Here is a 144179-nt window from a genome sequence, read left to right on the forward strand (position 1 = left end):
TAATCTCATTTCTTTCTCATGCTGTTTCCGTCTCAGTTTCAATAGCCGAATGAGGACTGTGACGCCAACATGTGCCTACAGTTCACGTGAGGCATAAAAAAACTGCAATATAATCGCTGCTTCCACATTAGTTGTCATTCCAGCTCTTGAGGAAAGCTGGCTTCAGCACTGCAGTAAATTATAACGATGAAGCAGCGATTATATGGGCGTTTTTCGTTGCCTCACGTGGCACAAAAGCACTCTTTGACGTCGCCGCCATTGTTCGGCTGTTGAAACCGAGGTAGCATGGCAGAACCAAATTACAAATCATTTAGCGGCCGTGGGCAAATATTACATGATGATTCATGTGTAGAAGTATTTTCCACATCATTATAGAGAAGAAAACATGCGACCACAATTACGTTCCTATACTCCTTTACCATGAAGAAAACCAAATGTAAAATGCTCTTGGCCATTCCCTCCATGCAAATGCTGTGTGGTGTATAATATTGTGACGTGGTGGCCGGCCAAAGAGTGAGGCGCGATGAGCGATGTCAGAGATATGATTTGCATGGAGGGAATGGCCGAGTGCTCTGTACCGCGCCACTGCCAGCATTGACGTCTTTGTCACAATATTCCTTTTTTTTTCATGAACATTGTCACATGTAGGAAACTCGGTGGTGTATCATCGTTTGCGTAAGAACTTAAGGACACTGACAAGTTCCCTAGGCAGCCGCTGACCACACACCATACTTGGCAAAATTACTTTTGAAAAGTAATTAAATTTCATTACTCATTACTTTCCTAGAAATCTCACAGCAGTAATTAAATCACATTACAAATTACTGCTGTCAAAAAGTAATGACCTGACATTGCAATTACCTGCCTTAAGTAACGAAAATTACTTCTTATTTTTGATGCTAAAATGTTGCGCATTGGTCAAAGTGCAAAATTTCTAGTTTTTTGTTTGCACCGCCGCTGAGCTTGAAAATGGGCGTCGGAAATTTTGCCCCTCATTAATCAATTTGAACAGCCGCTTTGCTGATGTAGATGACATCTTTCTCATATCGCTCTTCAATCAGAATTACATCGTTCAGTGTGTAATATGGTCCCACCATCCTGATTTTGAAGAATTTGTCATCCGCGTAAACAGCGGGAGTGCATTGACTGCTTATCCGTGCATCATCTCAGAAGTGCACAGGGGCGGGAGAGGCTGCCAATTCTGCTGTTCAATCGATTTTTTTCTGGAGGCAAGTTAGTGGAAATACATTGCATGTCGATGGGACGCTGTTGCCTGTGTTGCCCTTGAGTTAGAAATAGGGCCTCAAATGAAGCCACAAAAACACGAAAACTCACGGCCAACTTCTGAGATGTGTCAGTTGAGACTTCTTGTCAGTGCGCCGATGTCAAAGTACTTGCTCAAGCACTCGCAGTACGTCTGCGCGAAGGTGTCATATGACATGCCTTGGTGATGGAGCTCTCCTGGTCGCCATGCAGTGCGTTTGTATGTGAGACCGTATGCAGTGCAGGAAGATGCGTAGCAGTCCTGTGACTGATATGCAGACTCTTCACCAAAGCAGTGCTGACGCCTGCACGCACATCACCTCTCGTCCGCGTGCGCCGCTTCCCAGGGGTGCTGGCTATTACTGGTTGCGCGCTTTTAAGGCACAAGCCTTAAGTGGCACATTAACATCGATACCCGGCGTCGTCGTCGATGTCCAGGAAAAGTGGTACACAACCCCCAATTAATGACATCATCAGCAAAGAGAAAAATTTCTTCCGAGGGTGCAGAGAATTGAACCAGGAGCCTTCAGATTGCGAGGCGATCGCGCAACCCATGGGCCACAACACCGCGTTGCTTCTTGGCAAATAATGGTTCATTTAATGTATGTGTTGCCCTATGACTCTATGCTAATAAGTAGGTGTGTCATTAGAAAGGAAGGAAACAATATATAATTAAAAGTGAATGTTTTTCGCCTTCAAAGCATGGAAGTAGTCTCAAGTGCCCTCCGTAATTTATTCTTGCTTTGGGAGTCGCCGTGGTGGCACATTAGTTATATGGTGCTCGGCTGCTGACCCGAAAGACTGTGGTTTGATCGCGAGTGCAGCAGTCTCATTACGGTGGAGATGAAATGCTATAGGCTCCTGTACTGTGCGATGTCGGTGCACGTTAAAGTACCCCAGGTGGTCAAAATTCCCGGAGCCCTTCACTATGGCGTCCCTCATAGCCCGAGTCGCTTGCTTTGGGACGTTAAACCCCGATAAACTGCATCTTTGCTTTGTATATGCTCATCTACACAAACGTGAGGCCAAAGCATGGCATATACGAGAAGCATGGATTTGGTATGCAGCGAAATTAATATTGCTAGTAATTAATTGCTTTTCCGTGAAATTACTGTTTGAAAGTAGTTAATTACACTACTAAATTACCACGCCCCAACAGTAATGAATTACATTAGAAATTACCGAGAAAAGTAATTTAATTACTCTAATTTTATTACAGTAATTTATTGTTGACTAGTTTGCCACTGATTTCAAGGTGATTGCACCCTGCTTTTCAATGAAAGCGAAATCCTGACATCATAGCGTCTGCAAATGGTACGAGACAAGGCCTTTTGCATTTTTAAGGCAAAGGTTTGTGCCACCTTACCTTTATTTTTTTTCTCTCGCCCGCCTTTTTCCCCTTTCTATATTTTGGATGTTATGAATGCAATGTTTTAGCAACAAGCTTGAATTAGCATCTGCGAAAAATTTTTTGCTGTTCTGCTCGTGATTGCCTCTATGTCCAGGTTTTGCGCCATTTCCTGGTCCCTGGCATTTATTGGCACTTTCACTTCATTCAAACTTTTGTGAATGTGCTGGCACAAATTTTGAAAAGTTCCTTTTCTAGCACTTGCAAGTTGTTTTCATATTTTTTTTTCCATGGGTCTGAAGTTTCATGGCACGTCCAGCCCGTCAACTATTTCTTACCGTTTTCAGATACTTTGTCCCGTTACACTTGTGCATTGTGGAACAGCCGCAGCTGCTCGTAAGATGCTTTGTGTCCTTGCCTTTGTGCAGGGCAGCAGCGGCGTCTTGTTTGTAGCGCTCAGTTGCATGTGGGCAAAGCATCCAAAAATGATGACTCGCTTGGCTGGCATTTTCTCTAGGTCTCTGAATGCATCATATGGTCAGAATTTGGCAACATTATAGACATGTATACTAGGAAATCGTTTCAAAAAGTTATCCAGGATTTTTAGTTTTGTGATACTGCAGATTACACGAACCAAGAACAGAACAGCAAGGTTCTACTGTATTTCTTTGAAGGGCTGTGACGGTTTTAAAGGGTGTCTGGCAACCTAGAATTGTCAAGAGGAGGAATTTCGTTTACCTGGAAAAATCGGGGAGTTGTGAGGGATACCATCAAGAAAGTGGTCAAGTCTCGGAAAAGGACGGACTGAAATTTACGCAGAGGTCTGCTGCGAGTTTTAACGATACTGTGAGTGTCCAGCACACGGTCCGTTCTTATTGGCATGACATATTTTTGCTTCTAATGAATATTAGGCATGGCAGCCTGTCTGTTCTAGCTGTCTTTTTCTTGTCTTCAATTAAGTGAGCATTGTATATACTGGTTGGTTCTTTACAGGTTGCCACACTCCTCATTAAATTTGGTCTGGTGCATATGAATAGACACAGCTACGTTCAAAAGTATTTTCTCTGGAATAAGCCTTAGTCATAGTAATGTGCAGAATTCATGCACTTTCAGTATACTGATGCAAGGTGCCACGCCACCCCAGTGTGGCATCAAAATCGATCTGTAAATCTTGCTCTCAGGCCTCGTCAATCTTGCAGGCTATTGCAGAAACAAATAGAGGCTAGTTTCTCAGCGGTTCGAGCTGTGATGACGAGGTCGTAAAAAACTGTTACTTTTTGTGGAAATCGCTTGGCGCTTGTCCTGTAGCATTGCTGCTATCGAAAGGGATGCCGGAGTGTGCCTTCATTGGAAAGGCAGTAAAAGGCAGTGCTTCTCAGTGATGAGCAAACCAACCTTTGTCAGCGCTCTTGTTCAAGGGTTCCTTCTTGAAAGCCTCAAATATTATTTTGCAGTACAATGAGCAGTGTATGAAGCCCCTGAAAGCATGCAAAGTGTTCCGTTAAGAAAATTTTCATAATTTTTTCAAAGTAGAGTTTGTTCCTTTTGTGAAAGCACATGTAATGTCAGCACATATGGCCACCACTCTTATGAACCATTAAAATAAAAGCAAAAACTTGTGAGCATAAATTTAACAAACTTTCAAATCTAAGACTCCGGATCACCCAGGCAATTTTCATCTAGTGAGAAGGGAAACAGCTGCTGAAATTCCTGCACAGATTCCTAGTTGAAATGTGCCAGCATCTGTGGGTCCGTTACGGGCAGGGATTCCAGTGTGGTGAAACCCATACAGAAGAGTTAAGCGGGCCATGTCCCGTCAAGAATGCTGCATATGGGGCATTCCACAGCTGGAGGTGTCACAAGAGAGTGTGGAAGAGGTCGTCTTGTTAAAGCTCTCACTCTTCTTGTAGCTTGAGCTGCTGTTCATCGATTTTTGTGTCATTAATGTTTCTCAACAATGCCACATCACTTCATACGCCTTTTCAGTGTCTGAACTGTGACAAGAGTATCTCCACCGCAGCCGTGGCCTCATGCTTGAGTGCTCGCCTCGGCTACGGGAGGTCATGGGTACGATTCTCGCGGCCTCCGGTCCACCAGCCAAATAATGCAATGAGAACAGGCGGTCCCCCGGCCTAGTGTTCGGCTCTCCAGGGGTGCACTGCGTGGGAAGGATAGCCTGCACCTAAAAATTCCCGTAAAATGTGGGCACAAAAACGTCTCCACGTGGTTAAATCCCGCAGTTCAAAACTCTCGCCTTGTGCCAGTTACAAAACTTACAACGTTCACTTCTCTAGCCTCAAGAGAGATGTGCCATAGCTCTCTCCGCTCCCAAACCCCCTTCGAGCAAAGTGCAGCGGTATTTGCTTGCTACCGTTGTGGCTGGCTCACAAGCGCCGGCAGGTGTGCATGACGGGTTAAAAAAAGATGGGCTTCTACCGCACGAGTTGTATTTAGGGTTGCTTGACGGCGGAACTTATCTCTAATCCGTCAAGGCAACGGTTTGGTCGAAGACCCTTCTCCCAAGCATCTCACCCTAGATGAGCCCAGCACCATGGCTGGGAAATCTTAAAACCGGTGGGTACCCGGCAGCACTGGAAATCAAACACAGAACCTCCCGAACGTGAGGCGGATGCTCTACCACAAGGCCGCGCTTTGGTGCTATGATCTTCGCCAAAAGGCCGAGAAATGAAAAGCCGAAAGATTGTCGTTCGGCAGCTTACAAAGTCAAGCTGTCATGTTTTTTCCTGAACACAGTTATGGCTCAGACTAATTGTACCATTCTACATGATTATCCCTAATTCATTGAGATGCTCAATAAGCTTTAGGATGCGATAAATTATGAAGAGGAAGGAAATGTTTCTTTTCATCACTGCATTTTGTGCAAACATGTTTGTATTGTAATTTCAAATATCTGTTTTGTAATTGGAACTACTCCAAAATAAAGCATATCGCAGTACTAGCCGGCATTTCGAAAGGCCCTGATATGCACAGCATGTGTACGAGAGCAGGCGATGCAGCGGTCCCTGTGTCACTACTCTTGGAGCCCACATGACCAAGGTTGCTGCTCTTCCTCGGGAGTGACGTCATAATGCACCCCTGCACTCAGAAACCGAAATGGCTCAGTATAAATAATGCGATAATATTTAATGTGCATATTTGAATTGCGGAGCACGTATCACGCGCTGGGTGGGAGTATGCAATGTTTGAAACTAAGAACACTCCAACCTAAAATTTGATGTCTCCGCCCCTTTAAGGTTTTGGGTTTAGCGTATGGAACTTGTGACCTCCTGTGTGCCAGCGCCAGAAGCCTTTCATAGACCCTTTCGTTGTTTGTCTTGACTATTTTTGTTCATTCTTGGTCTCTGCCTTGTACACACTTATTTTCTGTGTGGTTTCTCTGGCACATCTTGAACAGTGTTCCTTTTATCCTTTTTTAAGGATCTTTCTAATGTCCATACGCAAAGCCACTACAGGAGTGCGTGGGCTGCTGCTGTAGCCTCCATTTTTTGTTTATTTGTTTGTGGGGTTCTCTTAGTGGTTTATTAGTTGCATTTCATTGTTCTGAGCTTGCATATCATGCGCCATTTCCTTTCCCCAAAAACCAATTTTCATTTGTTTCCATTGCGTTTCGCCTCCATCGAAACGCGGCCGCCGCGGCCGGGGGCTATGCGTTGTCACTGCATGTAAAAGATCTCCAGGTTGTCGAAATTTTTCCGGAGCCCATCGAAAGGCATCAAAACTGCCCTGGACCTCCCCCCGTACACATCCACCCGGAAAATTCTTAACATGGGGAATTCAAACACACTAGACGAGCTCATTAGACTACCAGAGTAGCACAAAAACAAGGACTCCTGCGTAGCCATTCGGGGCTAAAAATACTAGAAAAGTTAGGCTTCGAACCTCGAGCGCAGCTCGGACACAGAAGTAAGGAACAAACAGACGTTTCCCAACAGACATAAGGAACAAAAATTTGACTGTGATTTAGCTCTGGTTAACTCTAGCTGAATTGCGAAAGTTTCGTTTCCTCTGCACGTCGTCTACACAGCGTCTCATTCCGATGCTAGAACTCAAACCGGTCTCCCGCAATTGAAGAGTCACTCCGGGACGTGGCACGTTTCTTCTAGCCGCATCTTCGTTACGACGCTTCTCGAGTCGCGCGGCGCGTTCTTCTGGCATCTCTTGAGCGCGTTCTCTCTTCCTCGCTTCATTCTGTCGTTGGTGCTTCTCTTTCGCGCTCTCCATAACGGCTACAATACACTGAAAGCGCGCATATATATATATATATATATATATATATATATATATATATATATATATATATATATATATATAACCGCCGCGAGGCGACACCTCCTCTCCCTCTACCCCAGCGGAGCACACCTGGTGGAGCGAGCGGCGACGGCAGCATCGTCGACGGCGGCGCCATCTGTTAGAGCGCGGCTGCGGCGTTGCTAGGCGACGTGGCTCAAGGTCGTTCGTCCGCCATCGCACTGGGCGCGACGAGCCGAAATGGCTCGCTGACTGGAGTAGTAAAGCTTTCGCTTTAAAATCAAAATCCCACCAGAACCAAAGAACATGCATCCGGTACACCATGAGGGTAGAGGAAAGGACAGAGCGAAAGCTCTATAGAAAAAATTTCTGATGGCCTAGCTCTGTTAGGATATACGTAGCGAAAGCGCGGAGACTTCTGCATCGAAAGAGTGCATTCCCTAGATGCCCCTTTATTCATGCTGAAAACTTGAGCCCTGGTGGCGGACTGGTAGCGTCCGTACCTCAAACGCCAAAGTCCCGGTTCGATTCTGAGCCTCGGCACAGGTTTTATCTTTTTACTCAGTGAGTGTGCGGGGGAGGGTTCAGTGGCTCCCATAGATGCCGCAACCGTACACGTTGGTTAGCGGTTAAGAGCAGGCTCTGTGAAGGCGCGTTTATACTACGACGTACTACGTGCGCTCCACGGCGACGTCACGTCAGCCAAAGCGAGACCCTCTATACTCCAACTGCGTTTGACCGCCGAAGCGTTCGGCGGCTGGAGACTCAGTGCACGCCTCTATTTCGCGCCGAGTGCGCCGCTGCCAGCCGCCGCCCGCCCGGCCAGACCGGTTCGGTCCCGTGGCGAGGTGCGTGTTGTGACGTCATGTGCCTCCTCGGAGCACCGCCACGGCGAAATCGCAAGTTCGCGGCCAGTAAAGCTTTAGCTGTAAAGACTAGCCAACAGACTGGACGTGGTTTACACGGACGCGGCGGAATACTAAGGCAGAACAGGTTTCGTAGCACTAGCAACCAGGGAGGGTGGAGGCCGAGTCTCATGCTGCAGCACCCGACAGTGGAACGCAACAGCTGCTGAGGAGGTAGCCATTACGCTGGCCTTAACTCAACAGAATGGCCGAGTGATTATAACTGATTTCAAATCGGCTATCCGCGGAACAACAGCGCAGGTAGGGTATCTGCCGAAACAGTCAAAATTCTGACTGCCGGCCCGACACCGGCAGAGCTAATTAACCTAATCTGGACTCCAGCCCACGAGGTACTCCAAGGAAAGGAGACAGGGCACGCATTGGAAGTTGTAGAGGCATCCTTAAGTCCTGAATTTGCATACGCTTGCAGAAATTCCGCTCCTCAAACCTGTCTGCTATGTGCTCCGTCGTGTAAAAGTGATCTCTCGTTGGAATCGCATACAGTGAATGTCGAACGCAGCTAGGGCTAGATGATGATGATAATGATGATGATACCAACTTTATTTTCCACCAGATAAGGAGGCCCCCTACTCCCCCTCCCCGGCACGCAGGCCTGGGTGACCGGGCCGGGACCCCCGCGATTAGAAGCAGGCAAAGAGGTGTTGACTCCTCGCGGCTTCTTCCGCCAGGCGGATGGCTTGTTGCTGTGGAGCATAATAATAATAATAATAGGTTTTGGGGGAAAGAAAATGGCGCAGTATCTGTCTCATATATCCTTGGACACCTGAACCGCGCCGTAAGGGAAACGATAAAAGAGGGAGTGAAAGAAGAAAGCAAGAGAGAGGTGCCGTAGTGGAGGGCTCCGGAATAATTTCGACCACGTGGGGATCTTTAACGTGCACTGATATCGCACAGCACACGGGCGCCTTAGCGTTTTGCCTCCATAAAAACGCAGCCGCCGCGGTCGGGTTCGAACCCGGGAACTGCGGATCAGTAGCCGAGCGCACTAACCACTGAGCCACCGCGGCGGGTCACAGCGGGCCACAGCGGCGGGCTGATGAGCAGAGACCTCGCTCCGCAGCAGGCCTGGCTTCCCAGGTTTCTCTTAATTTATATTTGCTTTAGCGCCTTGAGAGCTGGCGTATTCCCAGATTACGTGGTTGAGGGTCCCTCTCGTCCCACAGTGCTTGCACTATCGTTTTCTCTCTCATCTTTTTGAACATGATATGCCCTGACCGTGTTTACGAAGCTCCCAGCTTGCAGCCCAGGAAGCTGTCTGAATTTATCTGAAGCCCTCTACAACGGCGCATCTTTCATTCTCTTCTTTCACTGCCTCCTCCATTCCTTCCTATACAGACCGGTTCAGGTGCCAACCGAGAAGTGAGACAGTTACATCTCCTTTACTTTCCTCACAGCTAATTCGGCCAGGTTTCCAAACGCGTAGCGCATCAAAAACGTGCAATACAGTGGCGGTGCGTGGCGAAGGCTGGCTACGAGACATGCTGTTGACTCCTGATGCGCGTGTAAATGTAGCACGTGTGAAAGCCGTGGTCTCGCGCTATAGATGGCGTAGATTCGGGAGTGCAGCTGGATATGTGAGACAGTTACTGCGTCGTTTCCTTTCCTCAAAAACCAACTTTCATTTTCATTTTTCGTGAAAATCGGGCGAGGACAAAACACAAAACGGCGCAGTTGCAGCAGGTGGTTATTCAAAAAGCCACATCCCGTATTTATACTGATTGCTTTTGAAGCTGCTCTACCTAACAGCTAAGTTAGCAGACTAAGGTGTTGTTGAGTTGTGATTCAGCTGTGTCAGTGCGCCACATGCCTGTAAGGCCGCGCTTCATCAACGCGTACATTTTTTCATTCCCCTAGCTTGCAGTCACTGCGGGCCTCCGGTCTACCTGGAGAGCTCTCAGTGAAGCACCGAATTCCCTCTATCCGCGTGCCTTTCCCCCTCCCCCGCAAGCAGTGGCAAAGGCGCAGGAGGCACTGGCTGCTTGACAGCACAGCTGTGACGGCCGAAGACACCTGGCTTTGTTAAGCGCAACAGGAAAGCATGCGAGGCGCACACAACGAGCACGTGGTGCCGCTTGGTCTTAGGCAGCATTCCCACGGCGGCGGAATGCGAACCACCTCGCATTCCGCGATGGGCCCCTTTTTTTGGCATGCTCGATGGCACCGAAGCGTCGCGGGTCTCCGCAGTCTCACATTCCTGCGGCGAGCCAGTGGATTAGTGGTCCCGCCAATTAGCTGGAAAAAAAACGCTTCATCCTTCGAGAGGCGACGCGCGGGTGCGGCAGGGAAGGGGAAAGCATCAAGCACTAAGGGCGAGAACTCTCCCCGGGGAGAGTTTTCAGAATGTTTTCTGTATGTGTTTCTTTTTTTTCTAGCCAAGCCCCGGGCTCGAAGTTGGGCCCAACCTTCAGGGGCTGTGGCTACCTCCATTGGTTATCGAAGCATAGGGCGGGACTCGAAATATGACTGCCCTAAATTCTTTGTTTGCATAAGCTTTAATATTGCATGCAAAAACATTGGAGGGCAGTCTTGTCTAGTTGAGCTAGAGGCTCCGTGCAGTGGCAGGTAATTCTGCAACCCTAGACTCTAACCTCGCGTCGATGAGTAAGGGCTTGTAGAGAGTGTTTCTCTGTGTGAGAATATTCTTTGTCAGTTACAGCTTGACCGTCTGTGTGACTCAACTTGTAACGCAGTTTGCCCTTGTACATCCTGTAAATATATTTTCTCTTTGTCTCCATCATCTGGCATCAATCATCGTCTGCTCCTTCAACACTCCGTCGAATTCAAGTTTGGAGAGGTCCGGTGCCCCTCCGAAGAAACGCAAAAAACCATCTTGAATTTACTATGCACAACTTGAATGTATTACCTAGTTAAAGAGAAGTTACGCTCACAACAAGCGCACATTTCCATGTTCTCTAGCACGGCATGAAGGAACGGCTGCGGTATCAAGCTCGAATTCGATATCACTACAGTGTCTTCTCATAGACTACCTAGCGTTGCAGGTTTCGTATTCAGTGTAACAAGTTCTATTTGGATGAGATTGCATATCCTGCACAAAGAAAAGCAATAAGTCCGAACAGGCGTTGAAGTTTCATCTTCAGTGCCAGAAACGGTCACTTAATCCACTGTACTCGAGTGCTCCTTTTGTTCACTGCCTGCAATTGCCTAGTGTGAATGCTCTTGTATCGTGTCGCAGTTTCAAATATAGATAAGTATACAAATTTAGGCATCCAATAATGCGAGTCACAGTAATTTCAATGTTTTTGTAGCGAAAGCAACAGTATGCGAGTCAGCAGCGCATTTCGGGTTAGCGTCGCTAGTCAGCGCATGCGCCACTAGAGCGTTCCACCGCTGCGGCGCGGCTTTCCTCAAAATTCAACTTTCTATTTCCTCTTCCTTCATTTCTTCTTTCCCTCCCTCCTTTATCCCTTCCCTTACTGCACGGTTCGGGTGTCCACCGACATATGTGAGACGGTTGCTGCGCCATTTCCTTTACTCAAAAACCAAAGAAAACAAGTGAGCCGCCGTCCCTCTCGAGATTCTTTGGCGTTGACAACGTTGCAGAGGCCATTCATTTTCCCAAAAGGCGCACAACTGGCTCCCTGGGTGAGTGGATAGCTAAACCTCGCTTTCATGTACGTGGAATTGTTAATAATAATAATTGGTTTTTTGGGGAAAGGAAATGGCGCAGTATCTGTCTCATATATCTTTGGACACCTGAACCGCGCCGTAAGGGAAGGGATAAAGGAGGGAGCGAAATAAGAAAGGAAGAATAGGTGCCGTAGAGGAGGGCTCCGGAATAATTTCGACCACCTGGGGATCTTTAACGTGCACTGACATCGCACAGCACACGGGCGCCTTAGCGTTTTTCCTCCATAAAAACGCAGCCGCCGCGGTCGGGTAAGAACCCGTGAACTCCGGATCAGTAGTCGAGCGCCCTAACCACTGAGCCACCGCGGCGGGGCTGGAATTGTTGTCCAACTCCAAAAGCCTGCTCTGATAGCGTTCCGCACACTGGATATACGCAGCGCGCCCACCCTGGCAGGTGGCAGGTAATGACATCGCAAGAGGTTGGTCACCCAATGAACGCTGCGGCGTATATAATGCTTCATATTCCGGAACCCTCCACTACGGCACCTCTTTCTTCCTTTCTTCTTTCACTCCCTCTTTTATCCCTTCCCTTACGGCGCAGTTCAGGTGTCTGCCGATATGTGAGACAGATACTGCCCCATTTCCTTTCCCTAAAAATGTTGTCAGCGCTAATGCATGCAGCCTACATCTCTCTATCACCACGGCAACGTATTTCAAAGAGCGATTAACGGCGTACACTGGCCCAGGGAGCCAGCTATGCGCCCTTTTTTCCTCAAAATCTAGAACGTTGTCAACGGCAACGCCAATGAACACAATGAAAGCTGAGAGATTTCGCTTTGCATATCCTTGATTAGCTGAGCTAATCCACATCCATTTTTTGACGGACGGGCATCAATTTTAGATGCATTCTTGACACCAATAGTGTTGTGCAAGGGCTTGACAGGGGCTAGCAAGCTGGAAATCTCTTGAACTTTGATGCACAGCTCACAGTTTTGTTGGACATGGCATTATGAGTCGTCGCCAGAAGGCTGGACCACGCATATACTGTGGCTCGGGCGCTTTCTGCCTGCGTACCTACTTACAGCGTACCTACAGACATGGCCACCGGCCAGCAATGCTCCCGCTTTCTTCCCCTAATTTTGAAACAAGTCGACCGTGGCATCTTGATCTCCACTCAAAGACTTCTCGATTTCCACTCGCAACATAAACACTTGCGTGCAGTGGGGTCCTGGGGGGCCTATGGTGTGCTCTGAATTAAATGCAGTTTTTCTTTCTTGATTTCCTCATGCTGTACAAATCGCTTTCGCACGCGAGCCTATCACGTGCTCTGCGCGCTTCCCTGGTTGGCCGCAGCACGGTACGTGGTAGGCGCTGAAAGAATTATATCGCTTGTGTTGCTCAGTGGAGGGCCGCGTGTTGCGCCGTGGCCTGTCAGATGACCTGGCAGACACAGCTGCGAAACTTCGAGTTGTCCAGTGGACAAACTTCCAAACTTCGCTCATGCCCGCTTGGTATGACGAAGTGCAGAGTCAGTACCAACGCCTCATTGTGCACGCCTTCATCCCTCTCCGCAGCGGCAGGGCGTTGTCGGCGTCGCCCGTATGCCCAGCCCGAGATGCTACGCTTTGCAAGATGCCGCTACGTTCGAAGCTCGTGGTAGCTCGGCTAATAGCATGCTGTGTCGTCACAGGTTTCGAGATTCGGCGGGATTACTTGCCCATTTCGAGGATATATGGCGCAATGAGACGCCCGTAGATGCCGGGGCTATCGCAGCACATCCAATGATGATGGTGTTGCGGCAACTGGCCTCTGAGGTGCGTGATGCGCTAAGTGCACTTCCCACTACAGATGAGATGAAACCTCTCCTAGATTCTATGAAACTTATATCGACTCCTCGTCGGGACGGGCTACGGGTTAAATTGTATTCGGCGTGCTGAGACAGACTAGGTTCGCCTTTAAAATCCGTTCTGCGCCGATGCTTCCAGTGTTTTGATATCCCTTCCAGTTTACGAGCTTGACGAGTTGTCCTTATCCCCGAACGACACACGGAGTCCCCTCTGCCGCAAAAGCGAAGGCGAATGACACTTGTTAACGCTGATTAGAAGGCTTCTGCAACCATTGTGGTTCGGAGCTTGATGGGTGAGACGGCAACGCTCATCCGTAACCATTAGGCCTGCTCTCCGTGCGGGGAAGAGAAATTCACTGACTGTCGTTTCTTACACGTGACAACTTCGACTACACTGAGGGGCAGTTGGCAAGCGATCTCCCGGTTTTCTTGGAACAGGAAAAGGTGTTTGCGCTCCTCGCACGCGGGTGCATATTTAGCGCCCTTCAGGTCTCCAGGTTTCCTGTAGGTCTCCATCAGCTCGTTTGCACGGCGTACGAGGGTAACACAGCACTGCGCCTAGAGAGGGTTCGGTGAGCTCCCCTCCCCCGTCACTCGTGAGGTAGGGCTGTTCCGTCTGATCTCTGCTGTCCGCATGGACCTTAGATCCTACCACTGTGCCATCGTTAAAAACCCTGGCGTGCACGGCCTTCAGCTCCCAGGCAGCATGACAATAAAGGTAACGGCTTTTGGGGAAGAACATATATCACTTTATTCGAGAGATGTCGCTTGTGGGGCCTTCGCATGTCGAAACGCCTCCTGTCTGGGCTGCTGCAAAGCGATTCCGATCCCGCTTCCAATACGCTAGCGTAGGATGCAAACATGGGATGCGCTAGCGTGGGATGCCCAGCGTGCAATGTGGCGACCCCCAGGAGGCCGTCAATCGAATTGTCTACAGCAGGGTGTCTGGCGCGGCCCTCAACTTTAGCAAAAGCCAGTATTTGATAATTGGCCGGGCCGAAGTCTGTCTACGGCCCGTTTCACATGTTGCGACTAGAATGAAAATATTCGGCGCAGTCGGTCATGCCGCGGATCAAGTGCCACTCCTCCCTGCGTCAGCGTCGGCCGCTGCGCAGACGCGTGGCACGGCGCACCGTCGCGATGTGGCCCGCACTGTCACCCCCGCCATCTACAACTGTAGGCTACATCGAGGGTTCATCGAGTCACTGGATACGTTTTCACTCAGTGACTGTATGCGTCGAAAAAAGCCATTGCTGTGCCTTAATTTCGACCATCTGGGTTCTTGACCGCAAGCACTGACACCGGGCAGCACACGGGGGTTTTAAGCGCTTCGCCTGTCATGAAACGCGGTCGCCGCTGCGGCCATTCTACCCTGCGTGCTCGTGCTCAACACCCTAAAGCCGTAAAAACTGAGCCACCGCGACTAGACACTAGACACTTTTAGTTGGGCGTACGCAGTGAGCTAGCGTACGCAGCGACTCTGCGGGCAACGACTTCGCATGCGCAGAACGCTACGTATCTCGCAGCGTCTAACGGGCGTACGCACGCTACAAACCACAGCGTGCGCACGCAACGGGCACAAGCGTTTGCGGGCAGGTAGGCTGGAAACGCTTATTGGTCAAAAAAACATGACTTCACATGTGTGACGTGTGACGTCATTGGTCAAGTGATTTTGAATGACGTCATGTCCGATTAGGACCAAAAATGCTTTCCTTGGATTTTTTTTAGTTCCCAACATTTTCAGAGCGCGCGCGTCCTGCTCTCGCTGCCATGCTTCTGTCCGGAATGGCGACAGTGTCCCAACGAGGGTCAACATCAACCTGATCGCGGTGACCGTGACACATCATGACAATCCTGATCGTTATAGACGTTTCAGCGTCGGCTACAAGGTCTTCACTAAGCGGAAGAACATGCTGCAGCATATTAGAATTGCCCAGAAGTTGGAGGCGATAGGAGCATTCCGTAAGTGCGATCAGTTCAGCAGCGGGCTGCAACGCTGGAAAATTTGGTTCGTCACTGCTGCGTAGTACACCGATTCCCTGCCGAAAGTCTGCGACTTGCCTTTGGGAACGACGAAGGTAATTATTTCTATATCGTGTATGAATTTGCAAGCAGTCAGCTGGCTGTGACGTCCCTCAGTCTTTTTTTTCTTGGGGCAGGGAGGGAGGGGTCTTTTTTGTTCTTGAGCAAGTTTGTGCGGATGTTTGCAAGCAAACTTTTGAGTGCAAGCAAACTTTGCTCTCTGCACACTATGACGTAATCTTGCTGGTGTTGGCATGGCAGTGAAAGAATAACAGGCTCAAGATAGCGAACAATTCTGAGAGGAACGCTTGAGGTTTTCTATCTTGAACATAGAGACTCACGTGGTATTATCGCGAGAACTTCCGCTTCTCATAAATTGCCGGCTACATTTAGGAAGAAGTCTAGGCCACCACGCTTAGAAAGAAAAGTGTGGCTCCTTCCTGTGGCGTCACATTTGCTTGTAGACACTCCTTGCTGAAATGACGAAATTTCGACCAGCCCGGCACCCAAACCGTGCCTATATAAATCCGCCCCTCAAAAAGCTTGTACGCTTGTAGTGCACTGAAAGCCGAGGCAAATAGTGTCAATATGCGATCCATTTCAACGAATTTATGTAGGACCATATAATTATTTTGGTCCTACATAAATGCAACCGCAAATAAATTTTGTGTATGGACACCTATCAAAATAGGATAATCAATTAAATAAGCTTTTTTAATAATGGAAGAGTGTAATATGTAAGAATGTATGCTTTGCTTCATTTTCTGGTTATGAAAACGATTGGCAAGCGCTTCGGACGAATTTATACAGTGTAAACACCCACAAAGCCACACTGCCATGAAAACAGCTGCAGTGCCTCTGCGGTATGATTTGCCGGAGAAAAGGGAAGGAGCAACGTTTTTCTCATATAAAAAGTATTTGAGAGACACCAAAAATGGAGACCCGCGCACTTTTTCCGTACTGTACGTAATGAAAACAAGTATAAAGGAACGCCACAGCTAGGCTTCGGAGAGAACGAGTAAAATCATATGGAGCGGCAAAAGAGGGAAAAATGACGGCCATAAAGCATAGCCGGCACTCTTCGAGAACGGGCGCGGGCAAACGCCAGGACGCTCTTAATGACCAGCGAGTAAGCGACTTGACAGGGAGCCGATGGGACCGACAACAAGCAGATGCTGCTTTCGATGCGGCCGCCACATTACAGCCTCAAACCAAGCGCCCGGCCAATAACACAAACCAAAGTAAAACTGAATACACGGGGCAGTATGTTCGTACACCGTAACTAAATACAAGATCCCTCTTTCCTGAAAAGGCATCCGAGTTCCCCCCCCCCTCACATCACCGCCGTCATCCTCGCCCTGAGTGCTACTGCGACGCGCCTCCTCACTCGGACCGTGAGTGATGGCTGCGTTAATGGCGAAAACGTCCCTGAAAGCGCCGCACGCCAGGGGCTGTGGTGCGCTCAGCCAAAAGAGTAAAAGCAGCCCCGCTTCCATGCTTTGGGTCACACCTGCGAAGTTCCGCTTCCGGGCACGCGTCGTTCGGCCGTTTTCAAACGACGCCATCGTTAGGTCTGCTGAAGGGCGACCTGTTGCATGTATACAGGGTCACCGGCGAGCATGTGTATCGAGCCGTCTTGAGATGGGTGTCTGTTTCTTTGATCTCTAGAGAGATAGCGACACGGAGGCAGACAGTGCACAGGGCATCTTGTTTTCGCCTTCGTCGCTCGCTATAATCAGGATACGTTCGTACGCCGGCCACCGAACCGGCAACCATAGGGAATGTGCATTCGGCTGAGTGCCCCTCTGGCTTGAGAGGCCTCGCCACAACGGCGGCAGCCAGTAAATGATTCCGACCACCTTCCCACCGGCCACATGTTTCCCAGCACGTGCATCTTTTTACAATGAAAAACCATTTGGGTGGATCCTTGTCAGGCTCGTCTCCGGCAGAGTGGCGTTGCTCTATCTTCTGCGGGGTAAGCGTCATACACTAATAAAAATGAATCTAGCCCAAACAAGCATCGGCCTTACAAATACATTAAGAGCATTGAGTTAATGTTCGACGAAACAAAAATTAACATTGCTATAATGTTTTGGTGCTACCTGGAAAATTCACAAATGCAGAGAGAAGTGGTCGAGGAAAGGCAGGGAGGTTAACCAGCAAAATGTTCCGGTTGGCTACCCTGCACTGGGGGAGAGGGATGAGGGGAGCGTAAAAGAATAAGTAGAGAAATGCGGTCCGTAGCAAGCACGACAGGCAATGACATAAGCACTGTAAGTAACAGGCCGCCGCAGATGTAGCCAGCACACACTAACGGCTGCCGACTGCTGCGACTTGAGTGGAATTAACAGATCGAGGGCCCTCCATCACAAGGCAGTGCTGACGTTTCAGTCTCAAGAAAGGCTGCTGGCCGTTGAAGCTGATAATGTTGATGACAACGTAAGCATCGGAATTATTCTCTGAAGGATGAGGCTGGAGGATGCGTTGTGCCAGCTATTGGACAACTGCAAGCACTGGATTCAACAAATACAGCATCTGCAGTGCATTATGTGCAGCTGGCATGTGCATGCTGGAAAGCAGCACACGCATGGCATTCACGATTGGCTTTAGCATTGCAATCACTTGCTCGTCTGCGACCTGGTCCGGTTGCTGATCTACTACCCGACCAGCAGCAGTAGGCTCAACACACTGGGTGCGCGGTGCCGGGGTGGGTGCTTCGGTAGCGGTGGCCAAGTCACTTGCCGGTCCCGGTCTTGGACCGGAGTTGTGATTTGTGCTTGATTAGCAATGGTCTTGGGACTCTGAGTTCGCAATACCTGCTTGGTCACTGCGGGTGTGTGTAGCTCAGGCAGGGATAGCCAAGGCCCGTCTGCGACAGCCGTCTGTGTCTTGCCAGTCATATTGCTCCCAATCCTTAAAGTATTATGCGGAGGGGCAGGACAAGTTGCGGAAATTCTTGGAAGATCCTTTCCAATGCTCGTTACACTTTTAGAAGGTCTGTGACGAGGGCGACGACGTCGTCGCACCTTAGCGGCAGCTTCTCTGTGTCTGGAATTGTCTCGTCATTTGTTAGAGTGTCGCACTTTCCCTTGTCAGGCGAGGACAATCTTTTGAGGCAGCGTCATGACGGCCGCGGCAATTGGCACACGTAAGAACTGTTGCCCGGCAAGAATCGCCGCTGTGTGGCTGAGTACACCGCGGGCACACGATGGGCAAATTGCCCACACTACTCACGTGTCCTATCTTTATGCATTTCCGGCACTGGAGAGGCTCGCGTCAACGGAATCATGCTCGAACGCTGTAACTAGACAACGAGCTCACATCCTCTACTGCGCAACAAAATCTCATCTTTCATCGTCTTCTTGCACACTGTAGGAAGGTACAGCGCTCGGCTCGAACCAATTACGAACGTTCTGCAAGGTGTATCCATGGGCTTCCATTCTGTGCATGACCACATCACTGAGCTGCAACGTTTTTTTCGCGGCCACCGGACAAACGCTGTAGAGTTATCTTCAATCATGAATGCAGCAAGGGAGGCAGCCAATCACCTAAATGTGGTGATACCTGTACCAATACAAGTTTCTCGTCAGGCCCACCGAGAGAACTACGGTTTTCAGTCGCCGGGGGAATACTAGCGTGTGGCAATATATGTGCCATACTTGGACTCACTCACTGCTTCTTTAGGTCGGCGCTTTTCTGAAAGCAATGAGAGAAGCTTCAAACTTCTCTAGCTGCATCCATTAAAAATGAAGCACTTGAACCGTGTTGAGTTCGCTGCCCTCGCCGAAGAACTTCAATGCTTTTACGGCATCGACAACTTCAAGGAAGAGGCCATCTCTTGGTACGAGATGTGATGCAACAAAACTGGGGAGCCATCAGAAATAACTTACTGCGAGCTTCTACATCAGGTAAAGAAATTATTACCCGCTGTTGCAAAAGCCACTGAGGTGGCCCTGTCTTTGCCAGTACTAAATGTACGGTCGAGCGCTCCTTCAGGACAATGAGGAGAGTGAAAACCTGGCTACGCTCAACGATGACAAACAACAGGCTGGACGGCCTTTGTCGGATGAGCGTGCACCGAGAGCGTGTAATGAAGCACAGAAATGACTTTATCACCCGTAGCCGCCGCGGTGGCTGAGTGGCTACGGCGCTGTACTGCTGACCCGAAAGACGCGGGTTCGATCCCGGCCGCGGCGGTTGAATTTCGATGGAGGCGAAATTCTAGAGGCCCGTGTACTGTGCGATGTCAGTGCACGTTAAAGAACCCCAGGTGGTCGAAATCTCCGGAGCCCTTCACTACGGCGTCCCTCATAGCCCGAGTCGCTTTGGGACGTTAAACCCCCTAAACTAAACCATACCGACTTTATCACCCGTGTCATCACGCAATTCACCCAGAAAAATCCGAGGCGTCTGCAGTTGCTGTTAAAGGAAGACTGAATGAGTGGCTGTAGTTGCGTGTTTGTGAACATGTTGTGCTGTGTGCTGGTCATCAATTCAGCAAGACTGAGCACTCTTCTCCACGAAGTGATAGTATCTTTTTGCATTTTTTATTCAGACGCACTGGATTTCTTGTAGCCATAAAGGAAAGAATGGTCAACTCAAGGAGCGTGTTGAAAACGGTCAGAGAGGCAGCCAGTGTTTAGCTTCTAGTCCCTCGAGATCAGTGAAAGTTAGGACCACGAGAATTTTCATATACTAAGCGTGGCGCTAGGAAGAGCCTTTTATTTGCCGTCAAGTTCTTCTGAAGGAGCTTTAATGTTAGGGAAGGTCAGTTTCACCTTCGCGGCACTTCATGAAGCTTCATGAAACGAACATGGAGGCAAGATTACTAATCACTTTTCAGTCGAAACGCCGCGCTTTCAAAATACCCAGTCTCAAATGCCCTGTACTGATTAAACGGATTCTCACAGATTTCTTTAAAGAAAACGGCATAGCTTGCTCGTACTGCCGAGGTTTATTGCTGTTAGGCTGTAAAATAAAGATGACGTCTCGATATTTCTAATATTTTTGTTCAAGTACTCTACGCGTATAATAAAAGCTCACCTAAAACATACAGATGAGCGGTATGTTTTAGGTAGCCTAAAAAACCAAACATCAACCTTTCGCGCCCCATTACCAAACGCAGCTGAAATGCATGCAGTGACGCACTGCTGAACGACTTGTCCCAAAACAACGCTGTCTGATTCAATTGCGGTATTGAGTGACTAATGCAGAGTAAAACAAATGTAAAGCATAAATGTTGTTCACCCTCATTTGAGCTGCCAGGAATACAACTGACTATTCACGCATAATTATAACCGGTATATACGCTTTAGTTTGGGAGGGGGGATGTTATTGAAGGAAGGAAAAATAGAAAGTTGGGGCCACGCGACGCGTGCAGTAATTTCTCTCTGGAACGAGGCAATGGTCGCTGCGCCGCGCTGGGGGAGGGGGACGGTAAAGGAAAGAGAGTAGAAATAGAGGGGTACGTGCTCGCCGAGGCGAAGTCGCAATTCCCGCAGTCGAGCAGGGAAGGGAGGCCGAGCCGAGAGCAGAGCGCCGATGCGCACTCGGCTGGGTGATGGAGCCGACTGAGCTCGCGGGGGGCGTGGCTTGAGGCGCGCGGACCGCAGGGAGGCGCAGGCTTCTGTGCCAATGGGGAGGCACCTGAATGGTGGTGTACCGCATAAGCAGATGGCGGGCAAGGAATTTGCGCGCAAAGGAAGAAGTAGGATGCCGCGAAGGGGATGGGGGCATGGAATGCCCGTAAAGAGATACAAAGTCGACCCAAGGCGGGAAGGGGTGGCGAGCGAACCAGCCCGACGGCAAGAGAGCGGGAGGCCACGGGAAACGAGGCGCCCGAAGGGGCGAAGCGGTGGCGGCAGAAGCGGATGAGTCCGGGGGTCCCTGCCCATGAACAGGACAACGCAGACTACCGCCTATCGACAGTGTAGGCGTGTCAATGCACCCCACCCCGTGTGTGCTGACAAGTTCGGCCAACCCCGTGGAGCCCACGCCACCACGAGAAAACCCACAATACGAGCAGATGGGCGGTTCGCTCGAGTAGGGAATGCCTTAGAGGGCGGACGTAAGTTTTACAAGGAAATGCAACAAGAGAGGCGCAAAAGAGAAATTAGAGGGCACTAAGTGCGCTCGAAGGGTGGGGGTCTGATGGACACAAAGAAAAAGCAGGCCGTTGAGGCGCGCCGAAAAGGGCGAGGTGTGAACACCCGCAGGGAATGCCTTGACGGCAGGAAAATTTGGGAGTACCACGTGGGCGGATGGCAGGCAGTGTAGTTGCGCGCACTGAAGAAAGGGAGCGAGGAAATCTAGAAGAGAGTATAGCCCCGTGCGAAAAGAGCGCGCGAACAGAATCGCAGCGTGGCGAACGGACCGGGAGGGCAAGTGCAGCGAGGCGCCCGACGGAGCGAAGCGGTGGCGGCAGAAGCGGATGAGTCCGGGGGCTTCCCATCGCGAACGCGACAACGCAGACTACCGCCCTTAGATAGCGAAGTACGCGTGCACGCACCCCGTGTGTGCCGTCAACTGCGGCCAACCCCTGGGCGCACACGCAAGAACGAGAACGCCCGGAAAATGCGCCGAAAAGCGGACTGCCCGCACGCTATAGCCACAGAGGGGCAGAATTGAGATTAGAAAAGGAGGGCGACTGAATAAGAAGCCGTGAAAGTGGAATGCGGGAAAAAACCGCATTAAGGGGGCATAAGTAGCGCCCGAGTGAGGAAAGCGGGCCGGAGAGGCGCGCGGGTAGGGGGAGTAGAAATTACTCGCAAAGGAGTGCTGTGAAGGCAGGAGAATGAGAGCGGGCCAGAATGGCGCGAGGGAAAGAGGGTATTAGGAAGCCCCGAAGGACAAAGTTGCCATTGAGGCAGGAGGGGAAAGCAGGCACACGAGGTGCGCGCGAAAAAGTCCCCGTTCGTCCAGAATCCACAGGGAGATGTCCGAGCAGCAGACACACGCGGACACAGCACCGTGGTAAACCGTTCGAAGGAGGAGGGAAAGTCTGCTGGGTAAACCGCTGCAGTGCAGGGGCGTAGGAGTTTAGCTGATGTAGGACCACAGAATATGAGGCGCCGCAAGGTTTCTTGGGTTTCTTGAGTAATCCAAGGTAGCGGGCCGAAGTAGGGCGCGCGTAGTGGAAGCGAGGGCCTCGGAGGACGCCGACGGGCGAGAACAAAGGGCCTGGTGAGAGACCCCGGCCGCCGGCGAGTGCACTCGCCGGCGGCCGGAAGGAAACTCACGCTTTAGATTGGGCTCGTTCTGTATAATATCACAGAGAATTCAGTAAAACATGACGTTAAAACTCTGCTTATTCGGTATAATAAGGTTGTCGCTAAAATAAAAAGAAAAACTAAGTGTCTTTCATTTATTTTTTAAGTAAAGAAGCACAAACGAAAAAGTAGACAAAAATCGTGACGTATCTGCCATATTGACAGTTGGGAAATTACCGGGAAATCAAGTGGCCAGAAACACGAACATCGTCTGAACAGGTTAAAACGCTTGTATCGGCATGCGCAACAAAGTTGGTCTGGTAGATCACGGGAATGTGGGGCAAGCGGGTTTTGATCAAGACCTGCACCACTGCAAGCTGACAACTGCAGCGGCCATGCTGCGCACACGAGCTGCCCGCGTCGAAACAGCTGCTACCATCTTAGATGTGCACCCGCATCGGGTTCCTTTAGCAAAATGTGTTAAATACCGCTAAGGAAAGCTACTGCAAGCAAATCAAAAGCGCTTCAAAGCACTAATGAATCGGGCTGCTGCTCAGGTGGCGCGGAGAAGGACTGTAGGTAAGATGGCGGCTTGGTCGCTTCCGGTAAGCGCATGCAGGCGCAGTGCGCTTTGTGAAATCGGTCTAATACTTTTTGCCGGGCGCCGGGCGTAAAATGGACAGCAGAACTTGTGGACCAGTTGGACTATGTGGGGCCGCCTTTACTGCTGTACAGGCTCGGAAGTAAGCGGCGGGTCCTGGTACCGCGCGGTCTCGGCATCAGCGCACCAACGGCGCTCACTCCTCTTGCCTTCTACGCCGCTTCGGGAAGAGATGTTTCCGGGTGGGGCTTGACGCGCCATGAGTGCATCCAGACTTCGTGCGGCCCTCTGTTTCTCTGAGTCACCGCTGGGCATTCGGCAGACGGGCGCGCCTGACCCGAAATCGGCGGACGCCCTTTGTAGCAACCTACCGCACGCGGAGAGGGACTTCCGGTGGCGCGCCGAGTGGGGCATGCTCCCCACCAAAGACAGGCTCCACTCCTGGCGCTTGGTTCCAGACTCGCGCTGCATGAACTGTGCTCAGGCTGAGGCACAAACAAATATCCTTGAAGAGTGTGTTGTGGCTAGCACATTGAGCCGTTTAGATTCACGCGCTTTTTCCATCCCTGTGTCGCGCGAAGGAAAAATAAATAGCTGTTGTTTAGCTCTGGTTAAACCTGGAGTTACGCGATAGCTACAGCTGGCCGAGTGCAACTCGCTCAGTCGAATTGCAAAGTCAGTCTTTCGCCGCTGTGTTTAGCTTGGAGTTCCTTTTCCATCTTCGTCCCTAGACATGGATTCACCTTCTCCCCCTCTCCACTCCTCCCCCACTCGCTTTCGCCGGCGCGCCACGCCGCTGGCAGCTGCCACGGCAGCCATAGCGCCGCTTGCTTGCTTGCTGTTGTTGTCAGGAAAAATGTAGAGGAAAGTGCACAGGCCTGCCCACTATCTCTAGTTGAGCCACAATCGCTGCCACGTGCTGAAAGTAGGAGAGTTAAAGATAGGAGAGCAAAAAGTGATAGAAAAGACGCGCGCTTTTATGCCCCAGGCCGATACCGGAGGCAATGCAATACCAGGCCAACCTGTGGCAGAGGTGAAGCAAGCTTCAAGCACTCCGCCACATTTCCAAAAATGAGTTTAATATCTTGGGCCCAAATGGGACCCGTAGCAGATATTAAATCAGATATTAAATGCCAGCATAATGCTAGCTAGCAATGCTAGCATAATGTACGCGCGCGGCGCGCACACCAGCTGCGTGCTCTGTCCTCACTCCGCGCATGCGCACAACTGACGAGGCCGCCGGTGTCTGCTCTGCCGTCGGCACAGCGGCGAGCACACCAGCTGCGGGCTATGACGTCACTGCGCATGCGCACAGCTGGCAGACCAGTGGTGCCACGCTGACCTCGCGAAGTGGCTGGCGTATTGTAGCTATCGCTAAAAAACCGCGCGGGAAGTTCGAGCCTCTTGACGCGGCTCATCGGTCTGATCCTTTGGAAAAACAGGAATGCTGCCGTATAATTGCGCCAACCACGTCGGCTCATGTTCCTGATGGTAGCACGTCCATCTCTCGGTGATTTTATGGGGCTACCTAGATAGCCAACTCCTTACCCTTGGAGAGCAAAGCTTCCTCCGCACGTGGTTGATGCCACACATCAAACTCAGGAAGGGTGCCGTGTCACTAGGGGCAAGATATTAATCTATGCATTTGCTACACTTTAGGCGAACCCTTTCTCTCAATTGCCCTGTAGGTTTTTACAGCTAATCTTGTTTGGCTTGTGAAGTCACAGGCCTGCGTCTCTCCTTGTTTATGTGAGAGCTCAAAGGACCATTGACTGCGCAGAATTCAATATGCTCTGTGGCCGGGGCTCCCGCGGGAGTTTATTTCATTTTCTTTCCTTCATAATGTATGAATGAAGTCCATAAGATCTGCTTGCACAAAGTTGTGATTTTTGATTTCGAGACTTTTTCCTCCTGTACCGCACTACCTCTGCATGCCCCGTGTCCTCTGTTTGCTCGACTCTTATTTGAATCCTTGTAAGCTACGTATTCGTGTTTTTCAATAAATTTTCTTTATCTCTTATTTTATTCCATTACGTAACCACGTCAGTTACCGCGGCAATCACTAGGTTACGATTTGCCATTATAACGCATTACCCAGGGTTACAAAACGCGAGAAGTAGTCTCACGCTCTAAAATCACGGGCATTGGTCCGGCAGATGGTGCCCAGAAAGCAACCATGGAGGCTGGTGGGCCTGGGAGGTCTCGTGACCTTACAATGTCCTCACAGCCTGCCAACCAGATTGTTAGCAAACTGCCTACCGTGGCAGGTGGTAGTTAAATTAACTATTGGTTGCTCGGAAAGAGCAACCTATAGCGCACAAGGCTCAAGAACATGGAAGCGCCTGCCATCGTAGGGCAGTGGTGGATCGCTTAACCGCCGCACCACTGCGCCAGGAGGAGTATGAGGACTACCAGGAGTCTGTGAATGTAAAGTAGAGAATGACCGCTTGCATATATGGGAAGTAATCCATTACGCTTTCGCGTTACCTGTCTCTTCAATTTTTTGTTTTGCCGAAACAGATGGGCGCCTGGTTGCAGTTAAAAATTTGTAGCTGGCCATCAGTAACCGTCATAGATTCAGTACATGCTATGATTAACGCGACTAACTGATTGAAGCCCATGTTTATTCCACATTAGAATGCGCCGAAGGCGCTACGGTGGAAGGGAATGTTGTTAAGGAGAAGGGGTAAGGCTGCCTCCTTTTTATTAAAACTTCCTGGAGGCAGCTAAGTGGAGGCTGTGTGCCTCTCGAGAGCGTTGCGGAGCCGTTCGTCAACCAGCTACGCCTCAGAGTCATGGATGAACACGAGGAGTGCCCGCCAGAGCTCGATGGCACAATCTGGAGACGAGGTATCGGGGCAGGCCCAGGTCCAAATAGAAGAAGTCCACGGCTCCTGCTTAAACGTGGCCAGCACTCGAAGGCGAGGTGGTGTGTACAGAGGACATTCCCAGAACAGGTAGTTCATATTCGCACCGCAGTTGCACCTCGACCAGGAACCAGATACAGGTGGCATCCTGCCGTCCCAATGAAAACGGTCCACCAAGATAGGATTAAGAATGGTGCCTGTTTGAATCCGCCGCAGCAGGACCGATTCTCTTCGCGTGAATACCACCAGAGCAAGCGCAGGTATAGAGAGGGGGTTGCCCACAGCAGTGAGGAAGGCGGCGCAAAGTGGTTTCGTCACAGGCCTCTCCGCGATCAGATCTGCTACCTCAGGTGTGGTAGCGACGGAACGAGGAGTATCAGATGCGAGAGAGATCAGCGCGTGCTATACTCTATGAGCCTTCTCGTTTCCATGGATACCGAAGTGCGCGGAAAGTGCGAAGTGCGCATGTTACCGAATGGATGATTACATGCTGACCGCGTTCGCGAAGCAGGCATGCGTTATGCCTTATGTTCTGCATTATAGGGTCCATATAAAGAACGCTGGCGCATGCCCGGTAGGCAGCTTGAGAGTACGTGCACAGACGACGGTGAATGGGTTCAGTTTCAGAAGAAAGTGCGAAAGCCGACTGCAAATAGTCTGAAATGGCCATTAGTTTGGCTCAGCTACTAGACTGCGCTCCTGCCGATGTATGGAGGGGGGGGGGGGATCGGCCCTTATTCTCTGTTGTCTGGTCGTACCACGCAGTCGCATAGCAAGTGTGGCTGCTGCCGTCTGCAGGAAGTGCAGCGTCCGTGTACAGAACACGTTCAGTTGAGGGGAGTGAGCGCCGCGCCGCATTCGCAGATGCGCATCGATATGTAGTGGAAGTGGCTTCCCTTCAGTGAGTGGCGTGGTTTCCTGCTGTGGCGTCTTGCTCGGCAAAGTGGGAAATGTGTGTACATGGTGCCTGAGGATCCGCCTGCGTTTGTGCCGCGAAGTCGCGTTTGGTGCGTGTGCGTGCGCATGTCGAGGAGCTCTGAACGGTCATTGAGCTTGCTGAAGCTCTTGAGCGCATCAAGGCGTGTGTACCCCGAAAGTCCTGTGACAATGTAACTGGCCTCATTAAGTAAGCAGTCAAGCGCGACACTCCGTACAGTTAACAGGATGATATGGCAGCCCGTACGTGATGCGGCGACGAGAAAAAGTATTGTTGTGTTTAATGGCACGTTGTCAGCTATGGCCATCATGCGCCAAGCACAAGGTATAGAAAATTTTTCTGCAGAACTTTATAAAATTTGCAAAAAGTGATTGGTGGTGTAGACGGCCTAAAATGTTTGTTTTTCTACCTAGTGATGCCAAAGAAAAGACAAAGCTTTAACGAAAGTCGAGTAACCTCTGCAACTATCATTGCATGTGCAAGGACGTTGAGGCTCCCAACCAATCGAATAAAGACCACAGCCTTCTTCTCAGAAATGAGAAAACAGCTGAGGTGTGGTTAAAAATGTCTCTTCTTATAAATTACTCAATATTATCAGATCTACAATTTGTTGAAAACTGCTGTCTTTAAAAACATAAAAATATGTGAAATGTGAGCAAGTGCATCTTCACCTAAGAGTGGAATTTCACCTAAGGGTGAAATTGCCTGTGTTCAGTGTAAAAAACTTCAAAATACATTTTCCTCAGTGTTCCAAGTTTTCTACATGAAAATAAAACATGGTTTATTGTTAGCTCATCTTCGCATAATTCACATTTGGGCTTCTCTTATTTCGTCAGTAGGAAATTATGTGTTAGATGTGTGGGTGTTATACGGACACGGCAGATAATCACTTCCTTGAAACGCTCTCAGCGGGTGCAGGACTTCCATTCTCATAAAACTGGTTTTACAAAGTGTATATTGTAATTCGTTTCATTGTCCCAAGCGGACTGCCATTTTTTGCTTTTTTTACAATTTACCGAGTTCATGCAATCCTTAAAGAGAATATTTTCTTTTTTATTTGCTTGCCACGAGCCTTTGAAGCGCAGAGTTCTGCTCTCTCGTTGTGTCAATTCCGAGATGACTCGGCACCCAGCAAAGTTTTATATTTTTTCCTTGAGCTATGACTTTTGTTATGTTGTGTATGATGTCACCGTGCATCGGAGTGATTGCATTTGTTAGAGTGGAGAGCGGCAAGTAAACTGAGAGAGTGTGTGTAAATAATACGGTTTCTGAGGTTCTCATTCAGTATTTTTCTTGAACTATGACTTTTGTTATGTTGTGTATGATGCCACCGATCATCCTTCTCTTCATAAGCACATCATTTAATACTATACTTGCCAAATGTCTCATTGTTTGTACACCATGAAGTTACATTGAATGGCACTGAGACAAAAGTAAAAAGAAAGGAAATCAGAGCTAATGCGACAGTGCAAAGCAGACGTTCAGAAGAAAAGCCGTGCGCGTTGTTGCGCTAATTAAGGATTGGCCGGCAGCGTTCTGAAGGTCACACGTTCCCCTATGAAATGGAAACGGCCAAAAACCATATTTATATTTGGCTATGAGGCCTTAGCATGCCTGAAATGTCATCATAACACGTAGGAATGTAAATTAACTATGCTTTATATAAACTGCTGCAATATACTGGAAATCGAAGCCATGACCCATGGGTTGCAAGCCAGATACGCTACCCCTAGGCCAAAGAGGCACTTTCGTTCTACTTGGTTAAGGAAAGAGTTCGAGTGTCTTCATGTGTTTCACGTGTTCTAGTGTGCCTGCTTAAGCATGCTAATGAGTATGTGTGATTAGAAAGAGGCGTTAATTACGAAAGATTGCAGCAAATACCCATTAACGCTGTGGCGTCATACCCTTAAGGGATAGCTTTAGCGTCACCCTATTTTTAGCACGTTGCCTACAAGGTCCATTCGGCGGTGCCAGTTTCCTAATTACTAATAATTTTGCGACGACTGAGTGTCACTGGGTCGGACGCGCCAAGGCAGAATGATAGCTTCGCCTTACGGCACTTGGACAAGACTTGTCGCAGTAGCGGAAATACTGATGTCCGAAACCACAAAATCCGCACCAGCGCTGGTAGCGCCAGTTTTAGACGTGTTCGCTATGCGTGCTTCTCATTCGAAACTTCCAGCATAGAGTTCGATTAACAACACACACATATACCTGATCAGATGTTTAGGGGAATCCACCAAGGTGGAGTATATTTGTAATAAGGGTGCATTACTCACTGGCATCCACCCATGCACAGCCATACGACTACAAAGAAAAGCTATACAGCGTTCTCAGGAACTTCGCGGTTGAAGAAAAATTCGTCCTGGTCCAGGGTACGAACCCGGGACCACAAATTAAGCGGAGAGTCACTCTATTACTGCCGTTTCGAGCATGTCGAATCCCCCCGTCCCCCTCTTTCGCTACCTCTTGCTCGCGCCTCCGCTTCGGTCCTTCCCCAGTGCTTCCTACTGCACCACTACTCCTGGCTGGCAGAAGTGATGACGGAGAAACGTTTCCTCCTGCTTACAACCTTAGCAGACAGGATGCCGAGCCACCGAGTTACAGCCAGCGTCTGCAGCTCAAGTCGCCGGATCTTATCGCACTCTTTTGTGGCATAAGAAGTTTTCGGAGCATACAATGCCTGGTCACATAGCATCTCCAAGCCGAGTGCCACAACTAGGCTTCCTGTAGACAAAAGCACACAAAACCAAAAAGCACGCATATAAAGAAGCATAAACGCAGCCAACTGTTCTCCAGTTTCTGTTTTGGCATGCTAGAAACACGATGCTATTCAACTACCCCACAATAACAATGATGCTTGCACTGCACGCCTGATTTTACAAATCTTACAATGATGATACAGCTCTCGACAAATCAGTCGCACGCTAACACAACTAAAGTTCTAGCAGCGATGAGAAACTATAATTAATATGATTTAACTTTTAGAACGAGTACAAACTTTCCTTTCCTTTATTGATCCATCTTTTTCGACGTTCCCATCGTAGCGCTTCTTGACGTCATCCGGGAGTTTGCGCCATGTTTCGTCCGAGAAGTATGCAGGCTTCCAGCGATAGTATTCTCCGGTGGGCACTTCTGATAACAAAATCAATAGAAACGGAAGAGCATTGATAAATGTCGCACACGAGATTAAGTGTTTCCTTACATTGCAAGAAATACGCGCGCAATGCGGCCCTGATGATAAGCCGTGCCACTGCTTCCTGGCAGCTACAGCTTCTCAGTCAACAGTGAACCTATGCTGCTGCAGTGAAGCAGGGTAGAGTCCGAGCGGGAATCTCTATTGAATATCCAACCACATGCAGCCTTTCTCGCATGCAACACTCCTGTGCGCATATATCGCTATGCATGACCCAATCCTTTAAAGGACACGAGCTCACATGACAGTTCCCGCAATGAAGACGACAGCAGCACGGTAAGGGGTTGCCTGAGGAGAAGAGGTTACGAACAGAGGAAAGCCGTTTTAATCGCGGGCACCTGCGTCTACCCTGTGGTAGTTTGACGGAGAAAAGTGTTGAAAATTGGAGCGCCACAATATCTGGGAAACTCAAAAACCATGCACACCTTAGGACGTATGTGCTGGTAACGCTTTCACCAGTCATCTTTCAAGTGGCTGCTGTCGACACTCAAAAATGTGGAGCGTAAATGGCATCAACTGGATCTAACTGCAATGATGTAAATTTCAGACATAAAGTATACCTGCTGTGCACTGTTTACAGCTAAGGAAGCTCTTTTGATGCATGAAGTGTGCATTGTTATAAATCAACAGGCCTCGTGGAGAGAATAGTAATTCTAGACCTCACTCTTCTGAAAATTCGGACTTACACAGACGCTACAAAAGCCCCTGTACGGAGATTAAAAGCAGACCCCATGTGCTCTAAAATTTGGACAAAGGCTGCACCGGTAACGGCGCCACATCGCCACCATTACTTCTCCACCTGCTTGCTCGCTTCCGCGCCGGTTTCTGCTGCAATTCATCGTTTAGATTGAATACATTTCAAACCTAGCGCTCGCCTTATTCGGCTCGAGCGCCGATGCCCTAGCCCCGCCTGTAGGAACCAAGTGTAGTCTCTCACATATCTAATGTGTGGTGCATGTCTGTAGCATTCCTTATAAGCTCATGCCGAACACAACCAAGGGAGGAGACACGGAGAGGACAAGAGAAACAAGTGTCCCGCCTTTGCCACACGCCGCGAGCTACCGGTAGCAGCTTTTCCGGCAAGCAGACAAAGCTATGATGTCGATGATTACAATGGCTATTAATGTCAATAAATATCATGAAGATAACAGTACTGCTGGATCATGATGGCGTGTATTGATAGATGAGTGCTTGTGCAAAGGGGCTCAGAATGCGATTTCGCAGCGATAGCTCTTAGTGCCAATTCTCTCGTTTCGTGGCATGCAGATGTGTCCTCACAGCAAGACATATGAAATCATTTATAGAGCGGCAATACTGTTAGAGGCGCGACAGGCGACATCAGGGTCGATATAAAGGCAAGCTTTAACTGCGCATCGTCTAATGTTATCGACATGCTTCCATGCTCCTCTTGTCCGAAACAATATATCGGGTAAACCGGGCAATCAATGAGCGCCAGAATAAATGTCATCGAGCTGACAGCAAGGAGCCTACAGAAGGCAAAGGCTGAACAATTTATTCATCATCATCATCAGCCTGACTACACCCACTGCAGGGCAAAGGCATCTCCCACGTCTCTCCAATTAACCCTGCCCTTTCCCAGCTTCATCCACACTTTGCCTGCAAAATTCTTAAACTCATCCCTCCATCTAACCTTCTGCCGCCCCCTGCTACGCTTACTTTCTCTTCAAATCCACACCGTCATCCTTAAGAACCGGCGGTTATCTTGCCTGAACCGCGCCGTAAGAGAAGCGATAAAAGAGGGACTGCCAGAAAAAAAGAAGGGAGAGGTGCCGTAGTGGAGGGCTCCGGAATAATTACGACCACCTGGGATTTTTAACGGGAAAGGAGGGGCTGACAGAGGAAAGGAAGGAAAAGATTGGTAGTGAAGGACTCCGGAATATTTTCGACAACCTGGAATCTAACGCGCACTGACATCGCGTTTGCCTCGCCGTGATGGCTCAGGGGTTAGGGCACTTGACTACTGATCCGGAGTTCCCAGGTCCGATCTCGACCGCGGCGGCCGCGTTTCGATGGAGGCAAGACGCAAGGCGCCCGTGTGCTGTGTGATTTCGGTGCACGAAAAGAAAGAGCACGCGTCTGTCGACTGGTTCCAACTGGGGCACTAGCACTGCTACAATAGTGCGGTCGAGCGGCTGGCAAGAAATCGAAGCAGCCACTGTGCAATACAGTTTAAGCGTCAGAGGCATCTCTGGGAGTCCAATGTGCGCTCATCCATACTGCAGTGCCATAATCACCACAGGCGAAAAACAGGATACGTTTCAACTGTTTTTTGTTCGCCTTACATACCTTCCAAGCGACACGAACAGATTAGTCGAGGAACAAATTTTGTTTCAGCTGTGGATGCCTGATTTCCGGTTTCACACGGATTATTAATGCGTTACTGCAAACGGAAAGGGCGAGCGATGTCCGTCATATAGTAAGTGGCAGGTGGCCCATCCGCCACATCGCTTAGCCCAGAAATTCTGTGCAAGCGCAGGTTTAAAGGATTGCACCTACGCACTTTCCGCCCTGGTGGTTTAGTGGATAGAGTGCCCGGCTAATGAGCCGGATTTCCCGGGTTCGAACCAGACCGCGGTGGCCACGTTTCGATGGAGGCGGGACGCAAAGGTGCCCGTGTGCTGTGCGATTTCGGTGCACGTCAAAGATACTCAGGTGGTCGTAATTATTCTGGAGACCTCTACTACGGCACCTCTTTCTTCCTTTGTTCTTTCACTCCGACTTTTATTCCTTCCCTTACGGCGCGGTTCCGGGGTCCACCGAGATATGCGAGACAATCACTGTGCCATTTCTTTTACTGAAAGACCAATTTTCAATTTTACCCACGCACTGATCGAACGTAGCATGCATGACGCGCAGGTGGAGGCGAGCGAGGCGTTCCTCGGCGAGCTACGCTCCCGGAAGCGCGTAGCCCTGGAGTTGTCGCTGTTCGGCTACGCCTACAGGCTACGCAACACTGGGAGCTACGAGCTGCGAGCCAGCGTCCGTGGACCCGCGCCCCCGAGACCGTTCATCGACGAGCGCGGGCTTCTCGTCTATTTCGAGGTGCTTATGTCACGTCTTTTCTACGCAGCCACCGATCCTGGTCGTCGCCTTGGCCACTGATCGCTTCTTCGCACGTTTCACAATACCACCGCAAATGGCACTTATCATCGATAGATATACAACTGAACCTCGTTTTAACGAAGTGGTTCTTCATAGCCCATATTGACCGCGCTCCCAAGGAGAATCGGCAGTGCTTAGTTGTATTCAATTTTTCGCTATAAACCGTTTCGTCATAACAAGGTTCGACTGTCACTTTCTAAAATGGCCGTAGAGGATCTGTGTCCAGGAGGGTTTCGTTTCGTCCGGTCTATAATTCGGCTAAGATGCGTGCGCAACGGTAGTTTTCCTTGCACTGTCAATTCTAGGGCTGATATAGCCTGCCTTATGGCAAAGTCACTTCTCTTCACTATGTAGAGAGCATAGGAGAGGTGAATATGTTAAAGCGTTGTCGTTGTTAACGCCGCCATGCTTGCTTAGCCATATTATCCGTGCGGTTGGAATTACCGTAGTTAGCGTGCTTACCGTACGGCGCGGTGCTAAACACTGTATTACCAGATGCAACCATAATAAACGTGCTACAGTTACACACACTCACGGCGCTTTTGCACAATGTCTATGCACACAAGATGCCGACTGACCACGTGCATGCGGTGCACGCGTGCGCAGATCTGCCTCGAATTCAGCTCCGACCTATCGGTGCCACTGTACAACAAGGGAGCCGACTGCAAGATCGCCGTCAACCGGGACAAAGGACAGTGGATTGGCTACGACAACAATGCCACCATTCTCAACAACGTCTGTGCGCGTATCCTATCTCGCAATGTTTCTGATTTGCGAAGCGTCGCACTCAATCTACTGCTTGCCTGTAAAACATATCCGTGAAGCACGCCTTGAAAATCAGGGCGGCGCATGCATCAGCACATTCCGGAGCGGTGGCTTGCACTCACGTCACAGGTAGTGGCCGCCGTGCTTGAGACCACGTGTACAGCGAAAACCTACACAATTCTTCCCTTATCGTCACCTGCATTCTGTAACCTATACCCCGTGCTCTTTACCCCTGTCTTGTTATTGTAGCATCTGAAGTTCCGCAACGCAGAATTACGGCCATAAAGCTTTCGCGGACGTATGCTGGAGCAGCTGTTCAGGAGTGGAATTACCCTCACGCACTATTGCGATATGCTTAAGCTGGGTATAGACAAAGTTATGTTGTCACGTCGTCTCTCACATGACCAATGCATTGCTGACACGTTGATGCCACATCTCATAACTGAAAGCGCAAGTCACTGTGCTGCGTTCACGGCCTGAAGGTACGTTTCTGAGTTATACGAGCTTTAAAGTAAGTCCCAAACTCTATACTATCAGCCATGAAAAGAAGGAAGCTGAGGTGGAAACACAAATAAAACCAACATATTACCTCCTGGAGAGTAAATACAAGCGAGGTTGATTAAGATTTCAGCAAAAAGTTTTCGCACCTTCGAAATTAATAACAGGAGCCAGCATTGAGCTTCCCCTGGCTAGCAGCTTCTTACAGTGCTGTTTGTGGCTCAGTTGTCTTGTTTGCGTCTCATTTCTTGCTACGAGGGACACTGCAGTGGAAGGCTCCATAAATTCAGGCACCCTGGGGTTCTTTAACGCGGCCCCCAGTCGCACAGCAGACGGTTTACAGCGAGAGCTGTCGGTAAAAAGACCACCAAAAAAATGGCGTCGTGCGCCGTCCACACCGTTAACCACTGCGGAAGAAAGAGAGGCACACCACCTTCCGCGCTCGAGGCGGCTGGCGAGACGCGCTTTGAAAGTTTGCGGGAGAGGAGAAACGGCGCGTCAAGAACAAGCACTTCAGAAGATAGAAGCGAGAAAGAGAGCGCTGTCGCCACTGCACGGGAGTAAAACAGACCGGAGACATTTCCAATCATTACAGTGACCGCAGTGGTGTGCTGTTCGTAGCGGAAGAACCGGTGTTAATGTGGAATGAGGTAAACGCACGGTACGATCGACAGCGCATTCAAAGCAGCTGTGGGGGTGTAAAAACACTTCATGACAAATGAAGGTCATGCACACGTTAAGTTGTACTAGTTACACACACCATTTAAAGAATTGCCGTTTACGCTGAGCTGCGAAAATTTGGACACCTAATCGTTATAAGCTGTGACAATGCGGGAACATAAGAACCTCACTGTGAGGTGCCATGCATGACTTTGCACCTGCCAGCCGTGGCATATGACAAGGTTCTTCCAACAGCGGTCATCTTGCTGACTTTCTCACCTCTCCCCAGGAAAAGGAGAGGGTGATGCTCATTTCTGCACTGCCGTCTGCCAACAGTGGCATGCCGCAGCTGTCTCTTCTATGTTCTTGGCAGGTGGCTCTAGCATATGCTAAGCTGCCAGTTTTTACCTTGCTGGTCGCAAGGTGTGACACCATTGGCGAGTGCGGGGACATGGGACTCTTATGCTATCCATAAAAACGCTAAACGCAGCGGTAGCTAAACTTTGCACATGGCCAGTAAAACCACGTGCAAGCACCACATGCGCGAAACGGGCTAACAGCTGCCACAGAGTTTAGCGTTTCTCACCTTCATTTAAATGCGGTCGACACAGCTGGATTCAAAATCGCAACCTTGGGCTCAGCAGCCGAGGCCAAAGTGAGTGAGCCGTCGGACGGGTACGCCTTCCGGGTTTGTGTTTACGCCTGCAAGGCAGTTAATGGTCGACAAATACCGCGCAGGTGCTGTTCGCCAAGCGAATGCGTATGGGCAGTATCGCCGTGGTGACCGTTGACATGGACGACTACAACGGCAACTGCGGCCAGCGCAATGTGCTGCTGGGACAGCTGCACAACGCGCTCAACGAACTGGACCGGCCCATCAAGAGGCTATCGGCGAACCTCAGCCCGTCTGAGTCAGCGTCGTCGTCAACGACCGCACCCGCCGCGGTGGCTCAGTGGTTAGGGCGCTCGACTACTGATCTGGAGTTCCCGGGTTCGAACCCGACCGCGGCGGCTGCGTTTTTATGGAGGAAAAACGCTAAGGCGCCCGTGAGCTGTGCGATGTCAGTGCACGTTAAAGATCCCCAGGTGGTCGAAATTATTCCGGAGCCCTCCACTACGGCACCTAATTCTTCCTTTCTTCTTTCACTCCCTCTCTTATCCCTCCCCTTACGTCGCGGTTCAGGTGTCCAACGATATATGAGACAGATACTGCGCCATTTCCTTTCCCCAAAAAACCAATTATTATTATTATTATCAACGACCGCCGCGTCCCAGAGGACTGCTGCTACGCCGAGCACCCAGATGATTCCGGTTAGGCCCAGAGGGCACATGACAATCGCTGGGTTCAGCGACCGCGAGAAGCGTTCACACTGCACAGGGATTCATTCAACTGCATAGGGCCTCGCTTACATCGTGGGCCAAGATTGAATAAATACCATGTGGATGTAAAATAAAAGTTTTACATTGAAGGCAAGATGCATGTCGGTCTTTGTAGTATGCTGGCGTGTTTGAATGTATCCAGAGACGATTCATACAGCAAAAGCTGTCTGAGCAGATGAACAAAGAGATTTTACACCCGTGCACATTGTAATAACGAGTACTTTTCTTCACTGACGGCAGACGAGAAGGGTCTGCTAGCAGATGGGGGAAGGCTACTGGCCACTGCCTTTTTATGCGCCCAAAATAGACAGTCGGTTGTGAGGCAGATGTATTGGTGTACTCCAGACTGTTTTGACCATATGGGGTTTTGCAGTGTGCACGGAAATATAAGAATACAGGTGCGTTTAACGCGATAGCTTTAGGGAGTTCATGTGGCAGAACATTCGACGTCGGCATCGGCCACAGTAAGCGAAAAATCCCCAGAGAAGCAACTTAGAAGGTGGGTGGGCCAGCTAAGTCATGTCACCTTGTGGCGGCATCACAACATGCCCACAGGATTGTGCACAAACTGCCCACCGTGGCAATTATATTAATTATTGGTCGAGAGAGGCTGCTGAGAAGAGCAACCTGGATCGCACATATCCCACCAGTGGCAGCATCGGCCTTCACAGGTTAGTGGCGCATTGCGTAACCGCTGCCCCACTGCGCCAGGAGTGGTATGAGTACTCCCAGGGTTCTATGAATGCTAAGTACAGGATGCCCAGTTTTGTATATATGGGGCATTGATCCATTAGCTTGCGCATTATACCTTTATGGTGAGGCTTGAGTGCCCCCCGGTTTTTGAATATATTGTTGCCTCATTTGAAATATGGTTATTGCAGCTGGGATATAACTCTCAAACATTGCCGCAGTGGTCAGATACTACAGCAACCAAAACCTATGATCATACATGAGAACCTTCAACAGTATTTATTATACTTGCAACAGAAGTTGCCATCGATACTCTGATGGCAGTATCATGTGCAGGTTGGTTTGCATCCGCCATGTTACAGCATGTTGCATCGCTTAGCATTTATGTGCACCACGCAGGAATGAACAGGAGCGCTATATGCACTGTTAACATGCGCAATGCTCAAAGTAGACAATGGACCAAGCACCATGTTCATGTTCCGAAATGAGATACCGTAAACAAGTCATTTTTCTCAAGGTTAATATTTCACACATTCAGGCAAACTCACGATACCGGAATATTTCGAGAGTGCTAAATTTTGGAAAGGATAAGTGAGAAGCTCCTTAGTGCTCCGTTTTACCACATTATTCACGGCAGCAATTTTTTGCAATGTGCTGTTTATGTGATTCTGGACAAAACGAGAAAATTAGGCATTCACAGAAATTAAAGGTGCACAATATAGGAATCTGAACTCGTCTTTTTATCACGGGAACTCTATCTACACATCCCGGGCATTCTTAGAAACTTTGATCGGATTAAGCGTCCCGGCTCCCCCCTTTTTTTGATCTTAACGCGCTAAGTAGGCGGAGTTAACCAACGCGTCGAGTGCCTTTGAGTGAGTACAGTGGCAGCTCACTTTCGCTTTTATTTAGTTTTTATGTTTTTGTGAATAAACAGTTTAAGTCACAGACAATATACCCGAAAATTAGGCCCGCGGAAATAAAGATACACGTGGACTCTGATTTACGTATCACTCCACTAATGCCAGAGAGACAAGCCGCCGCGGACTCGACGCGTTAGTTGACTCCTCCTCCCTACCGCGTTGAGTTCAAAAAAGGCGCGAGCCGGTACGTTAATTCCGATTTAATTAGGGTAATTGGAAGCACAGGACAATAAATAGAAGTTTCTAAGAATGCCCAGAACGTGTAGATAGAGTTCCCGTGGTAAAAAGCTGAGTTCAGATTCCTCTTCAGTGCAACTTTAAATCGTTTTACAACATAACAGAGGCGAATGGGGCAACTTGTCCCTAACGGTGCTAAGTAATCTCTGATCTTTATGATGATACTCATGGATAAAGCTTGAGTGTGCCCACCCACTCTCTCAGCACAGACAAGAGCCAGAACTTTTGCAAAATATTTTTATTCCCAATGCATGGCGAATGGCTGAACAGGCTTAAGCAATGACAGGGGACAAACCATCCTCCACACCACCGTTATCTTTGGTCAGCGCAGATTCATAAAGGTCTCTTAGAGGAACAGCCAGACTCTTAACCGAACAAACCAACACCACTATATGAAATAAGGCGCAAATACTTTACACAACAAACGTACATAGAAGACTGTTTCATGATTAACAAAAATATTGGTGTGCTCATAAAGTGCATAAAATATCACAAACACAACACAAAATGTTTGTATGGAGCCCATTTAGCTCATGTTCATTTCAGTGGCATGCAGCATAAGAGCAAAGCTGTCACCACTCGTGTATGTGGCATTCGTAGTTGCATGTCAGCCATAAGGTAAACCATCAGTAAAAGCTTCATCGCTCACTCTTTCAAAACTCCTTGCAAGGCTGGAAACCTTCCTCACAACCAATTCATTCCCTGTCTCCTACTCCCAAGCCTGAGTTACCACAGCTCGGACTCCTTGTCGGCTGAAGGCACTTCGAGCACGCATGGAGAGTCCGTCAGCCTTGCTACCCGCTCCCCTTCAACCACATCCCCAATGATCCACGCTGGGTATCCCTCCTGCTGCTCACTTTCTTAGCATTATGCTTTGGCTTTCTCCTTTGGAAGGCACATCAGCAGACCACACGAGAAAGGGAAAATGCAACTCATTAATGCCACACATTTCAACGGTATAAACTGTCACTGCAACAAACGAAATAAACTTGAAATAAAATTGCCGCTGTTTTGCCGCAATTCCTCTATTGCTGCTAAATTGCTGCAATTCCTGTGTTATGATGATAAATATATTATTATTGCACTCCACTCCTTCTCTACCGCCACAGGGGCCTTTTAGTTATTGAAATAAATAAATAAATAAATAAATAAATTCTATATCCTAATATATTGGCAAGAGTATTTGAGAAAACACCCAAAATGATGCTTTAACACGTTCATTGCATCTTGGGTGACCGGTGGGTGATCCAAGATACTGAATCGCACGATGAATCCGTCGCTATGCTCTGATTTATCAAAGAGCCTGTGGAAAGGACACACGCCACGTCGCTGTAGCCATTTATTGGCGTTTCCAGGAAGTTGTAATTGCCAAGTAAAAAAAAGTTTGCAACAATAGCACTAAGGGCAGCGTTATCTGTGTGAAGACAAGAAATGTTCTCTATGTGAAGCCTCAAGAAGTGCCAAAGACCTCCCTACTCTGCCCTCCACAAGAACCATGCATCCATCACCAACCCACCTGCCTCCACACACCAGAAGCCCATGCAGCAGCAGAGCAAAAAAGCAACAGTAAAATCAAATCCAAAGACACAGTGGGAAAGTCAGCTGCCCTCCAGAAGCATCGCCAACCGGCCACAGCCTCACCATGCCCCCTAGCTAGGGGGCTGCCAACCTAGACACCTTCAAGAAAAATTCTGTTGCCGGTGCAAAGCATCAAGGCAATCACTCTAGTGTTCCACCGATGGCGTTCTTCTCCCGCTCGAACGCGAGCAAAAGCACCTCGCGGAAAGACGGGTAGACAACGATCTCCTTGAGGCGCTCCAGCGCCCAGCGGCTCCCGGTGACCATTAGCTGGAGAAACCACTCGTCCATACGGTCCGTCTTGAGGTCACACTGGATGTCCTCAACGCCGGACCAGTCCATCAAGATCTTCTTGATGATGTCCTCGTAGCGGCGCAGGATTTCGAAGAATTCTTCGTCTTCCCGGTTGATGTAAATCCTGGGGACAGCCAACAGGTTGACAGACTACTATTAACGCATTTCAGGATACTGCGGTGAATACAAATATCGATGCACTGCGAGTAAGGGTGCTTTAAAAAAGCTGTAAATTCGCAGGTTGGATTTGCGAAACATGCAGTGGCTGTTTCTGTTAACTTCCTCAATAAATGGCACTGAGACGGCGTATGCTGATTTTATAGCACTTCTCCAAGCATGCAGGTAACGTACACACGTAACAAACGGCAGTCACAAAGCCTGCCAATTGGGGCTCATGGCACGGTTCGTTAGCGTTTCCTTAGAAAACACCTCAAGGAAAGCATGAAAGCAAGGCATTGAGGAGGGTAATGAATATAGACGATTATCGCCGATTGATGCAATATCTGATGACTGTGCGGTGTATTCCCAAGCAACAAGGCCTCACCAATTGGCCTACATCTTTGCTCTCCTTAGACTCCTTGTGAACTGCGTAAGCATGTAGCGGTGCGCACGGAAAAATGTTCACAGACTCACGGACGTCTTTCCTGTGTCAGTGGTGTTCTACGTTAAGTTTCCGTAGAACATGAGCACAACGTAAGCCCTCAACAAAGGTGACGCGAATGTTTAACGACCAATTCCGGGTTTGAGTCAATAGGAGAGAGGAGCATTACTGGTACAGAATTCCCAGCAGTACCCTTGCTCAAAACAGGAATCGATACCTCCGCTGCTGCCTGGAAATCTTTAGAAGCTGTCTGCTACGTATTTTGATTGTTCTCCCCTTTAAAGGGTAACAGAAAAAATTCTGTCAGTTTCTTTGTCTTGAAAGAGGTCCGCAGGCCTAGTAATCATGACAGTGAGCTCGACCCACCGCTGCACAGAGACAATAATTATTTGCAAATAATTTTGTACAGGCAGTTTTAATCTCCATCTGAGGCTTAAGTGCGCCTCGATGTCAGGATTGCCTGGCCAACCCGGACATATGCATTCCTGATGATGTCGGCGACACCGGAAAGCACCAAACACTGGTTGTTCACAGGTTTCACAGGCGAGTTCGGTAACGTTACAGCGTTAAGGGCAAATGCACCTTGACGTCACTGGATTCATTCAGTTCTTCAAACGACGTCACTCCTGTTTAGAAGAAAGGTGTGAAATATACCTGATCAGCTCTGTGGAGGGGCACCCCTCGGGTGCCCTGCGCAGGTAGGCAAGGTTGCCGGACATGGAAAGTCGGTTGAGCGTGATCAGGGCCAGGTGTCCCAGCCGGTAGCGGCGCCGGCACTCCTTGGAGATCACCTCCCCGTCGCTTCCGCCCTGGAAGATCTTGAGGCACCATGCGCACGCAAAGCGCAGGCACAGGATCACCAGCTTGTGCGGCGGCATGTCCCTCGAGATGGAGCGGGACACCTGTGATGGGAGGTGAATAGTGAGCCTCCACCGATAACTCCCCCACGCTGAGGATGGCACACAATATTTAAGTGCATTTATCTACGAATACGTTTTTCTTGGTAGAGCGATGACATTCGCTTACTGTGTTACCACATAGAGTCGCCTTCACTTCATACTGGGAGCGTGCGAAATGTCTTGAAGGAGCATGTAAATACCCTCTCAGCCTACTTAAGCTCTCGGGATTTTCACAAAATAAACCTCAATCCAGGTTACGTGCCCAATCGTGCACATTTCCCTGTTGTTTGAAAAAAAGCCGAACATAAGGCAGGAGAAATCGTCAGTGTAGAATGACTGCTCGTTATTACTCAGTTATGACAGCGGAGACGTACTATCCCAGTCGTGATCGTACCAGCCGATTGTCTAATGCAGGTGCGTCTACTTTACCGCTGGCCAAGTGCAGCTCATCCGGTACATGCGCAGTACATGGGTGCTATGTTAAAACGTTATATTCATACCACACAACACAAATTGGCGCCTATACCGAGTTACAAGGTCGTCATCATCATCCTGGTAGACCATCGACGCAGCTGTGATATCAGAACACGAAACAAAATGCCACCACTTCGCAAGCTTCCCATACAACAGCACATGGCGCCTCCTTTCAAAGCTGCCACATGTAGCTGTATGCTACGTTTATGTTTAAAAAACAGACTGAGTTTTGTTCAAACAGGCGAACCACATTGCTGCCTCTACCCCGCTTCTTACGGCCGTTGGATGGCGAACTCTAGCCAGCAAACGGCGATGCAGAAAAGAGCCTTATGCACGAAGCACATAAAGGAGCCAAGCCCTCTAGCTTGTAGGTCTACTCTTTGGTCTCGTAGCCCAGGAAATCCACCCAACGCAGCTTTTTTGCTGGCATCACGCACCTTAAAACAGGCCTCGCGCATGATACTCTTGTAGACGCCCAACTCCTCTGTGTTCTTGACAAAGAGAAACTCGCGACTGGAGTCGATCCATTCGTACATGAGCCTGAGCAGGTTGGTCAGCACCTGCGTGTCGCCGTGCTGTGTGCCGTCCTGGTCGCCGCCACCAGGGTGCGGCAGGCCAAGCAGCAGCGCCCCGAGTCGTTGGCAGAAGCTGTTGCGCGATGCCGGCACAGGGAGGCAAGAGGACGTGTTGACCACGATGCGCATGAGCACATCGTACACCACCCAGGGGAAGCTCTGGATGCCACCTTCGGAGGACTGAAGCTCGTACGTCACCTGCTCCCCGACACAGCATAATACATTTACAATGTGTCTTCCACAAGGTGTTAGCCTTAAACTAGTCGCCGTAAGGTGTTCAGTATGCAGTCGCGTCGAACGAAACACGCCGAAGCAAGACCATGGACCTTTGGCAAAACATGCATCGCAGTGAAATATCTTCAAAAAACGCTGAAAATTTTGCGGAGACACTGCACCTCCACCTTTAAAGGCGTGATGTGACATCGGCTCCTTTTGCACACGCAGACACGCACACCCAACCGCAAATGAAAGTTAATTTGTAATACAGATATATCTCCTATCTTGCATTGTGACACCGCCCGCAAGCTTAACACGATTTATCGAGCGTGTCTCTTCGAGTGACATCAGCACCGTTAACGACGATAGAGACGGCAGGCCATCCTATGGCCACCCGTTATCGTCAGCCGCTGCAAACACACTGTGCAACATGGTCTCAGACATAACGGCCAACGCTCCGTGGCACTGGGGTCAGTCCTCCAAGCCACATGCTTCACCATCCGCGTTAAATCTGCGGGTGCTGGTATTCCTCCCTGAGATGTTATTTCGGCCATTAAGTTCTACATATGGCTAAATAACAAAGCGAAGGACAAAGAAAGTGAAACGACTACAACACCGTTGTCAAGATTATAAAGCGGCAGCCTTTATCGTTGCGTTCATGAGCCATATCTTTTTTCGGCTCGTTTGTTCGAATGACCAGCTTCCCTCCATATGCACTGACGATAGCACAGCTGAATACCAGATTGAAAGCGCAGTACGCCTCACCTGGTACCAGGCGGAGGCCTTAAGCTTCTCGTGAGCCTCGTCGAGCTGCTCAGAGAAAAACTCCTCGCGCGTTCGGCGCACCACATGCTCGACCTGGCTCTCGAGCACCATGGCCATGTCCGTAGGGTCGTTCTCCTTCATATATTTGCTGAGCTTGGACACAGCCCCGGAGAAAGCCTCGCTTTCGGTTTCGATCCGGTACGACTTCAGCAGTGCCCGAATCTTCTTTGCATACCTGGAGCAATGAAAAAGGATGAAGCACTGTCACTGAACTGTGATTTGTGACTGGAAACGAGGAGGAAGAAGTTTGCTTGGCTGATGTGTTTTGCTGGCAGCTGCTGTTCTCTGGTTCTCCTGGTGGTTCCGGCTTGTTCATCATTGGTGAGCCCGCACTATGTGAGGGGGTTTTGGCCAAGGTGTAGGTTAAGGCACAGTTCATGTGAATCTGAAGGTGCGTTTTGCTGAAAGATGCCGTTGACCTCCCCAGGTGAAAGGTTGGCAGCTTGGTTTGCCAGCTTGCCAGCCCAAAGCCTGCCGCTTGAGTCCTTCCAAAAAATGGCATTGATGCAATTCCCGTGGTTCTCGTCCCAATCGGTGAGGGTGCAAACAAAATGAAAACCCCCAAACTAAGTCAACAGGAGCTAAGACCATTGACAGTCCATTATCTGCAGATCTCTGAAATGCGTCAATTTGGCCATTCAGGCATTGTGTGCAAGCCCTCAGGCGCCTATTGTGTTGCTAACTTGCTTTAGTGCAAAATTTCCAGCTCATTGCCGGTGAAAGCATTCATTCCTGAACAGCTTGCATGTTTCAAAGGTATCGTACGTGGTGTTGACCCAGCACCATTTCTTCACGAAATTCTAGAAGAATTTCCGGATGCAGGACTTGGGGTTCTTTCAGTCTACCGCTGTAGTAGAGAGGCAAATGGCTCACGTCTTGCTGCTGAATCTGTAATAACAACTTTTGCTGGCTCTTCCTGCCCTTCTGAACTAAAATCTGGCCAATTGTTTACCTTGTGGACCCACTAGAACCCCGCACTCTTCAATGCATCAACTGCTCTCGGTTCGGGCATAGCGGCAAAGCATTCAAGTCGGAGACCCCTTGCCGTTTATATGGAGAAGGTCATTCTGCTGATAACTGCACCTCAGAGCAGCCTCACTGCATCTGCAGCAACATTCACTCAGCTGATGATGCCAATTGCGCAAGACGTAGTGAAGAGCGCAGCTTGTTGGACATTATCAAAGAGAACCGGTGCTCTAGAGTCGATGCCTACGCTGCTCTTAACAGGAAAGTCTCATACGTTAGTCATGTGCGCGCTTCTGTTGGGGAGATTGAGTCCAACTTGACTGCCTCAACTGTGACCACAGTGTAAAAAGCGCTAAATGATGTGGTTGAGCGAATGCTGAACACATTTTCTGAGGCGGTGGCTCAGTTTGTTGTAGTTCAATCTGTGTCACCATCAACAACCGTCCTTTCAGCAACGTCTGCATCTGTTTCAGCTTGTGCAGGACCACTCAAAATCACCTCCTGATGCACCTCAGGTCCCACCTAACATCTCTGTTCCTAGCAGTGCATGTCGCACTGACACCTGCACACAGATGTCGAAATGTCGTGCCCTACGCTCAAGCGCCTTCCTTCCTCGTCACTAATTCTAGTTCTCCACAGATGAAAGCTAAAAAAGGACCACCCAAACTTCTTCCCCATGTTTACATCCTTAAAGAGAAGGTGTTAAAATGGAATTGCCGATCCGTATTGTCTTCTCTTCCAGATCTAGAAATACTTATTCACAAACATAAACCTGATATATTGTGCTTCTACAAGAAACTTGGTTATCATCTTGTAAATCGTTTTAAATGAGGAACTTTCGAGTTTTCAGGTCAGATCGAAATGTTGGCAGGGGAGACGGATTGGTAACCATGCTATATAAACATTTGTGTCATCAGGCATCTATCTCTAAGAAAATTCTCCCTGACTGTGACCTTCTAGCGATCAAAATTTTATTTCCGCATTGCGTCGATATTACAATTGCTAACCTCTATTTTCCTTTAGGTGCACAGAGGACAGACTCTTTAGACAGCTTGGTGACAGGCACAAGCAGTGCAGCCATCGCAGGGGATTTTAACTCTCACCATGGTGACTGGGAAGTCGTACTGATTCCTGTGGCAAGCTTCTCTGGTCGTGGCTGCCTGCAAATTCTGTACGCTGCTGCAATTCTAGAGAAATAACCTTTATGCGAGGGGTTTCTCGCTCTACCATTGACTTAACAGTATCAGAAGGTAGGCTAGAGGTGACTGACTGGTCGACAGAGGATTCGGGTACATCTAGTGATCACCTTCCTATAACATTCACTATCCAGTTATCTCCGCTCAAAGCTAGTTGTGTAACCCATAAAATTGTCAACCACCATATCTATAAAAATCTGACGTCTTCCTCATTTAACTCTATAGTACAAGCTGGGAAGACAGAGCTCAGCAGACGGTTTCATTTTTGTAAAATGCAGTAGACCTCTCAATATTCGCTGTACCCACAGCAGTCTCTAATAAACAGCCGTCTCCTTGGTGGACAGAAGAAAGTGAGAAGGCCTATCGTCGCAGAAAAGGGGCCTGGCACCGGCTATTCTGCAACCAGAGTCCAGCTAACTGGTTTAGTTACAAATTCTTCTCAGCATCTTTCAAAAGAACAACTGCAAAAGCCAAGGAGGAACATAACCAAAATTTAAACACATAACTTTCAAATCCTCGCAATCGGAAGGCCCTGTATAGATTCATGGCGCATAACAAGAGTTCAGCAGTATCTCTCCTCACTAGTTCAACAGTGTTATCACCACAAAGGCTCAGGAAACCGTGGAGCGTATTGCTCAGGGATTGCCATTACGCTTCCAGATGCAGAGAAACGTCCCTTTGTGCACAATCTCACCATCTTCGGATTATACCGAGGTTGATGCATCAGAGCTCCTCTCAGTCCTGGCAATGTTGCATCCTGCAGGTCCTTGACCAGATGGTGTCACTGTTGGTACGATTAAAATTTTACCCCAAGATTTTACAAGCGACCTCTTAGATATGGTCAATGCTTCGTTGGAAAATGCATCGATTCCAAACATTTCGAAGACAGCGGAAATGATTTTATTCATGAAACATGCAGGAAAAGGATACGTCTTAGATAATGTTTGGCCAATTGAGCTGACTTCAAACTTAGTCAAATTATTAGAAGGAACAGTGCACAGTCACTTCACAAAACATATTCATGACGTCAATGGTCTCAGCTCAGCCCAGATTGGCTTTCGCCGCGGATGCTCTATATGGTCCGCACATGTGGATCTAGAGAGCAGAATTCGGCTTTCGCTACACAGAAGGGAAGTTTCAGCTTTGGGCACTCTTGATGTAGCACAGGTCTATGACAGCGTAGAACATACTTTTTTGCTTAACAGACTTGCTCAGTAACAACCTCCAACCTACATTTATGCGTGCATATCTGAATTTCTCAAGGACATATACCTTTATTGCACTGAGTGAACCCTATGTTCTAATACATATTATCAATGAAGAGGTTTTCCGCAAAGATCGGTGCTATCCCCGCTGCTTTTTAATATTTTGCTCAGTGGCATCAACATTCGTCCTGATATAATTCGTCCATTCGTCCTGATCTGTGATGTATGCAGATCACATAGCTTTTTTCGCCTCGTCCAGGGATATTCATTTGCTTTACCAGATTCTGCAGGGATATTTGGATGCTCTTAGAGTATGGTTGCAGGGTAATAATTTAACCCTGAATGTAGACAAATGCAGCGTTTTGGTATTTCCTCCAGACACGCCTTTGCACATTTCATTAGTCCATCACTCTAACCTGATTCCACAAGTGGAATCCGTAAAATATCTAGGTGTTACTGATCACCCTGCATTAGATTGGAGCCTTCTTAAAGGATAACGCGCTCCAGGCCGGCTGACAAGAATCGCCAATAAAAAGTTTGGGATGCGCCGCGAAACATTATTGTTACTATACAAAGCCTATGTAAGACCTATACTTGAATTTGGTTGCATTCTGTTCTCTGGTAGCGCAAACTACAAGATTCAATCCTTAATATTACTAGAAAGGCGAGCTCTACGTCTCTGCCTTGGCCTCCCAAAATAATTTTCAAACGCCCTGCTTTATCTGGAAGCTCATATCCCTGATCTAAATTCCAGCTTTCAAATATTCACGGTGCGAGCCTTCCTCAAGTCGATGGACCCGGTGACTAATGTCAGCACTCCTATTTTTGTGTCTCAGCCGGCCGTATTCTTTTCTCATCATTGGCCACGATATCAAATGCCACAAATTATGTTAGTTCAGAACTTTTTAACACCGATTGCTGTTGATCGCAGTTCTTTCCAGTGGGTTGACGACACGCCGGCAGCTGTGGAATTCCATTTTGACCACATCTTCCCATCTCATGCAAAACACATTCCAGCAAACATTTTAAATGGTCTTCTCTCTGATCACATAGAGGAATACCCCTATCATACGGTGCTTTCAACCGACGCCTCCGTCAACTGCCAAAAAGCTGCAGTTGCCATCTTTTCACAGCTTCTGGCATGGAACTATTCTGCCCGCATCCCAGATTATATTCGTATATTCTTTGTGGAATTTTTGGCTCTTGGAATGAGCCTGCACAAAATTCCATGTCATGTGTCTGACGTTAATATCCTCGCTGATTGTTTGTCAGTTTGTCTCCCTTGAAACTTCAAAAAAGATTTTTTGAGCCGTTTCCTGCGATTTTTGTCACATGCACGTTGAAGGATGTCCGTTTTGTCTGGGTCCTTGGCCATACAGGTATTCATTCAAATGAGGTGGCTGATTACGTAGCAAGGTCGGCTCCTGACGGCTCATTGACACTTATATGCCCCGAATGTCAGCCTGCTGGCGATTTCCAGGTTTCAGTGGTTCCAACACATATCAGCCAGGTTACGTGATCCCCTACTAAATAACACTAATTATCAGCACTTAGCATATAATTAGAAAGTCCGTTCATGTAAAACCAGGCTGTGTAAGTAAATATGACGCAGTTGCGGTGCAGGATTCCCAATTTGAATTTATATCTATGCAGGTGTGGGTTGACACCGAAAAACCCATGTGACTAATGCGGGGAGGTTGAATCTGTTTAGACCATTTTCTCCTCTACTGTACAAAGTTCACACTTCAGAGAAAGATTTACCTGGAGGTCCCTCTCTCCAGGTTAGGGCTCCCATTATCTCTGCCAAAGTTATTATCGTTTGGTGCGAGCGCCAAAAGATTTGCATTGGGTTCAATTTTTGGGATTCTCCATGAATAGATAATTTCAACTGGTAGGTTGATTTGCTAATTCTTTTAATATTATTCGAGCTCTTCTTTTTCTCACCAAAATACTGTGTTATTTAACTTTAAATATTCTTCCGTCAATTTGATTCATACATTTTTCAAAATACATGCTTGGTGCTAAAATTTTGTCGTAATCTCCCGTGGAAATTTCTTTGTTTATGCCACTACACCTTGGCCAATCCCCCCCCCGCGTGGGTATGTGCCATGTTTACTGAGGTAAAGAAGAACTGTGAAGGTGAAGCAGGCCACTAAAAAGGATGAGGTACTAGCACTGAACTATGAAGCTGACACAAACGAAATATGATGGTGTACTGTCAATGAACTGTGCAGGTGGTGCAAGTAATGGAAAATGGAAGCAACCGAAAACGATAAGGTACTGTCACTTAACTGTACAAGTGATGCGAGCAAGCACGGGAATTTTTAACAAACGGTCCTAGTTCGGACGGCTGCAACCATGTGGAGATAAAAAATAAAAATGAGCAAGGAAATTTTGGTCGTTCGGTGCATCCCATTATTTTTCTACGGCTGTCGCAAATAGTTGGCATGAGCGCAGGAAGCATTTTTGCAGGTCAGAGTTTGCAGCCAGAAGAAAGAGTCGGCCACGATAATAACTATGTTCGAGCAGAATCTCTCAGGACTCTCCAGTTTTCACAATATTACAAGCTTAATATATTCCCATTGAGTTACGCCGTGTTTCCTGCCGGGGGATAAAAGAGGGCGCTAATTGTTGAATGCCTAAGACCTTCAACATGTTGCAAGAAGCTGTGTACTCTCCATGGTATATAAAGTTGTCATTATGAAAATATTCAGCACCCTTCGTTGAAGCAGTTGTGGTAAGGTCAGTATGAAGCTGCTGGTGCCTTCTATTATAGAGACTTGGCATTACCGTAGAGACTGTTAAATAACAAAACCTTGTCAATGAAATAGAACTGTGAGCACTAAATTGGGGTAATATTTCCCCACGTGCTATTTTAATTCCTTACAGGCCTCGCTAGTGCAAAAACAGATTATTCACAACCCATGGCTCCAAAGCAGTCTGTGCTTCAACTAACTGAGAGAGGCCTAATACGACAAGTGATTTCCATGGTTTTATGACCGCATTTTTACCCCACAGTAGTCAGAGCACATTGGCCTAATAAGATAAAGGGTGCAATTTCAGCCATCTCCTTTAGTGCAACACACTTCGTATAGTGTAATGTTCAGAGGCATTAAAGCGTACCGCTTATAGGCGGACGTGGCTTCTTTCAGGAACTGTTCTCTTCCCTCGAGCAGCAGTCGGGGGTCCGGAAGGCTCTCTTCCACCACTTCAAGGCCCTCGGTGCTCAGTTCAACCTGTTCATCGGAACCACACAAGGATGACACAACAGTGTGTTGCGCGCATTCAGCACATCAAGACTAAACAATGCAAACAGCATCCGTGAACGTACAATCGGGGACAAAAATTAACTGGCCTTCTTTTTCAAGTTCACCACCATGCCACATTGCATGCGAGCGCGCATGACTGCGCACTGGCGGTGTCGATCCTCGGCGCGAGGGACAGGCCAGTTACTTTGGTCCCCGATAGTCGAGGAGCACTGGTCCTGAGACCTCATAACTACTGCTAGATGCGACAAGTGACAAGATTTTCCCCGTGATAATACTGAACGGTAGTCGGTAGAGAGAAACCGAGGGCAGGTTAAACAAGTCAAAACGCTTCTACCTAGCAACACTGGCATGTAGTATACAAGCTCATTAATTGCACCCTGATGGTTGGTGCTCCAGCAATGACACACAGAACGAAAAACCCAAACAGGCCGCCAGAGTTCAACGGACTTCTTGAGCATCTCGAATACAAACAAACGCTACAGTTCTACTCGTCACTGTCGATGAACAAAATGTACAAAGTACATCGCCAGAAGCAGCCATGGGGTATATCTCGAATATACTATGTGCTATGTACATAGAGCAACGTATTCAGTTCCGACCGTCAAATATATTGCTAAATATCATGTAAAAAGCACGGCCGCAACAAATTAGTTGCTTATGCAATGATCGACATGCGATCATTCATGAAAACATATAACCTTCATGTCAGAAGCTTCACGGCTCTGTCATAGTTGATGATGTTATAAATTGAACCTGCGTAAAGACCGACAGGTTCATGCAAGAGCTCCAGTGGCCCTAAGCTACAGGTTGATGCAACGTTGCTCAAGTGTTTTCAACCTGGGATCTTGCAGATTCCAACTTTGAAGCAAACATCGACACTTTCAGAAGTCCTGTCGCTCATTTGAAAACGAGAAACCTAAACATCTTGGAACAGTCACAGATGAGGCCCTGAGATCTGAAACCTGAGTGAGTAGTCAGGGAGTAAAGGCAGCGCCAAACAACACAAGCCAGGAGCAAGCACGAGTTTCGGAAGAGACGTGTGCATTATGAACTGCACTATCCTCGCGAGCAGAGTTTTTTGTTTAATTCCGCCGTTTTCGCCATAAGAGTAACTGCAGTCGCCTGAGCCACAAGTTGGCAAACGCGGAAGTATACCTTTTTGCAATTTCGGTAGAGCTGCCCGAGAACCTTGCGCGAACAGTAGGTGTTCTTCGTGTCCAGCTTCTCCATGAAGTCCGGGTACATGGGTGGCTTCTCAGAGTTCTGAAAGCCCTTGAGGTCACCGCACTTGGCGAAGTCAAGATTGACGGCACATTTGCGTGCCAGTTCGCGGCAGCGGTGCGAGTTGATGCCGCTGTCCAGTATATCAGCCCAGACGAGGTGCGCGTTGGCAATCAGGCCGATCTTGTCACCCTTGATGTACTGGCAAAAGAAGTCCACCATGTCCTGGACCTGTGGCCACCGTAAACGAATGGCAAGTTCTCTCGTGAGATGGAGGATATACAGATTTCATGCCCCGTCCATTTACATTCGTCTGAAAACTGAAGGTCAGGGTCTTTACACGTGTGCAAAATATTTGGGGGCACCTTTAAGGGAACGAGCACAAGCGGGAACCTTTTAGGCCTGTGCTGCTCACTTTACTTTTGAGCCGGCGAGAAATGTAGACTTTTAGCAGCCGTCCCCTCCCAGTCAACTACGTATATACTAGCAAAGCCGCGGCAATGCGTTACATGTGCTTGTTTTCTTACACAAAGGTGTCATTATTTAAAGTGAGCCATGCTGCACACTCTCTTGATGTCTTCACTTGCATATCGCCGGAACTCAGACAAGTTTGTTCATAAGAAAGTTTTGGATGATTTTCTTAGCGAATAATCATCTGCTTGGATCGGTTTGGTTGTGTCGACTTAGCTGCGCACAGTCATATTGGTTAACATCCAGGACACACATATTAGTAAACCTCAATACTCAACAAGACACACATACTGGTTAACCAACATGATACAATAAGCCCGACAGCTCGTCTTATTCAACTATGGACACAGTCCGATGGTCAAGCCACCGCTCTCAATCTAAAATGGTCAAGAAGACGCAAGGTTTGCAAGGTAATGTCACCATTGAGCAAAGAGCATTGCCTCTTGCGAGCGAAAAATGAGCTGCCAGGAGTCCTTTATTTCTGATTTCTACACGGATGTAAAATTTCGGAACGTAGACAATAGGTTCACCGCTGTTACAGTCTATTGTACAATGGAACCAAAACTCGACTACAGCCTCTTTTCGAACCAAAAGGCCGCATTTAGCAAATTATTACTCCATTACAACCCATTTGTGATCAATGTTAAAAATACAGCGACAATCCAGATTTCGTCGTATTCCACCGCTGACCGTTGATGTAGCTGAAAAATTTCGAATATATTTCATTATAGACAACACTGCAGTCGGTACAACTGGACTAATAGCACCTAAAATAGTTTATCCAGAATTATGTAGCCCTTCCCCAACCCCACCCCCAGACTAAGACTAAGCAGACTAAGAGACCACAAAATAAGCAATATTGCTCACCCCAATGGACGCCTTTCGTTCCTTTGGCGGGTCGCTGTGGTAGTGCATAGGATTGCAGTTGTTATTGAAGATGAGGTCCTCGTACCACAGCACTGAGTACTCGTCACCATCCAGGTCAGAACCTAAGCACAGGTAGAGACCACATTAAGGGGTACCATTGGAAACAAGCTGCGTCCGGCCGTCTGTCAAAGCAGTGATGACGAAGGTCCTTGCTTAATGACCCAATTAAACGGAGATCAGTGAGTGGAGGAATAGTTGCGACGCCGAAATGAGAAACTGAGAAATATTTTATACCTCAGGTAATGGAACCTCACAGTACGTTTTTTCTCACGCTGTGACTGTGCTCACAACATACATCAGTCAAAGCCCGCAGAGTCCTGGCCTTGGCAGAGCCCTGACCTAACGCGCACGTAAACTAAGGCACGCTATCCGTCACAAGCGCAGAGAGCGACGGGGACATCCGTCTCCGCATAGCACAGTGTCAACAGGGAGCGTGCCAGGAAAGGTGCGTACCGGCCATCTCGTCGGGGTGTGGCCGCTCCCCCTTTTGAGGGAAGACAATGCAGTCGCGCACGTGATGCAACTGCGGCACATTCACCGCCTCCAGCTTCCGGATGTCGCCCGGGTTCATGCACGGGTTCTTGGTCACGATCACGTCGCCTGCGTATCCCACCGTGCATGGAATACTCAGTGACTTTAATGCAAAGTGCGGCTGAAAATTCAGGTGAAAAAAAAACAATCTCATGCGTCAACCTTTCGGCTCCTCTGTGCGATGTAACGAAAATAGAATATTCCTTTCATTCCAAGCCAATGAATAAAATGGATATACTCGCGGACAGCTTTTTGTGGCTATGCAGTGAAGCTACGAGGGCGACGCGCAAGGCTTTCCCATGCGCAGTCTTACCGCGCTCTCACGAGAAAGAGAGATAGGCATTTAAGCTGGCGGCGAGTATAGTATGCTGTTTCGGCTCCAGATGCCGGTTCCTCAAGATTACCGCGATTAGCTGCGCACAAAGCACGGGTACCTCACCACTGTATATATCTATTGCGTATCCGGTGCTGCCAACATAGAAGCATCGATCCGTGCAAACCACGGATATCTCACAAGATATATCCGGGACATTTCTTGGACAACTGAGCATTAGTAAGTCCTAGCTTCGGCTTCAGATATGAGAATGCCGTAACCAGAGAAGGAGCTCGTAAGCGAGGCCAAAACAAGATAATTTCGGTCAGAATCAGCACACGAGAAAACTAGACGTGCGTTCATGTATACAGACTACAATAACGTGGTAGCACCGTCGGAGAATTCTACTTTTAGATCCGACTACAAGAATCTATATTTCTGCGACAACAGCCCTCGAACACGCAGCACGTTTGCATATGCCTTCGAAGCATGTACTCGGGCACTTTATTCCCCTACCATTTCAACCATGTTCACATTAATGGATCCTTTCGAATAAAATATGAAAGGTGCTGCCTAAACGCACCGAGACAATGCTGCGCTATGCTTGCTAGCACGAAAATAGGTTGCTGTGGTACCTTCGAGGATGGTCGCAGGGTCGTTGACCTTGTACCGCAGCATGTCGTTCGAGTACTGGACAAACACCTGTCCGTACTCGAGCGTGCCGGTCTCGTCCAGCACGCCGAACATGGTGCGCCCGTAGTTCGGAGGAACCAGAATACGAGCCTTGGTCCTCAGTTCCTCTGCAAAAGGTGTATACATTATCCGGCGTGAAGAGGCAAGGGTTCGTCGTTCACACATGCTGTTGTAGAGAAGTTCAGACAAGCTCCCTGAGGGCCATTCAATGCCTTACGAGCTGAAGTTCTTTGCCTCAGGAAACATTGATCTTTATGGGCAATCTTTGACTTGGCCATAATCTTTGTCAATTCGCTGAATGTTAAGCCCGTCATTTCGCTGCCGTATATGCGTTTGTGGGCTATTACAAGGCTCGTACGCGGGTCCAAAACATCTCTGCTGTTCACTGTGACACTGATTGAAGGCATTTAAGACCAGATACTACCTTCCAGAAATGTATGGTTATTCTAGATGCAAAGGGAACGACTGTAACGATAACCACAATAGGCTGGTTAATGCAAGCGACAGGTTCTCGATGGTGTCACCTATAGCATTTAATCTATTTTCCGTAACATTAACATTAGCCTCATAATAAGAACCTTATTTTTGCGCTAAACATCGCACAAAACTGACAAGGAGGATCCGGTGAAGAAATTGGAAATTTGAGATAACTTTGAAAGATCCCGGAACTTAGCGTAATTAATCGGCAAAAGGACGAAGTCAGGGCCAGGGTGCTGCTTCTCTACACTTCTTCCCCGACGACAAAATGAACAAAAGCGGTTAAGCTCATGTGTTGCACTCACTCAGGACCTTCTTGTTGACGGCGCGAACTAGAGCCCGAAAGAAGGGCTCGACTGTCAGGTCGATGCCCACGCCGGCCAATTCCTTGTACGGGAGACGCAAGGCGCAGTAGGAACGGAGAACCTGCACAATTAGTAAGGCGCACAGTTTCGTTATCAGTTTACAAGCACCTTCCCACTTCATAGGTCGTTGACCCTGTCTCCAAAACCCTGAATCCATCATTCAATGCGACTAAAATGGGATCGGATGTCGAACATGGGTTTCAGTAATTCGACTAAAATAGGATCAGCTGTCGTATATAGGGTTCAGTTATTCGTCTAGTATGGGATCGGCTGTCGTACATGAGCTTCAGTTATACGTAGAACAGTGCACTGACACCACACATGGCACAAAAGCTGCGAAGATGGAAAAAATTTCTCACATGCGCGGCCTCATGGGGATCCATCATGCTGTCGATGAAGGAATCGAGGATTTTGTTCTGCAGCATCAGGAACACCTCGGCCTTTATGCCGCTCTGCTCCAAGATGGTGATCATGGGTCGGTTCAGGTAAAGAACACCTGTGAGGAGCACGGTAAATCATCACGGGCGTAAATATACTGTCGCGGCAGCACGCTCAAAATGTAACTCTGTTGCAGTAATCTATTCCTACAATTTGCAATGCATGTCACGGATTATCCTCACTAATGAATCAGCGACGTCCACCGCAGAGGGAAGGCGTGCCCTTTCACGCTTTGTAACATACTGTGGCTCAATGACTATGCCTTCTGTCTACTTGTGGTAGCGAGGAGCCAAGTACAGAACAGTGCACAAATGCCAAAATTTCAAGCTCTAAGTCCGCTGTGTAACTGCAACACTCAGAGGCAAATGTACATTGAAATTTTCGCGCAAATAAGCAGTCTTTCGTTGCTCTGCTCCAAGATGGTGATCATGTGTCGGTTCAGGTAAAGAACGCCTGCGAGGAGCACGGTAAATTATCATGGGCGTAAATATACTGTCGCGGCAGCACGCTCAAAATGTAACTCTGTTGCCGTAATCTATTCCTACAATTTGCAATGCATGTCACGTATTATCCTCACTAATGAATCAGCGACATGCACCGCAGAAGGAAGGCGTGCCCTTTCATGCTTTGTATCATACTGTGGCTCGATGACTATGCTTTCTGTCTACTTGTGCTAGCGAGGAGCAATGTACAGAACAGTGCACGACTGCGAAAATTTCAAGCTCTAAGTCCGCTGTGTAAGTGCAACACTGAGAGGCAAATGTACATTTAAATTTTCGCACAAATAAGCAATCTTTCGTCGCTATCCATTCATTTGGTATTCATTCCAGTGGGTAGAGAATAAGTACCCCTCCCGTATTCTGGCCTTTCAGTTATCAGGTTTATCTGACCCAGAGGAAAATTTCGTCTACAATCCTGCTTCACGTAAACTTTTCTCGATGACTGTTCGTGGCCACGTGAAAAAACGGCACTACACTTCAACAGAAATTGTGGGATACTCTGCACGACAATTCATTGTAAGCGTGGAACAGCACCCCGAACTATGGATCCCTGAAAATTCGCTAAGATGCTCATAAGGAGCCCAGCGCAAGCCCACTAGGACACAGCGTAACTGCAGTCGGATACAATTGAAGAACGAAGCGGCTTTCTCCCATAAAAGGACCCCCTTCCAGCCAATGGCATCAGCAGATTTCCATGACCCTGCTAGCGTGACATGCGGGAAGCGCCAGATGAAAAGAGATTGTCCACTCCCTCTTTGGTCGGGGACAGTCCCCTCCCTGCATTGTCACGCCGCTCCTTGCGTTGTCTAGCTAGCAGGGTCATGAGAGCCGGCCGTCGCCAATGGCTGGAAGGGAGTTCTTTAACTGACAGGAAAAAGTCGATTCGCTCTTCAGTTGCATCCGACTATAGTGGACTGCGGGAGAGAGCACGGGAGAATTATGTGTCTCAGTGTCCAACTGCTTCTATAAGCGCTTTCTGTCGATGGTCGCGGTCATAGGACATGAAGACAACGCACGCGGCTTGCTCGTCTTCAGCACGTATAGGTCGGAGTGGTCCGAGTGGAACTTGCGCATGCTCTCGCGGAAGACGATGCGGCAGCCGCTCAGCGTCGGGTCCAGCAACAGCATTCCCTTGCAGCCACCGTAGCGGATTTGTACAGCGCACGGCTCCTCACCCTCCTCTAGCTCCAAGGCGTGGTGGACCTGCGGAAGGGCGGACAATGAAGGCTTCTACGAACGGCTATGTACTTAGGTCACTCCATACATTATATTTTAACAAAAATAGGAAAAACCGCCAGGACCTTGTCTTATGCGGGAGCTGCGGGATTACAAGATAACCAGTTCCGTACCAGTACAAGCTTTCTCCTGGCGTTGTGCTCGTGTTTCACGTAATTAGGGTCACAATGGCCAGATCCGCTGGGTCATCATAACCACAAAGGACACATTGCCGAGAGCACCGTCCCTGGACTTTCTAAACGGCAAAGAGGCGAGTTTTAGTCAGGACATAGTAGTCACCACCGATGGCGACACTGCCTGCTGCAGAGGAAGTCTCGTATACAGATATCGCTGCAAAAATACCGTCCTATGCATCACAGGTTTCTGTAGTTCATGGAGCAGAAACGTATCTCATGTATGGTGGATGACTAGACATTGGACTTGGGCAGCATTTGGACATTGATGACACGTCCACTGCTCACAATAGACAGGGTTCATGCTGGTGTATATGACAAAAATTCCAGGGTTTTCAAGGACTTTCGAAGCCCTCTGCGTGATTTTCAAGGACCACATTCGCAGTTAGAAATCCAAATAAGACAGATGTTCAGCGGTAGAAAGAGGTGTGAAATGATGAGAATTCACTGAAAAAGGGGATTGTCATTGGAGCCAATATTTTAACAAAGAAACTTGTCTTCGGATAAAACGATGGCAACAGCATATTTTCTTTTTCAACCACTTCTCATCATTGTTTGTTACACGGATGACCACTTTCAGTTTGTTAGATGATGCAAACATTCATTCGCTAATGAAGCAAAGCAAACACTCAATCAGTCCTTAGGTGGCCCCAATTCGCTTCTCCTCAATTTTTTGTCTATGTCCAAGACCTCCTACTGCTTGCTCTTGGCAGTCTTCCTTAGGATGTCCGACTTCATGATGCAAGTCAGGCCACTGGTTGCCTCTGCTTTTTCTGCATACAATTCTGCTGAAGCTGTCAATCCTGCAACTACGGCTTCTAGTTTCTTTTTCCTCCTTCTGAGAGTTTCAATCTCTTCATCAATGCACCGTTTTTTCCGCTGTTTCGCATCTTTGCGCTCCTGCTTTTTATGTGTTTTCAAAAAGGCACGGTATTGGCTCTTTGGAGAAGTCACAGATGCTCTCAATTCCTTAGTGATGGGAACATTGAAAATGCCACCTGCTACGTGTACAGCATCACAGCTAATCCGCTGTGAAATGCCCTGCGTCCATCACAAGTCCATGCTTCTTGCACGCATCCATCAAGTTTGACGACTGCGATGGCGCTGTCTGTGGTTCATTAGCTTGACATTCAGATATCATCACGAAGCTCCTTACCATACAGCTACTCCCGGCGGCTTGCATGTGCTCTCTATGCTTTGCACTTTTTAGATGGCTTTCTAGTGCCGACTCCCCCATGGCAGTGATGTCGAAACACTTACAGCAAACTTTGCATTTTGCCTTGTGCGGATTTGACATGTCCGACGCAAGCCACTCTCGTTAGTCGTCGTTGTGCAGCCATGACCTCTGAAATTTGCATTTTCCGGGTATTGTTTCCACGCACGTTGACTGGCACACACTACGCTGCAGATGCACAAAATGTCACGATACCGCCGCACACGCACACCCAAGCACTACACGGGCAATAAATCTCGCGATACAACCGCGCATACACATATCAGCGCTACGCGCGCAGAAAATGTTACGATGGAACAGCACACGCGCGCATAAGCGTTACACGTGCTCAAGACGTGACGATACAACCGCACACGCAAGCGCTAAACGCGCACAAAATGTAACGCTTCGACCGCGCAACCACACACACAATGGCGGCCATTTATCTACTCAACTGGAAAGTGGATTAGATTATATTGGATCTTGGGGCTTCTAACCGGAGGACCTTACACTGAAGTCCTAGCCAACTTTTTTGGGACGCTACGACAGAGTCTGCCCCGCCGTGTCGTCACCACCACCCATCACTTGAGCCTATTCCAATTTTCAAGGCGGCGTTTAGTTGTTTCGACTGCTCTGGCCTTGGAAAAGGCTTCTTGCTCATTCACCTCGCTGTCGGTCGTTCCGCCCTCTGTCGGCTGACCTGAGTCGAAACCTAGCGCCTGCAGAAGGGTACATGTATTCGGTTGGCAGGGGTGGAGTGATCTACACAACAGAATAACATGCTCTATCGAATCCTCATCCTGCCCACACATTGTGCACATGATGTCCGCATTGATCTGGCCGGATACCGGGCTTGCCACTTCTTCGTGCGCAGCACCCCCGCTCGAGCCCCGAAGAGTATTGCACTCCTAAGGTACCACTGCCAAGGGAGTTGTCGTAGAAGCGCTCAAAAAGGCTGCGTTCCAATACTCCCAAGTAGACGGCTACTTAGACGTCTAGCCGGACAGCCGCCATCTTGGGACGCGTTCCATTTCTCGGCGAAGCAGTCTCATAAGACTGCTTCGCCGAAGTCCACATCGATGCAGGCTAACTTGCTGTCTAAAGATGGCGGAGTTGATGTACGCGGATGAGCGAGTCGTGCTCTTGCGGGCGTCGGACTGTACACGGAGTATAGGAAAGGAAAAATGCGAGTCATTCTATTATGTTATTTGGTACGCAAACTAGTGGCTAATTAATCTTTGTGGACGTGCGATTCCTAGAAGTGAATCACGCAGGAGAAAATCGTGCAGTTGAGAGCTTTGCTACAGCAGCGGACGCTGTAGGTCTGTTTACGTGATCCGGCATCTGACGATGCCGGATCTTAATTAGCACCTTTATTTTAGAGAATACTGGTCGCTGTCGTTGGTTTCCTCGACGGGCGTTAAGACGGCTGGCATGACGGTTAACAAATGTGTTCTTCTGTTGCTGTATTAGTTGCATCAACTCTTTCGCGTGCATTCTTTTTTATCTCTACACTCTCAGAACAAATACACCGGCATGTTGCGAATTGATTTTAGTCTTTGCAGGATTAAAGATCGCTGCTGTATTTAGGTCTCTCGCTGTCTCCGAGTGCCACGTAGGGCAGACAGCAGGTTTAATGTCACGTATGTGTTTTCCTTTTGCAGTGTACATTAGCCGTATCGCATTTCGCGCATATTGATTACAGTCTTTCGTATTCTTTCTTATGTTTACAGGACCGTCTGAACGAGCACGTTCGAGGAGCATGTACAGTTGAGCATCAATAATAAAAGAATAATCGCATATCTCTTTAGCGTCGTCTTCGGAGAGCGGCCCCGTCTGCTACAAGTAGACTGACCGATAGGCACATCCATCAGTCCGGTTTACGCGCAAAGTCATTGCAGAAGAAATGTGTAAACTTGTTGAAAACACGTTTTAATTATCGTTATTGCTCACTTTGTGAAAAATAGTGAAAAAACTGTTCATAAGCTTTAGTTACATTATTATGCCGCGAGGCGGCGTGAGCAGTAGACAAGTTCCAATACATGGACATGTAGACTGCTTCCTAGACGTCACACTAGACGTCTTGTTAGACGTCTAGAGTATTGGAACGCAGCCAAAAAGTACGCAGGAAATGGTTGAGAGGAAACGGTAAACAAGCCAGCGTCACTGTGGCTAGACGTTCACGAGCGTCCGCTAGGCACGCGCTTACTTGACTGTACGAAACTTACACTCTATTTTTAACAAAATCGCAGCGGGATTTCAGGTGGGTTTTCAAGCATCTTCAAAACTTCCATGACCTTCAAGGCCTTGAAAACAGTCCTATCAAATTCCAGGGTTTTCAGGTGTTTCAAGGACCCGCACGAAATTATTTAGACATGCGATGGCCCCTCCTGTCCAAAAGAAGCGAAGCATTATCATGGGCGGCAGAGTTTTGGTATATTGTTCCTGTCAAGAAGTTGGATCGGATGAGATGGCTGTGGGAGGCGCAAGGCATGAAAAAAGGCTTCTGCTATTAACAAAAAAAAACTCGCAGGACTGTGCCCCCCCCCTCCCGTTAAGTGCAAAGTGAAACCATCGGTCAAGCTCTGTCTGCTTCCGTGACCTTCGGGATCCCGGCCGACGGACAGACACACTGCGGAGGATGACTACTTTGAAGTGCGGATTTGACCCGAGGTAATGTTTTCTCTCGCTCCCTATCTCTGTCTCTCACACAGGACAGTTACCGGGTGTCCAAAGCGAATGTATGAGCGTTGGCAGCGGTGTGACAACAATGAATTTTTCAGAAAGCCCTGCCGCTACTTGGCATGCTGCCAATTTCTCTAGTCGATTCATGTCGAGGCATAGTAATTGCGCGGGAGCGTGTTGGCACCTGCGAATTTCGTCGCTACCCGCGCGGGAGCAACTTAATTGGCGTGCGGACAAAATCGCCGCCGGCACAGCCACGCTTGTCTTGGTGACCTGAGCGACACATTAGCAAAGGTTGTAAGTTTAGACTGGTTGTCGATAAGGACGATAATATACATACCTTGCGCAGCAGGCCGTGCGATATTCGCCCTATGCCATCGCTGAAGATGTACTCGCGATGGGAACCATCGCTGCTGCGGCCAGGGGCTGCGTGGCGGATGTCCGGTTCCACAGACGTGTTTTGGCTCGGGACCGTTAACAGACCCAACGACTGCGAAAAAGCCTGCATGCAGGAAAAGAGGTCTCCCGAATGGGCCATTTTGCCATAGCTGGCTGGCTATAATAATGGTGATACAGAATTCATGTTTGTGCAGCTGGGAGTTGTGAAATTTGTGAAACCTTTCGCAAATATAGAGAACATTAAAGAGTGGCTTCTCAGCAGTAGAAAGTGTGTAATGGAAACAACACCTCCATAATGGGCATTGGTACTCCGAAAGGAGGCTGATTTGCCTGGTTAGATCTCCGGACACAGTCCGTGCAGTGTCGTAATTATTTATGAACGCTAGTCTTACTTTCCATTCCCCCTCTGGAGCATTTTAACACTCCCACATTCGATTCGAAAACGCGCAAGGCCTAACTTATGATGTGGATAATTTCACAGTCAGATATGAGTCACTGCACATGGTGCCTGATCCCTGCGGACCGCTGATCAATGAAGGGCTCACATAGCTACAATGCGATCCAAACATATATGGATTGACGCAATGCACCTGGCCATGAAAGTGTGATGAATGATGGTGAATGGCAGAGACACTTGGCTCAACCTTCTTGAAAACAAAAGCTCTGTTACTAAACGTGAAGAAGAGATTCCCTCACATACTTTCGTGCGATTTAGTCGCTTTTCCCGTCACCTCTCTCAACAAGAACGTGACTGGCCTCTGACCTGTTCAAGCCGTGCCATGAACTTGGGCACGCTGACGATGGTAGAGAGGTCGCCGATACCATCGCGTATCTGCTCCGCGGTGCGGCCCTGATTGTCGTGCGCGTAGAACCAGACGCCATGGCTGCGTAACTGGCTCGTCGAGCAACCCAGGAACATGAACCGGCGGCCACCAATCTTCAGGCCGGACGACAGCGGAGGCTTGATCACCTACAGAAAACAAGCCCAAGGTAAAAGAGAGGAACTAAATTGACGGTTTACATTGTCATTTCAAGGAGCCCATCCCATGCATAACTTTCCTCAGTGTTCCTATCAAATATCTTCATGCAGTTTTGTGCCCTCCTCTGCACTCCAGCTACATGAATCCATACAGCAGCGGAACGAAAAAGCGACGGTGAAATCAAATTAAAATAGGCAAATAGAAGCTCATCAATGTGAGACTGAAATGTAGCACTACTGCCAATATAGATTTGTCGCATGGCATTCTGATTCCCTGTGCCCTTCAGTGCGAAAGGAAGTAGCCGCAATCCTCGGGTATCAGCGGTGTCTGTGCGTGTGAAGCCTTTCAGTAGCAAGTGTATTACCGGCTCACTAGGTGAGTGGACACGCCAGTCGCACTGTGAATAGGCGGCGCTGTTCACCTACAATTTGAGGCAGTTACATGCCTTTCCTTCTCTCAAAACTGGTGGCATGTTTAGAATGCCAATTTTGAGTAAAGGGAGGAACATAACTGGATCCCCGAGTAAGAGGACACCTCAACAGCGCTCTGAGCTACGTGGCGGTGGTGTACATGTGAAAAAACAGTGCTTTCGCCCAGTCTTTTGTGCTTAGCAATGCTAAACCGCCAGCCATTTTTTTTCCTTGAGACTTCAGATACTGCATTTTTCCAAAAATTAAGCACGCTACGGCTACTTGTTCACAGGGCGATCATGAACCCCCCAACAGCGTACCGCGCTGAGAAAGTCGTCCTTGCAGGCACCCAGCGAAAAGGAGATGAGCTTGCAGTCGTCGTCCCGCACGACGATGCGCAGGGCGTAATCTGGGTCGCAGTGCTGAAGCAGGCGGCTCTTGCACACAAGTTGAGGGGGCATGTAGACGCGCCGAGTGGGCGTCAGGATCACCTTGTGCACCTTGACCATGTGGGATGGTAGCTCCTGGGCGATCACCGAGCCTGTGAAAACGTCGATGCGCTGCCGGTGCGCCCGATACCGGAAGTACAGGTGCTCCAGGGCACTGCGGAACTAGAACACCTGCGCGGTACCGCGCCACAAGGACACTGTTCTTGATATGCTGGATATATAGAAGCGTTGCACAAAGATCGGTAGGAAAAAGAGGCAATAGTGTTGATGTACATAAAGCATTGAAAGGAACTGTAGTCCGAGAAGAAATGAAAAAAAATTTAAAAACACGATTATGTTCAGGGTTCACCGGCACTTCTTATGTGTAAAGTGAATTTTTTTCCTCACTTTCCGCTTAAAATGACACCTTGAGATCAAGCTCCACAAAATTGCTAAGCTACACACCGTTCACTTATTTGTGTGCCCCTATCATCACACAGTTAGCATACTGCATTTCTGCATGCATTCTTTAACCGATCACATGTCTTAATACCGAGTTCCTTGTGTATCAAACTGAGCTCCTCGTTCAGTTCTGTAATATCGCGCACTTGTAGCCACCTTAAAGCAGCGCAGTCTACACCATGTCATGCAGCTCTGCACGAACATCAGAGGTCTCCCAGGCGCCCGCGTGGTGTTACGCTTAGACCTTTTGAATAAGCGCTCCCTGAACGTCCGTATGCACCGTACGCTAGCACAGTGAAAGAGATAGAACGACCTATCCCCTCATTTGTTCGCAACCGTTCAAAGAGCAGCTATATTAATATCAGCGTGCACACATTCCTATGCTATTTATCCGACGATCAGGCACACAATAAAAAATATCCGACAACGGTGGCTCCCATGCATGAAAGCAAGCGTTATCCACATTTTTTTGCGATATGCTGGGAAGACACAGGAAATCAGACTTTGAATTTTCTAACGACAATTCTCGTGAGCAAGCTTGGTCACGGCATGCAAAGTGCCGACAATAATGCAGACACAACATCTTTGGAAGGCTCAAGTGAAACTTTGCTAAGAAAGCAGCATGCCACTTTTCGATGCAGTCTCTGGTAGTCCCCACTTCCGCTACCATTGCCCTATATAGCCTGCAAGCCGCCGTGAAGGAATGAGGCCGAATGCTGATGCCAACAATGCACTACACTTGTAACAACTTCATCGGGAAAGAAGCAGGTGCCTCTCAGGTGTTCATCTTGCGGAAACTCGAGGAGGAGTTCAGGAGAACAACCTGCCGGGCTATTTGTTTATGCATGTGGTTTACTGGGAAGCGCAAAAAACAGACGAGGGACGGAATAGGGGACACAAGCGCTCGTGAACGTGTTTCTGTGTCGCCTAATCCGTCCCTAGTCCGTTTTTTGTGCTTCCCAGTAAACCGCATGGTGGAGGAGGTCCATCGCTTCTGGTCGGTCGCGCGTTCCCAAGAAAGAGGATATTGCAAACTTGAATATAATTTCTTTCAATTTAATTTTATATTTCGTTACACTGGCTTCCTAACGTTGCCACTGGCCTAATTTTACCGTCACTATAAAAAAAACAGGTTCCACTACTGCACACGAGCGCGTATAGTGTTGTCATGGGCACGAACTGAACATGCTCTGCTACATAAAACACATCTGAAGTTACACTCTTCAATTTAAAAAAAAAGCTAACAGAGGTTTAGCGCTTGTTTAACCTAGTGATACGAGCGAAAGAAATTGTTAAGCAAGGGTACATATGGTTTGGCCCTGGAGTCGGTCTGGTGCGCGTTATCCATGGCAAGACAGAGACCAAGCGCCTGCGAAGCAACTGTGTTTGCAACCTTTTGCTAGACACGTGGCAGAGCAGCGAAGAGGCCCGGAGCGAGCGCAGCTGTGGCGAATCCACAGCGAGTTACGTATTATGACGTTACTTGCTACGCCTTCGTTGCGCCGGTTCAAGGTGAAACGCGCAGTAAACTTGACCTTGCGAGTTGTGGGAAGAGTCGAGCTTTCGCTCTAAGAAAACCACTGTTCTGCTGCTGCCTTCAGTACAGAATTCTGCAATAAAAGCTTACTTAACATAGTTCAGAAAACAAATCTTACTGAACGCCAGGCCAGGTGCGAGGCGAGCGGGCTGCGGACGTCAAGAGGGCCCTTAAGCTTTTGTTGTTAAAGCCAGCCTGAAAAACCGGGCTCTCACCTTTCCCTGGCTAAGCGAGAAATAGATCTCGAAGAGGGCTTCTTCCAGGGCACGGGGACACTCCTCGGCGCGCGCAGACAACTCGAGGAGCGTTTCCCGGCAGCTCTGAGCGTCCATCGCCAGCTCATCGGTGACCTGCAAAGGCGGTAATCCAGGTGTTGCTCGTCCGCGTTCGACAGTGCAGTTTTCAAGCGCCGTTCGAGTCGTGCGCCCGCTTAATTCTACTTCGCTTCGGGAAGCTCCCTATTGAAACCCAAAAAGACACCGTAGGTCCACAAAAATGCGCGCATGGAATAGTGACGCAGTTTTATATTTACGCCAGGTCATGGCACAGCGCGATATGCCAAAACCGCCAACGCAGCAAATCCCCGAACGAAGGCCATCTTCATCCGTCAATAGCGTAGATCCGACCCATCGGAGTAACCCTTACTTTGGAAGCAATATGCATTCACTCGTGATAATCCTTATTGATTCTGCATTTAAAATGGTATAGTGTGGTATGGGGGGAACGTCCCGAAGCGACTTAGCCTATCAGGGACGTTGAAGTAGGCGACTCCAGAGTAATTCCGACCACCTGGGGATCTTTAACGACCAACAACAGCGCACACCGCACGGGCGCTTTTGCGTTTCGCCCCCACTAAAGCGTGGCAGCCGCGACCGGAATTGGAACCCGGGTCCTCCGGGTCAGTAGCCGAGCACCGTAACCACTGAGCACATGAGGCAGCTACGTTTAGAACGTACTTGACATTAATCTTGGAGGTCCTGTACATGGAAATTATGTGATGTACTTGATCCAATTCCAACGGATATAGAGACACGCAAAGGGTGTCTTGTACTGTCTGTTTTGTATGTCTTTTAACTTATTCTACAGAAAACGAGAAGTTTGAAAGTGACAAGAACAAGAAATGTTCAAGAGGATCGAAGGTTTCACGCCGACGTCCTGGAACATTTCTAATTCGTCAGCTTTTGACCTTTGTTCTTGGGGTTGAGCTTACAAGAAATCCACGCAATGAGTTAAATCCCTACCTGAAAGCTCTCGGACCAGACGCTGAGCAAGGCGTACACGACGCCGAAGTCCTGCACGCTGGGCCTGGCCACTGCCTTGAACTCGCGCGCATGCAGCTCGCGCACCGGCGCGTAAAAAACCTGCGCGTTTTTGCGCGTGCGCAGGATCAGGTTGCAGAGAGGTGCCCAGTGGCGTGGTCCACTGAGCGTCAGGCGCATCATGCGACTTCTGCCCAAAACGTCGGAACCGCACTTGAAGGGTCCTTCACCGAACTCGACGGCCCGGTCCCACGGGGTGGTGTCGGACAGGTCGAACTGCGACAGGAAAGGTGGTGGGTGAGCAAGCTGTAGTGCGGCTTATTTTGAGGCTGACACGAATCAATTTATTATTATTTCATGGATCAAGGAACAAACTCAGGTTACTGATGTTCTTGTTGAAATCAAGAAATCAAGAATAGCATTGCAGTCTATTGGCAGAGCACGTAATGCGAATGCACGATGACGGATGGTCACTTAAGGTAACAGAGTGGATTCTAAGAGAAGGCAAGTGTAGCAGTGCGAGGCAGAGACTAATATGGGCGTATGAAATTAGGGAGTTTGCAGAGATAAGGTGATCGCAGCTGCAAAGGACAGGGTTAATTTGGGATAAGAGCAAAATCCTCTGTCCTATGCTGTCACAGTTACACTACTGCTGCTGCTGATGATGATGACTGACCTAAGTTCAGCGCCCATCATCTACACTAATGGCTGTATTAAGAAGGAGCTTCTAGAGCCACCACTGTCATAACTTTGTTTGTGTAGCAAAAAACAGTGAGGTCACGACTGTACTGCCACACTATCACTATGCCCTGTGAATGGGATAAGGATATATGGGCTCTTGCCCCGTCAAATTAAACTATTGGCATACCGGCGTAGTCGTTTTGGAATTTTTGTGTGGATTCCCATTCCCCGATGTCCGTTACTGCCTCTCGAGAAAGAAGGGGAGCGGGACACGGTTGAAAAAAAAAATTCAGATACCAGTAACTGGAAAACAAAGGCTAGGCGGTTAGAGTGAAAGTACACAAGGAGCAGAGGACGCAGAAGCGAAAGGATGTATGTCCACTCTTGGTAGTGGTCGTGAAGCTTTACACCGCGCTCTTTTAAGCAGCAGAAGTCCGGTGACGCCTAAAATACGTTTTACGCCCATTAACATCCCCTTCACCACAGCAGTCAGTGGTCCAGTTTTCTATACAGCTTTCCTTGCAGTCCTGCAATTTTGCGTGTTGCCCCACAGCTGCCCTTCTACGCAGTGATGTAGAACTCTACGACTAAAGGAAACTGTAGCGGAAGGGGAAACCGTAAGAGTACAGGAGTGTGTTTGTCGGCAGGTTTTTTCTTTTAGTCCATTGAAAGCAATTAACGATATAGCGCTGCTCACCTGTGGCAGGTAGTCGCCCTCGCGGTTGCACTGGCTGGTGGCGCTGTTGCCAGCGCACACCTTGTAAAGCAGCGGCGGGTGCAACAGCTGCAGGTAGACAATAGTGGATGTCGGCGACGTCTTGCGCAGAATGATGCGGCAGATGGTCGAGTACCGCACCAGCAGCCGGAACAGCGTGGAGCTACGCTTGCGGACATCCACGAAGTACAGGTACAACCCATTGTAACAGTGCTCAAAGTGCGCATTGCACTGCGTCACCTGGTGGAAGAGAAGGCATTCAGAAGAAGGGCCTAAACCGAATTATTCCGCTCCGACTGCGAAACTGCCGTACTTTTTAAGTACGCCTATCCATGTTGGTACAGTTTTGCACTTGCCAATTCATGCAGCGTGGCTAATACGTTCCAGGCCCTTGAAGAGCTTTATGTACTGTAAGCACAGTATATCAAACCCCTTCAGAGTCCTCTTTTAAGACTGAGGATACATTTCCTCATCATTTGCGATGTCATGCAACCTAGCCGCGTCACCCCAAATCGCTGCACCGTAAGAAAAATTGGACGACGAATTGCAGGTCATTGATACAGGAAGGAGTACATAAAATTGGTTGTTTGAAATCATCCACGCAGTGTAAAGCACTCTCCCTTCACCTCTCACTAGTGTTTCTAAATCTTTCTGGATCCGCTCTCCACAGAATTCAATCCCCACAACAATTTAGGCTGCGCGCCAAGCAAGCAAACTAGACATGTAAGGAACCAGATGAATGGATAAGGGGCCCATGTGCCAAAGTGCGTGACCACCAGGCCCGAAGCTCTGCTTTGCCATCACGTACCCAAAACCTGTCCAGGAAAAAAGGGTTAGATTTAATGTGCCTATGAGCTGCCACTGCCTTCCAGAAAAATGATGCATTGACAAGTCCTGACTACCCTTCTCATATCCCTCTTGCGACTGGGGCTCTCAGCATCATCGAAACTATTTGCCCAGCAGAAAAACACGCTGCTTTTAGAATACGACATTTTATGTCCTCACAGACTGCAATGCAGTTTATTCCCATGACCTTACACCATGCAACCACCACTGCCATAACTCAAACTTCTGGACGGACGCCGTCAGAAAACACCCTACAGGAACATCATCTCACCTTAAAGCCTTCAGATGAGGTCAGCTCACTGTTGGGACAAGACGTCTTCGCAGATGAGCTTGTTCCATCTGAAGGGGAGCTAGACTTGACCGCTCTTCCCTTCTTTCCCCGCTTCACAGACATTGATTTGCCGGAGAGGGAGGACGAAGACTTGGCAGACGAGAGTGGCGATGGAGGAGGCGGCATGGTGTAGGTGCTGTCAAAGTGCGCCACAAAAGTGTTGTACCCGAGGAAGCAGCCGAGGGCGAACGCGTTTACGGGTACGTCCTTGTGCTCCGTGGCTATCTGGGTGCTGTACGGGTCGCAGAACTCCTCGAGCTCCTCGGATGCGAGCCACCATTCTGGCGGGCCGGACTTGCCCGCAGCCGCGCCGTTATTAGAGGCGTTCTGGCATTGGTCGCACCTGCGGAAGTGAATGTAAAATTGACGCGCGGAACCAAGAGCTGGTACAATCTTAAGAAGCCATATGTTCGAACACAAATGGCGGTACTCTCACCACCCTAGCCACCTCAATATGGCGGCTATGAGCCCGCAGAAGCCGATAGTTCATTAATTGCACCAGGCAAGAAATTTTGAATTGAAATGTCTGCATAAACACGCCCCCCCTGAATTCTGAGACTGAATAGACAGAGAGGCCGATAATAATTTCCGCAGTAAGTTGTTTATGAAGCTCTACAACCTCTTCCTCTCGATCACCATATTCTGAGCAGTGCTTCACAATTCATCTGCATTGCTCAAAAGGCACTGCAGTCACCTTAGTTCCAGTGCGCACAAATCTGCAAACCTCCGAATTTTGAACCCATGTCAGCGCATATGAGGAGTTTCTCAACTTACGCGACAGTAGAGGCCTAACAATATGATTGTTGAGGCCGACCGAAGACTGGCTAAGGGGAAAGCCAGAAGTACTTGTCGCGCACTCACCACTTAAGTACGATATGCATGAACGAGTCCTTGGGTGACCGCTGCAGTTGCAGCGTCACGTTTGCCGTCCAAGTGGGGCTCTCGTAGACTGCGACCTCGCCACAGTCTCCGGCCACCACTTGGCCCACGGCGCACTGCAGACCGAGAAGCCGCCGAAGCTGAGACGCTGTCGGCGTGCCCCAGCCGGAGTCCAGACAATGGACGCGCAGCGCCATCTCCCGGCAGTTGTCCTCCCGGTCGCGAGCGCAAAACGCGGTCGTCGGTGCCATCGGCCCCGGAAGAAACGGCTTTGCAGGAGGCTCCATAGTGGCAGGTGACTATTGTGCCATTTCAAACTCGCCGACTGGCTACTGAGTTGAGTTCAACTATGTCTTCTGCTTGAGCGGTCACACCAGAAGACGGACGGGTGGGCCTGGAGCTGCTCGCTGTCTTGGCCTTTGGTGCGAGCTGCGAAGAGGCTTTGCATAAGTAATTAGGGCTGAATACAGCAGCTGCATTATGGGCATGAGTGACAGCATCCCTGATGTTGGGCACCACGACTTCATTCTTGCATAAAAACTGTGATTGCAGTTAACACACACCCGCCGCTGTGGCTCAGTGGTTAGCGCACTCGGCTACTGATACGGAGTTCCTGGGTTCGAACCCGACCGCGGCGGCTGCGTTTTTGTGGAGGCAAAACGCCAAGGCGCCCGTCTGCTGTGCGATGTCAGTGCACGTTAAAAATAATAATAATAATTGGTTTTTGGGGGAAAGGAAATGGCGTAGTATCTGTCTCATATATCGTTGGACACCTGAACCGCGCCGTAAGGGAAGGGATAAAGGAGGGAGTGAAAGAAGAAAGGAAGAAGAGGTGCCGTAGTGGAGGGCTCCGGAATAATTTCGACCACCTGGGGATCTTTAACGGGCACTGCCGCCGCTGCGTTTTTATGGAGGAAAAACGCTAACGCGCCCGTGTGCTGTGCGATGTCAGTGCACGTTAAAGATCCCCAGGTGGCGGCGGCTGCGTTTTTATGGAGGAAAAACGCTAACGCGCCCATGTGCTGTGCGATGTCAGTGCACGTTCAAGATCCCCAGGTGGTCGAAATTATTCCGGAGCCCTCCACTACGGCACCTCTTTCCTGTTTTCTTCTTTCACTCCCTCCCTTATCCCATCCCTTACGGCGCGGTTCAGGTGTCGAACGATATATGAGACATACTGCGCCATTTCCTTTCCTCAAAGACCGATTATTATATTGTTAACACACCGAAAGCACATACTGACACATTAAGCACCGCATCCTTCTAGTCTCTTTCGGAATCGCAGAGGGGTCTAGCCAATTGACGAACAACGAACATCTCGCAAAACGCCCTATATGACTTCTGCAAAAACCAGAGGGTATCGGGATTCTTGCACCAGAAAGTTGGGCAATCGGCGCGTCGGATGAGGGTTCTTTTCTTCCAAGTAGTCTCCATCGATCAGGGAGGTGACCTACCAAGGTCTAAGGCCTACGTAGACTGCGAAACGGCATCGGAGCGTAGTGCTTCGGATGAACGACTGCCACGTGGGGCACTGCTATGTCTAGGTGGCCTAAGCAAGGCACCGTAGCGGAACGCTTCCGAAGGATGACGAACACGCGAGGCAGCATGTTTAGGTGGTATAGGTCGATTACAGGCCGGCACCTTAGCGGAGTGCTTTCGATGAAAGATTACCGTACAGGGCAACATCATGCCTAGGTCGATTACGGGCCTGCACCGCAGCGAAGTGCTTCGGGTGAATAACGAACACATGGGCACCTCGGCATCGCATCGGTATGCTTAGAATGAATTAAAAACACGAGCAGCCCCACTCGCCAATGGTTGCCCAGGGCCGACAACGGCGCCACACCGCCGCGGAAAGCTTCGGATGAATGAAAAGCTTGTAGGCCAGAAATACGTCAAGGGGCAATAGGTCTATTATGGGCCAGCACCGTCCTTCCGATGAAGGACGAGCGCGTTGAGAATCGCAAGGACTTAGTTGATTACGGCTCTTCATCGCAATGGAGTGGTTCGGAACAACAGCTACGTAGCGCATAGTCAGTGAGCGCCGAAATCATAGCTTGAGACCATTTTCCCACTTTCGTCTGCATTGGCATGAGCCCGAGCAACGAACCGGAGATCTTGTCATCGAGCAGGGCGCCGCTAAATTCTAACAAGCCTTGCGGTTCGACTACCTCTCCTGCCTGGCGCTGCTTCCATTGCTACAGTTTCAAAAGGGCAAGGATTCATGAAGGCTCAGATTAGCATTTGTTCACACTCTTTGCAGCACAAAAAATTTGGCCGAGGATTTGCTTAGCTAATCCAGGATATACAAAGCTGTTCATTAGCGTTGCCACTGACATCGAAGTCTACGTTGATTTTGAGGAAAGGAAAGGCGCATAGCTGGCTCTATGGGTCAGTGGACACCTCATTCGCGCTTTGAGGTACGCGGCGGTGGTTAGAGAGATGTGGACTGCAATAATTAGCGCTGACAACGTTGTGGCAGACACGCGGCACTGCAGCAATAGGCCGCAGCGTTCATTGGCTGAACAACCTCCCGCGATCAACCAATAACTGCCACCTGGCAGGGTGGGCCATGCCAACGTACATTCCAATAAATAAAATTGTAGAGCTATGCTTACGGGTTTCAGCGGAAGCCGACTGCCCCTCCCCCACCCCCGGCATACGAATTCTTTCAACACTCTCTTTCTTCCGATAGATATGGCCGCGTGGTCGACCAACGGCGCCGGCATATCGGTCGAAGTAGTTCAGTAGTTCCGTCTTCGCCACCGCTAACGGTGTGTTCTTGTTCAGCTCGATATCACGATGCTTTCGACTTTCCCGTCGGAATGTAAATATTCACTTCTGCCGGCATGGCGAATATCCGAGCACCCCACAGCACACACCTTTCGCAATATCCGACGTGGACTACCACACACCTCGTTAACGCGGCATTCGAATGCGGGCACGTGCGCACGGCTGCGTATTTTGAGGAAAGTGCACAGTAACTTTCTCGTATTGCTGTGCAGGACTTAGCAGCAGCCCTAGCTGGAATTGCGAGGAGGACAAGGAGGAAAGGAAAGACGCAGTATGGAGCCGCATGGGCGTGCGTAGGCAGGAATGTGAAATTGAATGAAGAAAGATAAAAAGACATGCCACGGCTTGCCGAGCTTGCTGGCGGAGCCCTCCGCTACGCCACCTTTTTCTCAGTTACTTGTTTCACTCACTCCTTTATCGATGCCTGACTGACACATGTTCTGAGCACTGCAAGCATAGGTTGTTCTCCATATATACGTTTTGCCAATGTCAGTATTACAAGTGGCAATTTATACTGCACGTTAAAGTACCCCGCGAGGTCTGAATTATCAGGAGCCCTCTGCTAAGGCACCTCTCTCTCTTCTTTCACTCTCTACTTTCTCCCTTTCCCCATTGCAGGGTTGAGGTGTTCACCGATATGTCAGAGATTTAACCTACCTTTCCTTCCCCCCCGCAATTTTTCTTTCTTTCCATCCCACGTCCTAGAAATCAGCAGCGGCACACTGTAACCACTATGAAAATGAAAATTGCTTTTGGGGAAAGGAAATGGCGCAGTATACGTCTCACATACCGGTGGACACCTGAACTGCGCCCTAAGGGAAGAGATAAAGGAGAGAGTGAAAGAAGAAAGGAAGAAAGAGGTGCAGTAGTGGAAGGCTGCGGTATAATTTCGACCACCTGGGGATCTTAAACGTGCACTGACATCGCAAAGCTCACGGGCGCCTAAGCGTTTCGATGGAGGCGAAACGCTAAGGCGATGTCAGTGCACTATCCCTGCCCCGGATTAGGGGCGTAAGGTTTAATAGTTTTCTTCATAATCAATAAGCCACAGCAGCAGATGGGTTTTGATATCACGTGCGCAGCTGCACCAGCATCAAAGTACAGGCAACAGCATCGAAGAAAATCTCGTGGACAGCTCGTTTGGGAGCACGTTGCTAGAGCACACCGCAGGGTAAACGGACGGGAGGCCGCCCGTGTCCAGTACCTTTTAAAGCTCTAGCTTTTAAAGCGAAGAGTCATGGACCTAACCGACGATCACGCGACCACTCCTTGCCCATAGCCGGCGACTCGCGCTAGCTTGGTCCTAATCACTCGGGGCAACAAAAGAAGTCACAAAAAGGGCTATAAACAACGACAAATGCGTCCCATAATAATAATTGGTATTTTGGGGAAAGGAAATGGCGCAGTATCTGTCTCATATATCGGCGGACACCTGAACCGAGGGAAGGGATAAAGGAGGGAGTGAAATAAGAGGTGCCGTAGTGGAGGGCTCCGGAATAATTTCGACCACCTGGGGATCTTTAACGTGCACTGACATCGCACAGCACACGGGCGCCTTAGCGTTTTTCCTCCATAAAAACGCAGCCGCCACGGTCTGGTTCGAACACGGGAACTCCGGATCAGTAGCCGAGCGCTCTAACCACTGAGCCACCACACCGGGTACAAACGCGTCCCAAGATAACCTGCTGTGACTGGACGACGCAGCGTTCTGCGTTCCTGTGCAGTACCAACCGCAGCAGTAATGATAGAGCTACCACAGGCGAAGTGGCACATAAGACTCGTTGTGGAAGGGTCATAGATGCAGCCGAGGCAGAGCGACATGCTCGGAACGCTGCACGTAAGTGGGAAACGGGAGCCACAAACGTGCTGCGTGTCTAACAGAAGACGAACGCTGTCGGGACGCTGCAATGCATCTCGAAGTCCTACTGGCCTCACGTTTTCTGGTGGCATATTTTAAAGAAAACTGTGCGGTCATTGCAGCTGGCGCGAGCAGTCTTCCACGCAAGACTAAATAGGCATTCGCGATAAAGGGCGCCGCTGTCGCGGAGCAAAAATTACTCACCTTAGGCAAAACAAAGATCCCTCGTTGAACTCAAGCTTCTTTAAGAGCAAAATAACGCAAGGCTGGCCACCCGGCGCCGGTCGTGACAGGGCCTTAGCGCAGCCAGGAAGGCTTGAGCACAGGACCATCCAGAGAACAAGCGATAGGCCTAGCGGCCGCAATCCGCCAGCTGCCGTGACACAACGTGCGAGCGTTCTTGGCAGCAGCCGTTCTACGTGTGTATGAAAATGTTGATGATGATGATTGTGATGTCATACGAGTTTATATGTCATTGTTGTTAGCCTATCAAAGTATCAAAGGATAGCACATGCCCACACTGGGGGATCGGCCAAGAATCGGGTGGCTGTTCGCCTGCACTCAGTTATTAAAAACGAAAAACACGCGGCAATGCAACACCGGTAGATTCTACCTCATGAGCAGAGAAAGGACAAGAGTTTTGATTTCGAAATAAATAATAATACTAATAATATTAATGTGGGGATTAAAAAGAATTATTAAGTCAAAATGTAATGATTTGTAGAAAAGAAAATTTTGTTACACATAGCAAGGCATACGGTCCTTGCCGATGGTACGTGGTCCTGAACCGAGCCATAAGGGAAGGAATAAAGGAGGGAGAGCAGCGATGAAGCCACTCACTGCTTCACGGTTGCCATGGTAACGGCGCATGAGCACAATTGGCCTCTCCCATGTAACATGGTATCGGCGCATACGCACAACTTTCCCCTCGCGTGTACCACGAAATGCTCGACTGGTAGCCTAGTGTAGCTCCCGCTACAAAACATTTAGGACACACAGGTCCTTGAGCCCCTGCACGGCCTCACTGCACTCAAACGTTCATGTCCCGTATAACAAGTGGCAATTTATAGTGCACATTAAAGTACCCCGCCAGGTCTGAATTATCAGGCAGCCTCTGCTACGGCACCTCTCTCTTCCTTCTTTCACTCTTTATATACTTTCTGCCGTTCCCCACGGCAGGGTTGAGGTGTTCACCACAGGGTTGAGGTGTTCACCGAGATGGTACGCTATCCTTTCAAAAAACAAAATTTTCTTTTCATCCCCCATCCTAAAGCTTAGCAGCGGAACACCCCTAACCACTATGAAAATGAAATTGGTTTTTGGGGAAAAGAAATGGTGCAGTATCTGTCTCACATATTGGCAGACACCTGCACCACACCCTCAGAGAAGGGATAAAGGAGGGAGTGAAAGAAGAAAGGAAGAAAGAGGTTTCCTGATAGCCGTGCACTGTGACACCTGCATCAAAGTACAAGCAGCAGGCATCGAAGAGTCTCGGGAGCTCATTGCTGCAGCATGCCATGGGGCAAACGGAAGGAAGGCCACGCCGCGTCCAAAACGTTTAAAGTGCTAGCTGTTAAACAGAGCCATGGACTTCACCTATGATCACGCGACCACTCCTTGCACGTAGCCGGCGCCTTGCGCTAGCTTCGTCACAATCACTTGGGGCGTGCAGTGGCAACAAGACAGCGCTAAAGACAACGCCACATGCTACAGCAACCAAAGCCCATGATCAGATATGGGAACCTTCAAGTGTTTAATGCACTTGCAACCGAAGTTCCCATTGTTACTCTCACTGATGGCAGCATCATGTGCAGTTTGGTTTGAATCTGTCTTGTTACAGCATGCTGCATTGCCTAACATTTACGTCCACCACGCAGTAATGTGCAGGAGCGCTATATGCACTGTTGACATGTGCAGAACCCAAAGTAGACACTGGACCAAGCACAATGTTCATGTTCCGAAATGAGATGCTGTAAACAAGTAATTTTCCTCAAGCTTAATATTTCACAAAATCAGGTAAAGTCCTGAGGAATAAATTTTGGAAAGGAATAAATTTTGGAAAGGATAAGTGACAAGCTCCTTAGCGCTCTTTTTAACCACATTATTCAGGGGAGCAATTTCTTGCAATGTGCTGTTTATATGAGTCGTGACAAAACGAGCAAATTAGGTCTTCACAAAAATTCAATTCAAAAGTCGTTTTACATAAAATTGGATGAAGCAACCTGTATCTAATGGTGCTAAGTAATGTCTGCTCTTAATGATACTGATGGGTAAAGCTTCAGTGTGCCCACACACACTCTCAGCAAAGACAAGAGCCAGAATTTTTGCAAAATATTTTTATTCCCAATGCATGGCAAATGGCTGAGGCTTAGCAATGAGAGGCTGTGAGAGATGCCCACGGGAGACAAACCATCCTCCACACCACCGTAATATTCAGTCAGCACAGATTCATGAAGGTCTCTTCAAGGAACAGCCAGTCTCTTAACTGAACAAACCATCAAAACCACTACTATATGATAAAAGGGGAAAATATTTTACATAACGAATGCTTGTAGAAGACTATCTTTCATGACTAACAAAAATATTGGTGTGCTCATAAAGCGCATAAAATATCACTAACACAACACAAAATGTTTGTTTGGAGTCCATTTAGCTAACGTTCATGTCAGTGGCATGCAGCATAAGACCAAAGCTGTCGCCACTCGTGTATGTGGCATTCGTAGTTGCATATGACAGCCATAAGGTACCCCATCAGTAAAAACATCACAGCTCACTCTTTCAAAACTCCTTGCAAGGCTGGAAACCTTCCTCACAACCAATTCTTTCCCTGTCCCCTATTCACAAGCCTGTGTTACCAAAGCTAGGACTCCTTGTCGGCTGAAGGCACTTCGAGCACGCGTAGAGAGTCCGTCAGCCTTGCTACCCGCTCCCCTTCAACAACATCCTCTATGATCCACGCTGGGTATCCCGCCTGCTGCTCAATTTCTTTGCACGATCCTTCGGCATTCTCCTTTGGAAGGCACATCAGCAGTCCACATGAGAAAGGAAAACAGGAAACTTGTAACTCACTAACGCCATAAATTTTACGAGTGCAACCTATGAAATAAACTTGAAATGAAATTGCTGCTGTTTTACCACAATTCCTGTATTGCCGCAAAATTGCTGCAATTCCTGTGTTATGATTATATATTTTTCATGCACTCCTCTCCACTAATGCCCCCAGAGGCCTTGGAGGTACTGAAATAAATAAATAAATAAATAAAATAAATAAATAAATTCCTATGCTAATATATTGGCAAGAGATTTTGAGAAAACACCCCAAATGATGCTTTAACTTGTTCATTGCATCTTGGGTGTCCGGTGGGTGATCCAAGATACTAAGTCACGCGATGAATCCGTCGCTATGCTCTGATTTATCAAAGAGCGTGTGGAAAGGACACACGCCATGTCGCTGTTGCCATTTATTGCCGTTTCCAGGAAGTTCGCATTGCTAAGTAAAAAAAAAATTTTTGGCTACAGTTGTACTAAGGGCAGCGTTATCTGTGTGAAGACAAGAAATTTTCTCTATGTGAAGCCTCGACAAGTGCCAGAGACCTCCCTACTCCACCCTCCACAAGAACCACGCATCCATCACCAACCCGTTGCCTGCCTCCACACACCAGAAGCCCATGCAGCAGCAGAGCAAAAAGAGCAACAGTAAAATCAAATCCAAAGAGACAGTGGGAAAGTCAGCTGCCCTCCAGAAGCATCCCCAACCGGCCACAGCCTCACCATGCCCCACTAGCTAGGGGGCCGCCAACATAGACACCCTCTAGAAAAATTCTGTTGCACTCGGCTTTAAGTAAAAGCATTCTTTAAAGTAAAAGCATCAAAGTAATCACTGAGCGAAAATCCAACTGCTATTACAGCGTTCTCGCATCAGGTTTCATGATTGTCCTGTCAATTTTGTTTACTTTTCTCCTGGTACTACTCAGAGCAAAGCATCTGAATTACATTAAAAAAATCTGAAAAGAGTTTCACCCAAAAGGAGACAACAACATATCTTTCCAAGGAACAACTGGGGATTTCCGACAGGAACATCATCGCTTTCATGTAACTCTAAACTCTGCATACATTTTAGCACTTCCTGACGGTGAAAGTTTAAAAAATTGTGTTGTATCTATTTTCAAGAAGCTGTGAAAGACATGAGAAGGAAATCCTACAATAGAGAAAAAAAATTCGACTGATTGTCAGTCAGTGGCTCAACAGAGGTCTCGGCCGAATGCCCGTGCGTTAGTTTGAAGGAGGTGCCCGTGGCGGCCAGCAGGGCAGGAAATTGGCTCTGATGGGCAGCGTGTGGATCACAAACCGCACTGAGCGCTGCTGCATCTGCACCAAGTTCTGGGTGTGGCCGAGCAGACCGAAGCCTGTCACACCTGTAGCACCGTGGCAGCCATGCTTGTGCATCAGCCGAGCTCCTGGAACAACAAAGGCAAAAAATTTGTTTTAACACAGTTTCTGCACAAGCAGGAGTGAAGTGAAAGTCAATGCTCACTTGGTCACAAAATACACAACTGATGAATAGTCGTACAATGCCTCTCATTTCATGATATAAAAGGAAAGAAATGTAGCTGGTCTGATAAAGACCTGCTTTGATCAAAATGAAAAGTTTTCCTCGTCAAAAGTCTGCAATTTTGTGGTAGCCTTCTTGCATGCAGACAGTGAAGTACTAGTAAGTGGAACACACATACTTGCACTTGCAAAATGTGAGACTGCACAGATACTACCAGCATACCCTGTAAGGTGGTAGTAACTCAATTACTGCAGTCTTTAATGTTGGTCGCCAGGTTATCACTGTCCCCCTTCCCATGGGCTGCTAACAAGCTAAGATATTTCCATGTAATAAACAAGGAAGCAAAAACCAGATGGGCCAAATACAGTACTTCCCAGCCCCACCACCTTCTCAAGGTTAGTGTTTTCCAATCTAATCTAACCTGTATCCTTGTTTGTACTATCCAGACACGACTTTAATTATTTTCTTTTTTCTTTTCCTTATTTGTTGGCATAACACTGGACTGAACGGCTGTGGTAGTAAAGAGACAGCCACAAGGATTGGATGCTTCACAACAGAAAACAAACAACTGGTGGTGGGGGAAGCCTCAGGCCCTTAACCAATATTTCAACAAGACGACTTTCCTTTTCTCCCACCTCTTGCCTAGCTGCGACAGCATCACTCTTCTTGCGTTCATCTTTTCACAACTTATCTTCTTCACTTCTGCCTTTTTAATCCTTCTCCCTGCTAGCCCATCCCTTCTTTTTCTCCAAATGAACTCCCCAATTTCTTTGTGCATTTACATGCCATGATGTCCTTTGCTCTCGCATATTTTGCAGAATCTACCAAGTGCAGCAACATCTCCTAAAGTGCGTGATCAAATTCTTGGAGCTTCTTTTTATTTGTTTGCACTAATGTCCTGCACTTTTCGTTTTCAATGCTATACCATATCTCATCTCATTATTTATGTTACGATTACTGTAGTGGAAGCTGTCTTCATCATGGGACACGAATTTATTATTGTTGCCCTGACCACTGCGCTGTACTTCAATTATCAACTATTTTGTTGTCACCTTCTTAAAGCATTGCTCACAGTTTGTATGCACTTTAGTATCTGTCCACTCTCTTTCTGTGAGTGCACATGTTTCACCTCTACAATACCTCAGGAAGGCATTGCAGAGACTGCCGTAAATAAGCACATAAGCAAATAGGCAACTAAAAAAAACTGCAGACACGAACAAATCAGCACCAACCATTGAGATTGAGACGTGCCATGGAGTCTATTGCATGGAGGTAGACCCTGCGTACATCTTCTTCACTGATGCCAGCCTTGCCCAGCTAAGCATGGCGCTCCGGCTTCTCCAGCCACTGGGGAGCGTTCACTGCCACCTGGGTGCCAAGGGGCTTGGTCAGTACCAGCACGTCTCCAGGCTGTGCATTGTCTGGCCTGTAAAGGGAGCATAACATTTAGCAATTAGGTTAAATGGCCAGGCTGATGAACATTCCAGTTTTTGTCTAGGGCCTTTCCTGTTGTTCTGAAATAGCTTGCCTTTAATGACGCAGTGACTACTTCTGTAGCAAACCTTCTAAAAGGATAACGTTGAGACAGGCATAGCATTACTATTGCTGTCATTCTTTGCTCTGGGGGAAGGCATATGTTCAAAGGTTTTTGCTGCAATTCTTTTTCTGTTTACATTATATTGCCATTTTCAAAATTTCACTGTCTATGCGACTGACCTGCTGGGCCTTTGCTACAAGTACTCTACTTGCAAAAAGCATCAGCGTTGACTTAGTGGAGTGCAAAATAGTATCAGAACATCTTTGGTGGGTGCGGGATAGCACTTGATATAATGACCACAATTCCAATAAGACATGGTTTGAACTTGTGCAAAAGTGAATTGTACAGTACAGTGAAAGCTCGTTAATAAGAACTCGATGGGGACGACGGTTCAAATTGACTGAAGTTCGAACAAACAAAAGTGAACAGAATATGCATTTGGGAAGCAGTCGGGTAGCGAGATTAGCCATTTCATTGTCCGAAAGTATTCCTTCATCACCTCCTACCTTTTATCTGAAGGCGTTTTTTCACCTTCAAAACTGAAGAGGTGCATAGCATTCAGTGCATCCAAACTACCGCAGCGGAGGGCCCCACTGAAGTTGCAAAAGGCATACAACCACCACTGAGCATGGTCAAAAGAACTACCGTCTCACGTCTGGCGCTTTTTGACCAAACCATATAGTGCAACCTCTGTGACTTTCAAATTCACACTTGTGAGTCGCGAGGTTGCGTAAGCATTGAAGTCGACAAGCAAAGGTAAACCGAGCGACCACACGTATATTGCCCGATTTTGCAGCCTCCCCTGGCTCAAGGCGCACACTGCCAAACCAATGAGTGTGCTTTTTGGTGATATCCTGCTTCGATAATGCTCTGGCATTGACTTCATGCATGGTTCCAACCTTCTCTTCAAGCATTTTGGCACAGTAATTACCGCAAACGGAAGACAATTCTAAATGCGGTACACCGTGTAGGTTGACTGCTCCGGCCGCAACCAATCACATGCAAAGGGCACTGAAAAACCGAGACAAATACACACAGCAAACATCAGCCAAGCTCCAACTCATTCGTTTGGCACACGTCGTCGTTTCGCGCACGACCGCATGGTTTCGGATTTGGAGTGCTGGAGACACTGCGACATGTCTGATTCACTGTAAGCATCTCGTCGCTGGCCATGTGATCAATTTCTCAACAGCAAATCCCAACACAGCAAGCTACTGAATCATTCGAGACCAACCCATACAAGCAAGCCGGCTCAGAGGTAATGCAGTTAGTTGCTACCACTAGCACAGAGAGAAACCCCTCCCCCGTTTACCCAGCCTCTCACGCCATTTTAACCCTGCCCACTTCTCCAAAGAGGTGGTGAAGCCTAGTGGGAATGTTTCTTGGTTCACCGCGTCACCCGCCCTCCAGGCATGGTGGTGGTTGTTCGAATTAACAAATTAATGGGCTTTGTTTCACACAGACCCAGTGGAGCATGGCCAGACCCAGTCGTACAGTTCGAATTATCCAGAAATTCAAATTATGAGCTTTGCCTGTACAGTCAGGTATTTCCACGGGCAAACTACATCATCAGTGTGGTGATTATTTGGGTATTAAGTAAGGTTTATCTGAACTTTGAAAACGACGCTCATGCTGGAAAAATTCATCATAGTACCCAACAGACAGAGCCTCAAATGCTCACATTTTGCATTTCATAAATGCTAACACAGACAAAAATAGCATGGAAAACTTAATTCATTGGAAAAAGAAAAAAAAAGACAAACGATTACTGCACTCACGAGATGATTTCAGACTCTGCAGACTGATGATGCCAAACCACCAATCATAGGCCAAGGATTGAGCATAGTCTGCCCTCCTGTGACCCTTGTGCCTGCTTGTTCAGCCAAGTCCTGTGGAGAAACAAATGCCATTTAAGCTATTTGCACCATGCTTATCACTTCAGTACTGGGGCATGACCTCAGGCAGTGAAAAGAGTTAAAAGCTGAAACACTTGAACAGCTGCTGTCTGACATGGACATCTCTTGTAGATCTTCTCTCAAGTTATCTCTTCACCATGCTAAGCGCACGAACTTGAAAAAGAAATCTGAGACTGCATTCAAATTTTGAGAGCTCACACAACTAGTGCCCTCACACTCACATTAGCTCTGATAGGCAGCCATGGCCTACACACACCTCAAAACATTGATGCAAACATGTTAGGCTTTACTGCAGCAGGGGCCGATCCTACCTTGACTCCCCCTGATGAGAAGAGGCACGACAATGTCCCTCTACTTTCAGTGAGCTTAGTGCTGACAGCCATTACCATCAGCACGTTATCGCAGTGGGTCATGCCAAGTGCATAAAGATCAGACAGCACATTGGCACACGCTATCTTTCCCTGCAACAAACAAAAACAATGAATAAGAAAACATCCTGTACACATGGTGCCAGCAAAGGACACCAACATGAGGCCTGTCACCTATTTGATTCATTATTGTGTAACAACGAAGATGTGTCAACGCAGTAGCGGCAGTGCTATCGCTGAGCGCGCGCTGCTGGCTGGCTCTAGAACAACCGCCGACGTAAGGTAACAAACGCTGCTATCGTATTGACACATCGTTACAATCAGATTTATTTACACGCTTATAGAAAGTATAATTATAGTGTGGTTTTGAGCCAAATAAGACTGCTCAGTAAGTGACCTGTTATCCAGACTAGCCAATAAGTGAACAAACTTAGCACTTAGAAACTCAGATTATAGAAAAAGTTTGGTGATACTCTTACAGCTACAAGAATATATATTTAATGCTGCTTTGTTTCGTTTTATCGCCTGGTATTAAAACTACAGACACATAACTTTCTGCAAAAAAATAACACTTAGTATTTTTTGTACAGTTGACTGAAGTGACAGCAGAGCACTGTGATGTTGAAGTTCGAGTATACAATCTGCCACCAGGTTACTAAATGCAGGTAAGCATTTTTTTACAATGTTGAACACTTACAGCTATGTAGGGGTCTTCAACAGATGGATAGAAGTAATCAATAGTTTGAACCAGAGAATAACCAGAATCTCCAAGGGGCACACCACTGGAATCCATGCCAATGTCTGAATGGAAAAAAAAATATGTATATTAGTCAGGTTGTTATGGGCAGCTTCTTGAAGAAAGGGAAATTTTCAGGGAAGTTATCAGAGTTACTACATTTAAAAGCACTGTACAAGGCACCCAAAATGTCTTCAATGAGGTTAAACTGTCCGCACACCATCAGTGTTGGGTTTTGTTCCCATTATGACTTAGAGAACTATAGACACCCAGCATTAGTTCGTTTTATTCTTTCAAATGATGCGTTAAACATTAGAATACTTATGCCACCATGTGGACAACTATTAGCAATAAGTAATTTGTATCTTAATTTCTTCTTTCATGATATTTCACTTTAATCAACCGAACGAGTGCTGAGACATGGGGTTCACACTTAGGTAGCATGAGGCACGAAAAAAAAACCTGTAATATAAATGCTGATACATAGTTTTAATTCACTAAAACAATTAAACCAGCTTGCTTCAAGAGCTGGAATGACAACAAGCAACATATCAGCAGTTAAACTGCCGTTCTTTTCGTGTCTCATGTGTCCTACTTGTCACACCCATCATTTGGTTGATGAAACTGAAACTTAAACAGGGCCAAGAAGAAATTCAGTTATAAATTTAGCAGTCACAGGTGAGTACCAGGTGGTGATCTATGTATTCTAATGTCTAAATCATGACTTGAAAGAAGAAAAAGTGCAAGCAAAAACTTTATTGTCTAGAGTGTTTAAATGTGAGGCTAAATTTGTACTGAAAGGGAAGATCATTCATAATCCAACACAAATACTATGTTGGGACAGACAAAAAGGAAAGAAACAGTCTACCGGCTTGTACCCGAAAGTGTAATAGCTTTATATCCAAACACCAGAATAAAGCTGGCCACACATCTGTAAATGTTTAGTCATTCTGCTGTACCAGAAGAGAGTGTCACGCATGTCTTCAGCTAGTAAACTCTTTAATTAATTATTAATCGGTGTGTATTGTAAACCAGAGCACAGCTACTTGAGCGTCCGTGTTCAGTTTGTAAAACTTAAGTACACTTGGATATTTATCAACATTAATATCATCTCACTGTCATATTTCAGTCACTGACAGCCATTGTCCCTCCCTCATGCTTTTAGTGCGAAAGCACTATTCCACATGTACCAACCCCTAGCAAGAATCTTGCCTTGTGCTTGTACTATCCCAAGCTCGGGTCAGTTCGGAGCAGCATCACGCAAGCTGCAGCCAATAGGATGAAGCTCAGGTAAGTTTGGAGAAGCATCGCGCCAACTGTAGCCATTGGGAGGAGGGCATCTCACCACCTAGGTCACATAAGCTTGTGGCAACATCACATTCTGCGCATTGGATTGTGAGAAAACTGTCCACCGTGGCAGTCAAAATAATGATTGGCCGCAAAAGGTTGCTCGGGAAGAGCAACATGAGTCGCACGATCCCTACCGGTGGCTATGATAGAAACAGACACCTGTCAATGCAGTGGCACATCCCTTAACCGCTGCGCCACTGCGCTAGTAGTGGTACGCCGCCATCTATGAATGTTAAGTAGAGAATTACCACCTCTGCCTATATGGGCATTATCCTACTAAACCCCTCAGAGTGGCACTTAAGTGTCCCCTGCTTTCACACGTGTACTTGGTTTAACTACGTTAAACCCCTACCACTTTTTTTTGTTTAAAGGATACTGAACTAGAAACATCACTTACTTTATGTGTCACGTCACTAGTGAATTTTAGGCACGACAGACTGAACAGAGTTCACTGAATGCCAGAGGTATTCTCTCACCAATGACTGATTCAAGAACTGCAATTTTATAAAACAGCAGAAGCATGGAACAAAACAGTCAATAAGTATATCCTGCATCACATAATATGTTCATTTCAATGCTGGTACAATGAAAAATCGTTAATTCCATCATGACATAAATGGCAGCCTTGTTGAGTGGCTGCACTGTTCTGAACAGAAAATAGCTAGTCATCAATTAGCTAGTCAGAAAATTACAGTCATCGAATGCCAGCGCTGCTTCTCAGAGAGGCAAAATGTTTAAAACCAAGCACCTGAGGCACATGTACACAGCCAGATCTCAACGAAGGGCATTTCAAGAAATTTGAAATAAGCAGTCACAACTTGCAGCTTTGCAAGAAAGGAAAAGCCTTTATTCGATGCGCTCTTGAAAAGCCTATAACTTAAAATTGCAAAATACAAGCGACAGCATCAGGTAGTAGCCAATAGAGATATATTGATACTGGTACTGACTCAACTTAAAACCAGCCAGAAGACACAACACAGGAGAAGACATGAGCTCAAGAGGCTGGACTAACAACTGAAATTTTATTGAAAGAAAGCCGCAAAAGAAGATCCGCAAAGACATGCGTGCGCACAGTACCCCAAAGCAGTGAAAGGAGGATATGCAATCGAAAGTCACTGGCATACTAGTGAATCTAAAAAAGCAAATTCCTTACGGCGAAAGTTTACCCACAGCTTAGCCACACGTGTCCTTAGCGTTACCGATGTAGTAAACCTCAAGTATCTACCGACAGATTTCTCCCTTCCGTAAACCACTGATGTGTTGCGGAAATTAGGCGTTCAAAGAGATAGGTCATCCTCATATTTGCGTTCAAAAGATTGAGTGTGTAGTGCCAGATTAGAATTTGCCTTCCCTCCTGTAGATTGAAAGTGCTCAGTCAGGTGCAAAATCAGACATCTGCCTGTCTGCCCATAGTAGTTGCAGCCATAAGGCAGTGGAACACAATAAACTTTATTACTTCTGCAAGTGGTGAACCTTTTTATACGTGACACTGTCCATTGTGGATGATTACCGATAGTTTTATCAAGCCTATTTTAATGGCCACGCAAAAGCCTCTTATCTTGCACTTAGCTGTTAAGACGACAGCAACATTACACTTTGCCGAGACTTTCTTGAGACTGTGTGAAATACTGTAGAGGTAAGGTATATCAGCATCATCCGAGTATGTGTTCCTTTCCCTCGAGCAAGTGAAAAGACGCTCTGACAGGTTGGTGAGATGGGCAAGTGGGAACCCAGCTGCCATTAGCTTGGAAACCTGCTATGAGAATGCGTCCTCAGCAGAAATGGCATGACTTAAGTAAAGCTGATGTCATGCATGCGATTGCACACCCATCAAGTGTTTCCATCTTTACTGGCCTTAGCCAGAGACAAGTACACCTCTTCACCACCCTTCCCTAGCCACGAGTGGCCTGACTCGTACCTAAAAAGAGGCTTCCCGGATCTTGGGCTGTAGCCCCAACAAACATGGTCGTCCACAAAGCGCAGGTCTGAACCAAGAAACTGCTAACGGTTCTGCTTAGACAATTCTGACGTAAAAAAGAGGCCTTGACTGCACACCTGCACTCCTGCACGCCGGACGTCGTCATGCGGCCGCACAGCACCATTCCCCTCTCTTTGATACCCAGGGTGTAGCTTACACGGATGCCTCCTTCGTGGCTCCTCGAGGTTCCTGCGGCTACGCCCTGTACCATCCACACCTCCCTTCTCCTGAAACCCACACCAGCGGGCCGTATCTACACCCTCCAGACGCATTGTCCCTCGAGGTCCTCGCCATTGCGCATGCCCTCCAGTCATTTGCCCTCCTTCCCTCTCTCCAAGAGTACACAGTCTATTCAGACTCACAAGCCGCTATACACCACATACAGAAACGCACCCTGACCCCTTCTCTCCAACAGGCGGTCGAACGAGCGGTCTCCGCACTGCAGCCTTCCATCGTTTTCCTCCGCTGGGTCCCTGGGCATTCAGGGATTGACGGCAATGAGCTGGCCCATCAGCTCGCCCGCGACACACTTTTCCGGGCACCGTTGATCCCCTGGCCCAAGCCCTCGGAGGACGGTGGGAGGCTCACCCTTCGCCGCACCATAAAAGAGGTCTACCTTGAGCTCCGCCTCGACAAACGCCTTTACCCTCCTCCTCATCCATCACTCACGGTGCCGGAGTCTCGCCTTCTTCGGCACATTCAGATGAATGCAGTTATCACCCCGTCCCGCCTCTTCCTCTATCGCTATCGATCGGACCCTTCCTGTCCCAACTGCCCCTGCATCTATGCGGATTTGGCCCATTGCCTCTTCTATTGCCCGGCTGCTCAGCAGTCGGGTTCCTTCCCCCCACCCTTTCTATCCATCACCACCTGGCTCGACTGGCTTGGCGCTGAAGGGGAAGAAGAACAGCGGCTTCTGGTCGCCCAGGCGGTCGACATGCTCGGCCTATAAATTATGGTCGAATAAAAGTCTTTACTACTACTACTACCTCATATCTAGTACTCTGTGGCCGTCTACTTCATGAGGAATCCCACTGCCATCACAGTATCCTGTGGATCCCAGCCCACGAAGGATAGAGGAAAATTAGGCGGCTGACAGGCTAGCTCTAGGCCATACATTCCGAACCCCGTCGCCGTCCACCTCCGAGCCTTCGCCTCCACTAACATACGGTGAAATCATAGACTACCACCGACTTAGGCACAGAAATATGCAGCCCCCCTCAAAGACCTCACTCGTCAAGAAGCCACTATATGGCGAAACATGGTATCCCGCACACTACCAAACTTAGACCGATCAGGCCCGCGCAATACCCAATAAACGCCTATCAGGGCTGCGGAGAGATTTAAAACGTCCTCCACATGGCTTGGAACTGCCCCGAACAACTTAAAGCGCATGGTTAACAGAAACTCAGCCATGGGCAGTGAAGCAACCGCGGGTGGTTTACGCGGGTGGGTGAACCACCCGCGTAATTTTATAAAGTTTACTCTCACTCTCTCTCTATTTGTCTTTTTGCGATGCGTTTCGTGGCATTTCCTAAAAGCTTTGTAAATAAATTAGTTAATGTATATAGAATATATTTTCAATGTAAAAAATACCATGCTTAAAAATGCTGCGGCAATGGCGTAGTGGGCTGAAGCAGCGGCCAGCGGAAGTGTTTTCTTAGCGCCGCCGCAGGTTCGGTTCCAGCTACTCCAGCTATAAAAGTCTTTTACTTCTTCAGTGTTTTCCAACGGTGCGATGCCGGCTTCCCGCTACAGTGAGGCTGTTATGCCATAACTTAAGATAAAACATCATTCAGGCCACTGGAAAATCAAGCGGCTCATTATAATGTAGCATTTCGGCTGAATATTGGTAATCACTAAGTCCACGAGTCTTGAGTTGACGATTCCTGTGGTAGTCATTTTAGTGCTATAGAGCCTCCAAACCGCCGAAAAGTGGTTGTCTGCCTGTATGAAGCCTGCTTGTAGCACGTGGGCCACTTTGGTCCCGTGACGTTGTGACGTCATCACAAGCTTCCCACCGGATTGTGAGCAAACTGCCCACCTTGGTAGTTCAATTAATGATTAGTCGCGAGAATTCCTCACGAACAAGATAGGTGTCGCAAGCCCCACCAATTGCAGTACCTGCCATCGCAGGGCAATGGCATGTAGATTGACCGCTCTGCGCCAGGAGCCTTATCAGGACTACTAGGTATCTGAGAGTGTAGAGAACGACCAATTCTACCATAGTACAAGTCTAAAATGATGCAATGTGGCAAACTTACATCATATGATATATCAACCAAAGTAAGCCTGTTCAGACCAAGCAAAAGCATAGAAAGTCTATATAAACCATGCAAAACCAGGGCTAATGGTTCTAGTGCACAGTAATTCGTGGTTAACAGCAAGCTAAACCACCCGTGATTTTTTCGCTTGCACGTCTACGTGTTACCCAAACGTTGCGTGTCCATTACCTACCATGCCTGCACGAAATTTGGTTCATAAAACCAGGCGCGCGTTACGTAGTCACACGTCTCGCCAGGGGGAGAAATAAACCAAGAGATGTTCCTCTTATTTGAAAAGCAGTCCAACTTTTTCTTTAGCACATCACACAATGCAAGGCGGAGCAAGCGATGATTCCTACCAAGGTGGTTAAGCTGCTGCTTTATTTCCATGCTAAGATCACAGTGGTTGGCTTTGCCCACCCCATTGCGGCACCGCTTTCCTATAGCTACATTTCAAACAGAAGATACGACTATACTGGACTGCTCAAAGTGTGAATTAAACAATTGCACACCAACACCGCCAACAGGCTTTGATTTCACAATGGAATTTCGTAGTATTATTTGCGCTGCAGCCAGTTCTTTAGGACTTCACTGAGCTAAAATCAGACTTCGTTCCGGGAAACATGGCTTCGAACTTGGGAATTAAACAGCCTTACTAGGAATAGTTTCTACGTGTTTATTCTACACAAACTCAGGATTGAAAATGAAAATGTTGACTGCGGTACCAGGATTCCCGTTGGACCGGCGGCCAACCGCACGGTCCGGCCAGTTCCCTTTGTTAGCGCCTATACATGTTGTTTCACCTACAGCGCTAACTTTCTGCGGCGTCGGTTGTGGGTCCGACGGCAGGTCGCATCCAGCCGGCTCTGTTCAATCCAATGCTCAGGCCTGTCCGAGCGAAGGGCCCTCCGCTCTGCCCGGCGCCGTTGTGCTCTACGCTGGAGGAGGAAGAGATCCGGGACGGGCTCATTAGGGAGAACCTCAAAGCGGACCGTGGCCGCCTCAGAACACCGTGCCACATGGGTCAGGATGGCGTCTTGCATTGGGAAACTGCGGAGGTGGTCCCGGAACTTGTTTCAGTGGAAAACTTGCATCTGTCCATCCACTTTCTTGCCCAGTTTAGGAACCAGAGTGATAGAAAAGTGGTTCAAACCCCAAGCGTGCGACGAGGGGTGCCATCCATAAACACATCACGACGACCCAATGGACAGGTCAATGCATATGTGGATGCGCCCTCGACGGGCAAACATTGGGACCCCAGTGTTCAAGACATGCAGCCCAGTGCCGCGAAGAGCCGCAACCAGGTCACGGCCAAGATGGTCCGCCCTGCGATATCTTTATCGCGTGAGTGCCGTGTTGAAGTCCCCGCAGAGCAAACAGTCGCCGCCAATGAGACTGACCAGCTGCGGCAAGGATTCAGCATCCCAAGGTGTCCGGGGACGCACGTGTATATCTGCCACAGCTGTATCTACTCGACGCAGCCTGACCCTCACACAGACGAACTCCATGGGGGCAACAACCGCATCACTCACCAAAACATCTGCCTGGACCAGATTCCTGCGGACGAAGATGGCTACCCGGGAGGGTCCGCGAGGATGACTGTCCTTCAAGCATGGGTCTGCCAAACAGGAGGCTGCTGGCAGGAGGACCCGCTGCCATAGCCGATGAAGCCAAGCAGGTGAAGCTTGTCCCGCTGTAGATAAACCTCCTGGAGAGCCAGGACGTCATATTCCTCCAGCCGGAGGCGTTCGTGAAGCTCGGAGAGACGGGGACGGAGTGCACGGCAGTTCCACAGGAGGGCCCGTGGTCTGGAGGTTATCTGTGGAAAGCTAGCCGTGGTGGTTTGGCTGCTGCGCTGGGCTTGCACCACACTCAGTGGTAGTTGGCTGGCTACTGGGAAGAGCTGCAAGACAGCTTGTAGCGTTGTAACCAGGGTCCCCGTCAGCTGTTCCAGCTGGTCGCTCAGGAGGGGAGGTGGTGTGGCGGCCTGGGGAAGGGAAGGCCCTGGGCCGCGGGCTGCAGGGCCTGCGGGGGTGGCCTGGTGGAGTCAGCTGTTGATTGTCTGGTGGCCTGGGCATAAGATTTCCCCCCTGTGCGGAGGTTCGACAGGATGGCCCTCCGTGACGCAGGCTCCGCTGCGGCTGAAACTGCCACTGCCACGCATCGTTCCTCCTGCCATCCGGGGCTGGCAGGGTTGTCAGCTGGATGGCCTCCACCGCAGTTCATTCACCGTGGAGCAGAGGCATCACAGGCACCGGTCAAGTGGGGCGACCGCAGCGGCGGCACCGCCTGGGATGTATGCAGCGGGCCGTCACGTGGTCGAGGCGGTCGCAGCGACCTCCTCGACCACATATTGCTCTCGTATTTTCTGCCGTCCGTTGGGTTGAAAACTTGACGTAAATGGAGGGGGTACCACTCCCTATTTATCCGCCAGACTCTTGGTGCGTCGGGCCTACTTGCGTTTACCCACCTCAGGTGGACATACTTGAACTGTAACCGCGCCCAGCCGCCCTCCTACATTTCGGAACACTGCCGTGAGCTCCAATGTCCAAACCTCCCACCTCTCTCTGTCGCGTCTCCAAAGCTTGGCGAGTCACAGACGATAATGACTGCGTTCCCGAAAGCAATTCCTGGTGACCGCCACTGCCTTCTAGAGCGATCGGTTGACTTCAAAGCGGTTGAAAGCCCATAGGGCCCGTGAGCGCGGGAAAACCCGTCGTCCGATGGTCTTCGTTCGGAGTCGCTTCTCGAAGTCCTGTACATAGTTTCGGTCCACCGAGATTTCTATTGCCAGGTATCTGTAGGACGGCAACCGAAGGACACTGCTATTCTGAAGATGCAGGGGTGGGTCTCTTGTCCACTGTCCTCGGAAGCCTCCGGCTGGAACCTGACTGCTACAGACTTCGCGGCGTTGAAACGGAGCCCGAGGTTATCGCCCTCAGATGAGCACATGTCGACGAGGCTCTGGAGATCTCCCACGCTTTCCACAAGCAGTACTATATCATCTGCGTACAGGAGGACTGGTAGCCTGTGAGTACGAGTGGTGCCATCCTTCATGCAGGTGAGGTTGAAACCTACGCCGCACTCAACAAGGCGCCGCTCTAGCCCCGAGGTAAACAACATGAACTGGATCGGCGGCATAGGGCAGCCCTGGCGCAGTCCAATATACACGTAGATTGGCCTGGTGGTTGAGGCCCTCTAGTGTATCAAAGCCTGAGTTTCAGTGTATAAGGCCTCAACAAGCGTAGTAGTGGCTCCGAGATCGCCTGTGCCTCCAGGACCTCCCACAGTCGATTGTGTTCCACTGAGTGGTATGCCTGGGCTATATCAAGAAAACCCCAGTACAAGCACTCGCTTCTCTTTGGCGGCAATCTCAATGGAAATATCACAACGAAAAGATTGTCTTCCAGTCGGTGATTAGGTAGAAAGCTATTTTGCAGTTCACCCACAATTTGAGCACCTTCCGCCCATCTCTGTATGCGAGCTCGCAGAATGTGGCAAAACAAGCGATACAAAGCTGATGTTACTGCATAGGTCTATAACTTGTCAAGAGGGCCTTGCCTCCTCCTCTCTTTTTAGGGCCAGCCGTATCGGTGAGCACCACCACCTTGGTGGAGCAGTGTCCGTGGTCATTACATCGTTCAAGTCGTCCATGAGCTGGTCCCGTGTTCTTTTTTCTACCTTGTTTTATTAACAATGGTGGTATGCCATCGAGCCCTGCTGCCGAGTTTCCCGCCATGTGCCGCAGTGCTCTCTTCAGCTCCAATTCTGTGACTGTGCCACATCCAGATCCGGCAGGTGGGCTTGTGGGTGGTAGCGCTGCACTATCATGGCTTATCAGGGATTGGAACTGGTGGGCCATATGCGATTCAATGTAGTCCAGGCAGGCTGCTTCCTCGTACTCCTCCCCTGTGGTTGGTTCTCCCAGGGTCACCGTGTCAGCTTTATCTCCTGGCTGAAGGGTTTGAATATATGGCCAGAATTTTGCTGGACCACATCTGCCAGGTGATTTATTTCATGGAGGAGGTTTCTGCTAACTCTCAGCATCTTCTGTTGTACCAAAGCTTTTTCGCTTCAATGTATGCCTCGTACAGCTTATCTCTCATTTCAGGTGTGCCCACAGTGTGGCATGCCGAAGCTCTCTACAAGCAGCTTTACGTTGCTTTGGGGATTGGACACCTCTTTCCCCCACCATGCTTTAGGTTTATGTTCTCGGCAGTAGTTCTGGATTGGCCGTCTTGCTTTCACTGAAGCTATCGCCTTTTTTATCCAGAGTTAAAAGTCTTCATTAAATTGCACATTTCCACTCTCAGCTTCGCTCTCCAGCAGTGCCACAATGTCTTCAATTTCTGCCGGCGTCAAATCATTCCGATGTTCTGGGTATGCCACGTCAACATGCGTATGTCCCTCTCTTCCAAATGACAGCACAAAACTGGTGTGATATTGTAGAAGCTTGGGCAAGTTGGCGACATTGTATTTTAGCAGCGCAAGGGACAAAGGACGAGACCCTTGCGCTCGTCCTTTGTGCCTTGCGCTGCTGAAAACAAAACTGTTGTGGTCGCTTCCGGTACTTTGGGAGCCTGCGTGATCAATCACCATCTCTTGAAGCTGAGGCAGAAGGGCATGTGCTATTAAGCAGTAGTCTATGCTGCTGGTCTTCTTGTGCATGGTCCAAGTGCTCTTACCCCAACGCTTGTCTGCGGTATTGAAAACCACTAAGTCTTGTCTTTGGGACCAGTCCAAGAGCAATCTGCCCAATATGTTCATCACGCCATCCAGATCCTCGATTTGGGCATTGAAGTCACCTACAATAAACACTCGCATACTGCTCATGGCAGCAATATCGGCCTTTAGGCACATCAAAGTATCAGTGTTTTTTTTTGTGATACGCCCCTAGCCCTATCCACTGGTAAACCAGGCCTAGTGTTGTCTTGTCGATGGCCAAATTTCCTGTCAGCCACATGTGTTCCTAGCATGTCCCTGGAATCCTCTCCAATCGGAACCAACTCTGTCGAGAATGCCTAGGCAACCAGCCTCTTTTCTTCATCCAGGCGGTTTATGCCTCCCCATATATAGCCTTTGTTTTGCGGTGGGGTTTCTTCCCTGCAACTGTTATGTGTTGTTTCTGCAGATTGTTGTAAAGTTCTTCCCTCTTCCCGTCGACCCCCCTCCAAACATGCAGGGGGGTCAGAGCAGAGGCATAAGTAACAGGCAAAGGATTTCCTTCCCAAACATGGGTAGAAAATTCCTTGCCTGTTACTTATGCCTCTGCTCCGTCGCTGTCTTCTCTTTATTCTCAGTGCGTGAAGTTTAGTAACATCACCTCTATCCCCAAGAGGGCCTACTCTTTCAACCTCCACCCTTTTCTGCTGCTTACTGCGCTGTTCAGCATTGTGTTTTTCTAGGGGTTGACTCGCCCATAACCTGTTCCTCCCTTTCAATCGGTTTGGTGAGTCATGGCCAGTCTAGAAAAAGCGCGCTTTTCTTTTTACTGCCTTCTCAATGGGGTCTGTTTCCGCCTCCCGCCGAACATCGGTGGGGTCGCCACTGCCCCACCACTCCACCACCCTTCACCCGGAAGTAGAACGCACTCTCGCTCCTAGTTCGGCCTTCGTCAGTGGTAACCGTCAAGCCTTTATATTTTACCTCTTACACTTTACGCAAAGACCGCATAGTCAGCGCCCTTGCAATAGGAGAAATATGAAATAACGGATTAACGTTTGCGCGCTCTCTGCTTTAGCCCGACTGTGTATGATAGAATGTTTGCCTCGAGCACAGACGTCAGCTCGTTCTACCCTTATATTTGGCTAAAAAGCAAGGCTATCAACCTGTAGTTCGTGTTCCGGCAGTTATTAATGAGTGTGTAGAATGATATGCGACGTGCCACACCTGGATGACAAGTTTCAGAGATTAAAGTATTCTGCGGAGTAAATATATAGCTCATGAAATTCCAAGCGCATCTTCTTTGATTTTGCACAGCAGCGGCATTAAATATTCATGGTGCCCCCGGGAAAACGCATCATGTCATTCGCGAAAGGAACGGTTATAGACGGAGCCCAAAACTGGCCGCAGGAGCAGGGCACGTTGCACGCACGAGACGTCCAAGAACTCCTCTTGGAAAGGCATTTTGAAATTTGGCGGCGTTTTAGGACCGCCCGTCCGAACCGATGACAACGAAAAAACTAAGTCAGTTGTTGACAGTAACTGCAAGCATAAACTAACAGCCAGCAAAGCAAAATTAGTTCGGAACTGTGCTCTGTCTCAATAAACTCGGCCTTCAGGAGCCAAAAGACTTGTCTGAGAGTCGAAGACTACCAACTTTGCACTATACTTCTGCATTTCTGCAGCCTCGTAATCGCTTTTGATAAACCTCCCGAGAACTCGAACTTTCCTCACGTCATTCAGGAAACGAAGTCCTAAAAGTTTTCCCCAAAAAGTTTTCCGCAACCTAACTGGGCTGCACTAACAAACATCACATCAATGAGCGTTATAGCAGCTAGCTTAGCTTAGAATGTAAGGAACTAGAAATAGAGATTTGGGATGCTTACATATTAATAACAGTCCTTGATTTTAAGAGAACAGAGGGAATTGGACATTCAACTGTCAATTCTGAGAACTTTTGCAAATGTTGAACATACGTGAACAACAAAAAGTGGCGCTCTTTATCGTAGCTGAAGTCACTCATTGGGCATACATAATTTTTGGAAATGCAATACTCAGTATGCGCCAGTATCTGTGGTAGCATACGCAGCTAGTACTACTTGCATCTGTTACGTTCTGGTGACGTTACTCAGGCCAGAATGATGACCAGAAAGCTTGCCTCAAACTCGAAAACTTCATGGGGCGAACTCGTGTCTCAAACAGAAAGCAGTTCACCGGCGCAGCGATAAAATAAGTGCTCGGCCAACTAAGGTCAAAAGGACGGTAGCTTTCGGTCTTGCAAAATTTAAAGGTGACAAGGAACTTGAAATATTAGACGCCTAATGTGCTTACGAAAATGTTGAATATGAAGAGAGACTTTCGCGTGGTTACTGTCATTCCAGAGAAATCTGATGGCCTCTCTTTTGACAAACAAAAGCGGAAAGAGCGCGTGCCAAACGTCTTCGAGCAGAGAACAATGCATTTCAATGCTTTTTGACCCTTGAACGCAGATTTGTAGTTAGTATTCTTTTGAGCTATTGATACAGGCCTCTCGTTTAAGGAAGTTGTGACGTATATGTGGGTAAAAATAGGCACGTTCAGGAAGTGCGAAAAGCGATCTCGACGTAACTATACCTCCCAGCCATCGTTTAGTTTGACAGTTCGACGTTAGTGTACATGCGTCTGACTTTCACCTCTACAAGTGTCGTCTCAAGCCACCAGCTACGGCACTATCGGATTTTCGGCTCACGCGTAGTAAAAAACTTTCCCGCGATATAGAGTACATTTATATGGGACGAGCGGAAAAGTTTTGTTCTCTGAGTTTTCACTACCTTTCTAGTAGAATTACCTTGTCATTTAATCACGGACCATGAGACATACAGAGAAATTTATCACCGTATTTTCTCGTCGATTTAAAACCAGAAATGCTCGACATAGTTCTAAGGAATGGGAGAGTACGTGATTCCTCATTTTAAATGTTTTAAGCGTGCAAAGTTTGCTATCAAGAATCTGTGCACATGTGGACTGCGTTGAAGAGATTCAGCTTAAGCATCTGCATTTTGTTTTCTGATTTCTGTGCTGCACTCACCATGAACCAGCGGGCTACAGAGCGTCGCCAGCGGTTGGCACTCTAAAAAAACCTCCGTTGCGTGGGGCCATCAGTCCACGACCAAGAGAAGCACAAGGATCGGCGAACATGATGGTCGCACTGTCGGACGCAGTCAGCACGGTGAAGCTTGAACAAGCGCAAAAATTGGAGGGCGCTTAAGCTTCCTCTTTAAGAGTGGGACGCGATAGCGTGTTGCTGCGTTGCCTACTAGTCCACGGAACGCCATCGCCCGGTCGGAGCGACGCCTTCCCGTTGGACAGTTGAAGGAACGGAAATGCCCCTGTCTTGGTGGGCACCCGTACCGCGCCGTAAGGGAAAATGTAAATCAATTTTTGGGGAAAGGAAATAGAGCAGTATCTGTCTCACATATCGGTGAACACCTGAACCGCGCCGCAAAGGAAGGGATAAAGAAGGGAGTGAGCGAAGAAAGCAAAGAATATGTGCCGTAGTGAAGGACTGCGGAATAATTTCGACTACCTGGGGATCTTGAACCTGCACTGACATCGCAAAGCTCACGGGCGCCTCTTGCGTTCCGCCCCATCGAAACGAAGCCGCCGCGGTCGGGTTAGAACCCGGGAACCTCGAATCAGTAGCCGAGCGCTCTAACCACTGAGCCACCGCAGCAAAGTAAACGCCGTAAGGGAAAGAAATTGGAATCGAAATTCGTTTGAAGGAAAGGAAATGACGCCTGTCTCGCAAATCTCGGTGGACACCCGAACCGCGCCGTAAGGATCTACTACTACTACTACGATGCCGACGGATTTTCGACCGTTCGAGCTGTATATTATACGCTATCGAGCGATATGAAGCGTGCGTAGAGGCTGCTATTCATTAAAAAATGCGCATGTTACAAAATTGAAATAACAGACCAATAAATGTCAGCAAGTGCGATGCGTCTTAACTACCGTAGTAACTCTCGCGCTAAGTTTAAAAAATTATCTCAACACCAGCAGCAGTCAACCCGGTTCCACTGTGTGTGTCTGTATATGTACTATGGTAACAAGTAGCCGTGGCTTAGTGGATTACGTAGTGGTAAGAGCGCGGAATGATACCTCAGGGCGCCGTGCCCTAATATAGCGTATGCTCGCACGCAAAACCTTCATGTGTAAGCGGCCCATATTTTGAATGGTAACTATGATAGACCACAATGACTTGTGCGTTTATAATCTAGAGAGGCATAACAGAATGTTGCACGAATAATTTCCGCGCTATGTTACCCACACGCGCGCGATTTTTAACTTGTCGGCCAGGTGATTTAATCAACAATAATAATAATAATTGATTTTGGGGGAAAGGAAATGGCGCAGTATCTTTCTCATATATCGGCGGACATCTGAACCACGCCGTAAAGAAAGTAATAAATAGGGAGTCAAAGAAACAAGGAAGACAGAGGTGCCGTAGTGGAGGGCTCCGGAATAATTTCGACCACCTGGGGATCTTTAACGTGCACTGACATCGCTCAGCACACGGCCGCCTTAGCGTTTTGCCTCCATAAAAAAGCAGCTGCCGCGGTCGGGTTCGAACCCGGGAACTTCGGATCAGTAGCCGAGCGCCTTAACCAATGAGCCATCCTGGCGGGTATTGATCAACTATCCTCTTAATTGTAAAAAAGGGGAAATAAAGAACAAATTGTTATATCCCCTCGATATTAACCTCGATTACAAGCTGTATCCCTTTCACTGGCAACTTCAATGTCATTTTAATCAAATGGGAAAGGGAATACAATAGACATCGGTAACGTTTTTAATGCATTCGGCCAGGAGACGGACACGCAGGAGCAGTTTAAACCCTTTGATATTGAAAGTAGCGCATTTCTGTGAACTTTGCCGCCGCGCTGCGGACTCTCGCACATCCTCCTCGCAAGACTCTCCATTGGGCGATTTTGGTCCCTCTCACCGGCGCGCAGGCAACGCGGAGGAAAGGATCGTTTTCGTGTGTTTGTGTTTTTCGTCGGCGCCATGCGCAGGCCGTCTGCCTCTGCAGCTGCTCCAGCTCCGTTGAGTTACGCGCTGACTATTCGAACTTTACTTTAAGTGCCGCGTGATGTCCGGGTGCGGCGCATTTCAGTGCACAAGCAGGAGTGAAAATGGTGTCGTGCACTTCGCGATTGCTCAAGGAAAGAAGTGACATCAGCCGAAGAAAAAAGTTGATCCACAACATCGATCTTAAGGACTTTGTTCCGATAAAGCACACCGTCCTCGGCGAAGTCCTGTGCATTTTGTGGTACCTAAACTAGTGTGCATACCTAAAACTTCTGGCGAGGTCATCAGGAAGCTGATAATCTTGCTTAATTCGCTGGTCATTGTGCGTCGCTTCACCAACCAAGGCTCCTTGGGAGAAAAACAAGAGAAACTGCAAGAAGCAGCAAGCTACGTGGAAGATTATGTTAAAGAAAGGGGACTAGCCTGCGCCACGGAGAAATCCGAGCTCCTGAGAGTAGGAAGACGCCCCACCTAAGCAGAGCTAGAAGTGAAGCTCGAGGGACAAAACATACCAGAGAGAAACATGATACGAGTATTGGGCATGTGGATCCAAGGAAGTAATAAATGCAGCCACACGATCAGCCTGCTCCAAAAGTCAACGGAGCAGGTGAGTCGTAAGATAACCAGGGTCTCCCAAAGAAGATACGGAATGAAAGAAGCTGATAAGATAAAACTGGTCAGAAGTTTGGTGGTCAGCAGAGCTACCTACTCGGTCCCGTACCACCCCATGAACAAGAAGGAAAGGAAACAAGCTGACACGCTCTTAAGAAAAGCATGCAAGACGGCGCTACACCTGCCTAGAAACACGCCATACGACATGCTGCTGCAGATGGGGCTCAGCAACACCTTCAGCGAACTAGCGGAAGCACAGCTCAAGGCGCAGAATTCCAGACTCCGAACATCAGCAGCCAGCCGAGCACTCCTAAAGAGGTTAGGTTACGACATGGAAGAGCATTTTGAGTCTGTCCTATAGCAAAGAACATGGACCCGAATCCCCACGCGGCTAGAAGACAGGCGCGGGCAGATTATGTGGAACGCCATTTGGCTAAACTATAAAACACAGTGTACACGGACGCAGCGCATTATCCGTGGGATAAACGCACAAGAATAATCAATGCCGCCGCAGCAGTCGTGGATTACGCCGGCAAACCGATCACATACGCAACCCTACGGAGCCACACGGTAGCAGAGGGGGAGGAAGTCGCCGTTGCACTAGCCGCGGCCGAAGGCTATCGGAGAACCCGCGGTGCGGTAAGTCGCAACCACGGCGGGTTCGGGCCAGAGGGGACAAACACGAGTATGCTACTCGGATAAGGGTTTATTGCTGCCGAGCAATACAAGCAGCAGCAAGTAAGAAAACAACCGCCGCAACGAGGGAGTGTTCCGCTCGCGTACGGGGGTGAAATGCACAAAAAGGGTGGAGCACACACAAAACGGTGGGGGAGAAAGGTTCCGCTCACCTCGCGTGGCTCCTCGCTCGCGGCCCGCGGCGGTCAGTTCACACACGGTAGCCGGGCGATAATGGCAGCGGTCTCCGTGGCAGGTCTGCGTCCGCGCGTGTGCGCGGCTCCCGCCAGAAGACCCCCGGACCCCAGGAGAACCGCGCGACCGCGCCTTCTCCAGGGATGTGGAGACGAGGTCTCTCCGTGAAAGAGGGGAAAGAGGGAAAGTCTCCGCGGCGGCGTCGCTGCGGGGGCGCGAAAGGAAGCGGGTGTGGCGCGAGTGCCCTCCCTCGCAAACCACCGGAACAGCGCGCGCATAACATCGCGTGATAATTACGCGCGGCCGTTACCATGGAACAGGGGATTCGCGTGTATCCCCACATCCTCCCCTCCTTAAAACTGCTTACGGCCAAGAAGGACAGCGTTCACCGAGGGGTGTACCGAGTGGGGCCGGCGAAACGCCGTTTAACTTTAAAACGAATTAAGAAAAGTTTCAGCTCACAGCCACAGGTGCCGTCGTCGAAGGCCGTGGACGACAGGACAGGAAGGTAGTGCAGACGACCGCCATGGACGCCCGTGGAGCCAAGCACTGAAGGGGGTCGATGACCGCTGGTCCCGCTTCAGAGGGTCACTAGGCCAGGGCAGCCTTCCCGGGACGCGCGGTCGGCAGGCAGAGTTGCACAGTCCCGTTGCACAGCGTGCAGCAGGCCTCCATTCAGCTGGTTGCACCGTTCGCTCTTGGCTCGCCTTCTTTTCCTCTCGGCGGGGCCGGCAAAGGCGCGTCGACCCATTATCTCGCGGCCTCCGAGGGCCTGCGAGGCGGGCCCAGCGGGGTGCCAAGCTGCTTTCGAGGGCGAAGCCTCTGCCGCGGGGAACGGGGGACTCAAAGGCGGCTTCTTTGCTGCAGCATTCGCTGTGGAAGACACTGGCGCCGGCTTCCCCTAATTTTTGCTCGCTCGTCCCGCGGCCGACCGGAAGCTGTTTGTTTTCGGCCTGGTTGCCTGGCGGTGACAGCGGGATCTTGGCTCTGGAATGCGGCCGTTCTCCGAACGACCTGGCTTTGGATGTTCGAAGCAGCAAAGGTCGTGTCTCAGCGTCCGTCAGCTCTCCTCCGGGCTCGCTGCGAAGGCTGGTCTGCGGCTGCAAGGCTGTCTTTTGTTTCTAGTTATTTTTACATTTAACATTTGTTTTTAGTTTAGGTCAATCTAACCCCGCTCGGTCTTTTCCAAAGAGAAAGCGTGTGCTCGCTCTGGAAGCGACAGTGCGAAATATGGATGGGGTGTTCCGTCCATATTAAGCAGGAGAAATTACTCCCTACGCGATGGCCAGAGTTAGTTCTGCCGTGGGCGCAAGTTGTAACGAGGCGCTGGTCTCTGTTGTCGAGCCTTGCCTCTCGGTGCGGCTGCCTGCTGGCGGGGGAGGGTGTTCTCCACCGGCCACTCGTTCCCTCTGTCAAAGTAGGGTTTGAGATCACAGACATGCACCGGTCCGCCGGTCGGTCTTAGCGTCAAGTCCACCAGCCTGTAGACGTGAGAGGAGAGTTTCTCCCGAACTAAATACGGGCCCGTCCATTTCGGCGCCAGAGAAGCAGAGAATTTCTTACCGGCGTCGCTCAGGACGTGATTGCGCCTCAACACCAGGTCACCCGGTTTGTAGTGAATTTCCCGGTGAGAGCGATCATACTGCGCCTTCTGCTGGGCCCGAGTAGGGCTCAGATTCCGGCGGGCTTTGTGTAAAGCCTCCGTCATCCTCGCGCGCGGCCCGGTCGCGTAGTCGGCGCGTGCCGACGAAGCAATCGGGGTGTTGCTGCGAACTGGAGAGTAAGTTCTACCGGGTTCGTCAGCTCCCTGCCAAGGCTGAGAGCGGCAGGTGTGTACCAAGTCGAGCGGTTCACGGTTGACCTGAGAGCAAACCCAATCTCGGGGAGACGGGTGTCCCAGTCGCTGTGCGTCTCCGCAAATGCAACGAGCATGTGCTTGATGTTGCGGTTCACGCGTTCCGTGGGATTCGCCTGGGCATGGTACGTGGTTGTTCTCATGTGCTTAATGCCAAGGGCCACACAGGAGTCCACGAAGAGTTTGGCAGTGAAGTACGATGCGTTGTCCGTTATCAGCTGCCCGGGGTAGCCGAATCGTGTGAACACCTCGATCAGCTTCCCCATGATTACGCGTGCCGTCAGCTTTCGAATCGGGAAAAGTTCCACCCATTTGCTGAAGTGGTCTGTGACAACGAGCAGGAAGTGGTTTCCACTCGGAGTCCTGGGGTAAGGTCCCATGACGTCACAAGCCGCAATTTGCCAAGAACCCTGGCTATTGATCGGCTGCATAAGCCCGGGTGTGCGTCCACCACGCGGCTTGACCCTTTGGCACACGTCGCACGAGCGGGCGTAGCGAATCGCATCCCGCTTCATGCCAGGCCAGGTAGCGAGGCGGCACAACTTGAGGTAAGTCTTAAGGCGCGCTCACATTAGCGGGAAAACGCGCAATGCAGGACGTTTTCCGCTTGCCGCTTCCCGCACAAGCCGGTTTTTCTCCCGCGGACAGCCTGCTGTGCCGTCCCGCAGAGCGATGGGTTCGGTACCTATTTTTCCCGTGCCGCTGACGAGAACAGCCAATGGGCGCCGACCGTGAACCGTGACGTCGGTCCCAGTTGAGTGACCCCGTCGGTGGAGGCGGAGGCTGCGCGCGTCCGGCCGGCCGGCCGGCCGGGCACTGGCGGCTGCTTTGCCAGCATGAACATGCCACTTGAGACGGTGCAGAAGCGACGGTGCAGAAGCAGCGAACAAACAAGTAATAAGTACGTTTACTGTAGCCAACAGCTCATCGCTCGAACCAGTCATCCTCGAGACAAAAAGGGCGACGGGAGGGGAGCTAGCAGACGATCAAGACGACGACGCGAGAAAAGGGTGCGCTTTCCTGTCTTCTCTAGTGTCACGTGACTATCCCTTTCTCTTTCTGCTCGTTCGGGTCCTCCCTCAGCGCCTCCTTTCTCCACATTCCAAGACAACCGCAGCGAGAAAATACGCGCAGTGTGAGCGTCATACCGAGGAGCTGCGAGGCAGCGTGGACGTTGACGCTGTGCCGCTGCGGGAAGCTTCCCGCTAGTGTGAGCGCGCCTTTAGGGCCACTCGCATGCCCGGCGATGCACGTGTCATGAAAGTAGCGTAAAAGTGCTCCTCTCATCGTGCGTGGTATCACCACCTTGAAGGACTCGTGTGTATCCTTCTCGGAGGGGATATATCTCAGCAGGATGCCATCGGAATCGAGCAGATAGGAATCCATCGCGCTCACAGCATTACCAGCTGTGTTCGAGCGCCCCGCACGGACAACAATACCAGTTGCCTCCATGTGCGCCGCGGCCGCGCCGCCTGGCTCCCTGAGTCCGTCGAACACTTTTCGACAAAATGAATCCTCCCGCTGTGCCTCCAACAGCTCCTTTCTGCTGATAACGCTCACCACTGAACTGTCGAATTCCAAGTGGTTCACGCTTTCGCCCTGGGAAGGCAGGTAGTCCCTTCCCTCGGGGCGTTGGGTGAGCTTCGCGGCAGTCGCGCTGCTCCGGCTCTCGGGCACGGCGGAGTGGGCAGTGTTGTTACTTCCCACGCTATCAACGGGCGCGCGCGAAAGTGCGTCCACCACCACGTTGTTTTTACCCCTCCTGTAGCGCACGGTAAAGTCGTAACGCTGGAGGAGTAGCGCCCATCGCGCTAGGCGTCCGCTCGGCTCGCCTAGGCGCCTCAGCCACGTGAGTGCCATGTGATCAGTCTCAATCACGAAGGCGACTTCGTCGACGTAATAGACGAACTTCCGCAGAGCGAAGATAATCGCGAGACATTCCTTTTCTGTCACGGAATAGTTTCTCTCTGCGGGAGTTAATGATCGGCTAGCGAACGCCACCGGTCTCAGGCTACCTTCGTGCTCTTGAAAAAGGACTGCTCCTAAGCCCAGGTCACAAGCGTCCGTGTGGATCACGAATTCCCTGTTCAGGTCAGGCAGCCTCAGCTTTGTGGTTTCCGCGAGCGCGCAAGTGAGATGGCATAGTGCCGCCTCTTGCTCGGGTCCCCAATGCCACTTCACACCTTTCCTCAACAATGCCGTTAAGGGGGCTTGCAGAGCTGCGCAATCTGGGATAAACTGGCGATAAAAGTTCACCAGCCCCAGAAAGCGTCTCAGTCCGCCTATGTCTGCCGGCGACGGGAACTGCAATATAGCCCGCAGCTTGTCCTCGCACGGCAAAAGGCGTCCTTTGTCTAGCGTGAACCCCAACAGTGTTATTCGGGTCGCCGCTATCTGGGTCTTGTTCGGATTCAGAGTGATTCCCGCTGACCTCAGCATTTCCAGTACATCTCTGAGATGGCGTAAGTGTTCATCAAAGGTGGCCGAATACACCACAATGTCATCCAGGTAAGCAAGAGCGTGTTGCCACCTTGCATCGCCTAGGATACGGTCCATCAGACGCTGGTACGTCGCGGGCGCTCCGACCAGGCCGAAAGGCATTCGGGTAAACTGGAAAAGTCCCCTGTGACAAATGAAAGCTGTTTTCTCTCGGTTGCGTCGCCGCTCGTCTGGGTCTTGTTCGGGTTCAGAGTGATTCCCGCTGACCTCAGCCTTTTCAGTACATCCCTGAGATGGCGTAAGTGCTCATCAAAGGTTGCCGAAAACACGACAATGTCATCCAGGTAAGCAAGAGCGTGGTGCCACCTTGCATCGCCTAGGTCACGGTCCATCAGACGCTGGTACGCCGCGGGCTCTCCGACCAGGCCGAAAGGCATCCGGTTAAACTGGAAAAGTTCCCTGTGACAAGTGAAAGCTGTTTTCTCTCGGTCACTGGGAGTCATCTCCACCTGAAAGTATCCTCTGCTGGCATCGAGCGTAGTGAAGTACTTCGCTCCACCAACATTAGACACGATTGAGGGAATGCTCGGAAGTGGGTATGCGTCCTTCCGTGTCACCTCGTTCAGGCGTCAATAGTCCACACAAAGGCGGGTAGTTCCATCCTTTTTGGGCACCAGCACCCCTGGAAACCCCCAGGGGCTGTTTGAACGTTCCACAACGCCTGTGTCGAGAAGTTCGTCCAGAGCGTTATCGAGCGCTTTCCTCTTAGCCAAGCTGACTGGTCGAGGATTGCACTTCCACGGAACGGCGTCGCCTGTCTCAATTTTGTGCCTAACCAGCGTAGTGCAGCCAGGCCGCTCCGTGAATACAGCGTCGTATTTGTGGAGGAGCAGAGACAAACGCGCTTTTTCCTCCCCCGACAAACCGCCTGAGTTGTTCAGGAGCGGGTGGGAAGGCCTGCATGCCGCCGCGGCGCAGAGTGCCACCGCGGGGGGGAAAGGGGGTCGCACGGGAAGGGAGGGGTTTCCTTCTGCGCTTATCCTCTCGGCGCGGTAGACCGGCTGGTTTGGCAGCTCGGCCGAAGGCGTTTCGAGGGGCTTTTTCGGGCGATCGCTGCGTACGTCTGCGCGCGTAGCATCGGAAAGCGAATGTGCTTCTGACGCTTTTAGGGGTTTAACGAAAGGTTTCAGGGTGCCACATGCTCGCTCCCTGTATCCTCCGTTGCAGACGTCAATAACAATGCCCGTCATGGCGAGGAAGTCTCACCCAAGAATAATGGGAACCGATAGGCTGGGGAGGTGAGCGAAGAGCTGGCGCCTCACTCGTTTCTCCCAACGCACCACAAGCCGCGCGGCACCGCTCGCGAGCGCTGTGCCGCTGGCTAATCGGAACGTGAGGTTGCTCGCTCGCAGTCGGAGTCCGTTCCGACGGAGATGCTCGCATACCTCGGCGCCAAACAGGGATGCGCTCGCTCCTGTGTCTAGCAAAGCCATGAACTTACGTCGAGCAACCGTAAGCTCAATAAGCGGGACTGGCGTGTCGCTGGGTGGTTCCAAACGACAAGCCAGCGGGGCTAGGAGTTCGTGTGGCTCACTGAGCACCGCTGTTGACGCCGCCGGCTGTGCAGCATTGCTCACCGGCGGCTCCGTTCGTTTCCCGAAAGCGCGTGCTCTCGGTTCACGGGGCGTCTGCATTACCGGGCGTAGTGCCCTCGTTGGTTGCACCGGTAGCAGAGGGTGTTCGGCCATTGCCGGGCGGGGCAGTTGTCGCCTAGCGCCGGTTGACCGTTCCTACCTGCCGGGCATACCGTCGCAGTTGCCCTTTGCTCTAGCGTCCTCGGGTCGGCATGTCGGTCCCGATTCTGCGTACCTTGGCTACGTGCAGCGTGTGCTGCCCGCATAGCATACGTGTACGGGTCGAGAGCTCGGTCAGACAATTCCCAACCGTTTCTCAGTTGCCCGTCACTGAATGCAACCGTTTCGGCACCCCGGGAACGAATGCGAAAAGTGTCTCCGTTCCAGGCGCATCGCGGCTCAAGTGCCTGCGACGCTGGCGGTGGTGGCCGATACGCGCAGGAGGCGAGTATGTCCGCCTGTATGCGCTTGGCTGCCAAGGCGAGTTCGTCCAAGTCCCTGAACTGCACTCCTCGTAGGTAGGCTGCGAAGGTAGGGTGAGCTTGTCGCATGACGCGCTCTACCTTCTCGCCGTTCGGAGCTGAGGGGTCTGCGATACGATAAAGTTCTTTACTTCTTCAGTGTTTTCCCACGGTGCGATGCCAGCTTTCCGCTACAATGAGGCTGTTATGCCATAACTTTAGATAAAACATCATTCAGGCCACTGGAAAATCAACAACTCATTAAAATGCAGCATTCCGGCTTAATATTGGTAATCACTAAGTACACAGTCTTGAGTTGACGATTCCTGTGGTTGTCATTTCAGTGCTCTAGAGCCTCAAAACCGCCGAAAAGTGGTTGCCTGCCTGTATGAAGCCTGCTTGTAGCACGTGGGCCACATTGGTCCCGTGACGTTGTGACGTCATCACAAGCTTCCCACCGGATTGTGAGCAAACTGCCCACCTTGGTAGTTCAATTAATGATTAGTCGCGAGAATTCCTCACGAACAAGATAGGCGTCGCAAGCCCCACCAATTGCAGTACCTGCCATCGCAGGGCAATGGCACGTAGATTGACCGCTCTGCGCCAGGAGCGGTATCAGGACTGCTAGGTATCTGAGAGTGTAGAGAACGACCAATTCTACCATAGTACAAGTCTAAAATGATGCAATCTGGCAAACTTACATCATAAGATATATCAACCAAAGTAAGTCTGGTCACGTCAAGCAAAAGCATAGAAAGTCTACATAAACCATGCAAAACCAGGGCTAATGGTGCTAGTGCACAGTAATTCGTGGTTAACAGCAAGCTAAACCACCCGTGATTTTTTTGCTTGCACGTCTACGCGTTACCCAAAAGTTGCGTGTTCATTACCTACCATGCCTGCACTAAATTTGGTTCATAAAACCAGGCGCGCGTTACGTATTCACACGTCTCGCCAGGGGGAGGAATAAACCAAGAGATGTTCCTCTTATTTGGAAAGCAGTACAACTTTTTCTTCTTTAGCACATCGCACTATGCAAGGCGGAGCGAGCGATGATTCGTACCCAGGTGGTTAAGCTGCTGCTTTATTTCCATGCTAAGAACACAGTGGTTGGCTTTGCCCACCCCATTGCGGCACCGCTTTGCTATAGCTAGATTTCAGCGAACATAAAAAATAGAAGATACGACTGTACTGTACTGCTCACAGTGTGAATTTAACAATTGCACACCAACACCGCCAACAGGCTTTGATTTGACAATGGAATTTCGTAGTATTCTTTGTGCTGCAGCCAGTTCTTTAACATTTCACTGAGCTAAAATCGGACTTCGTTCCGGGAAACATGGCTTCGAACTTGGGAATTAAACAGCCTTACTAGGTATAGTTTCTACGTGTTCACTCTACACAAACTCAGGATTGAAAATGAAAATGTTGACTGCGGTACCAGGATTTTCGTTGGACCGGCGGCCAACCGCACGGTCCGGCCAGTTCCCTTTGTTAGCGCCCTATACATGTTGTTTCACCTACAGCGCTAACTTTCTGCGGCGTCGGTTGTGGGTCCGACGGCAGGTCGCATCCAGCCGGCTCTCTTCAGTCCGATACTCAGGCCTGTCCGAGCGAAGGGCCCTCCGCTGTGCCCGGCGCCGTTGTGCTCTACGCTGGAGGAGGAAGACATCCGGGACGGGCTCATTAGGGAGAACCTCAAAGCGGACCGTGGCCGCCTCAGAACACCGTGCCACATGGGTCAGGATGGCGTCTTGCATTGGGAAACTGCGGAGGAGGTCCCGGAACTTGTTTCGGTGGAAACCTTGCATCTGTCCATCAACTTTCTTGCCCAGTTTAGGAACCAGAGTGATAGGAAAGTGGTTCAAACCCCAAGCGTGCGACGAGGGGTGCCATCCATAAACACATCACGACGACCCAATGGACAGGTCAATGCATATGTGGATGCGCCCTCGACGGACAAACATTGGGACCCCAGTGTTCAAGACATGCAGCCCAGTGCCGCGAAGAGCCGCAACCAGGTCACGGCCACGATGGTCCGCCCTGCGGTATCCTTATCGCGTGAGTGCCGTGTTGAAGTCCCCGCAGAGCAAACAGTCGCCGCCAATGAGACTGACCAGCTGCGGCAAGGATTCGGCATCCCAAGGTGTCCGGGGACGCACGTGTATACTTGCCACAGCTGTATCTACTCGACGCAGCCTGACCCTCACACAGACGAACTCCATGGGGGCAACAACCGCATCACTCACCAAAATCTCTGCCTGGACCAGATTCCTGCGGACGAAGATGGCTAGCCGGGAGGGTCCGCGAGGATGACTGTCCTTCAAGCATGGGTCTGCCAAACAGGAGGCTGCTGACAGGAGGACCTGCTGCCATAGCCGATGAAGCCAGGCAGGTGAACTTGTCCCGCTGTAGATTAACCTCCTGGAGGGCCAGGACGTCATATTCCTCCAGCCGGAGTCGTTCGTGAAGCTCGAAGAGACGGGGACGGAGTGCACGGCAGTTCCACTGGAGAGCCCGTGGTCTGGGGGTTATCTGTGGAAAGCTAGCCATGGTGGTTTGGCTGCTGCGCTGGGCCTGCACCACACTGTGGTGGTTGGCTGGCTACTGGGAAGAGCTGCAAGACAGCTTGTAGCGTTGTAACCAGGGTCCGCGTCAGCTGTTCCAGGTGGTCGCTCAGGAGGGGAGGTGGTGTGGCGGCCTGGGGAAGGGAAGGCCCTGGGCCGCGGGCTGCAGGGCCTGCGGGGGTGGCCTGGTGGAGTCAGCTGTTGATTGTCTGGTGGGCTGGGCATAAGATTTCCCCCCTGTGCGGAGGTTCGACAGGATGGCCCTCCGTGACGCAGGCTCCGCAGCGGCTGAAACTGCCGCTGCCACGCATCGTTCATCCTGCCATCCGGGGCTGGCAGGGTTGTCAGCTGGATGGCCTCCACCGCAGTTCATGCACCGTGGTGCAGAGGCATCACAGGCACCGGTCAAGTGGTGGCGACCGCAGCGGCGGCACCGCCTGGGATGTATGCAGCGAACCGTCACGTGGTCGAGGCGGTCGCAGCGACCGCCTCGACCACATATTGCTTTCGCATTTTCTGCCGTCCGTTGGGTTGAAAACTTGACGTAAATGGAGGGGGTACCACTCCCTATTTATCCGCCAGACTCTTGGTCCGACAGGCCCACTTGGCGTTGACCCACCTCAGGTGGACATACTTGAAATGTAACCGCGCCCAGCCGCCCTCCTACATTTCGCTAAGGCGGCGCTCGTAGGTCACCCTGGCTACAGCTTCTCTAGCCTCAAAGGAAGACGACCCCAGACCAGCATGTACCGGCTCGTTCGGAACCCTGCCGTGTGCTCCAATGTCCGAACCTCCCACCTCTTTCTGTCGCGTCTCCAAAGCTTGGCGGGTCACAGACGATAAATAGATGACTGCGTTCCATAAAGCAATTCCTGGTGACCGCCACTGCCTTCTAGAGCGATCGGTTGACTTCGAAGCGGTTGAAAGCCCATAGGGCCCGTGAGCGCGGGAAAACCCGTCGTCCGATGGCCTTCGTCCGGAGTCGCTTCTCGAAGTCCTGTACATAGTTTCGGCCCGCCAAAATTTCTATTGCCAGGTATATGTAGGACGGCAACCAAAGGACACTGCTATTCTGAAGATGCAGGGGTGGGTCTCTTGTCCACTGTCCTCGGAAGCCTCCGGCTGGAACCTGACCGATAGAGACTTCGCGGCGTTGAAACGGAGCCCGAGGTCATCGCCCTCAGATGAGCACATGTCGACGAGGCTCTGGAGATCTCCCACGCTTTCCACAAGCAGTACTATATCATCTGCGTACAGGAGGACTGGTAGCCTGTGAGTACGAGTGGTGCCATCCTTCATGCAGGTGAGGTTGAAACCTACGCCGCACTCAACAAGGCGTCGCTCTAGCCTCGAGGTAAACAACATGAACTGGATCGGCGGCATAGGGCAGCCCTGGCGCAGTCCAATATACACGTAGATTGGCCTGGTGGTTGAGGCCCTCCAGTGTATCACAGCCTGAGTTTCAGTGTATAAGGCCTCAACAAGCGTAGTAGTGGCTCCGAGATAGCCTGTGTCTCCAGGACCTCCCACAGTCGATTGTGTTCCACTGAGTGGTATGCCTGGGCTATATCCAGAAAACCCCAGTACAAGCTCTCGCTTCTCTTTGGCAGCAATCTCAATGGAAGATGTCACAACGAAAAGGTTGTCTTCCAGTCGGTGATTAGGTCGAAAGCCATTTTGAAGTTCACCCAGAATTTGAGCACCTTCCGCCATCTCTGTATGCGAGCTCGCAGAATGTGGCAAAACAAGCGATACAAAGCTGATGTTACTGCATAGGTCTATAACTTGTCAAGAGGCCCTTGCCTCCTCCTCTCTTTTTAGGGCCAGCCGTATCGGTGAGCCCCACCACCTTGGTGGAGCAGTGTCCGTGGTCATTACATCGTTCAAGGCGTCCCTGAGCTGGTCCCGTGTTCTTTTCTCTACCTTGTTTTATTAACAATGGTGGTATGCCATCGAGTCCTGCTGCCGAGTTTCCCGCCATGTGCCGCAGTGCTCTCTTCAGCTCCAATTCTGTGACTGTGTCACATCCAGATCCGCCAGGTGGGCTTGTGGGTGGTAGCGCTGCACTATCATGGCTTATCAGGGATTGGAACTGGTGGGCCATATGCGATTCAATGTAGTCCAGGCAGGCTGCTTCCTCGTACTCCTCCCCCGTGGTCGGTTCTCCCAGGGTCGCCGTGTCAGCTTTATCTCCTGGCTGAAGGGTTTGAACATATGGCCAGAATTTCGCTGGGCCACATCTGCCAGGTGATTTAATTTCATGGAGGAGCTTTCTGCTAACTCACAGCATCTTCTGTTGTACCAAAGCTTTTTCGCTTCAATGTATGCCTCGTACAGCTTATCTATCATTTCAGGTGTGCCCACAGTGTGGCATGTCGAAGCTCTCTACAAGCAGCTTTACGTTGCTTTGGGGGATATGACACCTCTTTGCCCCACCATGATTTAGGTTTATGTTCTCGGGAGTACTTCTGGATTGGCCGGCTAGCTTTCACTGAAGCTATTGCCTTTTTTATCCAGAGTTAAAAGTCTTCATTAAAATGCACATCTACACTCTCAGCTTCGCTCTCCAGCAGTGCCACAATGTCTTCAATTTCTGCCGGCCTCAAATCATTCCGATGTTCTGGGTATGCCATTTCAACATGCGTATGACCCTCTCTTCCAAATGACAGCACAAAACTGGTGTGATATTGTAGAAGCTTGGACAAGTTGGCGACATTGTATTTTAGCAGCGCAAGGGACAAAGGACGAGACCCTTGCGCTCGTCCTTTGTCCCTTGCGCTGCTGAAAAACAATACTGTTGTGGTCGCTTCCGGTGCTTTGGGAGCCTGCGTGATCAATCACCATCTCTTGAAGCTGAGGCAGAAGGGCATGTGCTATTAAGCAGTAGTCTATGCTGCTGGTCTTCTTGTGCATGGTCCAAGTGCTCTTCCCCCTACCTTTGTCTGTGGTATTGAAAACCACTAAGTCTTGTCTTTGGAACCAGTCCAAGAGCAATCTGCCCATTCTGTTCATCACGTTCATCAAGTTCTTCCCACTTCCCGTCGACCCCCCTGCACACATGCAGGGGGGTCAGAGCAGAGTCATAAGTAACAGGCAAAGGATTTCCCCCCCAACCATAGGTAGAAAATTCTTTGCCTGTTACTTATGCCTCTGCTCCGTCGCTGTCTTCTCTTTATTCGCTGCGCGTGAAGTTTAGTAGCATCACCTCTATCCACAACAGGGCCTACTCTTTCAACCTCCACCCTTTTCTGCTGCTTACTGTGCTGCTCAGCATTGTGTTCTTCTAGGGGTTGACTCGCCCATAACCTGTTCCTCCCTTTCAATCGGTTTGGAGAGTCATGGCCAGTCTAGAAAAAGCGCGCTTTTCTTTTTACGGCCTTCTCAATGGGGTCTGTTTCCGCCTCCCGCCGCACATCGGTGGGGTCGCCACTGCCCCACCACCCCACCACCCTTCACCCGGAAGGAGAACGCACTCTCGCTCCCAGTTCGGCCTTCGTCGGTGGTAACCGTCAAGCCTTTATATTTTACCTCTTACGTTTTACGCAAAGACCGCATAGTCAGCGCCTTTGCCATAGGAGAAATGTGAAACAACGGATTAACGTTTGCGCGCTCTCTGCTTTAGCCCGACTGTGTATGATAGAATGTTTGCCTCTGGCACAGACGTCAGCTCGTTCTACCCTTATATTTGGCTAAAAAGCAAGGCTATCAACCTGTAGTTCGTGTTCCTGCAGGTAATAATGAGTGTGTAGAATGATATGCGACGTGCAACACTTAGATGGCATGTGTCAAAGGTTAAAGGATGGCGCAGAGTAAATATATAGCTCATGAAATTTCAAGCGCAGCTTCTTTGATTTTGCACAGCAGCGGCATTAAATATTCATGGTGCCTCCCGGGACAACGCATCATGTCATTCGCGAAAGGAACGGTTATAGACGGAGCCCAACACTGGCCGCAGGAGCAGAGCACGTTGCACGCACGAGACGTACAAGAACTCCTCTTGGAAAGGCATTTTGAAGTTTGGCGGCGTTTTAGGACCGCCCGTCCGAACCGATGACAACGAAAAAACTAAGTCAGTTGTTGACAGTAACTGCAAGCATAAACTAACAGACAGCAAAGCAAAATTAGTTCGGAACTGTGCTCTGTCTCAATAAACTCGGCCTTCACGAGCCAAAAGACTTGTCTGAGAGTCGATGACTACCAACTTTGCACTATTCTCCTGCATTTCTGCAGCCTCGTAATCGCTTTTGATAAACCTCCCGAGAACTCGAACTTTCTTCACGTCATTCAGGAAACGAAGTCATAAAAGTTTTCCCCAAAAAGTTTTCCGCAACCTAACTGGGCTGCACTAATAAACATCACATCAATGAGCGTTATACCAGCTAGCTTAGCTTAGAATGTAAGGAACTAGAAATTGAGATTTGGGATGCTTACATAATAATAATAGTCCCTGAATTTAAGAGAACAGAGGGAATTGGACATTCAACTGTAAATTCTGAGAACTTTTGCAAATGTTGGACATACGTGAACAACAAAAAGTGGCGCTCTTTATCGTAGCTGAAGTCACTCATTGGGCATACATAATTTCTGGAAATGCAATACTCAGTACGCGCCAGTATCTGTGGTAGCATATGCAGCTAGTACTACTTGCTTCTGTTACGTTCTGGTGACGTTACTCAGGCACGAATGATGACAAGAAAGCTTGCCTCCAACTCGAAAACTTCATTGGGGCGAACTCGTGTCTCAAACAGAAAGCAGTTCACCGGCGCAGCGATAAAATAAGTGCTCTTCCAACTAAGGTCAAAAGGACGGTAGCTATCGGTCTTGCAAAATTTAAAGGTGACAAGGAACTTGAAACATTAGACGCCTAATGTGCTTACGAAATGTTGAATATGAAGAGCGACTTTCGCGTGGCTACTGTCATTACCAGAGAAATCTGATGGCCTCTCTTTTGACAAACAAAAGCGGAAAGACCGGGTGCCAAACGGCTTCGAGCAGAGAACAATGCATATCAATGCTTTTTGACCCTTGAACGCAGATTAGTAGTTAGTATTCATTTGAGCTATTGATACAGGCCTCTCGTTTAAGGAAGTTGTGACGTGTATGTGGGTAAAAATAAGCACGTTCAGGAAGTGCGAAAAGCGACATCGACGTAACTATAACTCCGAGCAATCGTTTAGTTTGACAGTTCAACGTTAGTGTACATGAGTCTGACTTACACCTCTACAAGTGTCGTCTCAAGCCACCAGCTACGGCACTATCGGATTTTCGGCTCACGCGTAGTAAAGAATTTTCTCCGCGATATAGAGTACATTTATATGGGACGAGCGCAAAAGTTTCGTTCTCTGAGTTTTCACTACCTTTCTAGTAGAATTACCTTGTCATTTAATCACGGACCATGAGACATACTAGAGAAATTTATCACCGTATTTCCTCCTCGATTTAAAACCAGAAATGCTCGACATAGTTCAAAGGAATGGGAGAGTACGTGATTCCTCATTTTAAATGTTTTAAGCGTGCAAAGTTTGCTATCAAGAATCTGTGCACATGTGGACTGTGTTGAAGAGATTCAGCTTAAGCATCTGCATTTTGTTTTCTGATTTCTGTGCTGCGCTCACCATGAACCAGCGTGCTACAGAGCGGCGCCAGCGGTTGGCACTCTAAAAAAAACCTCCGTTGCGTGGGGCCATCAGTCCACAACCAAGAGAAGCACAAGGAGCGGCGAACATGATGGTCGCACTGTCGGACGCAGTCAGCACGGTGAAGCTTGAACAAGCGCAAAAATTGGAGGGCGCTTAAGCTTCCTCTTTAAGAGTGGGACGCGATAGCGTGTTGCTGCGTTACCTACTAGTCCACGGAACGCCATCGCCCGTTCGGCGCGACGCCTTCCCGTTGGACAGTTTAAGGAACGGAAATGCCCCTGTCTTGGTGGGAACCCGAATCGCGCCGTAAGGGAAAATGTAAATCAGTTTTTGGGGAAAGGAAATAGAGCAGTATCTGTCTCACATATCGGTGAACACCTGAACCGCGCTGTAAAGGAAGGGATAAAGAAGGGAGTGAACGAAGAAAGCAAGGAATATGTGCCGTAGTGAAGGACTGCGGAATAATTTCGACTACCTGGGGATCTTGAACCTGCACTGACATCGCAAAGCTCACGGGCGCCTCTTGCGTTCCGCCCCATCGAAACGAAGCCGCCGCGGTCGGGTTAGAACCCGGGAACCTCGAATCAGTAGCCGAGCGCTCTAACCACTGAGCCACCGCAGCAGAGTAAACGCCGTAAGGGAAGCAAAATGGAATCGAAATTCGTTTTAAGGAAAGGAAATGACGCCTGTCTCGCAAATCTCGGTGGACACCCGAACCGCGCCGTAAGGATCTACTACTACTACGACGCCGACGGATTTTCGACCGTTCGAGCTGTATATTATACGCTATCGAGCGATATGAAGCGTGCGTAGAGGCGGCTATTCATTGAAAAATGCGCATGTTACAAAATTGAAATAACAGGCTAATACATGTCAGCAAGTGCGATGCGCCTTAACTACCGTAGTAACTCTCGCTCTAAGTTTAAAAAATTATCTCAACCCCAGCAGCAGTCTACCCGGTTCCACTGTGTGTGTCTGTTTATGTACTATGGTAACAAGTAGCCGTGGCTTAGTGGATTATGTAGTGGTAAGACCGCGGAATGATACCTCAGGGCGCCGTGCCCTAATATAGCGTATGCTCGCACGCAAAACCTTCATGTGTAAGCGGCCCATATCTTGAATGGTAACTATGATAGACCACAATGACTTGTGCGTTTATAATCTAGAGAGGCATAACAGAATGTTACACGAATAATTTCCGCGCTATGTTACCCACACGCGCGCGATATTCAACTTGTCGGCCAGGTGATTTGATCAACTATAATAATAATAATTGATTTTGGGGGAAAGGAAATGGCGCAGTATCTTTCTCATATATCGGCGGACACCTGAACCACGCCGTAAAGAAAGTGATAAATAGGGAGTCAAAGAAACAAGGAAGAAAGAGGTGCCGTAGTGGAGGGCTCCGGAATAATTTCGACCACCTGGGGATCTTTAACGTGCACTGACATCGCTCAGCACACGGGCGCCTTAGCGTTTTGCCTCCATAAAAACGCAGCCGCCGCGGTCGGGTTCGAACCCGGGAACTTCGGATCAGTAGCCGAGCGCCTTAACCACTGAGCCATCCCGGGGGGTATTGATCGACTATCCTCTTAATTGTAAGAATGGGGAAATAAAGAACAAATTGTTATATCCCCTCGATATCAACCTCGACAACAAGCTGTATCCCTTTCACTGGCAACTTCAATGTCCTTTTAATCAAATGGGAAATGGAATACAATAGACATCGGTAACGTTTTTAATGCATTCGGCCAGGAGACGGACACGCAGGAGCGGTTAAAACCCTTTGATATTGAAAGTAGCGCATTTCTGTGAACTTTGCCGCCGCGCTGCGGACTCTCGCACATCCTCCTCGCAAGACTCTCCATTGGGCGCTTTTTTGAACGATCATTGGTCCCTCTCACCGGCGCGCAGACAACGCGGGGGAAAGGATCGTTTTCGTGCGTTTGTGTTTTTCGTCGGCGCCATGCGCAGGCTGTCTGCCTCTGCAGCTGCTCCAGCTCCGTTGAGTTACGCGCTGACTATTCGAACTCTACTTTTAGTGCCGCGTTATGTCCGGGTGCGGCGCTTTTCAGTGCACAAGCAGGAGTGAAAATGGCGTCGTGCTCTTCGCGATTGCTCAAGGAAAGAAATGACATCAGCCGAAGAAAAAAGTGGATCCACAACATCGATCTTAAGGACTTTGTTCCGATAAAGCACACCGTCCTCGGCGAAGTCCTGTGCATTTTGTGGTACCTAAACTAGTGTGCATACTTAAAACTTCTGGCGAGATCATCAGGAAGCTGATAATCTTGCTTAATTCGCTGGTCATTGTGCGTCGCTTCACCAACCAAGGCTCCTTGGGAGAAAAACAAGAGAAACTGCAAGAAGCAGCAAGCTGCGTGGAAGATTATGTTAAAGAAAGGGGACTAGCCTGCGCCACGGAGAAATCCGAGCTCCTGAGAGTAGGAAGACGCCCCACCTAAGCAGAGCTAGAAGTGAAGCTCGAGGGACAAAACATACCAGAGATAAACATGATACGAGTCTTGGGCATGTGGATCCAAGGAAGTAATAAATGCAGCCACACGATCAGCCTGCTCTAAAAGTCAACGGAGCAGGTGAGTCGTAAGATAACCAGGGTCCCCCAAAGAAGATACGGAATGAAAGAAGCTGATAAGATAAAACTGGTCAGAAGTTTGGTGGTCAGCAGAGCTACCTACTCGGTCCCGTACCACCCCATGAACAAGAAAGAAAGGAAACAAGCTGACACGCTCTTAAGAAAAGCATACAAGACGGCGCTACACCTGCCTAGAAACACGCCATACGACAAGCTGCTGCAGATGGGCTCAGCAACACCTTCAGCGAAATAGTGGAAGCACAGCTCAAGACGCAGAATTCCAGACTCCGAACATCAGCAGCCAGCCGAGCACTCCTAAAGAGGTTAGGTTACGACATGGAAGGGCCTTTTGATTGATCCGCCGATATCCCCAACAACATCCGTAAAACCCTCCAAGTGTGTCCTATAGCAAAGAACATGGACCCGAATCTCCACGCGGCAAGAAGACAGGCACGGGCAGATTATGTGGAACGCCATATGGCTAAACTATAAAACGCAGTGTACACGGACGCAGCGCTTTATCCGTGGGATAAACGCACAAGAATAATCAATGCCGCCGCAGCAGTCGTGGATTATGCCGGCAAACAGATCACATACGCAACCCTACGGGCCACACGGTAGCAGAGGGATAGGAAGTCGCCGTTGTACTAGCGGCGGCCAAAGGCTATCGGAGAAACAAATCACTGATCATATTAACAGACTCGAAATCCACATGCAGGAACTACGCGCAAGGTAGAGTCTGCAAGGCGGCCCTAAGAATCCTCCTCGAAACAGGGCCCCCTAGCCAAAAAGTAACCCACAAGATACTCTGGATACCAGCACACACGTGGATAGAGGGAAACTAAAGGGTGGACAGATTAGTTTGCGAGATCACGTTCCGAGCTGAGCTGTTGGAGACCCTAGAGAACCCTACCATAGTGGTGCCAGTATATGTGGAGCTGCTGAATTGCTACACAGGACAGAGGCTCAAGTACCCTCCGCCACACAACTCATTAGCACAACAAGGAGCAGTGAACTGGCGGAGACTGCAAACAGGAACATTCTTCAACCTATACATTCTACACAAAATTTACCCTACACAATTCAGGGACACATGCCCGTGGTGCGGGGCAACCCCCACGCTATACTACATTACATGGGAGCGCAAACGCAATTATGCATTCCACAAACTCAAAATCCCGAGTGCGGAGCAATGGGAGGGTCTGCTCACCAGCAGCGAGCTCACAGCCCAAAGGGCCCTTGCGCAGCACGCATGTGAAGCAGCAAGGCTCAGCGGAGCCCTGGAATAGGGGCCCGACCTTGCGAAGAGGCCAGACATCAACGATGTAGACGACGGCCCACCGCTAATCTCATTGAGATTTCAATAAATGTTTTTCTCTCTCTCTCTCTTCCGTTTGATGGCATGCTTTGTCTGTTCAATTCGCGTCTGTTGACTTGCGGATTACGTCTATTATAGCCATTTTAATTTCTGAATCTGAGTGTGGGTTTCCGCAAAAAACGTTTGCATCTTCTAGGTTATTTTTTTTTTGCTAGTAAACACGCGTGCTTCTGACCTGGTGCAGAATAGAAAACATGTTGATTTTCGTAGCGTGTACGGCAGTCTCTCTCCTGTGTGCCGCAGAGCTTTAGCATAGTAGCTTTAACCACCTTATACTGTCTTCTGTCTGGGGATGATAAAGGATGTTAATCTTAAGAGCGATTAAGGCACTCGTTCCACCCTCGCGACAGTGCCCAACTCTACCGCGATTCCCAGATCTAATGCCACCCGAAGAGCGAGTCACAGAAAAAGCGAGCGAGTTCTAACTTGTCGTAGGGCAAGTTGTTATGATAACTGCATTGAATGGTGTTTTAAAATGACATCAGATTCTTTAACTCCGTAGTTTATAATATATATTACGAATCGTTTCCCTGACACTCACTTAGTCACGGAATGAATACATCATTTCTGATCGCGCTTTACCGTGATGAATATAGATTCAGCACGGGCATCCGACCCGCCGTGGTGGCTCAGTGGTTAGGTGCTCGGCTACTGATCCGGAGTTCGCGAGGTCGAACCCGACCGCGACGGCTGCGTTTTTATGGAGGCAAAACCCTAAGGCGCCCGTGTGCTTTGCGATGTCAGTGCACGTTAAAAATCCCCTGCTGGTCGAAATTATTCCGGCACCCTCCACTACGGCACCTCTTTCTTCCTTTCTTCTTTCACTCCCTCCCTTATCCCATCCCTTACGGCGCGGTTCAGGTGTCCAACGATATATGACAGATACTGCGCCATTTCCTTTCCCCCAAAATAAATTATTATTATTATTATTATTATTATTATTATTATTATTATTATTATTATCACAGGCACCTGAAGCATTCCTTGCTTTTTAGGGATTAGCGTAGATGAGTTATCAAGAAAATATCGTCTTTCCGCCACTTAATAAACTCTTCCGTTGGCACCAGCAATCACCCCAAAATTTTAAGCCAATTAAACCCTTGGCCAGGCTCACTTCTGCCCATTAGTTGAAATGGTTAACGAAAAAACTAGAAAAGAAAATTTTTCTCTTAAGCTTTCGTGAAATTTGTAATGAGCCAAATAAATTAAGCTTAATATTTTCGGCCCGAAACCTGCTAAAAAATGCAGAACGCCCGTTAAAGAAAAATTCAAAGCATTTTCGCAGCCACTCACTTACTTGGAAATCATCTTTACCTAAATCACCGCAATCTTTACCTCGCTCGACTGCGAAAGAACAACTTCATAAACAGTACTTCCACGAAAATGTAGTCCTAAGTCAAATTTACATTTAGCGGAGAGTCAGTGTGCTGAAGAATATTGAATACACAGAAGTATTACAAATCTTATGATAATATAAACTGCCGTATTGAGGAGGACGGAGCGCGCTTTGATTGTTCATGCAGCTGCAAGCGCTCACGTTTAGTGTTTTCATTAATCGAACGAGAACGTGATAAATGTGCCTCGTGGTGGAGTCACGCCAGTCGCATCACTTTCTAGCAGTTGTGTTTATTAATATAGGGTGAAAAAAATTGATGACGGCCTAGTTCTGTTAGGCCACGATATAAGTAGAGCCAGGATATACTTACTGAGAGGAGGATGTGCTCCCGCGTGCGATCGAGTAGCAACGGAACTACAGTGAACTAGAATGTAACCGAACCGGACGACAAACCCCCCAGAACCGGAACGAACGCACCCCCTCGATGAGGTAGACGGGCGTTCTGTTATAATTAATTAAAAGACTAGCGCATATAATTAGGACACAGACATAGAAGACAGCACGACATAATAATCCTTCTATGTGTTTTTCTATGTATGTGTCCTAGTTATATGCGCTAGTCTTTAATTTAATGATGACATACCAACTAGCCCAGATTTCTGCCTTGATGGATCATTTATAGTGTCTTTGCCTCCTGTTCTCTCCCTTCCCTGCCAAGCAGCACGCTTCGTGGGCACGGTCCTTGGGCAGAGTCGATCAATCAATCTTTATTTCAGGTTGTACATGCAAACTGAGGATGCAAGGTTTGTACATGCAAACTTTCACGACACCGAAAAAACAGTGAATGACACCTCTTTACGGGCATCACCACCCTTACAACTCAGCAGTTGGCACGAGGCAAAAACAACCACTGCTAAAAAGTGAATGCAAGTGCGCTTATGAAGAACTAGCTTGACCGACACAGGTATCTAGGAATTGCAGCAATAATTATAACGAAAAGACAATGAAGATATAACCCAGAGTTACAAAGTACACACAGACACTTGGCATCACTGTAGCACAGATTATTGGATAAAGCTTTTCCAGAAGACAGAAGACAGAATATTCACTTGGTCACTGAATGAGGTATTGAGGAACTTTATCACGATATAGCTTAACATAAAAAATCCACAGTAGAATCCATAGTTGGTTCTCCATTTCCGTAGTGCAGACCTACACTGCAATCTGATGTGCGATGAGTGACGACATGTAATTGGTACAATTCGAGAAATAAATGAATCACCCTTTTAATCCGTTTTCTAAAAACATGCACATCTGTAGTTAAATAATTTGTTGACTGGTACAAAATTAAAATGTAGGTAAATGTGACGAGTAGCGAATCATACGAACCGTTGAAAATTGCACGAAGCATTTTCTTTTGCAATGTTCATACCTTTAGGACGTTATATACCGTTGCGTTTCCCCAGACGAGGAAACAGTAGCTTTGGGGGGAATAGAAAAAATGCCAAAAACAAAGTAATTTTAATTTTGATAGATACTGTATGCCTGTTACGCAACGTAATTAAGACGATTCTAGAAAGTGCTGATGCAAGGTTACTAACAAGTGCATCCCATCTCATCGTACAGCTGAAAGTCAAACCCAATGAGTAAAGGTGTCCACGTACTCGATTACAGTGCCGCTGAGGTATAGCGAAAGTCGGTGAAATACTTGTCTCCTTTTAGAAAGGAAGAGTACCACTTTAGTTTTCTCTTTGTTTAACTTTAGGGAATTAACTGATGACCATGTGGCAAGTGATAAGGGCGTATGGTTTGCGGTATCTACTAAGTGGTGTACCATTGCCAAACCAATCGCCATATTCCTCCTTTCATAAAGATTCCCTCCTTCTCAAATATATCCGCTGATCTCACTCCAAATTCTTGACCCCCTACCACATGAAGCCTCACGTATTTCCTTATATCTATACGATTTCCAAACCGATCCTCAGATTCCTTCCTTAAAAAAGTTTCCCTGTCTCAGAAATATCTGCTGATCGCACACCAACTGTTTGATCCTCCACCACATGAGGCCACACGCATTTCTTTATGTGTATACTATTGCCAAAGCGATCCCTAGATTCCTTTCATAATAAAGATTCCCTCTCTCTTAAGCACATCTGCTGAACGCACACAAACTGTTTGACCCCCTGCCACATGAGGCCACGCACATTTCCTTATGTCTATACCATTGCCGAAGCGATCCCCACATTCCTTGCTTAATAAAGTTTCCCTCTCCCTCAAACATATCTGCTCATCGCACGCGAACTGTCTGACCATCTACCACAATAGGCCACACACACTTCCTTATGTCTATACCATTGCAAAAGCCATGCCGATTACTTCCTTATTAAAGTTTCCCTTCGTTCAAATACATCCGCTGATCACACACGAACTGTAATAAAGATTTCCTCTCTCTCAAATATACCCGCTGATCGCACACGAACTGTTTGACCCTCTACCACATAAAGCGACACGTATTTCCTTATGTCTACACCAATGCCAATGCGATCCCCAGATTCCTTCCCTGATAAAGTTTACCTCTCTCTCAAATAGATCTGCTGATCGCACAAGAATTGTTTCACCCTCTGCCACATTAGGCGAGAAGTATTTCCTTATGTCTATATCATTGCGAAAGCGATCCCCACACTCCTTCCTTAATAAAGTTTCCCTATCCATCAAACATATCTGCTTATTGCACACGAACTGTCTGACCCTCTACCGCATGAGGCCACACCCACTTCCTTATGCCTATACCATTGCCGAAGCGAACCCCAGATTTCTTTCTTAATAAAGATTCGTTCTCTTTGAAACATATCTGCTGATCGCACACGAAGTGTCTGACACTCTACCACATGAGGCCAAACGTATTTCGTTATGTCTATAGTATTGCCAAAGCGATGCCCAGATTCCTTCCTTAATAAAGTTTCCCTCTCCCTCAAACATATCTGCTCATCGCACGCGAACTGTCTGACCATCTACCACAATAGGCCACACACACTTCCTTATGTCTATACCATTGCAAAAGCCATGCCGATTACTTCCTTATTAAAGTTTCCCTTCGTTCAAATACATCCGCTGATCACACACGAACTGTAATAAAGATTTCCTCTCTCTCAAATATACCCGCTGATCGCACACGAACTGTTTGACCCTCTACCACATAAAGCGACACGTATTTCCTTATGTCTACACCAATGCCAATGCGATCCCCAGATTCCTTCCCTGACAAAGTTTACCTCTCTCTCAAATAGATCTGCTGATCGCACAAGAATTGTTTCACCCTCTGCCACATTAGGCGAGAAGTATTTCCTTATGTCTATATCATTGCGAAAGCGATCCCCACACTCCTTCCTTAATAAAGTTTCCCTATCCATCAAACATATCTGCTTATTGCACACGAACTGTCTGACCCTCTACCGCATGAGGCCACACCCACTTCCTTATGCCTATACCAATGCCGAAGCGAACCCCAGATTTCTTTCTTAATAAAGATTCGTTCTCTTTGAAACATATCTGCTGATCGCACACGAAGTGTCTGACACTCTACCACATGAGGCCATACGTATTTCGTTATGTCTATAGTATTGCCAAAGCGATGCCCAGATTCCTTCCTTAATAAAGTTTCCCTCTCCCTCAGACATAACTGCTGATCGCACATGAACTGTTTGACCGTCTACCGCATGAGGCCACACGTACTTCCTTACGAGTATACCGTTGGCAACGCGATCCCCAGAGTCTTTCATTAATAAAGATTCCGTCTATCTCAAATATACCCGCTGATCGAAAACGAACTGTTTGACCCTCTGCCAAAAGAGGCCACACGTATTTCCTTATGTCTATGCCATTGCCAAAGCGATTCCCATATTCCTCCGTTAATAAAGATTCCTCCTCTCAAGTATACCTGCTGCCTGCACACGAACTGTTTCACCGTCTACCAAAAGTGCCACACGTACCTCTTTATCTCTATACCATTGCCAAAGCGATCTCCAGATTTCTTCCGTAATGAAGTTTGCCTCGCTCTCAAATATATCTGCTGATCGCACACAAACTGTTTGACCCAGTACCATATCAAGTCATACGTATTTCCGTATGTCTATAACATTCCCAATGCAATCTTCAGATTTCTTTACTAAAGTTTGCCTCTCCCTCAAACATACCTGCTCATCGCACACAAACTGTTTCTCCATCAACCACATGAGGACACACCCACTTCCTTATGCCTATAACGTTGCCAAAGCGAATCCCAGATTTCTTCCTTAATAAAGTTGCCCTCGTTCTCAAATATATCAGCTGGTCGCACGCGAACTGTTTGACCCAGTACCACATGAGGCCATACGTATTTCCGTATGTCTATAACATTCCCAGATCGATCTCCAGATTCCTTCCTTAAAGTTTCCCTCCCTCACAAATATATCCGCTGATCACACTCGAAATGTTTGACCCTCTATCACATGAGGCCACACGTATTTCTTTGTCTATACCATTGCCAAAACGATCCCCAGATTCCTTCCTTAATAAAGTTCCCCTCTCTCTCAAGCATAACTTCTCACCGCTCACAAACTGTTTGACCCTGTATCACAGGAGGCCACACGCAGTTCCTTGTCTATAGCACTGCCGAAGCGATCCCGATCCCCTCCTTAATGCCGTTTCCCTCTCTGAAACATAACTACTGATCACACACGAACTGTTTGAACATCTACCTCATGAGGCCACACGTATTTCGGTACGTCTATACCATTGCCAAAGCGATCACCAGATTCCTTCCTTAATAAAGTTTCCCTCTCTCTCAAACATAACTTCTGATCGCACACAAACTGTTTGACCCTCTATAATATGAGGTCGCGCGTATTCCCTCATATCCATAAATTTGCCTAACATATCCAAAGATTCCATCCCTAAAAAAGATTCCCTCTGTCTCAAAAATATATCTTTATCGCACACGAAGTGTTTGACCTTAAACCACATGAGGCCACACATATTTCCTTATGTCTATACCATTGCCAAAACGATCCCCAGATTTCTTGCTCAATAAAGCTTCCCTCTCTCTCAAAGATATCTGCTGATCGTGCACGAAGTGCTTAAACCTCTACCACATGAGGCCACTTTCATTTTCTTATGTCTATATCATTGCCAAAGCGCTCCCCTGATTCCTCCCTTAGTAAAGATTCCCTCTATCTCAAATATACCCGCTGATCGCAAACGAACTGTTTGACCCTCTACCACAACGAGGCGACAAGTATTTCCTCATGTCTATATCATTGCCAAAGCGATCCCCACATTTCTTCCTTTATAATGCATCCCTCTCCCTCAAACATATCTGCTGATCGCACACGAACTGTCTGAACCTCTACCACATGAGGCCACATACATTTCCTTATGCCCATACCATTGCCAAGCCATGCCGATTACTTCCTTATGAAAGGTTCCCACTCTCTCGAATATATACGCTGATCGCACACGAACTGTTTGACCCTCTACCACAAGCGGGCACACGCATTTCCATATGTACATGCCATTCCCAAATCGATCCCCAGCTTCCTTAATAAAGTTTCCCTTTCTGTCAAATATATCTGCTGATCGCACACGAACTTTTTGAACCTCTACCACATGAGGCCACACGGATTTCCTAATCACGATACTATTGCCAAAGCGATTCCGAGATTCCTTACATAATAAAATTTCCCGTTCTCTTAAATATACAAACTGATCGCACACGAACTGTTTGGCCCTCGACCACATGAGGCGACACGTATTTTCTTATGCCTACACTATTCCCAAAGCAAACCGCACATTCCTTAATAAAGTGTCCTTCTCTCTCAAACATATGTCCTGATCGCACACGAACTGTTTGACCCTCTATCACATGAGGCCACACCTATTTCCTTGTGTAAACACCACTGCCAAATCGATCCCCAGATTCGATGATTAAAGTTTCCCTCTCTCTCAAATATACCACTGATCACACACGAACTGTTTGACCATCTACAAGGGGCCTCACGTATCTCCTTATATCCATAAATTTGATTAACCGACCCCGATTCTTTCCTTAAGAGTTTCCCTCTGTCTCAAACATATCTGCTGATCGCACACGGACTGTTTGACCCTCTACCACATGAGGCCACACGTATTTCCTTATCTCGATACTATTGCTAAAGCGATTCCTAGATTACTTCTAAAATAAAGTTTCCCTCTCTCTCAAATACACCCGCTGATTCGTGTTTGACCCTCGACCACATGAGGCGACACGTATTTCCTTATGCCTGCACTATTGCCAAAGAAAACCGCACATTTCTTAATATAGTTTCCTTCTCTCTCAAACATATATCCTGATCGCACACGAACTGTTTGACAGGCTAACACATGAGGCCACACCTATTTCCTTGCGTGTACACCACTGCCAAATCGATCCCCACATACGTTCATTGAAGTTTCCCTCGCTCTCAAATATATCCACTGATCACACAGGAACTATTTGACCATCTACAACAAGAGGCCTCACGTATCTCCTTATATACATAAATTTGCCTAACCGACCCCCGATTCTTTCCTTAAGAGTTTCCCTCTGTCTCAAAAATATCTGATGATTGCACACGAACTGCTTGGGCCTCTACCACTTGGCGCTACACTTATATCCTTATGTCTATACAATTGCCAAAGTGATCCCCAGACTCCTTCTTTAATAAAGATTCCCACTTTCTCAATTATATCCGCTGATCGCAAGTTAACTGTTTGACCCTCTACGACAAAAGGCCTCACGTACCTCCTTATATCTATAAATTTGCCGAACCGACCCCCCGATTCCTTCCATAAGAGTTTCCCTCTGTGCCAAAAATGTCTGCTGATCGCACATGAACTGTTTGGCCCTCTACCACATGAGGCCACCCGTATTTTCTTGTCTATATCATTGCCAAAGCAATCCCGATTCCGGCCTTAATAAAGTTTCTCTCTCTCTCTCAAACATATCTGCTGATCGTACACGAACTGTTTGAACATATACCACATGAGGTCACACATATTTCCTTATGTCTATACCATTGCTACAGCTATCCCCAGATTCCTTGCTCAATAAAGACTCCCTCTTTCTCAAAAATATCTGCTGATCACGCAAGAACTGTTTCACGCTCTAAAACATGAAGCCACAAGCATTTTCTTATGTCTATATCTTTGCCAAAGCGATTCCCAGATTCTTTCCTTAAAGTTCCTCTCTCTCTCAAATATACCTGGTGATCGCACACGAACTGTTTGACCCTATACCACATGAGGCGGCACGTATTTCCTTATGTCTATACCATTGCCAGTGCGATCCTCTGATTGCTTCCTTAATAAAGATTCCTTCTCTTTCAAAAATATCTGCAGATCGCTCACGAAATGTTTCACCCTCTACCACATGAGGCCAAACGTATATCCTTATGTTTATACCATTTCCAAAGCGATTCCGAGATTCCTACCTTAATAACGTTTCCCTCTCTCTCAAACATATCCGCTGATCGCACACGAACTGTTTGTCCCTCTACCACATGTGGCGACACCGATTTCCTTATGCCTATACCATTGCCAATGTGATCATAAGATTCCATCCTCAATAAAGTTTCCTTCTCTCTCAAACATATCTCCTGATCGCACACGGACTGTTTCCCCATCTACCAATGAGGCCACACGTATTACCTTATGCCTATGCAATTGCCAAATCAAACCGCACATTCCTTCCTTAATAAAGTTTCCCTCTCTCTCAAACATATCTGCTGATCGCGCACGAACTGTTTGACCCTCTACCACATGAGGCCACACGCATTTCCTTATGTCTATATCATTGCCAAAGCGATCCCCAGATTCCTTCCTTAATAAAGTTTCCCTCTCTCTCAAATATACCTGCTGCTCGCACACGAATTGTTTCACCATCTACCACAAGCTGCCACACGTACTTCCTTATGTCTATTACACTGCCAAAAGAATCCCCAGATTCCTTCCTTAATAGTTGCCCTCTGTCTAAAACATATCTGCTGATCGCACACTAACTTTTTGACCCTCTACCACATGATGCCATTTGTATTTCCGTCAGTCTATACCATTTACAATGCAATCCCCAGAATCCTTCCAGAACAAAGTTTCTCTATCTCACAAATACATACGCTGATCGCACAAGAACAGTTTCGCCCTGTACAACATGAGGCCACACGCATGTCCATATTTCCATATCATTGCCAAAGCGATCCCCAGCTTCCTTAATAATGTTTCCCTCTTTGTCAAATATATCTGCTCATCGCACACAAACTGTTTGACACTCTATCACAAGAGGCCACACGTATTTCTTTATGTCTATACCATTGCCAATGCGATCCCCAGATTCCTTCCTTAATAAAGTTCCCATCTCTCTCAAGCATATCTGCTGATCGTGCACGAACTGTCTGACCCTCTACCACATGAGGGCACACACATTTCCTTATGTCTATACGATTTCGAAAGCGATCCCGATTCCTTCCTTAATAAAGATTCCCGCTCCCTCAAATATACACGCTGATGGCACACGAACTGTTTTACCTTCTACCACTTGAGGCCACACGCATTTCTTTAACGTATATACTATTGCCAGAGCGATCCCATGATTCCTTCCATAATGCCGTTTCCCTTTCTCAAACATTACTCCTGATCACACACGAACTGTTCTGACCTCTACCTCACGAGGCCACACGTATTTCGGTGTCTATACCATTGCCAAAGCGAACACCAGATTCCTTCCTTAATAAAGTTTCCCTCTCTCTCAAACATAACTGCTGATCGCACACGAACTTTTTGACCCTCTGCCACATGAGGCCTCACATATTTCCTGATATCCATAAATTTGCCTAAACGATACAGATTCCTTCCCTAAAAAAGTTTCCCTCTGTCGTTCTTTTTTGCGCTCCTGCATCCGCGACCAAAACGTACTACATAATTTGTGGTGAGCGAAACACAGTAAATGTGTTCCCTGCATGCTTACCAAATGACACATTTTTCATGATCTGTATTTAATGCACTGTTATTGCTTTCAACACGCTGTCGCTTTTTCGCATCATAGACCACTCGGGCACAGAAGAAGCGCGGAGTAACAAGGCTCTCTTTATTTCCCCGTCAGGACTACTTCTGTACATTTCACAGCGTTGTACCTGATGTATGAAACAGAGAAGAGAGAGCCCTGTGTCGTTTGCAAAAAAAATGGGTGATCATTATCGTCATCACACTGAATGGCACGCGACGATGCTGCTGGTCAACGACTGCCCGCCCATGCGATGCCAGCAAATACCAGGCAGAACTAACCCTCCGGCTGAAAAGCGCTGGGAACAGCCCCGAAAAAACTTGCACACTAGCGAATAGCTTTCCAGCTGCCGCAGAACAGGACACAGCGTAGGAAACTGACTGGCTTCCTGCCGTTTCTCCGAGGCCACAGGTGTTGGAGAGAAGTAAGCAGAGTACACGAGACGTGTCAAAACTATAGGCCGAACCACGGGGAGCGGGAATAAAATCACGAACTCGGAAAACGCCACAATCAGCGGCTGGCGCGCGGACAACGCTGGGCTGTTGGCAGAGTCAACTGCGCGCAGTTGCCTTGAATCGTGGAGCTAAAGGAGCGTTCGCACTGGCGAGTCGCGGAGGTCGCGCGACCGGTTTAATTGATGCGCCCCCTCTCCACTTTCCTATGGCTGAAATCTGTGGCGCGATGTTCGCGACTCGACAGTGTCTCCCGCTAACCACAACGCGTTTGTCCGCTGTCTGAAAGGCCGATGCGTTGGAGGCAGACACGGTTCACGGCATAATCTTTGCAATTTATGCCGCATCGCGGTTAGACTCCTGTCTCTGCGTGCGCATCCAACGACAAAAAGCGGTGAGATGTGGTCAGCTTGAGCTACTCAACATGCTAGCGAGCGTCTTTATCATGGCTGTACATTTGTTTTTGTCAGGCCTCCTTGTGATTTTTTTCTTTTTCACTTAACGGCAGTAAGTAACAGTATTTCCGAAGACCACCAGTATGAAAGAGGCCCGCGATGGGGCCTTGCATTAAGCGAAGTAAATGAAAAAAAAACATATCTGTAGGTAAGAGCAAAGAAGCAGGTTTCCGTGTTATTTTGTAAAGGCACCTTTTATCAACCGGTAAGAATTAGGCATAGCCAAGTCGACTCGAGGATCCTCGAGGTAAATTCAAGAAACTGAAGTTTCAATAGCATCTCTTGAGAACTGCGGCTTGTAGCGTTGCTCTTCCAAACGAAAGGAATGCGAGAGCTGACGTATTTGATGCTGGCGGAGTTGACCCGATTGACGCGCGTGTGGAAGAGTGCGGGACCGTTATCCTGCTTACAAAGTTAACAACAAATTGCCTTTAAACTACTGAGCATGAAGGCGAAATTCTCCCAGCAAAGTTATGATGGTTCTTCTCCTTGCACCAGGGGTGCGCCATCGGAGACGGTAGTTGACTGGAAAGCTCCTTGCACCTGAAGTGCTCCGTCGGTGACGGTGTAATGACGACTTGCAACGACGGGATGCAAAGAAAAAATGAACGCCAGTTTATGTAAAGGAGATCTACAGAATGTACAGCATGTTAAACAGAGTGACAAATAAAACAGAAGTGGCTAAGAGAGAAATATTTCCTCCTCGGCACCGCCGAAGGTGCAGAACGTCTAAACCAAGCCCAGGGCGACGGATTGGCCTCCCAGCCGCCGCGGTGCCTGAGTGGTTATGGCGCTTTGCTGCCGGCCCGAAAGACGCGGGTTCGATCCCGGCCGCGGCGGTCGAATTTCGATGGAGGCAAAATTCTAGAGGCCCGTGTACTGTGCGATGTCAGTGCACGTTAAAGAACCCCAGGTGGTCGAAATTTCCGGAGCCATCACTACGGTGTCTCTCATAGCCTGAGTTGCTTCGGGACGTTAAACCCCTATAAACCAACCATTGGGCTCCAGGGCTCGATTTCAAACCCTCGGGAGTCCGTCTCACATTAAGGAAGCATCCAATAGCAGCAAGCCTCAACACGATTGGTTATTTACTGCGTGCAACCCCCTTCAACTTTAACGGTATTAAAACTCTTACCCAAAAGACAAAATCCAAAAAAGTGATTAAATTAGTTACAACATGCGGAGCAAACAGCGATCTCGGCAAAAGCGGCTGGCTCGCCTTGTCGAAACTTCTTCGGTGAACGGGACGTCAGCCGCTGTCGCCAGCGGTTTAGGGACGGTGTCGGGTCGAGGGACGTTTTTCGGTTTGCATGCACAAATGTAATGGCCCTGGAGTCCTGACAAACCGTTGACCGCCAGCCACACTGTTGCGCCCCTTTTCCAGTCCTTCGGAAACCGTAACTAATTGGCCGGAATCGGTCGCGCAACATTTGCGACTCGCCAGTAGCCTCGTATAGATGAGGCCGACTTTGTGCGTGGAGCGGGGCGCGCCACATGTCAGCCCCGGCCGCGTTTTAATGAACCCGTTTTCTGTCGGGCAGAGATCGCCGCTATCCCTAGCGTCGAGCATGCAAGCCACGCGGGAACGCTAGAAGAGGAGGAGGAACGCCCAGGCTTGCGCAGCGCCGCCAGACCAGATGGGAGAGGAAGCGCTAACCCAGCCGGACACCCTACTCGACCAGACTTTTGTCGGGCTCTTGTAAACTCCCCAAGTGTGAATCCTGAATCCGCCTTTACTGCGACGGAGCGCTGTATACCGTCCCTCAACCGACCGCAATTTTTTCAGTACGCCACCGCCTGAGCGAGCGTCGCCGGCCCCCAAGTCTGACTCACAGAAGCCTCCCAATCTGTGGGATTTTTCTTTCTATCGAGCACCATTAAAATGCACGATACACTTAAAATGCATTTTCGATGCCGATACTTTCATTTTTTCGGCAAGAGATACCTAATACCAATGCACAAAATGCATCGAAAGATAGCACGGAAGATTCATGCATCTTCGATACTGTCAATGCCTGCTGCCACAATGGGCAGGTATGTGGCAATCGAAATGAACTTTTTAAAATTGTTTTCATAGCGCGGGGAACAGGTATCTCACAACCCGGTGGGCATGTTGCCGTGTTCCATCGTGGCGAGGTTGTAATGACGTCGCAAGGTCACGTGAACACTCCCCACCAATAATAAAAATGTCACTTGCCACGCTGAGCAGTTTGTTCCGTCCTGTGGGATTGTTGTGATGATGTCATAAGGCCACGTGACCTTTCAAGGAATTACAACCAGAGGTGGGCAAATGCGCTCATTTTTACTTTTCTTCCCTCGCCCTCACATTTGAATCCATGGTCCTAGCTCACCCTCACCCTCACATCATCGGCTCTCCCTCGCTCCCACCCTCACTTCTAGTCAATTTTAAAACTCGAGTTTACTTTCTAGTCGGCAACTTCTGGCGATATTACTGAGTAATAAACATACAAGACTAGCCCTCAAGGTACTATTCGACGAGAGGCTCGATGCTCATACTGTTGTATGTGTGCGGGCATGTGTGTGAGTTCTTTGAACTAATCCGTGAGACAAAACCGAGACTGTTACGAGCTGAGCCCCGAAATATCCCTTTGTATTTAATTCTGGCACGCACTGCATGCATACATGCGCCCTGCACTTATAACAGTTCACTGTTATCTATATGAACTGCTAAAATGAGTCAGCTCGTTGCTGTGTGGGTGTACAAAAAATGTACGCCAACAATATCTAGAAAACAATTCAGCAGCGTTTACCACGACAATTACATTAAGTGCTAAGCACAGAGTAGACTCCGAACAAGAAAATGTTTACAATTACTTTAATTACCATTACCCGATGTCATAGAGATAGCACTGGGTCTTCTGAATTTCACTGCTTCGAATTTCCTGCCATTTCGTGAGGTTTGCTGCATGCTTGTCTGATGCTTCCACGCGCAGGGATGGAAAATGATGAAGTCCACGCTTTCAAACTACAGCTAAGAGACTGGCAGTTTAACACGCGTGACCACAGCTCCGTGACGAAAACGGCGACATTGCAAGCACAGCTTGAGAATTTGGCAGTTTTTTTATTGTTTTCGAAAAGTGTGCCATGAGGCATAAGGTGAAAAAAGGGGAGGGAATGTGGGAGATTGAAAGTCAAAAAAGGAGTGGAGACCCGTTGCGCTCAGGTAGTCGCAGAAGTTGCTAATGAAACGATTGTTCATAGTCCACTTCACGTAGTCACGTTCGCGGTTCCACCGCAGGCCGTTCGTACAAGCAGGATGTTAAGATCTCTCCCAACTGATTGCTCATCTGGGGGGAGTGTACGAGTCGACCGACATTAACCAACCGGAGTGGCACGCCCTCTTGGTGATGTGCTCAGACTTACCTCATATCGAAAAAGCCGCTAGGTGGCGCCGCCCTGTTTAGCTGGCTGCCTATCGAGCTCCGCTTTCACCTGCCCCTGGCCTAATCCAGGGCTTCGCCCGCCCCTGGATTTCCTTTCCATCGTTTCCGGAAGGCTTCCGAAGCACGTGGATACCATCGGCATCACGGCCCGCTGCCGGGCTGGCCCTTCAAGCGCCTCCAAAAGTCTGAAGCGGCGCGGCGCCTCGCTAACCCTAACGCGCCGCGCCTGCACCTCTGCAATGCAGCGTCTCGCGAAGCCCCTGCAGCCCAGACCCACTGATGCCGCCACCGCGGGGCCTACTCCAACCGCCCACGCCACCGCGCAAAATCCTGTCGCAACCAACACTGTGAGCGACGCTGGGAGCTCCGGATCGACGGCCGCGGCGCAGCCGGCAGCGTCCACTGCTCGCCAACTCCACGCTCTAAGAGACGTCAACACCTTTGGGCCCATAGACGCGTCGCAGCCGCCTGCGTTCGTCGACGCCGCCGGTGCCGCCGCGCCTACACCAGCCACATTACCCGCTGACACCAAGACCTGCAGCCCGGCACCAGCGTCGCAGATTGCGCCCCAGGCTGACGATTCGTCGGCAGACATGGACTTCATGGCGTCCCCGGTAGACGACACTCCATCCCCGGAAATCGGCTGGAGCACCATCGGTGCCAGCCGTAAGCCTGCTTCCGCCACCCGACCCCGCTCCGAGCTCATCACTGTTGGCATACAACTCCCTCCTGGTACCCTCAATCCCAAGCTGCCTCTCTACGACGTGCTCGCCGCAGTCACCTCCGCTGCACAACTTTCCTCCAAGACCAGTGCAGACATCACCCTTCAGGCCAAGCCAGCCCAAAGCCTTGTGTTTTTAAAAACTCATTCTCCTCTCACCGCCCACCTCCTACTTTCTATCACGCACCTTCACCTTCACGGTAAGCCTGTCAGCATCAAAACTTATTCCCCCCATCCTCCCATCTCATGCCTCGGCGTCATCCATAACGCCGGTGGCCACTTCACTCCTGATGAGCTCATGCATGAACTAGAATCTTTCAAAACAGATATTCTCGCTGCTCGCATGATGGGATCCACTCAATCAGTGCTCATAACGTTCGCTGGTACCGTGGTCGCCCACTTTGTATATTTCAAACGCGTTGCCTTCCGGTGCCGTCCTCATAAACCTAAGCCTCCCACCTGCACCCGTTGTCTCACTCTAGGCCACCGCGCCCACCAATGCCCCCAGCACAGCGTTCCGGCAAAGTGCCGTCGCTGTGCTGCTCCTCTACCCGCTGACCCTTCCGCTCATGTGTGTGCCCAGCCCTGGTGCGTTCATTGCCAGGTAAATACCCACCCCTCCCTCGACCCCACTTGCCCCTTCCTCCTTGCTAAACAACGCGAGTGTGCTAAAGCTGCATACCTCCGACGCCTAGCTTTGCGCCGGGCCACTCAACCCACCACCCCCTCCTCCTCCTCCTCGTCCTCCTCCTCTAATCATGAATATCCATCAGCTCCGATCACGTCACCACCAGGCTCCTTCGCCGCCATAGTTAAAGGATCCTCGGTGCCAGCGTCCCTCTCTTCCACTACACCACCCTCTCCATCCTTGACTGACGCGAGCCGCTCCTTCGACCTCCGGCTCGCAATGCTGGAACGCCAGCAGCGAGAGCAGCAGCGCATTTCCCACGATCTACAACAGCAGATACATGCCTTGACTCAAACCCTCCAGACAGCCACCTCCTCTCTTACCTCCCTGCTTAGCAAGGTAAATGAGCACCTTGCCACGTTCCCCACTCCCTCCTCCAGCGCCCAGGTCGCCCCTTTGGCTGACCTTGTCGAAACCACCACACAGGCACATCACACTCGCTTGGTTCAGCTGGAAACTTCGGTTCTCCAAATTCTTACCACCCTCCAAGCACAATCAAAGCAATTGGAATCTTTAACATCTATGCTCCAATCCGTCCATGAGTCACTGCCCCCGCCAAAAAAGAAGGAACGCGTACCATCGCGTTCCTCTCCACTCTCATAATGGCGTTTGGCGAGGACCTCGAAATTGTGCAGTGGAACTGCCGAAATCTTTGCCACAATAAGACTCCCCCCCCACCAGTACCTACTCACCCGCCCCTCTCTGCCTCATTTTCTCCTTCTCCAGGAGACCCGGACGGCCCGCAATGTCCCAGGCTACCGCGCCTACCATGCCACTACGGCCACGCCACTTGGGTCTATTTATGTACGCAGTGACGTGCTCGTAGAGCAAATTGACATCCCCTCCACCCTCCCTAAATATTTAGTTTGTGTGGTTTATTACCACCCTTCTTCCCGCATCTCACTCGTCCTTTTGTCTTTTTACAACCCCCCTGTCACTTCCTCTTTATTCTCTGCTCTGGGCAAATTCCTTCACTCTCTTCCTTCTACCTCCCATCTCCTCTTTGGTGGTGACTTTAATGCCCCTCACACACTCTGGGGCTACCCAAAAACCCTCAAACCCGGCCGCCTCCTGCATTGTCTGGCCCAGGAACGCCACCTCACCCTTCTTAATACTCCTGGCTCTCCTACTCGAGCGGGCATTGCCTCACAACGCCCCACGACGCCCGACCTCACTTTCTCTCGGGGTTCACTTTCCTTTCACTGGCAGGTGACAGCCGAAACTCTTCTAAGTGACCACTTTCTCATCCATATCACCACCTCTCTTTCCCACATCCCTCGCTGTCATCCGGTTATTCACACTGACTGGCATGCTTTTCGCACTAATCTCGCCTCCGACTCCTTTCAATCCTACGACGACTGGACGTCGCGCATCTCTGCAGCGCTCACGTCCAGTAGCCGTCGCGTTCGCTCTCGTTACCCAATCCAGGACCCAGATCCACACCTTATCCGTTTATGGCGTCGCCGTAAACGTCTTCAACGCTCCTTTCGCTCCCAACCACACAATGCCCAACTTTCCTCCCGGATCACTGCTCTGCGGGCTGAGATTGTCGCCCACTGCGCCTCCCTCGAGCATTCTCGTTGGAGTGCTCTTTGTGATGGCCTTGATTCTGCATTGCACTCGCGATCCGCATGGTCTCTCTTTAAATCCCTCCTTGGCAATATGCCTGCCCTTGCTCCCACTCTAGATAAAGCCCTCACTCAGGGGACTCCCTCCGAAGTTTTTGATCAACTCGCCTCTCTCTACCTCCCGCCCCCTCTGGCACCCTCCTACCCGGTGTACTCAGGTGGACCTAACCCCGATCTGGACCAATGCTTCACTCTCCGGGAGCTCGAATCTGCTCTGGCTGCTAATTCTACACGCTCGGCTCCCGGTGAGGATGCCATTACATACACCACACTTCGTAACCTTCCTGACTGCGCCAAAGAATTCCTCCTTCAAACCTACAATGAGGCCTGGGAGAGCGGCTGCTTGCCGAGCTCCTGGACATCCTCCCTTAATTCTATGATTCCAAAGCCGGGCAAACCACCCTCTCTCTCTAACCTCCGCCCAATCTCCCTGACGTCGTGCGTTGGTAAGACCCTTGAGCGAATGGCTCTGACTCGCCTCTCTGATTTTCTTGAGGCACGGGAGTTCTTCCCCCATTCTCTCATTGGCTTCCGACGCCGCGTCTGTGCACAGGACATGTTTCTGATTCTCCAGCAAACGTTCCTGTCCCCTACACCCACTCAAATTTACGCACTTGTGACTGTCGATGTTCGCAAGGCCTTTGACGGTGTTTGCCACGATCACATCCTTTCTCAACTCGCCTCTTTGGATTGTGGCTCCCGCATGTACTCCTATATCCGCTCATTCCTCTCTAAACGTGTGGCTCGCTTTCGAGTAGATACCCACTTGTCTAACCCACACCACCTCACCCGTGGCACTCCTCAAGGTGCTGTTCTCTCTCCTACCCTTTTCAATCTCGCTATGGCCCCTCTCGCCTCCCAGCTAGCTGAAATTCCCGACCTGCATCATATATTTTACGCCGATGACATCACTCTCTGGTGTTCATCTGGCTCTCCCGGTCACGTACAGGACACCCTGCAACGTGGCCTAGATCTCATCGACTCCTTTCTCACCACCGCTGGCCTCTCTCCTGCTCCTGAGAAATCCGAGCTTCTCCTTCTCAACCATTCCTCCTACCAGCGCTCACACAACCACTTCGTCTCTCTCCACCTTTCTGGCTCTCCCATTCCTGTCGTCACACAGTGCAAAGTTCTTGGCTTCCCTTTGCATGCGGCTAAGAATGTGCAAGCCCTCCACCGCGCTGTCACCACCTGCCTAGAGTGGGAGCAAGGGCAGGCTTATTGCCAAGGAGGGATTTAAAGAGAGACCATGCGGATCGCGAGTGCAATGCAGAATCAAGGCCATCACAAAGAGCACTCCAACGAGAATGCTCGAGGGAGGCGCAGTGGGCGACAATCTCAGCCCGCAGAACAGTGATGTTGGAGGAAAGTTGGGCATTGTGAGGTTGGGAGCGAAAGGAGCGTTGAAGACGTTTACGGCGACGCCATAAACGGATAAGGTGTGGATCTGGGTCCTGGATTGGGTAACGAGAGCGAACGTGACGGCTACTGGACGTGAGCGCTGCAGAGATGCGCGACGTCCAGTCGTCGTAGGATTGAAAGGAGTCGGAGGCGAGATTAGTGCGAAAAGCATGCCAGTCAGTGTGAATAACCGGATGACAGTGAGGGATGTGGGAAAGAGAGGTGGTGATATGGATGAGAAAGTGGTCACTTAGAAGAGTTTCGGCTGTCACCTGCCAGTGAAAGGAAAGTGAACCCCGAGAGAAAGTGAGGTCGGGCGTCGTGGGGCGTTGTGAGGCAATGCCCGCTCGAGTAGGAGAGCCAGGAGTATTAAGAAGGGTGAGGTGGCGTTCCTGGGCCAGACAATGCAGGAGGCGGCCGGGTTTGAGGGTTTGTGGGTAGCCCCAGAGTGTGTGAGGGACATTAAAGTCACCACCAAAGAGGAGATGGGAGGTAGAAGGAAGAGAGTGAAGGAATTTGCCCAGAGCAGAGAATAAAGAGGAAGTGACAGGGGGGTTGTAAAAAGACAAAAGGACGAGTGAGATGCGGGAAGAAGGGTGGTAATAAACCACACAAACTAAATATTTAAGGAGGGTGGAGGGGATGTCAATTTGCTCTACGAGCACGTCACTGCGTACATAAATAGACCCAAGTGGCGTGGCCGTAGTGGCATGGTAGGCGCGGTAGCCTGGGACATTGCGGGCCGTCCGGGTCTCCTGGAGAAGGAGAAAATGAGGCAGAGAGGGGCGGGTGAGTAGGTACTGGTGGAGGGGGGTCTTATTGTGGCAAAGATTTCGACAGTTCCACTGCACAATTTCGAGGTCCTCGCCAAACGCCATTATGAGAGTGGAGAGGAACGCGATGGTACGCGTTCCTTCTTTTTTGCCGGGGGCAGTGACTCATGGACGGATTGGAGCATAGATGTTAAAGATTCCAATTGCTTTGATTGTGCTTGGAGGGTGGTAAGAATCTGGAGAACCGAAGTTTCCAGCTGAACCAAGCGAGTGTGATGTGCCTGTGTGGTGGTTTCGACAAGGTCAGCCAAAGGGGCGACCTGGGCGCTGGAGGAGGGAGTGGGGAACGTGGCAAGGTGCTCATTTAGCTTGCTAAGCTGGGAGGTAAGAGAGGAGGTGGTTGTCTGGAGGGTTTGAGTCAAGGCATGTATCTGCTGTTGTAGATCGTGGGAAATGCGCTGCTGCTCTCGCTGCTGGCGTTCCAGCATTGCGAGCCGGAGGTCGAAGGAGCGGCTCGCGTCAGTCAAGGATGGAGAGGGTGGTGTAGTGGAAGAGAGGGACGCTGGCACCGAGGATCCTTTAACTATGGCGGCGAAGGAGCCTGGTGGTGACGTGATCGGAGCTGATGGATATTCATGATTAGAGGAGGAGGACGAGGAGGAGGAGGAGGGGGTGGTGGGTTGAGTGGCCCGGCGCAAAGCTAGGCGTCGGAGGTATGCAGCTTTAGCACACTCGCGTTGTTTAGCAAGGAGGAAGGGGCAAGTGGGGTCGAAGGAGGGGTGGGTATTTACCTGGCAATGAACGCACCAGGGCTGGGCACACACATGAGCGGAAGGGTCAGCGGGTAGAGGAGCAGCACAGCGACGGCACTTTGCCGGAACGCTGTGCTGGGGGCATTGGTGGGCGCGGTGGCCTAGAGTGAGACAACGGGTGCAGGTGGGAGGCTTAGGTTTATGAGGACGGCACCGGAAGGCAACGCGTTTGAAATATACAAAGTGGGCGATGACGGTACCAGCGAACGTTATGAGCACTGATTGAGTGGATCCCATCATGCGAGCAGCGAGAATATCTGTTTTGAAAGATTCTAGTTCATGCATGAGCTCATCAGGAGTGAAGTGGCCACCGGCGTTATGGATGACGCCGAGGCATGAGATGGGAGGATGGGGGGAATAAGTTTTGATGCTGACAGGCTTACCGTGAAGGTGAAGGTGCGTGATAGAAAGTAGGAGGTGGGCGGTGAGAGGAGAATGAGTTTTTAAAAACACAAGGCTTTGGGCTGGCTTGGCCTGAAGGGTGATGTCTGCACTGGTCTTGGAGGAAAGTTGTGCAGCGGAGGTGACTGCGGCGAGCACGTCGTAGAGAGGCAGCTTGGGATTGAGGGTACCAGGAGGGAGTTGTATGCCAACAGTGATGAGCTCGGAGCGGGGTCGGGTGGCGGAAGCAGGCTTACGGCTGGCACCGATGGTGCACCAGCCGATTTCCGGGGATGGAGTGTCGTCTACCGGGGACGCCATGAAGTCCATGTCTGCCGACGAATCGTCAGCCTGGGGCGCAATCTGCGACGCTGGTGCCGGGCTGCAGGTCTTGGTGTCAGCGGGTAATGTGGCTGGTGTAGGCGCGGCGGCACCGGCGGCGTCGACGATCGCAGGCGGCTGCGACGCGTCTATGGGCCCAAAGGTGTTGACGTCTCTTAGAGCGTGGAGTTGGCGAGCAGTGGACGCTGCGGCGACGACGAACGCTGCCGGCTGCGCCGCGGCCGTCGATCCGGAGCTCCCAGCGTCGCTCACAGTGTTGGTTGCGACAGGATTTTGCGCGGTGGCGTGGGCGGTTGGAGTAGGCCCCGCGGTGGCGGCATCAGTGGGTCTGGGCTGCAGGGGCTTCGCGAGACGCTGCATTGCAGAGGTGCAGGCGCGGCGCGTTAGGGTTAGCGAGGCGCCGCGCCGCTTCAGACTTTTGGAGGCGCTTGAAGGGCCAGCCCGGCAGCGGGCCGTGATGCCGATGGTATCCACGTGCTTCGGAAGCCTTCAGGAAACGATGGAAAGGAAGTCCAGGGGCGGGCGAAGAACTGGATTAGGCCAGGGGCAGGTGAAAGCGGAGCTCGATAGGCAGCCAGCTAAACAGGGCGGCGCCACCTAGCGGCTTTTTCGATATGAGGTAAGTCTGAGCACATCACCAAGAGGGCGTGCCACTCCGGTTGGTTAATGTCGGTCGACTCGTACACTCCCCCCAGATGAGCAATCAGTTGGGAGAGATCTTAACATCCTGCTTGTACGAACGGCCTGCGGTGGAACCGCGAACGTGACTACGTGAAGTGGACTATGAACAATCGTTTCATTAGCAACTTCTGCGACTACCTGAGCGCAACTGGTCTCCACTCCTTTTTTGACTTTCAATCTCCCACATTCCCTCCCCTTTTTTCACCTTATGCCTCATGGCACACTTTTCGAAAACAATAAAAAAACTGCCAAATTCTCAAGCTGTGCTTGCAATGTCGTCGTTTTCGTCACGGAGCTGTGGTCACGCGTGTTAAACTGCCAGTCTCTTAGCTGTAGTTTGAAAGCGTGGACTTCATCATTTTCCATCCCTGCGAGTGGAAGCATCAGACAAGCATGCAGCAAGCCTCACGAAATGGCAGGAAATTCGAAGCAGTGAAATTCAGAAGACCCAGTGCTATCTCTATGACATCGGGTAATGGTAATTAAAGTAATTGTAAACATTTTCTTGTTCGGAGTCTACACTGTGCTTAGCACTTAATGTAATTGTCGTGGTAAACGCTCCTGAATTGTTTTCTAGATATTGTTGGCGTACATTTTTTGTACACCCACACAGCAACGAGCTGACTCATTTTAGCAGTTCATATAGATAACAGTGAACTGTTATAAGTGCAGGGCGCATGTATGCATGCAGTGCGTGCCAGAATTAAATACAAAGGGATATTTCGGGGCTCAGCTCGTAACAAGCTCGGTTTTGTCTCACGGATTAGTTCAAAGAACTCACACACATGCCCGCACACATACAACACTATGAGCATCGAGCCTCTCGTCGAATAGTACCTTGAGGGCTAGTCTTGTATGTTTATTACTCAGTAATATCGCCAGAAGTTGCCGACTAGAAAGTAAACTCGAGTTTTAAAATTGACTAGAAGTGAGGGTGGGAGCGAGGGAGAGCCGATGATGTGAGGGTGAGGGTGAGCTAGGACCATGGATTCAAATGTGAGGGCGAGGGAAGAAAAGTAAAAATGAGCGCATTTGCCCACCTCTGGTTGTAATTCCTTGAAAGGTCACGTGGCCTTATGACATCATCACAACCATCCCATAGGACGGAACAAACTGCTCAGCGTGGCAAGTGACATTTTTATTATTGGTGGGGAGTGTTCACGTGACCTTGCGACGTCATTACAACCTCGCCACGATGGAACACGGCAACATGCCCACCGGGTTGTGAGATACCTGTTCCCCGCGCTATGAAAACAATTTTAAAAAGTTCATTTCGATTGCCACATACCTGCCCATTGTGGCAGCAGGCATTGACAGTATCGAAGATGCATGAATCTTCGGTGCTATCTTTCGATGCATTTTGTGCATTGGTATTAGGTATCTCTTGCCGAAAAAATGAAAGTATCGGCATCGAAAATGCATTTTAAGTGTATCGTGCATTTTAATGGTGCTCGATAGAAAGAAAAATCCCACAGATTGGGAGGCTTCTGTGAGTCAGACTTGGGGGCCGGCGACGCTCGCTCAGGCGGTGGCGCACTGAAAAAATTGCGGTCGGTTGAGGGACGGTATACAGCGCTCCGTCGCAGTAAAGGCGGATTCAGGATTCACACTTGGGGAGTTTACAAGAGCCCGACAAAAGTCTGGTCGAGTAGGGTGTCGGGCTGGGTTAGCGCTTTCTCTCCCATCTGGTCTGGCGGCGCTGCGCAAGCCTGGGCGTTCCTCCTCCTCTTCTAGCGTTCGCGCGTGGCTTGCATGCTCGACGCTAGGGATAGCGGCGATCTCTGCCCGACAGAAAACGGGTTCATTAAAACGCGGCCGGGGCTGACATGTGGCGCGCCCCGCTCCACGCACAAAGTCGGCCTCATCTATACGAGGCTACTGGCGAGTCGCAAATGTTGCGCGACCGATTCCGGCCAATTAGATACGGTTTCCGAAGGATTGGAAAAGGGGCGCAACAGTGTGGCTGGCGGTCAACGGTTTGTCAGGACTCCAGGGCCATCACATTTGTGCATGCAAACCGAAAAACGTCCCTCGACCCGACACCGTCCCTAAACCGCTGGCGACAGCGGCTGACGTCCCGTTCACCAAAGAAGTTTCGACAAGGCGAGCCAGCCGGTTTTGCCGAGATCGCTGTTTGCTCCGCATGTTGTAACTAATTTAATCACTTTTTTGGATTTTGTCTTTTGGGTAAGAGTTTTTAATACCGTTAAAGTTGAAGGGGGTTGCACGCAGTAAAGAACCAATCGTGTTGAGGCTTGCTGCTATTGGATGCTTCCTGAATGTGAGACGGACTCCCGAGGGTTTGA

The 144179-nt window shown here is 49.2% G+C and overlaps 1 protein-coding gene and 4 pseudogenes across 1 annotated transcript; 1 reads left to right on the top strand and 4 right to left on the bottom strand.

Moving 5' to 3' along the window:
- Nucleotides 1–24050: 24050 nt before the first annotated feature.
- On the bottom strand, nt 24051–24227 carry LOC144116625 (U2 spliceosomal RNA; annotated as a pseudogene).
- A 1570-nt stretch (nt 24228–25797) lies between these two features.
- Nucleotides 25798–27135, bottom strand: LOC144131043 (uncharacterized; annotated as a pseudogene).
- Nucleotides 27136–32933: 5798 nt separating this feature from the next.
- Nucleotides 32934–37592, top strand: LOC144131205 (chitinase-3-like protein 1). Its single transcript, XM_077664442.1, has 5 exons — nt 32934–33134; nt 33801–33929; nt 35856–36073; nt 36871–36895; nt 37587–37592. The coding sequence occupies exons 1-5, from the start codon at nt 32934–32936 to the stop codon at nt 37590–37592; spliced, it is 579 nt and encodes a 192-aa protein (XP_077520568.1).
- A 2276-nt stretch (nt 37593–39868) lies between these two features.
- LOC144131365 (uncharacterized) lies at nt 39869–70866 on the bottom strand (annotated as a pseudogene).
- An 8558-nt stretch (nt 70867–79424) lies between these two features.
- On the bottom strand, nt 79425–84620 carry LOC144131525 (inactive selenide, water dikinase-like protein; annotated as a pseudogene).
- Between the last annotated feature and the right edge of the window lie 59559 nt (nt 84621–144179).

The sequence above is a fragment of the Amblyomma americanum genome, chromosome 1 (genome assembly GCF_052857255.1).
Source record: "Amblyomma americanum isolate KBUSLIRL-KWMA chromosome 1, ASM5285725v1, whole genome shotgun sequence".
Lineage (NCBI taxonomy): Eukaryota > Metazoa > Arthropoda > Arachnida > Ixodida > Ixodidae > Amblyomma > Amblyomma americanum.

Excerpts from the sequence above, each read along its gene's own strand:
- LOC144131205 (XM_077664442.1), top strand. The coding sequence starts at position 32,934 with ATGCATGACGCGCAGGTGGAGGCGAGCGAGGCGTTCCTCGGCGAGCTA. Across the intron at positions 33,930-35,855 it reads ATGCCACCATTCTCAACAAC|GTGCTGTTCGCCAAGCGAAT; the intron begins GTCTGTGCGCGT and ends AATACCGCGCAG. Across the intron at positions 36,074-36,870 it reads CCCGCCGCGGTGGCTCAGTG|TGTGCACGGAAATATAAGAA; the intron begins GTTAGGGCGCTC and ends GGGGTTTTGCAG.